General features: G+C 43.5%; 3 protein-coding genes across 11 annotated transcripts in view; 1 reads left to right on the top strand and 2 right to left on the bottom strand.

Moving 5' to 3' along the window:
• The window catches only part of CELSR1 (cadherin EGF LAG seven-pass G-type receptor 1), a 262,839-nt gene extending 256,169 nt beyond the window's left edge, over nucleotides 1–6,670 (top strand). For 2 of the 4 annotated variants that reach the window (XM_037901572.2, XM_043551101.1), the window contains exons 33-35: nucleotides 1,001–1,243; nucleotides 1,753–2,017; nucleotides 4,363–6,670. In XM_037901572.2, coding sequence (XP_037757500.1) covers nucleotides 1,001–1,243; nucleotides 1,753–2,017; nucleotides 4,363–4,387 — 533 coding nt within the window. In that variant the 3' untranslated portion in view covers nucleotides 4,388–6,670. The remainder of the gene's footprint in view (nucleotides 1–1,000; nucleotides 1,244–1,752; nucleotides 2,018–4,362) is intronic. The other 2 variants (XM_043551096.1, XM_043551104.1) reach the window with 2 other exon arrangements.
• Nucleotides 6,671–50,897: 44,227 nt separating this feature from the next.
• Nucleotides 50,898–73,149, bottom strand: TRMU (tRNA mitochondrial 2-thiouridylase). Of its 3 annotated transcripts, none has more exons than XM_037889094.2 (11): nucleotides 72,915–73,149; nucleotides 69,304–69,469; nucleotides 68,234–68,340; nucleotides 67,625–67,747; nucleotides 61,000–61,172; nucleotides 59,409–59,462; nucleotides 59,230–59,296; nucleotides 58,173–58,273; nucleotides 56,454–56,598; nucleotides 56,113–56,195; nucleotides 50,898–54,049 (listed from the first exon to the last, which is right to left on the bottom strand). In XM_037889094.2, the coding sequence occupies exons 2-11, from the start codon at nucleotides 69,444–69,446 to the stop codon at nucleotides 53,894–53,896; spliced, it is 1,152 nt and encodes a 383-aa protein (XP_037745022.1). In that variant the 5' UTR covers nucleotides 69,447–69,469; nucleotides 72,915–73,149; the 3' UTR covers nucleotides 50,898–53,893. The 3 variants fall into 3 exon arrangements, with proteins under 3 accessions (XP_037745022.1, XP_037745020.1, XP_037745021.1); XM_037889092.2 differs by lacking the exon at nucleotides 72,915–73,149 and adding an exon at nucleotides 72,724–72,903; XM_037889093.2 differs by lacking the exon at nucleotides 59,409–59,462 and having other exon boundaries at nucleotides 72,724–72,927.
• A 4,499-nt stretch (nucleotides 73,150–77,648) lies between these two features.
• On the bottom strand, nucleotides 77,649–99,923 carry GTSE1 (G2 and S-phase expressed 1). 4 transcript variants are annotated; one of them, XM_027826939.3, is made up of 12 exons: nucleotides 99,815–99,923; nucleotides 98,179–98,262; nucleotides 93,048–93,105; nucleotides 92,362–92,965; nucleotides 90,798–90,947; nucleotides 89,487–89,634; nucleotides 85,613–85,990; nucleotides 85,294–85,366; nucleotides 84,274–84,522; nucleotides 82,571–82,739; nucleotides 81,475–81,609; nucleotides 77,649–77,958 (listed from the first exon to the last, which is right to left on the bottom strand). In XM_027826939.3, exons 2-12 carry the CDS (start codon nucleotides 98,255–98,257, stop codon nucleotides 77,875–77,877), a joined length of 2,127 nt encoding a protein of 708 aa, XP_027682740.2. In that variant the 5' UTR covers nucleotides 98,258–98,262; nucleotides 99,815–99,923; the 3' UTR covers nucleotides 77,649–77,874. The 4 variants fall into 4 exon arrangements, with proteins under 4 accessions (XP_027682740.2, XP_043407047.1, XP_037745024.1 ...); XM_043551112.1 differs by lacking the exon at nucleotides 99,815–99,923 and adding an exon at nucleotides 99,591–99,618; XM_037889096.2 differs by lacking the exon at nucleotides 99,815–99,923 and adding an exon at nucleotides 99,431–99,584.
• Between the last annotated feature and the right edge of the window lie 9,536 nt (nucleotides 99,924–109,459).

Here is a 109,459-nt window from a genome sequence, read left to right on the forward strand (position 1 = left end):
TTTTTACATTCAGACAAACCCAGAATAAAATTCAACCAAAATTGCTACCATTTTCCCACAAATATAAACTGATGTGATTGAAACTCAACCCAGCCTTGCAGCAAGTTTTGGGTTAGAGAGTGTTTTCGACAAATCCATTCATTATTGTAGCAAGTAGGGTTATGGCTGAATTGACAATGATGGCTTTAAATTCAGCTCTTTATAATAATACCTTGACAATGGTAGGTGCTTCCATCATAGCGTTTGTTCAGCATTGTGCATTTTCAGTTTAGCGAGCTATCCCAACGTTTGCTTTTATTAGCCTCAGGCATACAGGGCAACTTCTGGGTTCCTAGGAAACATGCTGCTCTAAGGCTGCACGAGATATCTCCTTTTTCTTATCAAAGGTTAATCTTCTGGAAAGAACATTATAGAGCCATTCCAGTTTAAGGACCAGATTGTGCTCCACTGCTGGACAATGAGGGAGGGTGCAAGGGGATGTGCTCCCACCCCCTATGCACTGCTGGCCAGCAGTGCAGCCCAGTTGCTGTTCCTATGCTCCCTCAAGCATAGGGGTTGCTCCCTCCATTTAAGTCTAAGGGTGCAAGACATCTCAAAGGGCAGAGAGGAGAAGGCAGGGCCATGCTCCAACATACACGTGTATCGGCCAGTAGAGCTAGTCAGGCACATAAGGGATGAAGAGTATGCTGCTGCTGCTGCTCCCACTCTGTGACAGGTTGCTCCAGGAATAATTCTGCCTTGGGGAAACAGAATTCCTCTCTGAGCTCCACCTGGGGCAATGTACAAGCACACTGCCACCAACTAGGACAGTATTTAACTGGCAGGATAGAGCCCTCCAGCAGCAGGCTGGGCTAGCTAATCTTTAGAAATGGTCTGCTGCAAATGACTGTTCCACTGAAACTGTTGCAGAGAATAGGACTAGTTGAGCAGGACTGGAGGAAAGAACCTCACCTTTTGCTGAAGGGTGGTTTTCGAGCCAATGTGTTTTTTTGCATTGCAGTTGATTCTGTATCCAATCATGTGAAACCCTATTGGCCCACAGAGTGCGTAACAACAAGCGATGGGGAGGATCCAGGTGGGAAGCAGAAACTGAAAGTGGAGACAAAGGTTAATGTAGAGCTTCATAGGGAAAATCAAGTGAACCACAGCAATGAAGCACCTCGAGAAAATGAGAATGAAGGGCAACAGAAAGAGAATAAACCTATACAACAGCAGAATAACCAGCACCCGGAACAGAGGAAAGGTAAGTCAGCCAACCCAGTGCATTAGAAAGAAACAAATGAGAGATTAAGTGAAAAGTTTTGTAGATTCTGTGACGGTAACTCAGAGATCCCAGCTGAAGGCCTCTATTGCCACGTTAGAAAAGTGGGGAATTTGCCAAGTTCCCCCTTCATTCCCTTCAGCCTAATGACTTCTCTAGCAATCTGCAACAAATTTGGCCAGAGGCAGGCATGGGCAGGGTTGGCCATCAGCACCATTCATGTTCTGGCAGAATATGATTGCTCTGTAGGGGCATAATACCCTTCAAATTGGCTTCAGTCTGTGTAACCAGAGAGGTCTGTGGAGGGGCAATAACTGTAGGGACTGTTTTTGGATGGGTCTAACCTTTTTATTTTAACATGGAATAATGGTGGCAAACTTGAAATAATCTGCCTAATAAAAGGTAAATGTTGCTTTTGCATTTGTTCAGTTTGATTAAATAAAATTACCAACATAATTAAAACCTCTGATCCTCCTTTCTTTCTATTCCAGGCATCCTGAAAAATAAAGTCACCTACCCTCCCCCTCTGATGGATAAGAATATGAAGAATCGACTACGGGAAAAGTTATCGGATTATAATCAAACCACTATCTCATCCAGGACTGCTTCCTTAGGGACAAATGATGGGGTTCGTTCACCCTCTGACACTGGGGTGACAATAAAAAATCCACGGAGAGAACAGTCTCGAGATCAGCTCAATGGAATGGCCATGAACGTTCATGTGGGAACAGTGAATGCTGAGACCTCAGATTCTGAGTAAGTGCCAGTTTGAGACTGTCTTCCCACAATCACTGGCTTCTGACTTCCGCTCCTTTCTCTTCCCTGCCCCGGGTTCACTTCCACACGAGACTGCACCATCTCATTTTTTAGATTTCTAGGCTACTGGATTAAAGACTTGGGACAATGACTGTGATAACCTCTTAATTATACAGCGCCCCATGCCCAAAGGCTTCTTAACATCTCACTAAATAGACAAAACATGTCTTAAGAACATATTACAACTAAACACATACTCTAGACTAAAGCAACCCTCTCTTTGCCCTCAACCACAGACATGAAAAAACACCTCTCAAGCAGCCTCAAATTAAAAAGGCCAGGAGGGCTAGGGCAGTAGGGGGTGGCAGGAAGGGGTCAGGGGCTGGGGCTGTAGGCAGTCAGTGAGCTTGGAGGACTGGTGGCAGAGAGGAAGTGGTCAGAGGACTGGGGCATTAGTGGTGAAGGAAGAGGCGGTGTTGTGGAGCTGGAGCTGTGGGGGACTAGGGGGTTGGGAGGGCCAGTTGTAGTGGGGGGAAGGAAAGGGAGGGTTAAGGGAGGTGGGAGATCTGGTGAGGTAGTGGAAGGAAGGGAGGGGTTGGGGAGCTGGTGCTGTGGATGAAAAAGGAGTTGGTAGGGCTGGGGGGCAGTGAGAAGGAGAGAAAGGGGGATTCCATTAAGCAGGGTCTCTTGAGTGTGGGGAATGGGAAATGTGGAGGCACGGGAAGGGACGTGAGATGCTATGGAGCAGATGCTTTGGTCACCCAGGACAGGAACATCAGGGAGTCAGGAATGGCTAGGAGCAGTGAGAGAGAGGAGAAGGTGCATGCTGAGCAGATGCTCTAGGGAGCAGGGAGGGCAGTGTTGAAGACCGAGGCTATGGGGAGTCTAGTGCAGACAGGGTAGAAAGTCGGCGGCAGGAGCCCCGGGGAGTTGGGGGCACCAGTAGGCAGAGTAGGACAGGAACTCCAGGAAGATAGGGAGGGATGGTCCCTGTGGGAGAGAGGGTAGTGGGGGTGCTGGGAGTGTGGAGGGCTGCATGCAGTGGGAGGAAGGGGAGGGTAAATTTAGGGGGTAGGAGCTTTGGAGACCTAGGGAAGTCTGTGGCCAAAGAGTGGATGCTCTGGGGAGTCGAGAGTGAGGAGATCTTGGGTAGTGGGAGCATGGTGGGGGAGTTCTAAGTATCAGGATGCCAGAAAGGCTGAGAGCAGTGGGAGAAAGTTAAGGAGCAGTGTCAGGGTGCAGGAGCCCTGAGGAAGTGGATCTCAGGAGGGCTGGGAGCAGTGTGAGGGAAAGGAGCAGATAGTCTGGGTCAAAGGCATGAGGAGCTTGGCATGGCTATGGCGGGGGAACAGTGCTGGGGGAAGATGAGTAGAGTTGTTAGGGAAGTCCAGGGAGCTGGAGAGAAAAGTGACATACAATACTACAGTCCCTAAAAATATCATAGATGTGGTTAACAGAAGTAAATCTGTTGGGTTGAAATTGGTGCATATATTTGCCATTATGAACTAAAGCTAGATTTTAATCCCAAGTACAGCACAGATTTTCCTAAAACAGGTATTCATGGAATGATTGTTTCATTAGTAATCATGTCTAGTAACATGTCCAAAGTTCAGATGATGAAAATGACATACCTATACATTCCTTCTTTAGCCAAACTTTACTTTACATGTTCAGTTTTCCTTTAAGTACCACAATAATAATAAATATCCTAATTCTTTTCATAAGGAAATCGCTAACACAGCCTTAACCATGACATCGTGACCAGCTCCACCAGCTCCAGTACGCACACTCTAAACTGGTACACAGACTTCTCTAAGCTCCATTTGAAAAGTTACCCTCTGATCTTTGAAAGTTGGCTATGGGAATGTTCCCCAATTAGCCAACAAGCCTAAGTATTACTCACTAATAGGAGCTAGTTGCTGCTATCAGTAGAATTATTCACTCATAGGGAATATCTGGCCAGCCTACAATGCTAAAGAATATATATATATACTGTTACATCTTTGTACCGTTTATGTATAAACTATGGCATGAGTCTGTTTGAAATGCAAAGTTTCTAACACCATGTAGGATTTCAGTAGTTTATGAAATGCACGCCTCCTCCTAGACATTACCAATTACATGCATTGTACAGGCCTTCCTCTCATAATGCATTTCTATCTGCATCTCCTGTAAATAACTTTCTTCTGCCTTATTTTGTCCTTTGTAACAAGAGCGGCCTCTGCCTTGCAAGCACTTGGTGAAGCATGTTAATTTACTAAAATGGAATAGGTAGTTTCACTTGGAATTGTTTGCCTGTCTCTATTTAACCCTAAGCCTGCATGGTTACTTCTTCTCATGAACAGAGGCAGTAATGAAACTTCAATTTGAACCATCAGGAAATACTGATGACATTTCCACCTGGGGACTACTTGCTGTGATGTCACTTCCTTGGTACCTTGGATTTCACAGGAGATGCTGCATATCGAGGATGAGGATGGTACTGCTTCCTATGGCAGACTTCTGACTGCTCATACATGAAAAATAGTGCCCAAGACATGCATGATAAGGCTACATTGTGGTATATTCAATGGCTGTGTGAATATGTAACTGTGCCAAAATGCATGGAGATGTAACAGAGACTCATTACAATGGATGAATGATTATAAGAAGTGTTGACAGACTCAAAGCAATGCTGCAGGAACTGCTAATGTGTGCAGCCCATAATGACTTACACAAGGAGAACAAATTGTCTTTACTCCAGTGGACCTACAATAAGTCAAATTATTATTAAGAAAAGCACTCGAAGATGCCTCTTCCTGAGGTCTTGTTCTATTACAGTGTGAACCATTCAGCTTCATGAACTCTAGAGAGAAGAATATCACACCAAGTGCCCTTCCTTATCTATGCCAGCATCTTTACTAGCCTTTGATGGACACAGTGTCTTAAAAAATGTCCTTTATATATATAAATATATAAATATAAAAAAATTGTAGATAATTTTATATATTTTGTATGGTGACTCTAAAGAAGGAAAAGTTCCTTTGTATATTTTACATTTATACTGATATTCTTCATTTGATGCTAGGAAATCAATGGGAAGAGCTCTTGATTATTTTTTATATTAAAAATTGCACAGTTGTACTTGAATTTGGCATTTGATAATGTAACTCGTGTTTGCATCAAAGCCACCCTAAAATGCAGTGCAGTTTTTAAAATACTACAGTGAAATGGTTGAGTCTAAATTTATAAATATAATTTATAGGTTTCTGTTTCCAGATTATGGAATATTTTAAGGATGCAGTGTGTATTTTTGATAACCTCTACTAACAAACACCAACAAAAATGTTCATTTGTTTTGAAGGTGTTTTGGCCTCTTCTCCCATATTTTTTTATTTGGTGTTTACATTAAAAAGAACAGAAATCGAATTTCCCAGCTAAAAGACATCGTATCTTCAGCTAGTTAAAGATTTCAAAACAGTTCTTGGAGAGAAATCAATTCTGGTTTACAATATTTCCCTTTTAAAATAAAGCTTGTGTAATTTACATGCTAGTCACCTTTTGACTTAGCTTTTCATCACATTTTTCCTACTGAGCAACAAACAAGGGTCTTGTTCTGAGGACACACTTGTGCAGCTCCCCATTGCACAAATCATGTGTGAGGCTTTCTGCTTTGTTTTACTTTTTATTGTTTACTCTAAGTCAGCATTTTGCCAACTGGAGCAGCAACATGAGTCTTTAAGGATATCTGTGTTTCATTTCTTAACTGTTTGGGAAATTCCTGGCTATCTTGTTGTTTTGCAATACAAACACAAGTATTAAACAATTTCATGTTTCATGCGCACTAAACATATTTTCACAAGTGTAAGAAACATGTGTAGTGTCTGCCAACCTCATCTTTTCACAATGTTTACCAAAAAAAAAAAAAAAAGGTGAAAAATAGTCCACAATAAATATGTAGGGAAATGTTTCTGTTAACAGTTCCTTTTGGCTTGAATATATGACTCAAAATGAGTCCTTAAAATTCCACTTACGAAAATGATACATTTGTTATCTACCTTTTCTTAGTGTTATGTATTTCATACGATAGTAATTTTTCATAGTTACCATTTTGAAAAGTTATTAGCTGTTCCTTTGTATGAATGTGCATGTGAGAAAGAAGAAACAGAAACAATACATCAGGCTGGATAAAATGCAGGAAATTAACCAAAAAAAAAAGCATATACTGTAGTAATATTGGTTTTATTATATCCTTATGCATTTTTAAATCTACTTGAGGCCTTTGGAAAGGGGAAAGGATACTGTCTCTTTAAAAAAAATTATGCAACATACTGCGTGAAATTTTCTGATTGAAAAGTTTTTTATGTTGAAGTGTCTATCACACTTGACTCTGCTCAGATACCGTGTACAACCTGTGTTAACCATTTTGCATCTGTGTATGTATATTTTGCCCCAGTGAGATGTAGTTAGTTTTTATTTCAATCAGAACTGTTTCAGTAAATGTGTCAGTTGTATTAATGACAGAAAAATTACAACCTATTTTTATGACTTGTTAAAACTTTATGGCAGGTTAGACACTGGAGGTTTTTTAACAAAATATGTATTTATTAATGTGCAGAACACTGGAATTGCAGCACAGATGAAAGGAGAATAAATTAAGATTTTTAATTTGTATTCCTGCTCTTGCTATTTATTTTTCATGGAGCATTGAAGTAGAAATGGGTGAACTTTTGAGTAGCATTTCCTATCGTTTGTAAAGGAGTTGTTTGAAAATGCAGACAGAAGTAATGTTTGTACTGATAACAATCACTCTCCTGTGAAACAGAAAGTTTGAAAAACTCTAAGAATGTTTATCACCAAAGTAGCACTGTTTGCGAGATTTTAAATCTTTGGTTATGCTTCTGAGGAAGGTTGCTGAGCATAGAAATTAGAAAGAGGAAATACCTATTAAGTTAGCTTGTGCATAACCCTGTAGCATCCAGCCTCATTTTGAATATGCCAATAGGCATATCTGCGAGCTGGATACTACATGTTGTATTCTCCCAAGATGTCCTTTCCTGAAACCTGATGCCTTTCTAATGCTGAAATCTATGAATCCATTTCTTATTATGATTAAGTTAATAGGGCTCCGCACAAGCACGGGGCTCTGTCCATGCAGATGAGCTTGCTGAGTCAGGGCCACAGATTGCACCAATCTGATTTGATCATGTATGAGCATCTTACCATTTGGTTCAGTTACAACCTCTAGATTGATTCCCCCATGTAGTTATCTGCTGTGGTTCTTCCTTCTAGAACATTCCAAGCAGCAAACCAGTATAAGCTGGTTTTTTGCTTGAAAATTACAAACAGTTATTCTGGATGCCTTCACACGGTTCTGAGATATCAAATATAATATTAGATAATTCTTCACCATGCCTAATGTCCACAGCTCCCTTACAATGGGCACTTCAGGCTGCTCGCAGCAGCAGAAAGCCCTGCCTCTGAAGTTCCCACTAGATTTGCTTTGCCCCCATAGTGGCTCAGCCAGTCCTCCCTGCTGCTTTACTGAGGGAAATTCCATACTCTCATTTCAAATCTCTGGTTATTGGGCTCCATGAGATGTCAGGCTAATGCCCAGCTCCGTCCCAGGGCTTCTGGGGTGGTTTTCCCTTCGTAACTGTTTCCCCTCCTGAGGCATTGTGGCTGGTGCCCCTGCAGGCTTTGGGGAGAGAGGTAGGCTGAGAAAGCCAAAGGCAAAAGGAAAGGTCTGGTTCTTCTTCGAGTGCTGACCTGTGGGTGCTCCACTTTAGGTGTTGATGCGCCCTGTGCGTGTAGCCGGAGATTTAAAGTAGCAGTGCCCGGTTGGGCCGCACATGCGCAGACCCCGTCTCGCACTGCCTCAGGCGGTTAACTGATGCTGTGCAGCCAACCCACCCCCCACACTTCCTTCTCTACTGCCGTTGGCTCGAGTCAGAGCACCTGGCAGTTACTCTTAATTCCCTCTTCTGTTCCCTTTTTACCTGTAGTTAATAGTCCTCATTGAAATACTATCTCCCTTTTCTCTTGCCCTGTCTCAAAAAAAAAAAAGTATTTTCCTGATAGGACCCTAAGTTTCATTTACCCAGCGACTGCAGCAGATCTACAGCCATCTCTCTCTCCATACAACTGAGAGACTACGCTCCTTCTGGGGCAGGCCTGCCCCCTCAGGCTTTGAACGCTGCGCTACCTGCCGGCTGTCAACACCGCTCTCAGACGGCCACTCACAGTGCGTCTGATGTCTCGGGGAGGGACTCATATAACAAAAGTGCCTGCACTGCCACAACCTCAAAGCACACACAAGAAAGGCAAGAGATTTACAGCTGAAGCTTCTCCTCATGGAGAAATCTCTTTGCCCGGTGTCTGACCAGGAGGTATGAACTCCTCCTGGCCAGAAATCGCCTACGGCCGCGTCGAACAAAGGCCCCTCTTCAAGGGCAAAGCAGCCCAACCAAGCTGCCAAAAGGGTAGCAAAGAGACGGAGACCACATCCCTGGCCTCGGAGTCATCTAGGAAAAGGCGTTCTGATAGCAGCCAAGCTGGTAACACCGGCTATATCCCCGGCCGACACACCGGGGCCCTCCGGTACCAAAAAGAAGAGAGCTCCTAAACACTCGAGCTCTTCCACAAGCGCTAAGGGGAAAGTTAAACCCCAAGTCTTGGCACCTACAACAGCCAGTAAACCCTCGGTACCAAACATTTCAGCGCTCATGCTGCCACCTACTGTTGGCACTATGAATTTCAGCCAGACACCTGTGAATACAATGCAGCATACGGTACCGTGTTCCCCTATCACACTGGTACCGACCCTGGCCTCATCACAGCAACTCCTGCACCACAGAGACTTATCTGTCTCATCAGTACCTCAGTCCCCCCTCCTCGGTACCAATGTCGCCTTGATACACAGGGCTTTTTTCCAGCCCAGCTCTCCACAGTCGAACACACTGCTATAGTGCGGAGGACGTGATAGGCTTGCCTCAACATTCCTCTCCTGTAAGTAGTCCTGCCACACAGGCACCACCAGCCACTGGCTTCTCTGCAAACTTTGCAAACCAACCCTGGTTCAGCCAGCCTTGGATACCTCCTATGCCATTCCAACCAGAATGGCCATTCTGGCAACCGTGGGCACCAAACCCACAACAACAACAACAGGAAATACCCAACACTCTGCCCGCAACTGGTGCACACCAACCACCTGTGCTGCCCTCACATGCACCCCCTAGTGTCCCCGAACAGGGGGCCAAAGAACAGGAGGAATTTTCAGACCTAGATGACATAGCTGACACTCATTTTTCCTCCCCCCCCCCCCCCCCCGGTGGCTCAATTATGCCTCCACCTCCCACCACAACGGAGGATTTCAGGCAGTTTCAGGACCTCTGCAAGAGAGTGGCAGCTTCCCTTGACATCTCTCTGGAAGAGATCCAGGAATCGCGCCATCGTGAATGAGGCAATTATGGATCCTGTCAAATTACTCTGGCAAACCCCAGCAATGATTCCACCTACCTGTAAAAGATCTGATGAGAAATGTTACATACCAGCCAAAGACACTGAATTTCTCTTCTCACATCCAACGCCAAATTCACTGGTTATTGACGCAGTAAATGAAAGGGGCAAGCAAGCACACTATATGAATACCCCATATGATAAAGACTGGAAACAACTTGATCTGTTCAGTCACAAAGCATACTCAGCTGCAACGTTACAGTTGAGAATTGCCAATTTTGAGGCCCTACTGGAAAAATACGATCACAATAACTACGCCAGCCTTTCCGAATTTACAAACGTTATTCCTGAAGACAAAAGAGAGCAATATAAAGCCATCATTACAGAATGTGACCTCATCACTAGAACAGTGCTTCCAGCCGCCGTTGACTCTGCTGATTCCGCAGCGAGATCCATAGCCACAGGGGTTGTTCTGAGGAGCAGGGCCGGCTCCAGGCACCAGCTTTCCAAGCAGGTGCTTGGGGCAGCATTTACAATGGGGCGGCAGTCCGTGTCCCACGGCGGCAATTCGGCGGCAGCTCCGCTGCTCTTCCCACCACAGCGGCTTGCGGCGGCGGCAGCAATTTGGTGGCAACTGCTTCGGGTGGCAAAATTGGTAGAGCCTCCCCTGCTGAGGAGAGCTTCCTGGCTTCACCTGTCTGGCTTTCCAAAGCCAGTACAGTCCATTGTAGAGGACTTACCGTTCAAAGGTGCCGAGCTCTTCGCAGACAAGACCAATGAGTCATTACACACACTGAAAGACTCCAGGGCCACTTTACGATCCCTAGGTATCCACACACATAGGAACAAGAGACGACAAACCAATTACCAAACTCAGCAGCGATTCCAAATCCCTTCATACACTCAGCGCAACGGGTTCTACAACCAGCAGAGCTACAGACAGAAAACCCCCAGGAGAAGGCAATCTGTCTCCTCGACTACTGCTTCCCAACCATCAATCTCCAGACAGCAGATCTGAAGTCTTGGTCGAGGGCTCGAGAATCCCATTGTTCTCAATGCTGGCTCCATCTACCAATGGCAAAATCTTTGGAAATTGCCAAATCCCAATTGACCCTATCTGGCATTCCATCACCAAGGACAGATGGATATTGGAAATCACCAAAACTGGGTACTCCATCCCCCTTACTCCAAGCCCCCTACCCACGCCCCTTCCCCGTCCCTCTTCAGGGACCCCTCTCACGAACACCTACTTTGCAAAGAGGTGAACCATTCTATATCCCTGGGAGCTGTAGAACCTGTACCAGCGGAGTACAGAGGGAAAGGGTTCTATTCCCACTACTTTCTCATGCAGAAAAAAACAGGAGGTTGGAGACCTATTCTCGACTTAAGGCAACTCAACAAATTTGTACAGATACAAAGATTCAAAATGGTCACACTAAGCACTATAATCCCAGCGTTGGAGTGGGGCTGGTTCTCAGCCCTCAACCTCCAGGACATGTATTTTCACATATCCATCCACCCATTGCATTGGAAATTTCTGTGATTACAGTAGCACAGGACCATTTTCAGTACAAGGTCCTACCCTTCGGCCTTTCCACTGCGCCGAGGGTATTTTCCAAAGTACTTGCCATAGTAGCGGCCCACCTACACAGAGAGGGCATAATGATATTCCTGTAATTGGATGACTGCCTGCTGAAAGCACCAACACTGCAGACAGCCGTACAGTCCACCCAACATATGATCCATCTCTTTACCTCCTTAGGGCTTCAAATAAACTTTCAAAATTCCACCCTAACACCAGTCCAGCAAATTCATTGGGGCGGACCTCCACTCCCTCGAAGCAACTGCTTCCCTTCTGATAAAACGCTTTCAGACTTTAGCCACCTTAGTCTCAACAGCATGGAACAACCCGCAGGTTTTTGCCAGGATGTGCCTACAGCTTCTGGGCCACATGGCCACTGTTACCTGTGTCATCCATCACGCAAGGTTACACATGCGCTATCTTCAAGCCTGGCTACGTATATAGTACGTTCCTCACATGCACAGCATGCACAAACTCCTCACCATGCCCAACGTAGTCATGGATTCCCTGTTATGGTGGACCAACCCAGACAACGTCTTCACCGGAGTGCCCTTCATACAGAATCCACCTACCCTTACCATTACCACGGATGCGTCCTTCCTAGGCTGGGAGGCTTACCTACTGACGTATTCTGTATAGGCCCACTGGTCTACAGCAGAGTCCCAACTTCATATCAATCTGCTGGAACTTCGCGCGGTTCGTAATGCCTGCTCACACTTCCTGCCATGGATCCGAAACAAAACGATACAGATCCTCATAGACAATGTCACCAGTATGTTCTGCATAAACAGACAAGAGGGGGCATGATCACATTCCCTATGCATGGAAGCCATGTGCCTCTGGCAATCGTGCATCAAACACAACGTCCACATGATAGCATCATACTTACCTGGCCGATGCTCTGAGCAGATGCTCTGAGAGGAGGTTCTATCAAGACTATGAATGGGAGCTGAACACACAGGCCATCCGAGATATCTTCCAATTGTGGAGGCTCCCAACAATAGACCTCTTTGCAGCCTCACAAAACTCCAAATGCCCCCGATTCTGCTCCAGGGGAGGACTCGGCCGTCACTCTCTGGGTCATGCCTTCCTCATCAAGTGGAACGCCCCCATCCTCTATGCCTTCCTCCCCCATCCCCCTCATACACCAAGTACTTGACAAGATAAAACAGGACGGGGCCACAGTGATCCTAGTAGCCCTGACATGAACACGACAAATGTGGTATCCATACCTTCTCCGCATGGCAGTCTGTCCACTGTGCAAGCTCCCGCCTCTGCCTTGACTCCTGACGCAGGACACATCATCCATCCAGATCCCCACAAACTTCAACTCAACGCCTGGTTACTCCATAGCTCTCGGGATCTGAAATGACACGTTCCACAGAAATACAGAGCATAGTGTTAAAGAGCCATAGGAAAACTACCCAGCACACATATACATATAAGTGGAAACGTTCCGAATCATGACAGGTTTCAGAGTAACAGCCGTGTTAGTCTGTATTTGCAAAAAGAAAAGGAGTACTTGTGGCACCTTAGAGACTAACCAATTTATTTGAGCATAAGCTTTCGTGAGCTACAGCTCACTTCATCGGATGCATACTGTGGAAAATACAGAAGATGTTTTTATACACACAAACCATGAAAAAATGGGTAATTATCACTACAAAAGGTTTTCTCTCCCCCCACCCCACTCTCCTGCTGGTAATAGCTTATGTAAAGTGATCACTCTCCTTACAATGTGTATGATAATCAAGGTGGGCCATTTCCAGCACAAATCCAGGTTTTCTCCCCCCCCCCCCAAAAAAAAACCCCACTCTCCTGTTGGTAATAGCTTATCTAAAGTGATCACTCTCCTTACAAGGTGTATGATAATCAAGGTGGGCCATTTCCAGCACAAATCCAGGGTTTAACAAGAACATCTGAGGAAAGGGTGGGGGTAGGAAAAAACAAGGGGAAATAGGTTACCTTGCATAATGACTTAGCCACTTCCAGTCTCTATTCAAGCCTAAGTTAATTGTATCCAATTTGCAAATGAATTCCAATTCAACAGTCTCTCGCTGGAGTCTGGATTTGAACTTTTTCTGTTGTAATATCGCAACTTTCATGTCTGTAATCGCGTGACCAGAGAGATTGCAGTGTTCTCCGACTGGTTTATGAATGTTATAATTCTTGACATCTGATTTGTGTCCATTTATTCTTTTACGTAGAGACTGTCCAGTTTGACCAATGTACATGGCAGAGGGGCATTGCTGGCACATGATGGCATATATCACATTGGTAGATGTGCAGGTGAACGAGCCTCTGATAGTGTGGCTGATGTTATTAGGCCCTGTGATGGTGTCCCCTGAATAGATATGTGGGCACAGTTGGCAACGGGCTTTGTTGCAAGGATAGGTCCCTGGGTTAGTGGTTCTGTTGTGTGGTATGTGGTTGTTGGTGAGTATTTGCTTCAGGTTGGGGGCTGTCTGTAGGCAAGGACTGGCCTGTCGTCCAAGATTTGTGAGAGTGTTGGGTCATCCTTCAGGATAGGTTGTAGATCCTTGATAATGCGTTGGAAGGGTTTTAGTTGGGGGCTGAAGGTGATGGCTAGTGACGTTCTGTTATTTTCTTTGTTAGGCCTGTCCTGTAGTAGGTGACTTCTGGGAACTCTTCTGGCTCTATCAATCTGTTTCTTCACTTCTGCAGGTGGGTATTGTAGTTGTAAGAATGCTTGATAGAGATCTTGTAGGTGTTTGTCTCTGTCTGAGGGGTTGGAGCAAATGCAGTTGTATCGCAGAGCTTGGCTGTAGACAATGGATCGTGTGGTGTGGTCAGGGTGAAAGCTGGAGGCATGTAGGTAGGAATAGCGGTCAGTAGGTTTCCGGTATAGGGTGGTGTTTATGTGACCATCGTTTATTAGCACTGTAGTGTCCAGGAAGTGGATCTCTTGTGTGGACTGGACCAGGCTGAGGTTGATGGTGGGATGGAAATTGTTGTAATCATGGTGGAATTCCTCAAGGGCTTCTTTTCCATGGGTCCAGATGATGAAGATGTCATCAATATAGCGCAAGTAGAGTAGGAGCGTTAGGGACGAGAGCTGAGGAAACGTTGTTCTAAGTCAGACATAAAAATGTTGGCATACTGTGGGGCCATGCGGGTACCCATAGCAGTGCCGCTGATTTGAAGGTATACATTGTCCCCAAATGTAAAATAGTTATGGGTAAGGACAAAGTCACAAAGTTCAGCCACCAGGTTAGCCATGACATTATCGGGGATAGTGTTCTTGACGGCTTGTAGTCCATCTTTGTGTGGAATGTTGGTGTAGAGGGCTTCTACATCAATAGTGGCCAGGATGGTGTTATCAGGAAGATCACCGATGGATTGTAGTTTCCTCAGGAAGTCAGTGGTGTCTCGAAGGTAGCTGGGAGTGCTGGTAGCGTAGGGCCTGAGGAGGGAGTCTACATAGCCAGACAATCCTGCTGTCAGGGTGCCAATGTCTGAGATGATGGGGCGCCCAGGATTTCCAGGTTTATGGATCTTGGGTAGTAGATAGAATATCCCAGGTCGGGGTTCCAGGGGTGTGTCTGTGCGGATTTGATCTTGTGCTTTTTCAGGGAATTTCTTGAGCAAATGCTGTAGTTTCTTTTGGTAACTCTCAGTGGGATCAGAGGGTAATGGCTTGTAGAAAGTGGTGTTGGAGAGCTGCCGAGCAACCTCTTGTTCATATTCCGACCTATTCATGATGACAACAACACCTCTTTTGTCAGCCTTTTTGATTATGATGTCAGAGTTGTTTCTGAGGCTGTGGATGGCATTGTGTTCTGCACGGCTGAGGTTGTGGGGCAAGTGATGCTGCTTTTCCACAATTTCAGCCCGTGCACGTCGGCAGAAGCACTCTATGTAGAAGTCCAGTCTGCTGTCTCGACCTTCAGGAGGAGTCCACCTAGAATCCTTCTTTTTGTAGTGTTGGTAGGGAGGTCTCTGTGGATTAGTATGTTGTTCAGAGGTGTGTTGGAAATATTCCTTGAGTCGGAGACGTCGAAAATAGGATTCTAGGTCACCACAGAACTGTATCATGTTTGTGGGGGTGGAGGGGCAGAAGGAGAGGCCCAGAGATAGGACAGCTGCTTCTGCTGGGCTAAGAGTATAGTTGGATAGGTTAACACTATTTCCCCTTGTTTTTTCCTACCCGTCCCCCACAGCCCCCTTTCCTCAGACGTTCTTGTTAAACCCTGGATTTGTGCTGGAAATGGCCCACCTTGATTATCATACACCTTGTAAGGAGAGTGATCACTTTAGATAAGCTATTACCAACAGGAGAGTGGGTTTGTGTGGGGGGGGAGAAAACCTGAATTTGTGCTGGAAATGGCCCACCTTGATTATCATACACATTGTAAGGAGAGTGATCACTTTACATAAGCTATTACCAGCAGGAGAGTGGGGTGGGGGGAGAGAAAACCTTTTGTAGTGATAATCACCCATTTTTTCATGGTTTGTGTGTATAAAAACGTCTTCTGTATTTTCCACAGTATGCATCCGATGAAGTGAGCTGTAGCTCACAAAAGCTTATGCCCAAATAAATTGGTTAGTCTCTAAGGTGCCACAAGTACTCCTTTTCTTGTTCCAAATCATGGTGCCAACGTGAACAGACTGCACCTGTGTCGGCCTCTTTACCCCTTATTCTAGACTAGCTACTGGAACTCACACTAACTGGACTTTCTATACCCAAAATCCATGGCCACCTGTCAGCCATTACGGCTTTTCATCATAAAATCAACAGATTATCTATTTTTACACATCACATCACCAAACGCTCCTTAAAGGGCCTCTTGAACTCCTATTCAGACATGAAAAAACCTGCCCCACCACAGGACCTCAGTCTGGTCCTCCATGCCCTCACCGGACCCCCTTTTGAGCCCTTAGCTACAATCTCTTTATTACACCTTTCTATGAAGCTTGCGTTTCTAGTGGCCATTACATCAGCCAGACAGGTAGGAGAACTAGTGGCTCTCATGGTTGACCCACCCTATGCCATCTTTTTTAAAGATAAAGTATGTTTCAGATCACATCCTAAATTTTTACCTAAAGTGGTATCATCCTTTCACCTCATCCAAACTATATACTTACCCACATTCTTCCCAAAGCCACATACAGCCAGTAGGCACACTTTGGACATCTGCAGGGCTCTCACCTCTTTTATCGACAGAATGAAATCGTTTTGCTAGTCTCCAAAACTATTTCTTTCTATCATTGATTGATCCAAAGGACACGCTGTTTCTAAACAACGCCTGTCCAAATGGATATCGGACTGTCTCAAACTTTGCTATCTGCAGTACGAGCGACAACCACCCAGGGGGATCTGCACACATTCTGCTAGGAGTCTCTCAACATCAATAGCCTTTCTCAACAACAGCCCTATTGCAGAAATCTGCAGAACTGCAACCTGGACTTCACCGCGCACATTTACACAACACTATGCATTGCAACAACACGCATTTTCCCATTCCCTGTTTGCTCACCGGTGCTCTCATTCACTATGACTTCAACTCCGAAGCCCTCTCCTTCCTCCGGAGGGCACTGCTCTGAAGTCACCTGAAATGGAGCACCCACACGGACAGCACTCGAAGAAGAAGAGAAAGTTACTCACCTTGTGCAGTAACGGAGGCTCTTCAAGATGTAAAAAGAAGATGTGTCTCCCTGTGGGTGCTCCACTACCCTCCCTCCTCCCCTCTGCTTCAGTGTTCTAGCTTATATTGACTCTGCAGTAGAGAAGGAAGGGTGGGGGGTTGGCCGCACAGCATCAGTTAACTGCCTGAAGCAGCGTAAGATGGGGTCTGTGCACGTGCAACCCAACCAGGCACTGCTACCTTAAATCTCCGGCTACAAGCTCAGGGGTGCATCAACACCTAAAGTGGAGCACCCACAGGAACACACATCTCGAAGAACCTCCATTACTGCTCAAGGTGAGTAACTTCCTCGTCTCCGGCTTCACCACCCTCATCACAGCACAATCTGGCCAGGGTTTCCTCAGCTTCCACAACCCCACCCCAGGAAGGAAGGGAGGCTGGCAGGACTGGAGAGGCCACGGCCAATTGCAAGCAGCTCCCTTCCCCATCTCTGTAAGGGGAATGACAACTGAAGGGCTACTCGGCAGAGCACACCTAAGTTCCTCAGACCTGCACTGACAGCCCCGCCTCTCACTGACAAACTCAGCTGCCTCCTCCTCTCCTCTCAGGCTGCACAGCATGGACACTGGAGCAGGAGTTAGCAACGTATCTGTATGTGGACACAAGTGTCCGTGGTAAAAATTCTGAGGTCTGTGGTAATTTTTCAAAAAATTGAATGACTGAATAACATAACTCCTCGACCACCACCACCACCAATGTCCGTCACTAAGTACGGTAATTTTGTCAAGTGTCCATTGCGCAACATGGTGATGCTGACCCCTGCATTGGAGAGTGTGATAGGGGCTGCCATGCCCAGATCCCTCCCCTTGCTCCACTCCTGTAGCAGGCCTTCCAGGTGTTCCCTATCAATAGCCCAAGTTGAGACCTCTCAGGAAAATGCAGGCCCATCTGACCCATGGGGACCTATGCAATACAAAGAAGTAGGTGTAGGGAGCCAGAGCGGCCTCCCTCCGAACAAGAAGGGGAGGTGTGGAACAGGAAGCACAAAAGGCGAGGTCCTTAGCCCAGGCAGGGCAGCACCAGGGAGGGAGACAGACACAGGCTGCTCCCTGTAGACCCTGCTGCCGAACCAGGGGATGCCCTGGACCAGGGAAACCTGACCCAGAGCAGGGACTCGGGTTGCCAGAACTGCAGGCTGCAGAGTACCCCGAGGAATTGGAGGAGCCAGGCAGTGACCCTAGCTCGAGAGAGCCTGAGGGTGAGCTGGAGCTACCGGCAGCTGAATATCCCGATGAGCTGGAGGAGCCAGAGGGACCCACTCGAGAGACGGGGTAGGAAGTAGCTCAGGGGTGGAACTGAACAGTGCGGTGAGTTAGTGTTTGGTCAGCGTGTTGCAGATGGATCCCCGCTGACTCAGTGGAGGGATCCTCTACTCTTGCCACTGTCAGGGCCCTGGGCTGGAATGCAGTGGATCGGATGGGCCTGTGTTCCCCTACCCCTGCCACCCCATCTCGGGTGGCAAAACCCCGATAAAGAGCTCTAACTCTTGCCGGCGCTCCCCTGCCTGTGGGACACGCCACGGACTCTTGCCGGCACTCCCCTGCCTGAGGGGCGCATCACTGACTCTAATCAGTGCTCCCCCCGGCTTGAGGGGCGTGTCACGGACTCTGGCCGGTACTACTGTGTCGTGCCAATTACCACGGCACACCTCCCTCCACTAATTCCCCGTCGACAGGTGTGACCAAGGCCTTTCGGCGAGGCAGTAGCTCCCCACTGCTCCCCAGCGGCTCGGTGGACCAAGTGAGACCTTGCTACGGTAGGGCCATGAGACCCACCATCCTGGATAAGTTGGTCCCAGGCCATCCAGCTTCTTGGGGAGCCATTCCCAAGCCCCATCCCTCTCCTCAAGAGATCCTCAGAAGTGGGTCCCAGAGCAGGAGGAGAGCGAATAAGGTCGGCTTCTTTCAGGGCAGAGAGAGAGCTCAAATCACCCAAAATATCTTGGAGTGATCCTTGAGCGCAATTTCAGCCCCTCCCTTTGAACCAGGGCCAAAGAGCAAAGACATTGAAGGGGATGTGGGGAAGGAAGTTTTACCTTTGGAAAGGAAGGCCAGCTGTCCCAGTCAGAGTTAGCGGCATCTCTTCCAGTAAGAGCGCTGTGGAATGGAGGCTTCCTAAAGCTATAGCTGTTATCCCTCCTTAAACTCCCTGGGAAGATATCACACAAGAGTCATGGCAATTTTCAGCCATTTGTAAAAGACTAGGAAAGTACTGGGCAACTCTCCCCAGCTGCCTCTGTGGGACACCGTGGCCATCCATCCAGACAAACATCCCCAGCTGCTGCTGCAGGTCTCCATGCCCAGCACCCTCTCATTCTCCCGAAGTCAGCAGTGAGAGAAGGAGAACAACGTGGATGTGAAAGAATAAGCAGGTAATAAGGGGCCTCTTCGCCCACCATTTACTTCTTTCCAGCCCCACTCCCTCATGTTGAGATTGAAAAAGGGGATAAAGCTGCACCTGTGATTCACAGACACAGCACCATAAAATGCCCCCTCTGGACACCGTCTGGAAACCTTACTTTAACAAAAGGTGTGAATAGCCCTTTCCTCCCAAACTGAAAGAGCCCCACATTCCTGACTACATTTTGTGCTAATAGTCACAAAAGGCAAGGAGAGGCCAGAGAAAGAGACCACAGATCAACGTTAACACAGAACCAGCCACTGCCAGCACCCTATCCAGTTGGCATAGAGAAGTGAGTGGTAGCAGTAGGATGCCTGCATAGCAGCCCCACATCCAACCATGGGGGTGGGGGAGGGAGGAGCCGGTGTGACACACACACACACACACACACACACACACAGAATACTCAGCCTCTGTACAGAAAAAGGGGATTTCACCCTTTTTGCATAATTGATGAAGGGCTGCCAAGTAGTTAAAAATTTGGCAAATGAGTCTCTTCTCGAGTGAGAAAGCTTCTCCATAGCAAAGCACATCCTAGACTCTCAAATCCATCTGTTCAGTGACAGTTTCCATTCCCCCATTATGACCATTCAGGCCACTCACACCAAATGTTATAAAATGTCATAAAGCGCAATGAGATTTTGAATTATTCCCTTTGTTCAAAACCAACAATATATATAAAGGCAGATAACACAAATTGCTGACCCACTATTTCAGAACAATACACTGCAATTCAGTCCCCAAACCCACCATTCACACTCCACATGTGAGACCTTTTCTATGGAATTACAGCCCCTCACCACTAAACTGAAAGTAAATAGAGTTTCTATGGAGACTGTAAGTGCTAAACAGAATTTGGAAAGGAGTTATAAGGCATGATACACGAACAGGTTTCTGCTCACATGGCTGAGCACAGGCAGACAGAATTTATCTAGACCTTAAATCTTAACAGGTTTCAGAGTAGCAGCCGTGAATGCATCCTATGAAGTGAGCTGTAGCTCACGAAAGCTTATGCTCAAATAAATTGGTTAGTCTCAAAGGTGCCACAAGTACTCCTTTTCTTCTTAAATCTTAAGTTCATTTTCCCAAGCTTTATTGTGTGAACCTTCTTTGGAGTATGAGCATTGAGGAGCAGGGAATATACTCTGGATACAACCCCTGTGCCATCTGTAGGATTATGAAAACCTCTGTTTCAGAGAATAGCCTAATAGCATCATCTCTGCTTTGTGAAAGTTATTTCTAATCCTGTTTGTGGAAAGCATTTATACCAGTGATAGTTAGACCTCAGTGGTTCAGGAGCCAAATGGGTGATCAGCATTACCCAAAGGAACAACAGTAGTGCGAATTCATTGCTTCATTTACTATAGTACTATTCATATTTAAACAGTATGATGGAAAATATATATTCTCACAGAAAATAAGTTGATGTAAGTTGATAACTTCATTGTTTAATAACATAGTGGAAGCATCCTGATTGGTTAATAATTAAATCACACGGTGTTTTAATATCATGTGCTGCAAAGAGCCACAGGAGACACTTAAAGAGCCACTTACAGCTCGCAAGCCACAGTCTGAGTGTCACAGATTTATATGCTTGTTTTGAAAGTGCCTTAATTGTACTGAAACAAAGTTTAAGGCCTGTTTTGATTTGTTACCAAGACTGATGTAGCAAAAATTTGGAAGAGGATTTTAGAGTCAAGAAAAAAGCCTGGAGATTTGAAAAGGAATGAAACCCTGCAACTTAAATAGCATTGATTTGGGAGGGTAAAAAAATAACGGGCAGGTGTTGTATTTAACAAAGTCACTTCTGGTTTACTTGTTAAAAAGATAAAAGATAAGCCAGCTATTAGACCATGTGCAAGTGCTGTAAGGTCCATGGAAGTAGCGAATAAAGATACAGGCCCGTATCCTACAATCCTTGACAGGAAAAATACCCATGTAGGGCCCAGTCTTCTGCAATCCTTACTGATGAAGAGTAATACTGCCTTATCCAAGTAGTCCTATTTACATTGATAAGATCAGCAGAGTGGACCCCTGGTCAGCATAGTACTTGTGTAAGTACTGTTCAGTGTGAAGAAGGGTTGCAAAATCAGGCCCTTAAGCTCTAAGGGCCAATCCCCAGGTACTTAGGCCCACAAGAGTTACACACTTTCTGAAAAATCTTATTAGGCAGCTAACTATATCTTTAGGCCCCTAAATACTTTTAAAAATCTGGTCCTTACTCTGTTTTTTTCTTGATTTCCACTCCCACTGATTTCAGTGGGAATTGACTGATTAAGGCATGAGTGGGGAACCTTTTTCTGTCAGGGGTCATTGACCCACAGAAAAATTCAGTCAGGGGCCACACACAACCCATGTGGTGGGGAGGGGGACGCGGAGGCTCAGGGCTCCCCCTGCAGCGAGGTGAGCAGACGCTTATGGCTCCAGCCCTGCAGTGGGGTGTGGAGGTTCAGGACTTCCCTTAGGCTCGGTGGAGCCAGAAATGAGGGGTTTTGAGAGTGGGAGGGGGCTCCAATCTGGGGTAGGGGTGAGAGCTCTGGCTGGGGGTGCAGGCTCCGGGGTGGGACTGGGGATGAGAGGTTTGGGGTGCAGGAGGGGGCTCCGGGCTGGGGCCAAGGGGTTGGGGTGCAGGAGGGGGTGCGGGCTCGGGGAGGGAGTTAGGGTGTGGGAGTGGGTTCCGACCTAGGACAGGGGCCTGGGGGGGGGGGGCAGAGGAGGTGTGGGTGGCAGGCTCCAACCAGGCGGCTCTTACCTCAGGCGGTCGGTGGCATAGTGGGGCTAAGGCAGGCTCCCTGCCGGCACCCTGGCTTCGCGCTGCTCCCGGAAGTGGCCAGCATGTCTGGCCCATAGGCAGAGGGGCCAGGCGGCTCTGCATGGTGCGTGCTGCCCAGGCCTGCAGGCACCGCCACAGTTCCCAGCCAATTGGAGCTGCGGAGCCAGTGCTGAGGGTGGGGGCAGCATGCGGAGCTTCCCTGATTGATTGCCCCTCCACCTAGGGGCTGCAGGGACATGCTGGTGAGCTGGTGCTCGCGACTCCAGCCTAGCAGGAGGGCGCTGAGGCTCAGGGCTTGCAGCCCATGTTGTGGAGACTTGCTGCAGGCCGGATGAATGAAACAACGGGCTGGATCCAGCCCGCAGGCCGGAGGTTGCCCACCCTGGATTAAGGGCTGACTCAAACCAAAGTAAGGGCCTGAGGATTTGGTTACCAGTGAATGACTTTCAACACCAGTGACCTGCACTGTCCTTTCTTAAATAAAAAAGGCATATTCCCTTCACTGTTAATGATTAAATTGTATCTACCAACAACCTGCTTGTCCTGGGCTGCTTCTGAGCAAACTTCCCGTCAAGACAAACTGTACCATATTTTATAGCCATTTATATTTAAGGGGGAAAGATCTGTATTCAAAATACCTAAGTGTAGCAAACTGAACTTGGTTGGCATTAGTGAACCAATGAGTGAGAGGGGGTTTTATTATAATAAGTATTACTTTCCATTCCTTAAAAGTAAATAAAATTAAGATGTGAGGTGTTTTAGTACACTGGTGCAAGTATTTTGGTTCATGTATTTTATGCGGCACAGCACTGATGTGAGAATGTGCCAGCATTTTTTAATTGAATTACTTCTAAATACCTGGCCAGTTCTTCAATAAATTAATGTGAAACTCATGAAATAAACTGGCAGGGTGTGGGGTCAGTGAAAGAAACAATATTTATTATAATGACTCAGGATTGAAATGAAGGGGATGTTGCAAGTTTTAAAACCTAACGCTGCCAAAAATCAGCACTAAACAAACCAAAAGGATTGAGCCCAGAGGAAACCCTTATTCATTTTTTAAAAATTTATGGTATTGTTTGTTTTTAAGTGGAACAGTAACATCTTGGGGCTGAGTCTCATTTACAATGCCAGAATGCAAATGAGAATCGGGCCCTTCAAACTTTGGTCTAAGCAAATTCTCTACTTTCACGTGTTATTTACAGAAGCTAGACAGCAGACAAATCTCCCCACTGTGTTTGCTTGAGCTAACGGATTTAGCTGTTTAGATCAACTTTGGCCATGGATGAGCAAAAAAAAACCCCAAACCCAAACACTTCTTTCAACTAGAGTAATAGTAAAGATTTCAGGGGAGGAGGGGTTCTGAAACATTACAAATTCTGAGCATCAATTCATTTATTTTAATTGATACCAAAATAAAATCTGTGCAACAACATTTTGCAAAGGCAGCACAAGGAGCTGTTTAACCTCTTGCCTTTAAACTGGCAAGTGCATGTCAAACAATAAATGTAAAGACATGTTACATAAGAACGGCCATACTGGGTAAGACCAAAGGTCCATCTAGCCCAGTATCCTGTCTTCGGACAGTGGCCAATGCCAGGTGCCCCAGAGGGAATGAACAGAACAGGTAATCGTCAAGTGATCCATCTGCTGTCGCCCATTCCCAGCTTCTGGCAAATGCCTCCATCCCTGCCCATCCTGGCTAATAGCCATTGATGGACCTGCCCTACATTAATTTATCTAGTTCTTTTTTGAACTCTGTTATAGTCTTGGCCTTCACAACATCCTCTGGCAAAGACTTCCACGGGTTGACTGTGTGTTTTGTGAAGAAATACTTTTGTTTGTTTTAAACCTAGTGCCTATTAATTTCATTTGGTGACCCCTAGTTCTTGTGTTATGAGAAGGAGTAAATAACACTTCATTATTTACTTTCTCCACATCAGCCATAGTTAGACCTATAGACCATAGACCTCTATCATAGCCCCCCTTAGTCTCCTCTTTTCCAAGCTGAAAAGTCCCAATGTTATTAATCTCTCCTCATATGGAAACTTCCATACCCATAATCATTTTTGTTGCCGTTTTCTGAACCTTTTCCAATTCCAATATAGTCAGTTGCTGACTATTTTATCTATTGAACAGAAATCAGTTTGGGCAAATTCATGAGAGGTTCACGTTCTCACTGCAACAACATTAGTGATTCACTCTGCAATATGGAGCCAGATCTATGAGTTTAATTGTTTTAAAAAGTGTTTAATAAAAACTGTATATCAAATCCTGAAAGAGGCTGATCAGGCTGAAAAGTGTTCCATGGAAGTTTTTGATTCTTCATGCAAGTCAATGCATGCTTAGTACCGCTGAGGATTTGGCCTGTTACTATGGCATTTGGGCCATGCATACTGGGGACTACAATCCATCATTAGACTATATTCCCCCGTGTACAAAATCTAACACAATCCAAAGGATTGTACCCAGTTCAGTACTGGCTGGAAATGCTTGTTAGTCTGTTGATGATTAATTCAACTAATCACAAGAAAAGAGAATACTTTTAAGTTAAGCAGAACTCATTTCTAGATGCTGGCACTCTCTTTAACTGTACAGTTGTAAAATATTAGATGGGGTTCCTTTTGAGTGGTATAGTAACTAATACTGTTTTTCCTACAAATGTAACAGACTGAAGGATATGATCATCTGCAGCTAATATTTACCAAAACATGTTGCTTTTTGTGATTCCAGAGTGCCTCTTCATAGGTCTTTGTTTAATGATCTTGTTAGTATTTCGATGTTATTGTATTTTGGAAATAAAGACACTGAAATGTTTTTTACCATTATATTTGTGAGCTTGTTTATGCACTGGCAGAACTAGTGATAGCATGAAGAGCTGTGCGTTTACGAAACAACAATTTAAGCAGTGTAATAGTTTTGTATTTTGAATGTTAAAAGTTATTAATGATGTGAACACCTCCAGTATGATTCAGTCCTGCATAAATCAGGGAGAAAACATGGTTCCTGCCCCCAGGAGCTATGAGTAGTTGTCTGTCAAACCACTGACTAGCTCTTACATTGTTTATTTTACTGATGGCTGTTTATTTCTTGTGTATGGGACAGGATGTAATATAATATAACATCATCAACTGGTCAAGAAGAACACTTAGAAAAGTGCATCACTGAATATTGAGAATAGGAGTAGGCTGAGATTTCTTTATAGCTGGTGGGGGGAAAATATGGCTTTTTGTTCAAGCCAGGACAGCTTAGGTCACTAGTACTGAAATGCACTCATGCGGGTCATTCTTGAATAAAACAGAAGTGGCCAGTAGTCCTATTGTTCACAGTGGCAGCCACATAAAGGCAGCACAGAACATTTTAAAAAAAAGCCATGAATGCATTTTAGCAACCCAAGCATACCCAGGAGGACTGCCAACTGGATAAGAAACTGAATATCATCCTCTTCTTAGGAAAAATTAAAGTAAATGTTGGAATCATAGCTGAGTACACTAACAAAAACCTTCAGCTCATGAGCAGGAACAAAGACAATGCTATATTATATATAATGCTTTCTATATTAATAAACATTTAATATAAAATATGGTACAAAAGGGAAATGACACAAATATCTCACTCAAATGTCTTTAGACTTCAGTTTCACATGTCCATCCAAAGTCATGAATCTCATTTCCTCCAGTTAGTCAAACGAAATTCAGAATAGAAGAAAATTAAAATCAAATTGTCATGGTGAATAAAAATGTAAAACTGAGCAATATTTAATGCATGTAGCTGCCTCTCCAAGTTGTACTTACAGCAGCGTGTATGTGTGTTTTATCTTCCTCTGAAGTTTAGGGAGTGGCTACCTCTCTATCTGGGCCAAGGGTTCATTGTTCACAGCAACTGTGCAGTCCCTGAGAAAAATCTATTTTGAAAGAAAAAGTGTGAATATATTTCATGTTTGAAATCAAGATGGGCCCGTAGTTCCGGGCAAGTTTTGCCACTCTTAAGTTTGATAAGTACCGTCTTCACAGATTTCAGAGTAACAGCCGTGTTAGTCTGTATTCGCAAAAAGAAAAGGAGTACTTGTGGCACCTTAGCGACTAACCAATTTATTTGAGCATGAGCTTTTGTGAGCTACAGCTCACTTCATCCGATGAAGTGAGCTGTAGCTCACGAAAGCTCATGCTCAAATAAATTGGTTAGTCTGTAAGGTGCCACAAGTACTCCTTTTCTTTTTGCGTCTTCACAGAATAGCATATACTCCTTATCAATTGGAGTTTGTTGCTGCCGTGTAAATGAAGATGAACTTGCTACATTTTAGCACTGAGTTCTCACTGTCAGGCACTAAGGTAGGTGAATCCCCAGTAGAGAAACTTTTTAAAGTTTTACTAAGTTAGAAGAATACTAAACAAGTTGAATTTTCAAAAGTGCCTGATTGATTTAGGAGCACAAGGGCCACTGACTTTCAAAAGTTCCAATAAGCTTCTTTCACAGACTAGACTCCTTCGTAGTTTGGGCCCAATCCTTTCCCCTAGTACAGACCTTGTTAGTTCCAGCAGGCATCTTAGGTGAAAAGCAGGGGATTCCACATGACTGGGACCCCCTTTGTTCTGTTTCACCCCCTTTTATATCTTTGGCACAAGGCGAGAATCCTTTGTCTCTCTCTGGGTTCTCACCCCTCCTTCTAAATGGAAAAGCAGCAGGTTAAAGATGGATTCCGGTATCATGTGACATGTTCACATGTCCTGTGAGACTCCCTTCATTCTTCCAGGACTGGCCTACATATATACAGTGGAGGCTTGCAGGTAAACAGAGCCATCTATAGTCAATTGTCCTAGTCAATGGGAGCCATCAAGATTCCAAGCCACCATTAATGGCCCACACTTTGCATAATTACAATAGGACTTCAGAATTATACTTCATATTTCTAATTTTAGATACAAGAATAATACACACATACAAATAGGAGGAACACACTCAGTAGAGTATAAGTTTTGTAATGATACCTTAAAAGAGACCTTTTGCATAAAGCATATTCCAGTTACATTATATTCACACTCATAAGCATATTTCCATAAACATATGGAGTGCAACGTCACATTGGTAAAATCTTAAAACATAACTACTTATGGTTTATGATTCAAACAAGTGTAAGTATAACTTCTTTGTAAAATAAAAACTGCTGCTCACTGTTCCTGCATAACACAGAACCTGAATATGAGACATAACACATCCTTCTCCCAGAGCCATATGCACCAGACACCAATTTAACAGGAATCATCTATACATTTAATCTATAGATAGATATCTTGTTTTAAAATATATAGTTTCAGTTGTGCATAAAAAAGAGGTTTAGAATTTCAGGCATGATTTTTTTAAAAATAAAAATCATATTAAATGTTTCTGCTACTACAGAATAGGTTTAGGAAATTAACAGTCTTATTATATAATGCAAATTCACTAACAATGTTTTCTCTGCCATGGGACAGGCACAGCACAACGATGGAAAGCAACTTATTCTCGTTGTGCACACTTACATACATTTCTAGAACAGAGTAGTACATAAAAAGCATATTTATAATAGAGAGACTCATTAAATACTTAAAGAATGAGGAGTACTTGTGGCACCTTAGAGACCAACACATTTATTTGAGCATAAGCTTTTGTGGGCTAAAACCCACTTCATTGGATGCATGCAGTGGAAAATACCGTAGGAAGATATATATATATATATACACAGAGAACATGAAACAATGGGTGTTGCCATACCCATTATAATGAGAGTGATCAGTTAAGGTGAGCTATTATCAGCAGGAGAGAAAAAAATCTTTTGTAGTGATAATCAGGATGGCCCATTTCCAACAGTTGACAAGAAGGTGTGAGTAACAGTAGGGGGAAAAATAAGCATGGGGAAATAGTTTTACTTATGTAATGACCCATCCACTCCCAGTCTTTATTCAAGCCTAATTTAATGGTGTCCAGTTTGCAAATTAATTCCATCTCAGCAGTTTCTCGTTGGAGTCTGTTTTTGAAGGTTTTTTTGTTGTAGTATTGCGACTTTTAGGTCTGCAATCGAGTGACCAGAAAGACTGAAGTGTTCTCCAACTGGTTTTTGAATGTTATAATTCTTGATGTCTGATTTGTGTCCATTTATTCTTTTACATAGAGACTGTCCAGTTTGACCAATGTACATGGCAGAGGGGCATTGCTGGCACATGGTTGCATATATCACATTGGTAGATGTGCAGGTGAACGAGCCTCTGATAGTGTGGCTGAAGTGATTAGGTCCTATGATGGTGTCGCCTGAATAGATATGTGGACAGAGTTGGCAATGGGCTTTGTTGCAAGGATAGGTTCCAGGGTTAGTGGTTCTGTTGTGTGGTTGCTGGTGAGTATTTGCTTCAGGTTGGGGGCTGTCTGTAAGCAAGGACTGGCCTGTCTCCCAAGATCTGTGAGAGTGAGGGATTATCCTTCAGGATAGGTTGTAGATCCTTGATGATGTGCTGGAGAGGTTAATAAACACCACCTTCAAAACATTGAAGTGCTGAGCTTGAAACTGTCATGATTTCTCATTTCCAAACATGCCAACCTTTTTGACTACTATCATTTTTTATGCTTGTTTGATGTTTCTTACTAGCATAAATCACCATTTAGTTTAATGAAGCCCTATCAAAACTGTGTTGTTGTTAAAAACTCTCTCAGGTACTATCAGTCAAGTCCTGTGACATGGCTGTCGTAATTCACCCCTTGAAAGTTATGGCTCATCAGAGAAAATGTGTGTGCACGCACACATGTATGTGATTGCTCTCATTATTATGGGGGCTCCAATTTCCCCAAAATCTTCAATCAATCAAGAAAAATGCCTCAGTCTTGATTTTCTCTTCTAACACACCCCTTGGATCCTGCTCTCTGCTTTTGCCCTGCTGTAAGGTGTACACTGATGGGCCCTGCCTCATAATTTTTCCACTGCCAAGGCACTTGTCACCCTTCTAGAACACAGCAAACTAGAAGACAAATACAGTGACAATCTTTAAAACACCCTCAAAGTGCGTGTTGGGAGAGTGATGCTGTTGAGACAGGGCATCTCTCTGAATACTGAAGGTAACGTTAGAGGTATGCGCTTGTGTTTGCTCTGACCACATTACATAAAATGGGAGAGTGAAAAAAGAAAACAAATGGATAGAATTTTTGGCTTATATGTGTGTAACTAAAGATAAAATGTAACGGAAATGCCATCATGAACGTTTACAACATTACATGAGAAATCAGTAGTAGGCCAATTATTTTAATTATTTTTCTTGATGAAAAAAAATCTCTCCTTAGTTACTAAGGTAACTCCCTTAAAAAAAAAAAAGCTTTCCAATAAGGGGCTGATATACTCCCTTTTTATGTGAATAATGTTTTCACAGGAGCTTTCTCAAAAGACTAATTATGCAGTCTACAGTGTGGTACTGAACTCTTAATATTTGTGGGTCGGAAAGGCAGTTAAGTTACCTACCAATATTTAATTCTTGTTTTCACCATTATGTTAGGAGGTGGAAATCAGAAGCACACAATCATCTGGACACACACAGGTCAATATCACTTCCTCAGGCAAACATTAAATATGAAAAAGTCATAGTGTCACAATGTTTCTAAACAGTGAATTATCAAACTCCTGTGTTTGTCATTCTAAAAACACACTCATTTTCTTCATATCTGATCCAAAGCCTCCATGGGGTCTTTCCATACATTTAAATGGGTGTGAGATCAGGCCCAAATCCAGTTTCAAGCACTTTAGTTGTGAAGGAGACATTCTATATTGTGTGCTGATTTTGATGGCCTGAAATAACTTTTTGCGACATTGTGTGGGATGAACAATCTATTAACATTTCTCATTCTCAAGTTCTTTTAGCTGATGTTATACAGTTAATAAAACAGAGTATAATTGCAAAGAGACATTAGAGGAGAACCAATTCTAGAGGTGCAAAAAGCTTTGTATAAGCCAAACCTCTTCACACCAAAGTTAAATCTATTCAAGACTACCTGGTCCCATTTTTGAAGTATGGAATTATGTTTATCCAGCTTATCCTTATAGTCACAAAAAGTTATCTACTTTCTTATTACCATAAACAAGTTTAATGAGTCAAGATGGCTGCAAAAATAACTGCTTTATAAGTCTACAAACATGGAAAAACATCACCATCACAAACATTTTTCACAAACTTATGAGGAGAAGCTGAATAGATTTAAAAGAACAAAATTTGATCACTTATTGCCATCTGGTGCTGAAACCTGAAATTACATGCAATCATTTTGCAGCTCATTATGCTTACAGGACATTATTTCTGTGTAATACAGTGCTTCATGCCAGACTATTACATAACCTTTTTTTAATTAAAGCATAGACATACAGAAAAAAATACCAAGGCATATGAAAATATATTCAGGTATAATAGTAAAGCAAGTAGACTTCTTATACTTGAATTGGCTTTTAAGTACCTAATTAAAAATATGCCACAGCAAGTTTGGATTTCTATTTGTGAGCCCTCCACTCCACAGTTAAGCTCATTTGTCTGCTTTTGCCACAGTCATCTTTGGGTTGCCCATATGCAAGTATTGTCCGCTTATCCGGGTCTGCCTAGCCTCTCATCCAAATTCCTCTTTAAGATTCACTTCTTCCATAAGACCCATTAAAAATAAGTCAATATTTTTTATAAAAGTTAGTGCTGTCAATTAATCGCAGTTAGCTCACACAATTAACTGAAAAAATGTATCACAATTTAAAAAATTAATCACAATTAATCGCAGTTTTAATAGCGCTGTTTAACAATGGAATACCAGTTGAAATTTATTAAATATTTTTGGATGTTTTTCTACATTTTCAAATATATTGATTTAAGTTACAACATAGAATACAAAGTGTACAGTGCTCACTTTATATTAGTATTTTTATTATTAAATATTTGCACTGTAAAAATCATAAACAACAGAAATCATATTTTTCAATTCACCTCATAAAAGTACGGTAAACTCTTTATAGTGAAAGTGCAACTTACAAATGTAGAATTTTTTTGTTACATAACTGCACTCAAAAACAAAACAATGTAAAACTTTAGAGCCTACAAGTCCATTCAGGCTTACTTCTTAATCAGCCAATTGCTAAGACAAACAAGTTGTTGACATTTATGGGAAATAATGCTGCCTGCTTCTTATTTACAATGTCACCTGAAAGTGAGAACAGGTGTTCACATGGCACTTTTGTAGCCAGCATTGCAAGGTATTTATGTGCCATGCTAAACATTTGTATGCCCTGTCATGCTTTGGCCACCATTCCAGAGGATATGCTTCCACGCTGATGATGTTAGTTAGAAAAAAAAAAGGCGTTAATTAACTTTGTGGCTGAACTCCTTGGGAGAGAATTGTCTCCTACTCTGTTTTACCCACATTCTGCCATATATTTCATGTTATAGCAGTCTCAGATGATGACCCAGGACATGTTCATTTTAAGAACACTATCACTGCAGGTCTGACAAAACGCAAAGAAGATACCAATGGGAGATTTCTAAAGACAGCTACAGCACTCGACCCCAGGTTTAAGAATCAAGTTCCTTCCAAAATCTGAGAGGGATGAGGTGTGGTACATGCTTTCAGAAGTTTTAAAAGAGCAACACACTGATGCAAAAACTACGGATCCTAAACCACCAAAAAGAAAATCAAGGTGGCATCTGACTCAGATGATGAAAGTGAACATGCGTTGGTCTGCACTGCTTTGGATCGTTATCGAGCAGAAGCCGTCATCAGCATAGTTGCATGGCCTCTGGAATGGTGGTTGAAGCATGAAGGGACATATGAATCTTTAGCGGATCTGGCATATAAATATCTTGCGACACCGAATACAAGAGTGCCATGAGAACACCTGTTCTCACTTTCAGGTGACATTGTAAACAAGAAGCGGGCAGCATTATCTACTGTAAATCTAAGCAAAATTGTTTGTCTGAGTGATTGGATGAACAAGACGTAGGACTGAGTGGACTTGTAGGCTCTAAAGTTTTTTACGTTTTATTTTTGAATGCAGTTATTTTTTGTACTTAATTGCACATTTGTAAGTTCAACTTTCATGATAAAAAGACTTCATTACAGTACTTGTATGAGGTGAATTGAAAAATACTATTTCTTTTGTTTTTTACAGTGCAAATATTTGTAATAAAAAATAAAGTGAGCACTGTACACTTTGTATTCTGTGTTGTAATTGAAATCAATATATTTTAAAATGTAGAAAACATCCAAAAATATTTAAATAAATGGTATTCTATTCTTGTTTAACAGCACGATTAATTATGTGATTAATCACGATTAATTTTTTAAATTGCTTGACAGCCCTAATAAAAATTGTTTAAAGGACTTGAGTACTAAAGATGGGTACATTCTTATGCAGAGTAGCCATGCGATTTGTTGTTGTTGTTTACACATTCCCCATCTTCACTTTCTGTATACCCCATTATGAATTTTTAGGGGTACTTGCTCCACCCCTCAGAGATCAAACTTGTCCTCCCTTAAGAAGGGTACCACAGCCAGCAGCAAAGCATGGGAAATCACAAATGGTGCTGCTTACTTGGCCCTGAGCAGCCACTCATGTCCTACTTTTACAAAACACGTACCACTGACCTAGTTCATTTGGTAACCAAGGCCACCCAGAAGCTATCTGCAGCCCATCACTTAGTAACTTAGCATCTTCCATGTAAAATCCATAGCTGTAACCGGGGTGGATTTGATTTAAATCACTAGTCAGGAAGACTCGATTTAATTGTGGATTTCTACATAAAAGTGCATTCTTGTTGGTTGTTATAACCTTAATACATATTCTTCACAACTCAAAGATAGATGTAGGGTTCATTTTTAGAAGGTACACACTATACATTTTTAAAGTGATTTATTTTGAAAACTTTTCAGATTAGTTTTACAGCTATGTCAGAAAATGAATGATTGTTTGGTTATTTCATTTACCAAAGGCAATTGAAGCAGATATTTATGAAGTCATTGGGAGGTGAACTATCTCCAGTTCAACAGGTTAATCATTAATATTTGGAGGATTTTCTTGCCATGCTGTATTAGGAGGAGAACATCACCAGACAGACATTTAAATTGTTTTATTTAACTAAAACAACAAGGTTATGTATTCTGGATTTTTTTCTTCAACAGCAAACATATAATGTTTTAACAAAACAAGCATATGAATTTTTGAATTTAGTTAAACATTCAAGTTTTTTAAAATCAGGTTTGTTTTTGTTAAAATTGTTTTTAACTAAAATAGTTAAATTAAAAATTTAAAAAACAACAACAAAAATTTAATCGACTGTGTCAGCCAGGTCAACATGAGAAACTTAAAATATCGGCTTCTGCAGCTAACTCAGTCGTCTTTACCTTCATTTTCCTGTTTGTTCAGAATCTGGAAAAGAAAAACAAGCTTTCCTGCTTTTTCAGGTCCCAAATGATTTCTCAATTTGGAATGAATTAGTCCAAAGGAAGAAAATATTCTTACTACACTGGCAGAAGAAGCTACTGCTGCTAAAAGTGAGATTATCACTTCAACATTCTCTGAATTCAAGTGCTTAAGTGACTTCCACCAGTTCACTGCTGTGACTTTCTTTAAAACATCATCAGCAAACATCTATTTCTTGTATGGTTCACCCTTAGCTCTGGAGTTTATTATAGTTGGCGTTATGGAGGGATGATTGTGGGATGTCCATGTCACAGCCAACTCCTCTTCTTCAGCAGTTAAGGTTTGACCCTGGTACCGAGTATTGAGACTATTTGCAAGAAAATGAGCTGGAGATAGTGCTTGTTCCATTTGTTTTTTTTAAAAATGCTTCTAATTTAACTCTGTCATTGCATATTTCTCTTTTTAAGATCTCACTCAGTTCCTTCCAAATTTCAACAGCGTCAGCAATAAAACAGCTATTTCCCTGCATTTTGTTCAAGGCTACAGAAATAGGCTTCAGGGTACTCAGCATGTGTCCAACATTCTCTTAAGCCCAATGTTGAGAACTTTGGCTGTGACAGTGTCCTCTATTTTTTCACGATTTTGTTCACAAACCGTCATCAGATTAGGCCAGTTCTTGAGATAGTGCTCAAAACAGTCCACTCCTGAGTTCCATCACACGTCTTGTGGGAGAGTTAGGTTGGTTCCTCCCACTTTTTTCAGAGCAGCTGCTGCACAGTGATTGTTACGGAAGTATTTTGCAATTTCAATAACATTAGCCTTATTTCTGAAACACTGAAATCTTTGGCTAGGAAGTGCATCAAATGAGCACTGCAACCGTATGTTATTAGCTTGAGTCTCTCTTCTAAATAATTTCTTCTCATCTTGGATACATTTGCAGCGTTGTCTGTGACGAAGCTGTGTACTAGACATTTGATTTTTTTTCACAGTTTGTTATAGCTTTTACTGCTACTTCTTGTAAGTATTCTGCTGTGTGTGCATTTCCTGATGTATCAATTGTTTCTGAAGGAAGACATTCCCTTCTTCTGTTGTCACACAAGCACATACAACAGGATCATTGTGGACATTGCTCCACCCATCAAGACTCAGGTTAACAATTTTACTCTTTAGACCTTTTGCACACTTCTCAATTTCTCTTTCATACACTTTATCCAGCAATTTGCCTGCGACATCTGCTCAGTTGGGTGGACTGTATCCTGGTCTTAATGACTGAACCATGTTAATGAAGTGTGGGTTCTCAATCATACGGAAAGGAGAGTTTGTTGCATAAACAAACCGGGCAATTTTTTCAGAAATTACCTCTTTTTGTAATCTGCTGGTTCTTATCACAAATTTATCTGTGGTTGTTTCTGGATGATGGAGGTTTTTTTTATTTTTTGCTACAGGTGATATACTGTGGCTATGTGACATACATGATGTGACTGAAACACTATTATTGGCAGATAACTCTGAAACTATAAAAAATGATGGTGATCTTGAAGGTGGACAGTCTTCAGAATCCTGTATGTTGAGGATGGATTCTCCTAAACAAAATAAGTCAATGCAGTTATTTAACTATTATTACCATACTGCTCATTTAGTATTACTCATTGCATTCACTGACACTCAGTACTACTTTAAAGGTGAAACACTAAAAGGAAGATCTGCCTATTTCAGCTATTTATTTTTTATCACAACTGCATCTAAAATGATAGTACCACAGAGTAACAACTATATTTTTTGCTCAAACATGAGAATTCAAGAATAGTCCAGAAGGAAGACAGGCAGTCCTTAAGAAAGAAGTATGAAATAAAAAAGTTTACCAACCTGAAGATCCTGCATGTTCAGACATGTTCCTTTCATCATCTTCAATGCAGCTTCTTCCTGAGAAGGAACACTTCTCATGATGTTGTTTCATTTGGGCAACCAGGCCTTGCATTTCTTTGTTGCACTGTTTGCATTTTGCACGCATGCCTGTCTTACCCACAGGTAGAGGAACTTCATTAAAATATTCCCAAACTGGGTCTCTTTTATGGCCTGCTGCCATTATAGGTTTTCCCTTCTAGTGAGAGAATGGTATGGTAGATCTCAAATCAATGAAGCCTACACTCAGAAAGACCTCAAGACTTCTAGAATATGCTGCTCAAACAATTTCACTTTTGTTTCTACTGCCTGTCCCTCCCTTCTCACATTTATCTCCAGACTACTTCTCCTTGTCCAGACCTATTCCGCCCCCAACAATCTTCTATTCATTGAACTTTTGCACTGTTAGAGAGAGGTAAGAGATTGACTCTGTGTACATAAATTTGCAGAGGGACAATAGTATTGGGGTCTGTTATTTCTCACCTCTATATATTTATTTATTTAAAAACATTTTTGCTGTTAACAAGCATGTTATCTCTGGAGACACAAATCCACAGTTTGAGAACTGCAAAACTAAGCGTCTCTGATGGTATTGTCTAGTCTGAGCATTGTGTCCCATTGGGTAGATAGAAAGGTTAACCTAAATAATCTATACAGAAGCCTCTGGAACCCCATAAGATTGGGTCCCTAATCCATGAACTATTGGAACTCATTTACAAAACTTTTCTTAAACATTACATGAATATATTGTCTCATACCATAGAATTAGAATTTATAATCCCTATTCCATGATGAGATATCTTTGAGCTACAATGTATCTTAATTAAAACTATCTTTAGATAGGTTTTTTTCCTCAAAAATCCAATTTAAATTAAAAAAATCCATTAAATTTTTTTTTTTAAATCATTGATTTTTATCCACCCTGGCCATAGCACAGTCCCAAGTGCACCTCATGGAGCCTCTGAGCATAGGTGCTGGCTTCCTCTAGGCCCCGGGGGTGCTCAACCCCTTGCTCTGCCCCCCCCCCGGATCCACCCCTTCCCCAAACCCCCATCCCTACCTCTTTCCGCCCCTGATCCGCTCCAGGCCCTGCCCCAACCCCACCCCTTCCCTCCAAGCCCCCACTGGCACCCTACCTCTTCCTGCCCAGTTCCACCCCCTCCTCTGAGCGCGCCCTGTCCCCGCTCTGCCCTCTCCCCCTGCCCCCAGTGCGTCCTGCATGCCGCAAAGCAGCTAATTGCAGCAGGCAGAAGGCGCTGGGAGGAGTTGATCCACAGGGCTGCCAGTGGACGGGAGGCACCGGGGAGGAGCTGACTGCTGGTGGATGCTAAGCACTCACTAATTTTTTTCCGTGGGTGCTCCAGCTTTTGAGTCGGAACTTATGCCTTTGAGTGAGAAGTTTTCCTTCAGTGGCAGGGGGAAGGAATTTGAAAATAGTTCTGCCTTGGGAGCAGAAGCCCCTATAATTGGGCAGTAAAGCAGTCTTTGGTCCAGAAGGACTGACCTTAGATTGCACTGAACTGTTCTTGGAAGGTCTTGCTCTTCTGTGTGGCTGGCCAACTTCATGCTGTGAGCCACTAGGGAAGAGCACCCATACACCATGAAATGGGAGTGTCTCCTCTGGCTGGGCATGCTGGAAAGCAAGTTAACTATGCTGCAGCCAGAGGAGATAAGTAAAGGTGGGCAGGACACTGCTGGCAGAGCTGCACTGTGACCCAGACCCAGTTATGAGTTGTCTTTGCTCCAAAGCCTGCAAGCAGGGAAGGCTGTCCCCATGTGTTGCCCCTCACTAAATCACATCTTTCCTGGAGATTATTCCAGGTGCAGTGTGATGGGATCCCCGGGGTACCTGGAGTACCGCTGTGCCCTCTTAACTCTCCATCTGGGCTGTCTCTCACAATGCTTTGCTAGTGACAAGCAGCAAACCCCTCCGAGCACTATCATCACTCAGCACAACTGCATATGGAGCCCCACATCCAGCCAAATTGCATGAGTGCTCCCTGAGCCACTCACAAATCACACAGAGACGGCATCAGCCAAATTCCCCCCAGCTCCCCAGCCTTGCACCCCAGAACTGTACTGTCTTGCCCTGGTCAGAAGCCTGACCAGTGTAAGTTCATTACCTAGTATGCCCCTCCCTTGGTGTAGAGAGGACACACATAAGCCTTTGTAAACTTAGCTGAGATTTCCCAAGAACTACAAGCAAAACATGCTGTTTTAGGTAAAATATAAAAACAGATATAATCACTTAAAATCCATCTTTCTGTAGTTAATAAAAGTGGTAGGCGCAAAAGGTCAGCGATAGTTATCAAAGAAAATAAAAGGTAAGCACACAGGCTAAATCTTAAACCTTGTTAGACTAGGCAGTATTTGGATCAAGCAGTTTTTTTCACCCCACTAGCTGTTACAGTTCTTAATACACTGGCTTCCCCTTTAAACCTGGGACCAGTCTCCACAGTTCTTTGTCTTCCCAGCATTCTTCTTGCTTCCAGTGTAGGTGGGGGAGGAGAAAGGCCAAAGCATGATGCCATTGTCCCCTATTTTACATCCTCAGTCCATGTGCCTGGAAGACACTAGCTCAGGCATGTCTGATGGGCCTTGCTGAATCACAGGGTTGAGCAACCCCCCTGGTGTGGTCTTGTGCAACTGAGTCACAGAGTTGAGCAGTCCCCATTGTGTAGTGCTTGTGGAACTGTCATTGAATTGTAAAGCCCTTCTTTACTATTCCCCTGCTGGTCAATGGCTGGTGATGATCATTTAATGCTCGCCTAGGTGTTGATCACCTCCTTTGTCGGTACCACTGGAGAACTAGCACTGGGTGACTTCCAAACTCACAACATATTTCACCAACAACCATACAGCAAAACCTTGTAACTTAATAAACCTTAATGATATACATATTTTGACAGAACAACAATGTCAATGTCAACAACAGCAGATCATGACCTTTCATACAATAGCCTACATGGCATGTTTTGTATAAAATATATCATAATTATATGATGGGGTAAATATGGGCGTTCCAGGGTGCTGTTTTGAGGTACAGAGTGCCACATACAGCTTCAGGGGAAGGCCACATACAGGACAAGTGCCCAGCAGGTAATGTAGAACTCCAGCAGCCAACGCCAAGGCTGCCATGCCTAGCAAGTGATGTATCCACTCACAGTGCATTTGGGCTGCAGGCACCAGCAACTGGATGAAATGTAGGCTGTCTCTCCACAGCCCCTGCACAAGAGTGGGCCCAGCACTGACTAAACCCAGGAACTTCCCCATCCCCATAGCTGAATGGCATTTCTTCTGCTGTTCTTGCACCCCTAGTGGGTGGGGCCCAGCTCAGTACTTTCCTGCTGGGTGTGGCATTTGGAGGTCTACTAAGGGACTTGCTACCTCTCCCTGCCACCCGCTATCAGAGATTCACTCTGAATCAGACCATTCCTAATTTGTGCAGTCTATACAATTTGAGGTCACTACTCTCTCTCTGAATTGTTTATTTACATCAGTGCTACGCCCCTATATTTCCCCATAGTGAGTATATGTGCCTTTACAGATGCCTGCACAGAAGCGTACAGTATTATATTCAGATTTCAAAAGAGGGTTCAGGTTTGTACACTGGGGTTGACTATTACAAATATACTCAAGAGGGTTTCCCATTATGTGTCCTTTGAAGCAGAAAAGAGGTCTGAGGACTGAGGCTAGGTATGCCCGCTTTATTTCCTTTCGTGGAATTCAGTTGCAAAACTTGTCACTTGAAACCAAAATACAGTATAGAAAAATATACTTAAGTCTGGAAAGAAGTGTTAGAATCTTTTTTTTAAAGTCACCCCCACATTTATTGCATGAATGGAAAACTACAGAGCCAAGTAGGATCTTCCTAGAGGTTGTAATATTTTTAAAGGCATTAATAATGAACTGTCTGATCACAGTTTCTGATCACTGTCTGATTTGTGAACAAATTTTTTTGTTATGAAAAATTGCGTACATCTTAACTGTGGGTCATAGAGTTTAAGGCAAGAAGGGAATACCCACTCATCTAGTCTATCTATATATCACAGGGCACCAACACCAGCCAGCCACCACACACAAAACGCAACAACCAAAATTAGACCAAAGTATTACAACGCACAGGAGACTAGACTATTATATGCCACAGAGAATAGGTGCGACAAGGTGCACTGTGCCCGAGGGCTCCAAAATGGAAGGGAAATTTTCCCTCCCAATTCTTTGCGGGAGGCTGTTCCAGAACCTCACCCCTGTTGATGGTCAGAAACCTAATTTTCAGCCTGAATTTGCTCATGGGCAGTTTATATCCATTTGTTCTTGCGCTAACCAGGGCCAGATTAACTCTCCTGTGGACCCGGGGCTATTAGATTTTGTGGGGCCCCTGTATACAAGTCTTTTTCCTTATTTAAAACAAAATGATCATAATTATGGCCTCGAGGCGATTAATGCTATACTAAACTTGCCTTTTAATTAACATAAAACTGTTCTGTGGTTACATTTTAGTCTTAAAACATGTAGAATATAGTCAAGTTAATTCAAAATAGCCTACTTCTTACCTTATGACAGCTCTTATATTAGTTTCTTTCTGGGAGGGAGTGTGGATCCAGGAGAGGGCTCCAGGCTGGGGCAGAGTGTTGGGGTGCAGGCTCTGGGAGGGAGTTTGGTGCAGGAAGTGATTCTGACCTGGGGCAGGGAGTTGGAGTGCAGGAGGGAGTGCGAGCAGGCCTGGATTAAAACAGGGGTTTTAGGGCTGCAGCCCAGGGCCCTGGGCTAAGGGGGGCCCCGGGATAAGGGGGGCCCCGCAAAAATAAATCCAAAATTATATACAATTCAGTGGTCACCAACGCACCGATCGTGACTGACTGATTGATCCTGAAGCCTCTGCCAGTGGATTGTGATCTCTGGGCTGCTAAAAGTCCAGTGGCGCAGCAGGGCTCAGTCTGCCTGCCTGTCATGGACCCACACTGCTCCTGGAAGTGGCCAGCTGCTGATACATCTCTGCATCCCCTGGTGGGGGTAGGGGGGAGTCGGCTCCGCTCGCTGCCTCTGCTCCCAGCACTGTCCCTCAGCTCCCATTGGCCAGGAACCAGCCAATGGGAGCTGTGGGGGCAGTGCTTGCGGGCACAGGCAGTGCATGGAGACACGCTGTCCCCCTCCCCTCAGGGGTGCCCAGAGACGTGCCAGCAGCTGGCTGCTTCCGGAAGCGGCGTGAGACTATGGCAGGCAGACTGAGCCCTGCTGTGCCACCGGCTGGGAGCTGCCTGTGGTAAGCGCCTCCCATCCGGAGCCTGCACCTTGCACCCCCCCTTGCTTTCCCCAGCCCTGAAGCGCAGCAATACTAAAATGAGAGCTGCTCTGACAGTTGAGAAGTGAGTGGCGATAGCTCTGTGGAAGCGTGCAACGCCAGACTGCTGCCCGTCAGTGGGGAATCAATTTGGAGCGGGTAAATCTACTGTGGGGTCTGCTGTGATCCAAATTGCCAGGACAATCAATAGACTTCAGCTAAGTGACTCTGGGCAACGTGCAGGACATAGTGGATGGTTTTGCTGTGACGGGGTTCCCTAACTGTGGTGGGATGATAAACGGAACGCATAGCCCTATCTTGGCCACACCCTCTTGTCAAAGAGTACATGAATTGAAAAGGGGTACTTCTCAATGGTGTTGCAAGCACTGGTGGATCACAGGGGCATCAACCGACATCAACATGGGATCGTCGGGAAAGGTGCATGACGCACGCATCTTTAGGAACTCCAGTCTGTTCAGAAAGCTGCAAGCAGAAACTTCCTTTCCAGACTGCAAAATAAACGTTGATGTTGAAACACCAATCGTGATCCTAGGGGACTCAGCCTACCTCTTGCTACCATGGCTGATGAAGCCGTACACAGGCAACCGGGACAGCAGTAAGGACTGGTTCAACCACAGACAGAGCAAGTGCAGAATGGTGGTGTAATGCGCCTTTGGACTTTTAAAAGCCCACTGGCATAGTTTGCTTACTATGTTAGACCACAGTGAAAGCAATATCCCCACTGCTGTTGCTGTGTGCTCCATAATATCTGTGAAACAAAGGGAGAAAAGTTTCTGGCAGCGTGGGGGGTGGAGGCAGATTGCCTGGTAGCCAATTTTGAGAAGTCAGACACCAGGACAATAAGAGCACATGGAGGTGCGCTGCGTCTCCGTGAGGCTTTGAAAACTAGTTGACTCAATGACCCACAGCAATGTGATACGTACGTGTGTTGTTCCTTACCTAGCTGTCCCCTTCATTGCATGTACTCCCCTGTAAACTACACCCCCCCAACCATTGTGTGCTGAATGAATAAAGAGCCTTTTCTCCTCAATCCATTAATTTTTTTATTATGCTCACAAACACAGACAGAGCAAAGAAAAGTAAGATAACCTGGGGCAAAAGGGCTGATAACACTGGGGCAGCCGGATCACAGGGGAGGGGGCGGGGCGTGACGGGACAGGAGGGGAAAGAGACAGGGACAGCTTGCTTACAATTGCACTGCTATAAAATCAAAGGTGTGAGAATGGGTGTCTTCTGGTCCTTGTACCCTCCCCTGGAGTTGAGTGCAAGGGATACTGGACTCTCTCTCTCTCCCCACTCCCCCCATCCTAGAACATCTGGGAGAGGAGGATGGGGAACTTGGCGAAGATGGCAGTAGGTCCAGTATAAGCTGCAGGGGGACTCTAGCTTCCAGCTGCCTTTCTTGAACCTCAACCAGATACCCCAACATGTCTGTTTGCTCCCTCATAATCTGCACTATCTCATCCTGCATGTCATGCTCATGTTCCCTGCATGCTCTTCTGTCCTCCCGGTCATTGTGCAGGCTCTTCGACAGTGCAATCCTCCATTCGCTGAGCTCCGTCTTGTCACTCTCAAAGGCACTCATTAACTCATTGAACATGTCCTCCCAAGTCTTCTTTTTCTGCCTTCTAATCTGGGAAAGTCTCTGTCGCAGCATGGAGGATGTGCCTATGGACAAAGTTTTAGCTGCAAAGAATACAAGGCACAAGGGTAGCATTGACAGTGCATACACTGTTTCTGGTGCAAGGTTAAATCTTTTTATAAAAGAAACACCCCTCAATGCACTTCCCTGCAAGCATGACTTAAGCAGAACCACTGGCTACGGCAAGAGTTGGTTTGCTGCTACAGCCATGATGAGTAAGACCACGAGGCATGGGTGAGAGGGCTTGTGCTGCAGCTTTTGTTAAGGCATCTTTGGGATCAGTGGTTGCAACCTCAGGACAACCCCGTTTCCCACAGCAACCCGGATGGTGCTTGAGGACAGGCACCAGTGTAAAGCCCCACGAATAGTTTGTTTGTTACAAAAGAAGGTTGGGATGGAAGCGAGATGAACAAAAGTGTCGGCCCCCCCTTTTTAAAATTCTGGCTGCAATACGTGGGATCCCTTACAACCACAACCAGGGCACGCTCGGGAAGAGAAAGTTACTCATCTTGTGCAGTAATGGAGGTTCTTTGAGATGTGTGTCCCTGTGGGTGCTCCACTTTAGGTGTCGTTGCACCCCTGCACTCATAGCTGGAGATTTAAGGTAGCAGTGCCTGGTTGGGTCGCACATGCACAGTCCCTGTCTCGCGCTGCTTCAGGCAGTTAACCAGCGCTGTGTGACCCATCCACCCCCACTCCCTTCTCTACTGCAGAGACTGTGTTTGACAGAACTCCAAAGCAGAGGGGAGAAGGAGGGAGAGTAGTGGAGCCCCCTCAGCAACACACATCTCAAAGAACCTCCGTTACTGCACAAGGTGAGTAACTTTCTCTTCTTCTTCTTCTTCGAGTGGTGTCCCTGTGGGTGGTCCACTTTAGGTGATTTCAGGAAGGAGGGGGCTTTGGAGTTGAAGTCATAACAGATGAAAGTACTATGTGACCAAACAGGGCCTCGGAAGATGCACGTTGTTGTAACTCATAGTGTTGTGTAAAAGTCTGCAGTGAGATCCAGGTTGTGGTCCTACAGATTTCCACAATAGGGATGTTGTTGAGAAAACCTAGGGAGGTTGAGAGACTCCTAGTAGAATGAGTATAGATCCCTGTAGGGGGTTGTTGTTCATACTGCAGGTAACAGAGTTTGATACAGTCTGATATCCACTTGGATAGGTGTTGTTTGGAAATAGAGGGTCCTTTCGATCGTTCAGGATGGACAAATAATTTGGAGACATGAGAAAAGATTTTGTTCTATCGATATAAAAGGCAAGAGCCCTGTGGATGTCCAGGGAATGTAGTCTGGATTGTCTACTGTCTATATGTGGTTTTGGAAAAAATGTAGGTACATATATGGGTTGGTTAAGGTGAAAGGATGAAGCCACCTTAGGCAGAAACTTGGGGTGGGGTCTAAGATACACAAATCTTTTTTGAAGATAAAATATAGGGAGGGTCCGTCATGAGAGCAGCTAGTTTTCCCACCTGTCTGGCAGATGTGATGGCCAACAGAAATGCAACCTTCATAGAGAGGTGTAGTAACGAGCTTGTAGCCATGGGCTTGAAAGGGGGCCCAGTGAGGACATGGAGAACTAGGTGGAGGTCCCATGGTGGAGCGGGTTTTCTCACTTCCAGATAGGAGTTGGAGAGGCCCTTTAGGAAGTGTTTAGTGATGGGATGAGTGAAAACAGAGAATCTGTCAACTTTGTGATGACTGACAGGTGTATGTGGATGGAACTCATGGAGAATCCCATTTAAGTTCCAATAGATAGTCTAAAATAAGAGGCAAAGAAGGTGACAAAGGTGCAGTCCGTTTGCGGTGACACCATAATTCGAATAGTTTCCACTTATGTCCATGTGTGAGTCGGGTAGTTGCCATACGACTGTTTAATAATACGTTTTTGAACTCTGGTGAAACATGTCCTTTCAGATCCTGAGAGCCATGTAGTAACTAGTCTTTAAGATGAAGTTTTTGGGAACCTGGATGGATGATACGGCCTGCATAGGATCATAGAATATCAGCGTTGGAAGGGACCTCAAGAGGTCATCTAGTCCAACCCCCTGCTCAAAGCAGGGCCAATCCCCAACTAAGCCTGACCTTAAAAACCTCTAAGGAAGGAGATTCCACCACCTCCCTAGGTAACCCATTCCAGTGCTTCACCACCCTCCTAGTGAAAAAGTTTTTCCTAAAACATCCTGTGATAGAAGCCGAGGCAGAAGTGGGAGTGTGTGTGGTGGACAAAATGACATGTGGAGAAGGTAAGGGTACCACGTTTGTCGTGTCCATGTGGGAGCTATGAGGATCACTCTGGATCCATCTTGTTTTATCTTGTGAAGTACATGGGCTAAGAGGGAGGGTGGGGGGAATGCCTACAGAAGCGGGGCATTCCACTTGAGGAAGGCGCTGCCCAGAGAGTGTCGACAGGGTCCTGCTCTGGAGCAGAACTGGGGGCATTTGGAGTTGTGTGTGGTGGCGAACAGCTCTATCATTGCGAACCTCCACATCTGGAAAATATCTCAGATGACCCGTGTGTTCAGCTCCCATTCGTGGTCTTGGTAAAACTTCCTGTTCAGGGCATCTGCTGTGTTGTTCTGGCAGCCAGGTAGGTATGAAGCTATAAGATGGACATTCTGTTGGATGCACCATTGCCAAAGGTGCATAGTTTCTGCACACAGGGAGTGTGACCATGCTCCCCCTTGTCTGTCTATGTAGAACATAGTGACTACATTGTCCGTGAGGAGCTGTAGCATTTTGTTTTGGATTAGCGGCAGGAAATGGGAACAGCCATTTCAAACTGCTCATAGTTCCAGGAGGTTGATAGGAAGCTGGGACTCCGCCGGAGACCAGCAGGCTTGAATAGAATATGCCTATAGATGTGCCCCCCAACCTAGAAGGGATGCATTCATGGTGATGGTGAGCGCTGGTGGATTCTGTAAAAATGGCAGCCTTTGCAAACATTTTCTGGATTGGTCCACCATAGCAGGGAGTCCTTGACTGCACTGGGCATGGTGAGGAGTTTGTTTATGCTGTGCCGCGCGGGGTGAGGGGGGACAGGGGGAATAATTTGTGCGCAGCCAGGCCAGAAGGCGCATGTGTAGCCTTGCATGTTGGACGACGAAGGTTGTGGCCACCATGTGGCCTAGTAGTTGTAAGCAAGTTCTGGCAAGTTCCTGTGGGCTGTTCCGCACTGATAAGTTTAAGGTGCTTAGAGTCAGAAAGTGTTTTGTTGGGAGGGAGGCAGTTGCTTCGAGGGAATCGAGATCCGCTCCAATGAATTCCAGACGTTGGACAGGTGTTAGTGTGGACTTTTGTAAGTTTATTTGAAGTCCTAAGGAGGTAAATGGATGTATCCCACATTGGGTGGAATCTATGGCTGCCTGCAGTCGTGGTGCTTTTAGGAGGCAGTCGTCCAGGTATGGGAATATCATTATTCCCTCTCCGCATAGGTAGGCCGCTACTATGGTGAGTACTTTGAAAAATACCTGCGGTGCAGTAGAAAGGCCAAACGGTAGAACCTTGTACTGAAAGTGGTCCTGTGCTATTGTAAACCGCAGAAATTCTGATGTGAAGGATGGATAGATATATGAAAATATGCGGCCTGTAGGCCCTTCAAGATGTGCACTGACTTGTCTGTTTTGTCCACAAAGAGTTTGGTGCCCTCAAAGGGTAAGTCTTCTACAGTAGACTGTACTGGCTTTGGGAAACTGGAAAGATGGAACCAGGAGGCTGAGGTTTATAAATTCTGAGAGACTTGCATAATTATTGTGATCGTACTTGGCCAGTAGGGCCTCATAGTTGGCAATTTTCAATTGTAATGTCGCTGCTGAGTATGCTTTACAGCCGAATAGGTCAAGTCGTTTCCAGTCTTTATCATACAGGGAGTTCCTACAATACTGTTGCTTACCTTATTTGTTCACTGCGTCAATAACCAGTGAATTCGGCGTTGGGTGTGAGAAAAGGAATTCAGTGCCTTTGGCAGGCATGTAATATTTCTTATCAGACCTTTTACATATGGGTGGAATTGCTGCTGGGATTTGCCAAAGCAACTTCATGGGGTCCATAATTGCCTCATTCATGGGGAGGGTGATTTTGGATGAAGTGGACGTGTGTAGTATGTCCACCAGCTTATGGCAAGATTCCTGGACCTCTTCCAGAGAGATGTCTAGAGAAGTGGCCACTATCTTGTAAAGTTCCTGAAATTGCATGAAATCGTCCGCAGTGGTGGGAGGTGAAGGCATAATCGTGTCATCCGATGAGGATGACAATTGAACGTCAGGTGGTTCGTCTGGGTCTGAGAAGTGCTCCTGTCCTTCAGACCCATGTTCAGAGATGGCAGAAGGTGCCTTGGATGACAATATGGGTGGTTGAGGTGCCCCAGTTAGGGGCAGAGTGGTGGGTACTACTACTGCCTGTTGTTTCTGTTGTGGATATGGAGCCCATGGCTGCCAGAATGGCCATTGCAGTTGAAAGGGCATCATGGGCATCCAGGAGTTGGCTGTACCAGGCTTGATTTGTAAAGTTTACATGGAAACCCATGCTTGGTGGGGCCTATGTAGCAGGTGTAGCCATAGGAGAGAAAAACAGGGGAGAGTGCCCTATATTCTCCTCCCCACTAGAAAAGCATGTGAAAACTGTAGACAGTTGGGTTGGCTAAGTACCGTGTGTACCGTGGTACTGTTGGTGCTGAAGAGAGGAGACTGGGGTACCAATGATACAGATAAGTCTGTATGAGAGAGGAACTGCTGTGAAGTGCCCGGTCCCAGTGGAATGAGGGAACTCGGTACTGTGTGCTGGAGTGAGCTTATGGGAACAGGTGTGTGGCTGGAATGCATAGTGCCAGCAGTAGGTGGCAGCATTAGAGCAGGGATGCTCAGTACCGATGGTTGGTTTGTTGTTGTCAGTGCGGCAGCATGGGGTTTCACTTTCCCTTTGCCGCCTGCGCCAGAGCTTGACTGCTTAGGAACTCTGGGTTTCTTGTTACCGTTGGGCCTGGAGGGACCTGGTCTGTCGGCTGTTGGTATGGCCGGTGCAGTCAGTACCAGGAGTCTTCTGCTGCTATTGGAGCGCCTTTTCTTGGGCAACTCCGGAGACAGGGACGTGGAGCCCTGTTTCTTTGCCTTCTTGCTATGTTGTTCAGGCTCTTCGTCTCTCAAAGAGGAGCCTTTATCTGAGGCAGCAGTCAGCATTGGCAGGGAGGGGTTCATACCTCAGGCTCAGATGCCAGGCAAAGAGACTTCTCCACAAGGAGATGCTTTAGCTGTAAATCCCTGGCTTTTCCAGTGTGGGCTTTCAAGTTGTGGCAGTGCGAGCACTTTTGTGGCATGTGTCCCTCGCCAAGGCAGCGGATGCACTGAGAATGTCCGTCTGAGAGAGGGATTGAAAGGCGTCAGGTAGTGCAGCGTTTAAAGCCTGAGATACCAGGCATGCCCCTGAGGGAGCATCTCTCTCAGTGGAGAGACAGATGCTGCTGCGATTGGGGATAATGGAACAAGGTCCTATGAGGAGAAAAAAAAATTGTTGTTTTTTTTTTGAAGGAATGGGGTTAAAGTAGGAAGGAAAAAGGCTCTAATATTCTAAGAACGGAGAACGACTGCTAAAGGAAGAAGGGCTTATTTCTAGCTGTGCGGCGCTGCTGAGTACTTCGACTTGAACCAATGGCAGCAGAGAAGGAAGTGTGCGGGAGGGCAGGTTGCACAGCGCTAGTTAACTGCCTGAAGCGGCGTGAGACGGGGACTACGCATGTGCAATCCAACTGGGCACTGCTACCTTAAATCTTCAGCTACGAGTGCAGGAGTGCAACGACACATAAAGTGGACCACCTACAGGGACACCACTCAAAGAAGAAAGTGTGGTTGTGTGACCCTGAATTCACCAAAACAGAGGTGGATTACTTATCTAATTGCTTGCAGTTTAAGGGCTAGTATTTAAACCTTCCCCCACTTTCCCTAGGTGACCATATGTGATATCACTCTCCTGAGGGTAACAGAGGCGGAAAGGGAGCAGATGCTGCAAGCATCTGGGTACAGACCTGGTCCTTATGCTGCAATGCTGTGTGCCACAATGATGCCAGAAGAGTTAATACTGGAGTGGCGTGGGAAACTGTCCTACCGTGGTGGATGAAATAAGGCAGGCCTTCCCAGAAGCCTTCTGCAAAGGATTGCAAAGTACCTCCATGAAAGCTTCCTAGAGATTTCAAGGGAGGATTCGCAGGCCATTCCTGGGCATATAAAGTCTTTTTTGGACTCTGCGTAGCTGGAGTGGTTGCTGATAACTTCTATCCCAATTTTTTTATTCAGATTCAACATTAAAAATAATATATGACCCTTACAGTTTGAATGAAAACATGTACTCACCAGAGGTGCCTTCCCCAGCATCACGCTCCGCCGACAATTGGTCCTCTGAGGGGATGGGCTCCAGAGTTAAAAAAAAGTTCTTGGCTGTCAAGGATAATGGATCTTCTGCTTGCGTGCGATGCATTCTCCTCCTCCTCCTCTTCAACAATGTCCTCCTCATTGATGCCCGAGGTCACCCAAGGCTCCTGGGAGGTATCCATGGAGCGTTTTGGGTAGTGGTGGGGTCACCACCTAGAATCGCATGCAGCTCCTCATAGAAGTGGCATGTCTGTGGCTCAAATCCAGAGCAACTGTTCACCTCCCTTGTCATCTGGTATGCTTGCTGAAGCTCCTTTATTTTCACATTGCACTGGTGTGTGTCCCTGGTGTAGCCCTTCTCCCCCAAGCTCTGCGCGATTTTGGCATTGATGTTAGCATTTCTTCTGCTGCATCGGAGCTCTGCCTGCACAGACTCTTCTCCCCACACAGCAATAAGATCCACTGCAACCTATGTGTTCCATGCTGGAGAGCATTTGCGGCTTAAGCATCCATTGTCAGCTGTGGATGAGCTCTCCACACTGATCAAACAGGAAATGAAAATTCGTAAGTTCCCAGGGCTTTAACAGTGGGGCGGCTGTTCCCTGTGTACCTGCCTGACGTGCAGTGGAGTTGAAAGTGCTCTCCAGAGTGGTCACAGTGGAGCACTGTGGAAAACCCCCTGGAGGCCAATTCATTCGAATTACACAGCGCAGTGTCTACACTATCCCCATGTTGATGTGTGGACGTTGACTGAAGTGCTACGCCTCTCGCAGAGGTGGAATACAGAAGTCATCTTTACCAGCCCTTTAGGTCGGCGGAAGGGGCTCGGTAGTGTAGACACATACATTATTAAATTGACCTAACGCAGCATATGTCGACCTAACTTTGTAGTGTAGACCTCCTTTGTTCTCCTGTGAGGAAATAGGGTAGGAATTGACATTTATTGGAGAAAGGAGTAAAGACACAGTTGGCAAACAGTTCTCATACTCTTTAAAAATTCAATATCGGGGGAGGAGTGTTAAAAAGGAGCTTCCCTGGACAGAAACATTCTGGTGTGTAAAAATAGTACAACAGAAATTCAGTAATATTGTTCTATCTTACAAGGAGCCCAATTCTTCACAACTGGTCTTTGTTATTCCATTTACATCCCTTAAAGCAACATGAATGGCTGGGAATGAATTTTTTTAAATCACCAAATGAAAGGAAGACAAGGGTAATTACATTCAACAGAGGACAAAACATGACTGTGGCACATTAGATGGATATGCTTTCCTAAAGAATTGATGCAAGACATAATTTGACAACTTTATGGTATGAGTAACATCTAATTAAACCATGTTTGGCAGAATTGGTTCACGGTCATTGACACGATTACTTGTAAAAACTAAGGGTTGAGTCCACAAAGGTGCTTAGGTGCCTAAACCTCACACTTGGACATATAAATCCCAATTTTGGCTCCACTATGATCAACAAAACTCCTGCTGAATCCTGTAGGTGTCTAAACTCGTCCAGTGCCTAAGTTTTAGAGTAAGAAGTTCCCACCATGCCTACATTCCTGCCTATGAGCATGCACACTGCTGCCTCAGTCTAGGCATCCAGGTGCCTATATTCTGCCTAGGTCCCACAGCAATTCATGGGAGAGACAGATGTTTGGCTACCTAAGTCACATGCAGGGCCCAATCTCAGAGGCATGCTCAGAGGCTCCCTACTGGATCTGTCCCACTCAAAATCTGGCTGGAGGAAGAGGCGGTGCTGTCACCACCCATCTTATAACTTTTAGGCCAGTGTTTAGAGCGCTCATCAGGGATGTGGGAGACCCAGGTTCAATTCAGCCCTCTCTGCCTCAGGGCCAGGAACGATTTGAACAGGGGGTTAACACCTCTCAGGTGTAGGCTCTAATCACTGAGCTATGGGATATTCTAAGGTGGGCTCCCTCAAAATCTCCTGTTAAAGCTGCTGCACTCTCGATAAATAATGAGTGAGAGATTGGAGCGAGAGGACTGGATTTGGGGCCTCACCTCCCAGGTGGGTACCCTAATCACTGGACTACACAGTCATTCCCCTTATCTCTCTGGCCCAAAAACAGTTATTGGGCCAGATTGAGAGTGCTGTATTTTCTGCATCTAATTTATAGTACATGCTCACCAAATAAAAATGGAACCCTACGAAGTAGTTTCATTAGTTGAGAAAGCACCTCCCAAGAGATGAGCATGTTTCAAGACAATAAAGAATAGTTATTTTTAAATGGAAATGAATGTCCCCCTTCAGCCTGAATTCTTTCCACTTGTCCTCTTCAGGTTAAATACTTTCTACTAATCAAGTATAAAATATCAAACACCTGTGATCCAGAGCAAGTGGAGCTAATGCGTTTCCAGGTGAAGCAGTAGTAAATCACACCAGTAAAACAAAAAATTAATAAAAATAGATTTTATTGTGTATTTCACATTTACTGGATAAATCAAATTAGAAAAAAATGGACCATTAGCCTCTTTATAGTAGTTCCATATTTTGCAGAGTTACGATTTCAGGAATGAAGGGGTTAAGATGAAGAAAAACCATAAAAATCATTACCTGGATTCATTACTGGAATAACATTATCAAAATAATAGGAATCAACAGCTGTAAGGAGGAATAACACAGCCACAAAATCAAAAGAAAACCTTATAATACATTCTTATCTGGATAGCCAAAGAAAAACACTTTCCCCCATTGAACTTATCCTGATGTGCCTTACACACCGATCATAAGTGGCTGTACTTTCTGTTTTTTTTTTTTCCCCATACAGGACAACTGATATTTCTGACAAGTGGTACAGATTTCTTACAGGAAGGGTGGTTTGTTTCCTTCACACAAGTGTTCTCAGCAAATCCACAGACTGGCAAGTAGCAGTTACAAGGAGAGTTTTCTGTTAATTTATCTCCCCTCTTTGGAGTAAAAGACAGAACTTTATTTTCCTTTGTTACTCTGAGCAGAGAATAGCAGCTCTTAAACTGGCAATCAGGATATAGAAAGGGAGGTGTGTGTAGGAGGGGGGAGACAACATGGTTACATGTAATTAACTTTTACATTTGATGAAATCTATTTGTGGTACAGCTTTCTAGACTCTCTCCCCTTAACTGGATAAAGACAGAATTCTATACCCATCAGATTTCTACAGCCATTTGAAAAAAGTCTTACTTCCGTGCAGCTGTGTGTTAATGATAGTTAATTTATACAGTAATGTTAACTACAGGACTTGGCTTTTGTTAAGACTTGTAATAAAGGAGCTATATAGCCATCTGAGGAGGTCTTCAGGATGCAGTGGCTTGCTCCAATTCACAGTATCAAAAGTCTTGGGAGGTTTTTGTTTTAAATAATAAACACATTTCATAATATCCTCCTGTCATAAATATAGGGAGAAGGGTAGCAACCTTTATGTATGCAGTCGCATAAAATCCTTCCTTGGCAGCTGTACTGGATTACTTTAAACTGTAAGGGGTTAAGCTGTTCAAATAACCTAGCTGGCACCTGACCAGAAGGACCAATAAGGAAAGAAGATACTTTCAAATCTTGGGCAGGGAGGATTTGTTTGTTGTTGTGTGTGTTGTTCCCTCTCCGGATGGAGGGAGAAGCCAAGTAGGTACAATATCTCCTGAAAATATACCTGGAATAATCCATCTAAAAGCACAGAAATTGTAAGTAGGGCAAGGAAATGTGTTAGGTTATCTTTTGTTTTGGCTTGTGAATTTTCCTATACTACAGAGGTAGTTTTATTTCTGTTTTTGTAACTGTGAAGCTGAGCCCAAAGAGGAATCCTCTGTGTTTTAAATTTTTTTATTACCCTGTAAAGTTACCTTCCAGCCTGATTTTGCAGGTGTGATTCTTTTATTTTTCTCTTTATAAATAAAGTTCTTCTTTTAAGAACCTGATTGATTTCAGTGTCCTGAAAACAAAGGGTCTGGTCTGTGCTCACATTGCTGAGGCAATTGGTTGGTATATTATTCTCAAGCCTCCTCAGGAAAGGGGGTGAAGGGACTTGGGGGGATATTTTGTGGGGATAGGGTTTCCAAGTGACCCTTCCCTGAATTTTTGTGTAAATCACTTGGTGGTGGCAGCAATACCGTCCAAGGGCAAGGAAAGGAATTTGTACCTTGGGGAAGTTTTAACCAAAGCTGGTAGACTATAAGCTATGGGGATCTTTCATGCGGGTCCCCACAGCTGTAGCCCAGAGTTCAGAGTGGGGGGAGGGGAGGGAGGGACCCTGACACCTCCCATATAGTATCACACCACAATGATTTAGTATCTGGTCTATTTCCACGAATGCCAGCCCTCCCTCCCCAAAAGTTACCCGTATAACAAGCTTTAATATAACAAACAAGTAAATATGAATTTGGTTTTATTTATACCCTGACAATGCACTCTCAGTGCTCCAGGGACACAATCCACAGTCCCTGCCCTGATTAGTTTACAAAATTATTTAAACTACAGTAAAATGGCATACCATTACTCAGTTTTATAAGAGATTGTTAGATGTATCAACACATTTACTTTCAAATCACTAGATTTCAAAACCTGAATGATGGTAAAATCTTAAACCATAACTATTAGCAGCATAAGATTCATACAAGTGTAAAATACATGTTGTAAAATTTATTGCAAGTGAAAAATAAATACCTGTTGCTCACAGTTATATTCAACTTCACCAGTTTGCATGAAGAGATAACACATCCTTTTCCCAAAGTCCACATGCACACACATTTAACAAAAATCATGTATGCATTTTAACGAAAGACAGCTTTTAAAAAATACTTTCAGTTGTGCCTAAAAGAGAAGCTTAGTGTTTCGGGCATTTTTAAAATTAAAATAATTTTATATGCTGATGCTGTAACAGAGCAATTTTAGGAAATTAATTGTTTTATTACATATTGAAAATTCATTAATAATGAGTTCTCAACCACAAGGCTGATTCACAGCACAAGAAACGAAGAGGGAAAAGCAGCTTTTTCAAGCTGTAGAGACTTTCTAATATAAATACACTGTTTATGTACTACTCTGTTCTATAAATTTATGAAAGACTCTGACTTTAAATACTTGGTTTACAGTTAACTCAGTTCTGAAAACATGAAAGTGCTGATCTTGAAACTGCCAGGATGGGTCTCATCCAGTCATGCCCATCTTTTTGTATACTATGTTTCTGTTACTTATTTGAAGTATCTTACTGACCTATTTTCATGAAACCATATCAAAACTGTTTTTTGTTCAAAAACCCTCTCAGGTACCATCAATCAAATACAAGGACAGGACTGTCATAATACACCCTTTAAAAGTTATAGTTTGTCAGAGAATACGTGTGTGTGTGTGTGTTGTTGCTCTCATTATTTTAAGGCTCCAGTTTCCCCAAAGTCTTTCAATCAAGAAAAGTGCAGGAGTTACGTTGCTGGTTCTAACTTCTTGGTCTCCTCTGCTAACACACGCCTTGGATCCTGCTCTCTGCTTTTGCCCTGTTGCAAGGTGTACACTGATGGGCCCAGCCTCATGATTTTTCCACTGCCAAGGCACTCGTCACCCTTGTAGAACACAGCAAACTAGAAGACAAACACAGCGACAGTCTTTAGAGCACTGGCAAAGTGGCATGCTGAGAGATTGACAGATAAGAAGGGAGATCACCCTGAATACTCAAGGTAACATTAAATTTATTCCCTTGTATTTGCTTTGACCACATTACATAAAATGGGAGCGTAAAGAGAATGAATAGTTAGAACTGTTGACTCATGAGAATATAAATATAAAATGTTATGGAAATTCCATCATGAAATTTTACAATATTACATGAGAAATCAGTGGTAAGATAGTTATTTTAATTATTTTTCTTGTTGATGGAATCTCTCTTTAGTTATTATGTAACACTTTTTGTTTGAAAAGCTTTTCAATAAGGGGCTGATAGTCATGTAAGTAGAGTATCATTTTCACAGGAGCCTCTTCAAAAGGCTGAGTTATACATTCTATAGTGTCAGGTTTCAGAGTAACAGCCGTGTTAGTCTGTATTCGTAAAAAGAAAAGGAGTACTTGTGGCACCTTAGAGACTAACCAGTTTATTTGAGCATGAGCTTTCGTGAGCTACAGCTCACTTCATCGGATGCATAGCATATCGTGGAAACTGCAGAAGACCTTCTTCAGAAGGTCTTCTGCAGTTTCCACGATATGCTATGCATCCGATGAAGTGAGCTGTAGCTCACGAAAGCTCATGCTCAAATAAACTGGTTAGTCTCTAAGGTGCCACAAGTACTCCTTTTCTTTATTCTATAGTGTGGTACTGAATGTGAAAGGCTGTTATGTTACATACCACTATGTAATTATTCTTTTCACTTTTATGCTGGGACATGTGAATCTGTCAGAAGCAGATAACCTTCTGGACATTAAAAAACCAATAGTACTCCCCGAGTCAAATATTAAATATGAAAGTCAGTATCACAAAGTTTCTAATAAGCAAATTATTAACCAAACTCCTGGTTCAATTCATGTATGTATTTAGACCCATAACAGATTCAGTTTCTGCATACACGGTCTGATCCGAAGTCCACTAACATCCAAGGGAATATTTACATGTATTGCAATGGGCTTTAGAGAGGCCCAAAGTTTCTAAATCAAGTTTCTTTCATTTTGGTTTTTGGAGAAAACTTTCTGAATGTTAGTAAAATAACTGAGTGATGATTTAGATCAGAGGGGGGCAAACTACGGCCCACAGGACCCTTCCCTCTGGCCCCTGAGCTCCTGCGGGGTCAGGACAGGCTTGCAGAGGAGCCAGCCCAACTCCGCGGCAGTGTGGTGAGAGGGGCGGAGGCTAGCCCCTAGCCCCTCCCCTTCAGCTCCCCTCCCTCCCAGTCACAATTCTCCCAGCACCTGGGCAGTGTGGCTGCAGCACCGGCAGGGCGGCACGGTCAGGGAGAGTTCCGGGGCAGAGGCAAGGAGCAGGGGGGCTTGCAGGGGGGTGGTCAAGGGGCCTGGGCCCTGCTGCCAGGAACAGGGGCAGAGCAAACCAGGGCCCCCCTCCACCTCCAGCATGCTTGGCCCCTGTCCCCAGCAGCCAAGCCCAGATAGGGAGCGAGCCCTGCCCGACTGCCAGGGAGAGCAGCCAAATGAGCAGGGAAAACGTACAGGGAAAGGACTGAGCCCCCTTTTCCCCCACCCCACAGGTAACGTGGGGTGGGCAGAGCAGGGAGGGTTGGATGGGGGTGGGCCCAGGGGGGATTGGATAGGGGACGGGCGTCCCGGGGGGATGGTCAGGAGGCAGAGAGAAGGGGTGTTTGGATGGGATGCAGGAGTCCTGGGGGGCAGTCAGGGGTGCGGAGCAGGGGGGGGGTTGGATAGGGGTGGGAGTTCCGGGGGGGTTGGAATGGGGTGGGGGCCAGGCCACGCCTCACTGTTTGGGGAGGCATAGCCTCCCCCAGCCTCCCCTACCCGGCCCTCCATATAATTTCTGTACCTGATGTGTCCCTAGGGCCAAAAAGTTTCCCCACCACTGATTTAGATAGCCTGAAACAACAGTTCTTTAAAACTGGGTGGATGAACTTTCTGAAGTTCTTCTAACTGAAGTTATGCAGGATGCTAGTAAATAGAAATTAAAAGAATCAATTCTGGCAACACTTACTTGCCCTGGTGTAAGAGCTCTTATTGGCTTGACTAGTGTCACCCACACTGTCCCATCTTGGTTTAGAGTTAACGTGCAAGGCACTAAAAGAGAAAGTTGTTAAACAGCCAGCTAGCTCACTCTTATATTCACAAATCAATTAACTAGTTTTTCACTGACTGAAAAAAGTCTAATGAGTGAAGATGTCTCCAAAAATAATGCTTTTTAAGTCTTTAAAAAAATGGAAAAGCATCATTAGCACAAACATTTTTATCTACTTTTAAGAAATTATATTAGACCCTATTTCAATCTATCACCCAGATCAGAATTTGAATAGATTTAAATGTACAAAGTTTGATCACCTAGTGCCATTTGATGCTGAAACCTGAAAGTACACTCCATCATTTTGTCCCTAATTAGCTCAGCAGGAGGTTCCTCTGCAATCCAATGCACACGGTTTGTCCGCAGTAGGTCTCTATACAGTGCAGGGTGATCTGTAGATGGTGCCTTAAAGTACAACATTTTTGTTTAATACCAATGTTTATTCCAGATATTACATAACTGCCGTGAATGAAAACATAGATTTCAGGAAAACATCAAGGCATAACAAAATAAAAGCTAATCAACTAGTAAAGCAAGTAGATGTTAGATTCTAACCAGCTTCCTTAAATCTTTCATGAAAAAAATATGCCACAGCAAGTATGAATTATTATTCAGCATCGTGCTTCCTTCCCACCCACAGTTATGCCAGCTCATTTGTGCATTTCTCCCACAATCCTTGCCAGCCCTTTCTCCATGCTGACCCTTATGCAGTATTGTCCTCGTTATCTTTTCTTCATCCAAATCCCTTTCTAAGATTCACTTCTTCCTTGATATCCATTTAAAAAATAGATATTAAAAAAAAAAAAAAAGGAATTGAGAAATCAAGATGTGCACATGCTTATAATGAGGAAATGTGATTTGTTATTGTTCCCTTGTCCTTATTCACCCATTCCCCATTCTATTGATTTACCCTAACTTATCAAATCATATTTAACAGACTGTAAGCCTTCTAGGGGCATGGACCATGTCTTACCATTTGTTCTAAAAAAGTGACTAATATACTTTTGAACGCTGTAATGTAACAAGCTCCCAACTATCATTACCAATCATAAGACACCAAAGATGTTTGGACTTTAAATCTATGCTATCCTATTGATTAAATAGCATTGGGTGATGGAAGACAAATGCCAATTCATGTGACACACTACCTCTGGAAGGAATTTCTGAGAAGTAGGTAAAGCATAAAGAGTTAAAAATACATGCCACTGGAAGTGCTTCTCAAGCTACTATTTTGTCGTTCTGCCAGGGGCATAAGGGAGAACACCACAAAACTGAGTAGTCTGACATCCAAGCTGCAACCAAGAGGAGGTTCTTACATCAGAGTATCTAAGACATGAAATAATTCTCTTATGCTCATTTCTCTCTTCATCCCCTTTTTGGTTTACGGTGCTGTCTCAAGAAAGCACATCTGCTACAATGAAACACTCCAGAGCAAGAAAAATAACATCACTAGCCAATTAGATAACAAAACATTGCACAAAACATTAGTGATGTTAGGGTGCTTCAGAATGCTGGAGAATGCTACATGTTGACTTGTCAGTAAGGCAGAAATTATTTACAGAGCTGTATCTTGTCTGTTTTCACAGAGAGGTGAAACTGTATTAGTGTTCAATACTTCATTTTCTAGCAACTTGCTATGCCAATATAATAAATGAAATGTTTTAGATAAAGTATTATATATTGTGCCACAATGGCTATATGAAAAACGACCCGTGTTTTGGAGTAGTACATTGGAGCTTGATTGCCAATAGTTTGGAACATACTTCAAGCTAAAATCTCTAACAACTTTCTACTAATCAGATGCCAAATTTTTGGACAGGATGTATAAAACCTATTAATGCTGTATCAGTTGGCAGCTTTTGTTTCTCTTTTAAATGGAAAAGCCAAGACTTCTACATAGATTAGAATCACATTCTTTTCAGTGGGAATCATGCAATGCCTGCATTAATCACACACAGTATCAGTGTAAATAAACTTACCACAAAGATATCTCCTGAGGTTGTATCTTTCTCAACAACAAACCAAGCTTCACTGAGGCCGCTTAGCTTGGCCCTCTGGCCTATTGTATACAGGAAACAACCTAAAGAAATATGAAAATTTAACACGGCTAACACCCCTTAACTCTTTAGCTGCAGAAATCAAAATGTTTCAAATGCATAAATCCCTCTCCTCAAAAGTTTAAGTATACCACTGAGCAAAAGTTAGAGAGACCCCATAAACTTGAAAAAGTTTGTATCCTAAAAGTCTGTACCTGCTGTTGTGACAAATACCCCAAAGACTACTATAATTGAACTAGATTAGAGAAAAACATCAGTATTTCAGCTTGTTTAGTTTGTGAATTTGATAAATGTGTCTTGTCAGTTTCACAGTTTTAATGAGTCAGTTTCACTTCCTATTACATTCACTAACTTGACATCAGATTTTCATGCACTGGCTTGTGGGATCTTAGGTGTAGGCTCTTTTGCAGGCCTTGGAAGAGTGTTTATCAGTAACAGAGTCTGAAAGTGAAGAGGCAACAGGCAGATGTTCATAGAGAGGAAGGAGGGGAAAGAGGAGGTGAACTTGGGCATATCTGGTGCTGGTGTTCTCTAACTGCCCAAAAGAACCTGTATTAACTTATATTTAAAGGAATTTAAAATTTCTGGACATTTAAAGGGTGCTCTATCAGAAAATGGAATTGAAACTTAGTCATTTAAAAAAATAAATCAAGTTGACAATGTTCCCTTAGCATAAAATTAATGATGACCTACCTAGTGGCAACAAAGTAATCCGAAGTATCACTGGTGCTAGGCAATAATTATGGTTTTTCTTTTTATTGCAATATAAAACTAATATAAAAACTAGAGATAGACCAAAGCCATAGTTACAGGGTTAATGGATCTTCTATGATTCATTAGGCATACCAAATCAGAATGGGATTATAGATCTTTGGAATTTTACAGAACTAGTCTCCCCCCCCCCAAAAAAAATAGCATTGTTATATATTACACAAATGGTTTATTTAAAATCAATTAGCTAGGAAAGGCAGCTGCTTACCTTTGTGTGTTCCTATCACCTTGTTATCTTCAATGGAAACAAAGTTACCTGGACGAGGTTCTAAATACTACAAGAAAGAAAAATAGTTAAGTAAAAGATCTTTCCCCAGGCCACATTACAAATTACTAGGGAAATCAGAACAGAAGTTTATAAAATTCCCCAGATCTAATGTTACTTGCCTCAAGAATGAAGTTTTCAAAATTTCTTTCACCAATAAAACAGATTCCCATACTCTTTAAAAAAAAAAAAAAAAAGAAAAAAGAAAAAAAAAAAAGAATAAAATGAATGCACACTATAAAAAAGCAGAATGAAACATTTTAAAATCCTAACGTCAAAACATTCATCATCAGTACAGCAAAGATTTACCCTCCCTTGCACCTAGAAATATGCTAGGTGCCTCACAAAATGAATATAAAGATCGCTGCCTCAAAGAGCACACAAACTAAATTCAATACAAGTAAAAGTCATAAGCACAGGAAAGAGGAGAAAGACATGGGTGACAATAAGATCACATGGTTACTCAGTAAGACGTGAACACATCTTGATGACTGTGTTGCACGTATATTTTAAAAAAGTGACCTGTCCTTTACCTTATGATACAATACTAACACACAGACAAGTCACTGAAGCCTAGATACACAAAGGTTCTTAGGCACCTGAACCTCAGATTTAGGTACTTAAGTACCACATTTCGACTCCACTCTGATCCACAAAACTCCTGCTCAACTGCTGTCTAATCCTGTAGGCAGGAGAAGCCCTAGCTGTTTTGTTGGCCAGGGTGGAAAATTACTTCCACACTTATCACTGCAATGCTTAAGCACCTCTGCAGATTTGTTCTTCTTTCTTCCTGAAACTACATCACCTAAAAACCCTATAATACAATCTTCAGACAACTGCGTAGTAAAAAACTTCTTGCTATAAAGATGAGTACAAGTACTAAAAGCAAGAAGGAACATAATCAGGAACATAGCAGCTGCTTACATTCATACTCCAAAATATCACACCATAAAGCATTAGTTCCTTAGCTATGGAAACAGAACTTGTCTTGTGAAAAAAAGTGACCTAAGAAAAAACAATCTATACCAATGCATCCTGCAACCAACCATAGTAAATTAGAGATACAGAGAATCATGGTGAAATATAAATCATTGGCTATCTCTGTGACTTGTGCTGGTTGGAAACAGGCCACATCCATCACCTCAGCTCCTCAGAGCTACAATGGTAGAGGAGTTTTTTAAACAAAACAAAACCAAAAATTAAAATATCCAGCCTAAACACACTTAACAGTACTTTGGGACAGGTAGAGACAACTGCGTAAACAATGCAAAACTCAATTTACAGTCCAAATATATTTTATTATGTTACTCAGAAGTAATTTGACTTAATTTGATGCAATGTAATTAAAAAAACTATGACTATATTTAAAGTTTACCTAACAAGTATTAATGTTTATAACAACATATAAATCAGAAAAAGAATGGTTTAGAGCAGTGGACCCCAAAATTTCTTGTGGGAATAGCATATTGCTATTCCCAGAAGACTGTGGCGGGTACCAGACACCCCGCCACCGAGAAGTGGCAGCGGTAATAAGCGTTGCCGCCAAAATGCCGCCAGAAAACAGCAGCGCTTCTCGGCGGCATTTCGGCGGCGGAGTGTCCTGCGGGTGCACAAAAATGCCCCGGTGGGCGCCGTGGTGCCCGCAGGCACCGCACTGGGGACCTCTGGTTTAGAGATAAATATAAATCAAAAGTTTAATAAGTGTTACCATGCCTCTTTTCTCTTTAGCACATGATGAAATCCATGTTCTGCTGCTATCTTCTTTACAAAATCTTTTGTCAATCCTCCTAAAGGAAAAATGGTTCTCCTCAAAGCATCTTGTGAAATCTGACTGAGGAAGAAGGTCTGGTCTTTCAAGTGGTCAGCGCCTTTAAGGAGTTTTACAGCTGCAAGGTGTAGAATACACAAGATGTTTCAATGTTACATAGTTTAACTCCGACTATTTACATATAAGTTTAGTTAAAATTCAACCTAAAATAAGAACTTCTACTATAAACACATTTTAGCGAGTTTTCTCATTGCACTCAACAGAAAACATTTGGGGCATTTTTTACAACCTAGATATTGCTACATTTCCTAATACTGTATCTTTTGTTCAATTTTACAAGAAGAAATGGGGGTTAAAACTGATTACTCAAACTAACATGAACACCTGTTAATCCCATGTTTGACTTATGACACCCAACATTCCAAATATTTGGTTTTGCCTGTTTATTATGGTCTTAAACATTTTAAATAAAATGATAAAAATTTCCAAGATTTTTAGAATATTTTTATATTTTTCTTTAAAACTACACAGATTTTGATTCTGTATTTTGCTGAACCTCTGTTTCCTTTACATCACTGTGAATTTTCCTAGTAAGAAAAGCAATGCTATAAATTAATATTTTAAAATATTGCTGTTTGTAAATGTAGAAATAAGTAATATTAGCTAACAGTGTTGTATCTTGCTTTTCAAGAAAATGTTAGGCCAAATTTGCTCAAAGTCACACTGATGTAAATCCACATTAACGTCACTGGAGTTATTCCAGACCTACAGCAGTACCACAGAACAAAATTTGACTTGTTTATACAAATGATCTACAGATTCGGAGCACAAACAACTTGATCCTGTCTTGTATATGTAATAATTATGATCCAACTAGCCCATGATGTCGGCCTCCATCACATAGTTATACTGTAATTTTCAGTCATATTCTGTCCATTTGGATAAGAACTAGTCTCTATCATAGCTCTGGAGTTTCATGGCTAACACATCAATGCCTTCTGTTTCAAATGACTGAGAGATGATTTTGAGATACTGGTCAGTCACATCTAGTAATAGAGAGTCGCCACAATAGGTCTGGAAACACACCTAGAATACCACACTCATGGTGATAGATAGTTAAGAGGTGTCACAAAACAGAAGTTGGAAAGTGGGGTTTCTCCCTGCCCCGGAAAATGCTGACTCTCCAGACGCAAATAAAACCACCATCTATATGCTGATAACACAGATTTACCTTTCAGGTCTACTCTAGAAGTGCCGCCTTCTGGGCTATAAGTACCTATATAGGACACAAATATTTGATAATGGGCTCTTTAATCTAGCAGAGAAAGCTGTAGCATGATCCAATTGCCGTAACCGGAAGCTAGACAAATTCAGACTGGAAACAAGGGGTAAATTTTTAACAGTGAGTAATTAACCATTTAGGACAATGCCCCAAGGGTGTGATGGATTTTCCATCACTGGCAGTTTTTAAATCAAGACTGGATGTTTTTCTAAAAGATATAATCTAGGTCTAGGAATTATTCTGAGGAAGTTCTATGGCCTGTGTCATACAGATGGTCAGACTAGATGATCACAATTGTACCTTTTGGCCTTGGAATCCATGAATCCATCCACACAGCTAAAACTCTCATCCAGACTCTCCTTATGTCACGTTTCAATTACTGCAACATCCTTTTCTCTGGACTTGACAAATGCAACAATCCCATTCCCAGCCATTCAGAATGCTGCTGCAAACGTAATTTTTTTATCCTGTCACTTTGACCATATCACCCATCTCTCTGCATCCCTCCACTGGCTCACCCTTCTCTATGGCATTCAATATAAGCTACTTTCTTCACTTTCAAGACCTTTCATGTCTCTGCTTATCTCCACCCTACCTATTGTCTCTCATTTTACTCCAGTGGCAATTCTGTGCCGCTGCTCCTGCACAGAATTCGCAGATTTCTTTGCTTCCCTGCAAAAAAATGACTCTCTGATGGGAAGCAAAGGGAAGCTGCAAGAGTGGTTACGTGCCCTGCCCAGCAGCACGGGCGCATGGTTTCAAGCACCCGGAGCAGCCGACGGAGAGGTAAATACCTACTTGGGGGATGGAGGGATACCCCGGCCAGTGCTGGGTTAGACCCACTCCCTGTCCACCCAACCCCCATGCTTCTGGACCCCCCCCCCCCCACTGAGCTGTTCACCCCACACCTGGCCCTCCCCACGGTTGGGGATCGCCCCAGCTGGTGACTCCTACCCTGCACCAGGCTCAGCTGCTAGTCCCAGCTGGGCTGGGGGAGGAGTGCACAGAGCGGCCAGGGCCAGGTTAGAGCCACCCCCAGAAGCCTCCCCTGGCTCCACATGCCATCCCACTTCTGTTTCAATCGCTCCTCAGTACTGGGGAGAAGGGTCACTATATAGGAGATGCTCCCCCATCCACTCAGCCCCTGTGCCTTCGGACGCTCCCATACCCAGACATCCCCACTGAGCCCCACCCCTCCGTACCTGGCCCTCCCTGCCAAGCCCTATCCCCCCTGCATCTGGAGCACTGCCGAGCCCCTTCCCCCTGCATCCAGACTCGCTCCCCGCTCTGCTGAAACCCAACTACCCTCACATGGACCCCCCCTGCAGAGTCCAATTGCCTCGCACCCCCCACAGAGCTTCCCACACCCAGACTGCCCCACACAGAACCCTCTCACCCTACACCTGGAGCCTGCTGGGCTGAGCCTGCCTGCCCACACCTGGTGCTTCGCGTGCAGAGGGTCAGGGCTCTGGGGTGTTTCTGGGGAAGACCCAGCACTTATGCTGTGTCAGAGGCAGCCTCATCACTGAGTCTATGTCTCCCCCCTTCCCCGGGGGGAGAGGGGGCTGCAGGGTGATCTCCCACCTCTGTGCAGCCAGTGGCCTGTGCTTCCCACTGCCATGCTGGAACCTCCACATTTATTTATTGACAAATAAAATTTGCAGAATTTTAAAATATTGTGCGCAGAATTTTTATTTTTTTGGCACTGAATTTTTATTTTTTTGGTGCAGAACTCCCTCAGTATTACAACAAGAAGTTTGACTACTGAAGTTTAATAATCTTGAAATATCACCTTGATACGTATCTATGATTGTAACCAACTGTCACAGGCTGGCTGGCCCTTTAAGGGGAGTCAGGATCAGCCTCACCAATGATGTAGCAGCTATCCCCCTGCTGATCCTGACCTGATGGCTTGATTACCATTAGTGACCACAGCTGTGAAAGGATTAGGGAAGACTACACCGAGAAAGGAGAACACCTTCAAAAAAGGAGGCCCAGGAGAGAGGAGGTAGGGAGATACTTCTCTCTCGAGTAAGGGCTGTCAGGTGTGGAGGGCTGTCCTTAGGATTTATGGTGCCCTATACAGTATTATTAAACTGGTGCCCCTATGCCCAATGGCAGTCCGAGCTCGCATGTGTATTTTAGAAAAGGGTGATCTTTTGAAGGATTTATTTAAAAAACTATATGTCTGAAGATCCAAGCATTTAAGGCTAAAGATGAATATTCAGATTGTGCATCTAAAAACTATGCAAGGATTTTTTAGAGATGTGATTTTATAATCTTCAGTAACACACTGATGAAATATTTTTAAAGCAAATTTTAAACTAAGGACCTGTAGCTGAACATGTTCTGAGTAAATATTACAGTAATGCACAACTGTTTCTGTCAGTAAATTGAGAAACTGACAGTATATATCTCGGGATTGGCAAATGCCTGTTATTTGGCAAATGCTTCATTACCACTTGAATGACTCTTTAACAGTTTCAATGTTGTGTTCATAGGTCTAGCAAGCTGGAAGGCTTTGTCTCTTTTAAGTACTAGATTCCCTTTAGAGGAAGACTCACCAGGCTGCACCAGCCAGGTGTGGTGGGAGTCTGCAGAAAGGGTCAGAACAGGGATAGGAAGAGGAGGGAGGGTGGACACTAAGACCCAGTGGTACCCCAAATTTTCATGTGCCCTACGCTATGCTGGGTATGTCTAAGGACTTCCCTGGGTAAAGGCCTGGCAAAGACATGCTGAAAAAGGCTACAGGGATGGATTTAGTCCCTGTGATGGGCCTTTGAAAAGGAGCAACACCCAGGGAGGCAATTCTGGGGTCAGCATTCCAAGGGAGGAGCTAGGAGCTGAGATGAACTAGGAAGAAGCCTGAGAGGTCTGGAAACCACAGAAGATGCTGTAATAAAAATAGCCTGCTGGGAAACAGCAAAAGAGCCTTGGAGGCAGGAAGTAGCCCAGAAAAACAGCACCATGTCTAAAGGCACAGACCTAGCTGTTTAACAAAGGGTCCTTGGGCCAGAACTCAAAACAGAAGATGGGTCTGCCCCAAAGAAGGTGCACAGAAGCTCCAACTCAAGGACCATTAAGCCCAGGGTGGGGCTGAGAACTGAATCCAGATGGGTTGAGGCATAGCCCAAGAGGGGTTGTTTGGGATGTTTGGATTTCTGTTATCCTGAAAGGGATCCAGATCAGATGCAATTTAGCTGGAGGGCTAAGCTGTGGACAGAAACGGGTTATTATAGGGCCAAGTAGTAGGCAACAGGGAACACTGGAGGCTAAGACCCCTGCAACACCATGACCTAATGCCAAGGGGGCTGGCAATACTGTGTAAGAAAATGTTAAGCTTAAAGCCATTTATGTATCTTGTTTCTTTAATGTTTATAAATATAACTGTGATTAAGGAAAGTTCTTAAAAAGATAAGTGCTTTGAGAGACCTCAACTGAGGAAGTCATGTTGCTTTTAATATGATTGTGTAAGAGCCAAAGTGGGGAATTTTCTTAATGTTTTATATGAATATTGAGCACGCCTCAGTTTCCCCTATGTAGCAGCCTGGACCCCAGACAATGGCTGGGACACTTTATAACTTAGCAACCAGTGACCTGAAGGCCCTCCCCATCCGGTTTTGGCCAGTGGGAGAACAAAGGGCTGAAGAGACAGAGCCCAGGTGATCTGTTTGCCCAAGAAAGAAGACAAAGCATGGAGGAGGAGCTTTTAGGAAGGTGATATAGTGTGGATGGCTGGAAGGAGGAACACTTCTAGACTGGGGACAAAGAGGGGTCTGGACCCACTTGAACTCAGGAAGACCCAAATGAACTATGCTGTAACTTTCTGTTCTAAAGGCTATCCGAGAACTTTCTATGCTGTGTTCCAGACTTCCAATAAATCCATTTGTTTTACAACGCTGGCAGAGAGTCATTACAATCTTAAAAAGAAAAAAAAAGAAAAAAAGAAAAAGAAAAAGAGTACCACCTGTGGCACCTTAGAGACTAACAAATTTATTTGGGCATAAGCTTTCATGGGCTAAAACCCACTTCTTCAGATGCATGGAGTGGAAAATACAGTAGGAAGATTTTACACACACATAAACACACACACACAGAACATGAAAAGATGGGGGTTGCCATTTCAAACAGTTGACAAGAAGTCGTGAGTAACAATATGAGCCATCCTGATTATCACTACAAAAGTTCTCTCTCTCTCCTGCTGGTAATAGCCCACCTTAATTGATTTGTCTCGCTAGAGTTAGTATGGCAACCCCCATCTTTTCAGGTTCTCTCTTTGTGTGTCCGTGTGTGTATCTATCTATCTATCTATCTTCCTACTGTATTTTCCACTCCATGCATCTGATGAAGTGGGTTTTAGCCCATGAAAGCTTATGCCCAAATAAATTTGTTAGTCTCTAAGGTGCCACAAGTACTCCTTGTTCTTTTTGCTGATACAGACTAACACCGCTACCACTATGAAACCTATTACAATATAAAAGTTTTGTTGCTCCCTCTCTGCTAGTCTTCCCCCAAGGGTCCAGTTCAAGTGGACTCACTGAGGGGAGCTCACTGAGTCTGACCAGTGTGGCAAGGCACCTCCTTTGTCTCGCCAGACTTAGCACTACTCCCTCTGGCAATGGCAGCCCTGAAGTAAATCAGCCCTGCTCTGGCCAGCGTTTGCCTTCCCCCTTCTGTGCTCCTTTGGCCGTTTTCAGGGTTGGTCTAAGGGGTGATCCTTCACCAAACAGTCTCAAACACACAACCAAAGGGGATACCTTTCCCTGCCTCCTTGCTGGGGCAGGGTGTCGGTCCCTCCCTTAGCAGGCATTCAGGTTTGGCTGTTCCTCCTATGGGAGGAAGCACAGCTTTTCAGCCTGGAGAAGCTTATTTCCTTGCTGCCACTAGCCTGGCAGCAGCTTGTCATTCTCAATCCCTTTTTCTCTCGCCAGAGAAGGGGTTTTTAAAGGCCTCAGGCAGCCCTTAATTGGATTCAGATGTCCCTAATTGACCTGAGGTAATCCTCTCTCAGCCTGTAGGGAAAAGGACCTTTAACATTCTAGGGATAACAAATCGGTCTTCCAGGACCTTCTTGCAGCCATCTGGTATGACTTTGTCACACCAGCCATGGGGAAGGCTTAGAGGTGTGGTCCAGGAGACAATGGAGTCAAATGGCTTAACCTGAGAGAGAGAGAGAATCGATCCTCGCAGAGGGCTGACACTGAAAGTTGTTCCTCCCAGGGACCATATGGAGCCAAGACAGAGCACTGGGCCTGTGAATTTGTGACAAAGCCATATTAACCACTTACCATTTCTAACTTCAAATCGGTTTCTGAAAAGCCCTTGTGGTATTTTAATAGGTTGCTGTTGGAAAATTTCTTCATCTTCCAGTGAAGTCCTTGCATAATGTCCAGTTGCAACTGCATTCGCTCCTATGCCAGTTTTAAAAATACATCTACATCACACTTGAACTTCACAATATTCAGAGTACTAAAGGTTATAGAAATATTTGGAAACAAAAATGATTATAGGAACAAAAAATAAAGATAAATGACATCTGAGAAACTTTACATAGCTAGCCAGTGCTGTCCTAACCTTAATACAGCTCCAATATTTAATGGAAAATCATATTTCTTGAGGTACCACACTTCCATTTTTTTTGGCTTCAAGGAGCACCTTCAAATGCAAATTTTAAACTTCTCTTCACATAAGAGAGAGTTCCCTGAAATAAACTTACTTACATCTCTGAAAACACATGAAAAGAAATACTTTACAAATACTAGTATAAGGCTACATAGATGTTTAAATTGTGTTTGCACATGAGATCAGGCTTCTTGCCCAACATTTTAAAAAGAATTTGCTCCTCTTTGGCATTTTTCAGTATAGGGTATGCACAAACACACCTGAAGACAACTTACCAAGGTTATCCAGAGCATAATGGAGAAAATAATTGAATTTGATATGCTTGTTGCACATTATGTCAGGATTAGGAGTTCTTCCCAATTCATACTCATTTAAAAGGTAACTGTAAAACAAATGTACGACTATAAACATTTTTTAATGTCAGATAATTTGATTCAAGTGTAAAGAAGTACTTATTACTCTTGAGAGCTTAACACCTATCAATAATACTAAACATAAATTGTGCAGGAAGCAAACATATGAGCGATTCATTAATATTTTATTTTACCTATAAGACAACACTCATTTAAGATTTTCCATGACTGGACTAAGCTACAGTTTTTCATATTTAAACTCATACTAGCATTTATCAAATTAAGTTTCAACATCTTTGCACTTTAAAATAAGAAAAGTGCTTAGCATTTATATTTTTAACTAGGGACAAACGTGGCCTCATCACCACAGTATCTGATTATCTCTTGTATAACACTTTATTACATGTTCAAAATGCTTAAACAATTGCCAATTAACAACAGCGCCTAAATACTATGGTGATGGGCATGTATACTGAAATACCTTAGGGCCTGAGCCTGCAAGGTGTTTCTTGACCTCAATTCCTATTCAAATAAATAGAAACTGACAGCACAGGATTCTGCCCGCAAACAGTACATGCTAATTAAAGGGTAATTTGCACTTAAAAAAAAAATACAGGTGTTTATTTTTACTCTTTATAAACTGAAACAGCCTCTCAGATTTGTCCCTTACATTTTTACATTTGACAGACTATTTTAAAAACAAAAAGCAAAATGGTTTGTCCTTTGTTTATAACTACAGAGCGCCGCAGCTGGGAGCTGGCGGAGTGGAGCGGGCTGGGGCCCTGGGGGTGATTAGGGACAGGGGGTCTCTGGAGGGGGCGGTCAGGGGACAAGGAGCAGGGGGGCCAAAGCAAGTTCAATATAACACAGTTTCACATATAACGCGGTAAGATTTTTTGGCTCCCGCGGACCCCGTTATAGCGGGGTAGAGGTATACTAACACTTTATGAGAAATTATATTTTTAAAGAAAATGTCTCTAAAACAATCCTACCTGAAAACTTCATTCCAGAACTCCTTGACATAGGAAACTTGATGAAAAGGGATATCCAGTTTCTGACAAACTCTATAAGCATCTTCACAATCTTTGTCAGCAGAACAAACTCCTTGTTCATCCAGAGTATCCCAGTTCTTCATAAATACCCCTGTCACTTGGTAGCCTAAGGGAGGAGGAAAGGAATTATTCATATACTGAAAACATTCTTATGGATCAGACCCAAACTCTGGATCTTCCAAGTCCCAACTGGGCAACAGTATCCTGAGTGTTCTTATAGTTGTCAAGAAGTCATTCCATCAGTGCCTCACACTGCACTTCCTTGCTACAGATAACACAACACTCAGACAAGCCATTAAGGCAGACTGATGTGTGCTTGGTAAAAAATCAAGAGCCTCTTTCATTTCTTCCAAATACCATTATTTCACCCCAGCATTCTGAGCACCTGACGTTCCCGGAGAACATGCCAAGACTCCAAGATTGTTTTACATTGCATATATTAGTAATTCCTGTTTAGGTATAAACTAAAAAGAATTTTTAAAAGCCAGTCTCCTATTGATTTGATTTTCTGCCCACTGCTAGTTTTTCAGAGTATTCTACATCCAGATACTTTTCCCCCCACCCACTCATTGTCCAGCATGAATTTGAAGATTTAAAAACACCTGGTCAAATAGAATCATAGAATATCAGGGTTAAAAGGGACCTTAGGAGGTCATCTAGTCCAAACCCCCTGCTCAAAGCAGGACCAATCCCCAATTTTTGCCCCAGATCCCTAAATGGCCCCCTCAAGGATTGAACTCACAACCAACTCCTAAGGTGACACTAACAGGTTGAATACTGGATCATTACACGTTTTAGATTTTTTTTCAGAGAGGAAAAAATTATGTATTATAGTAACCCTTAGGATCCCAACTGGCAACAGAAAACACAAGACATAGATCTGTTCAGAAAACACAAAACAAGAAACATACCAGCAAAGTGAAGAAGAATAGTCAGCTGCACATCATGTTAGTTTTGCTAGGATGGAATAAGCTAACAGAGGGGCAGAGTGTGTGCGTGTAGGTAAGGGACAGGAGAAGGAGAATTGGGAGAAAGAAGTGTGCATGGACTCTGGAGGGTAGGTGAAGTGAGGCTGAAGTGAAGAGATGGTGAAGGAGGGGGCAGGAGAGAGCTGGAGCAAACAGCCAATCAGCAGAAAGGAAGAATGTCCAGAGTAAAAACTAAAAAGAAGTTGCACACAGATGGCATAAGTGTCTAAGGGTCCTATTGCAGATGCTTCTCTCTGCTCCTGCCAGCTGAGTTTCAGGGTGGCCCATCCCAGCAGTTTTTTCCCTCCTTCCCTAAACTCACACGGGCCCTGTTGTCCCTCTCTTGAATCATTCCAAGAATGCAGGAGGGCAGGCGTTACCCCAGCAAAACTCTGCATTTGGTACTTAATGTTTCTAAACCTATCAAAGAACATAAGGGATTGTTCTTCCTATACATCCCCCAGCAGGCGTATAATTCCTAATTTTTCAGTGTTTGAAAAATTCTATGCCAAATAGTAAATGCTGTAAGACTAGCACTTCCTATGTAAGGGCCCTTAATGCAGCTGCAATGGTAATGGAAAATATTCAACCTATTCTCTTTTCAACAGCTCTTCAGGTTTGAAAATAAGGAATTCCTTCTTACTCAGTAAGTAAGATAGTGAATTAAAAAAGTCTTCAACCTTGGTATCAAAAGAGTTTGATACAAACCTTGCCATAACAAATCATGAGATATCATCAAATTAATAGAGATTCAAGTTTCATTCTCTGAAAGCCCATATCTACACTGGGAAAATCATGAGAAAATGTGCTAACATTTTAAATAACCTGATGTTTAACAAGACTTAGTGCCTATTACAGAGAAGAACAATGTTAAATTGTTATGGTTAACTATCAGAGAGAGAAGGAGGGTGACTGTTGTATGAATTCAAGGGATAGAGGTTACAGGAAAATCAGCCTGGAATGAATTGGTACAGACAGGTATGTGCAGGAGGAGTATCTGTAATGACAACAATCAGGACAGTGTAATACTCTCACAGGCAGCAACTGATGACGGGGCACCTCCAGGCACTCCTAGCCCTTCCCCCACTCCCTGTCACAGCCACTCTAGCCTTCCTCCCTATATCACAGACCCCAGGCACCCTAGCCCTCTCCACATCAAGTGTCACAGGCCCCAGTCCCCCCCCACCATCATTCTCTCCCGTGTCACCAGCCCCAGGCACCCCATCCCCTCTCCCCCCGTGTCACCAGCCCCGGAAACCCATCCCTTCTCCCCTCCCCGCCCTGTCATGGGCCCCAGGACCCCCTGCCCTTCTCCCCTCCCCGCCCTGTCATGGGCCCCAGGACCCCCTGCCCTTCTTCTCCTCCCCCTTCCCCTCCACTCCCACCAGCCCCAGGATCTCCTGCCCTTCTTCTAATTCTCCCAGTATAGGGCCAGATTAACCTTCTGTGGGCCCCCATGGGGGCAAAGGAGCATGGCGTGTGGGGGGAGGTGTCAGTCCCCAGAGCAACGGGCCAGCCAGGGCCAATGGGGCATGGCATGACAGGGGCGGCCTTGCTTCGCCCAGCATGAGGGCACTATTTACAAACTGGCAGTTGCCAGACGCCCAGCCTTGTGCTGCCAGCATGCCCCTTCCCCTTGGGGGCAGGTCCGTGCCATACCACACATTCCCCCCCGCCCCCAATTCCCTATGACCAGAGCCCCTCCGGACCCACTGTGCTCAGCGTGCCCGCCCAAGACCCTGCCACAAATGCACAGTGCCCTGCCCACAGCTCCACCCCAACTGCCCAGCACCCCACCCAGAACCCCCCACTCCCTAGTGCCCCAACACACAGAGATCTTCCCTGCCCCCTCACAGCCCAGCACTCCCCCTCCCACGGGACCCACTTGTCTGGAGGGACCCAACCAAGCCCCCCTCCCCCCACCCAGCTGAGACTGGCCAGGCTTCTGCACCTGTCCCAGGCGGCTCAGCTCCAGGGACACAGCCGGGGCCCCAGAGGTGGTGGGAAGCAGAGACCGTCCAGAGCCAGAATTGCACGAGGGTCCAGCCAGGGGGCGGAGAGGGCCCTCGGCCGGCCGGCCTACCAGCGGGCAAGCGGAGGGGGGAGGGGGAGGGGGGAGGAGCCAACGGGCGGGGGGTCTCGGGGCACAGGACAAGCAGAGCAGGCCGGGGCCCCTTCTGAGCGTGGGCCCGGCTCCATGGCGCCACTGTAAACCCGGCACTGCCCCCGTGTCACCAGCTCCAGGCACCCCAGCCTTTCTTCTTCTCCTCCTCCCCGCCCTCCCGGGCCCCGGCCTCCCCGCCCTTCTCTCCGTGTCACCGGCCCCAGCACCCCCTGCCCCGGCGGCGCCTAACGCTCTGACCCCCCGCAGCACGGGCCCGCGGCGCCCCACCTCTCCGCCGGAGCAGCAGCGCCGCCACCGCGCTGTCCACCCCCCCCGAGAGCGCGCACACCACGCGCCGCGCCGCCGCCATCCTCCGGAGCCGGGCCCGCTCTCCCCTTCCGGCGTCCGGGGCTCCTAGGGCGCAGCAGGGGGGCGGGGCGGACGGGAACGTGCCCTGCACCGCGCAGGGAGAAGCTCACCCGGGCTCCGACTGGGGCGAGCCCGCCCCTCGCCCAGAGCCGGCCCCACCGGAGGGAGGGGCGCGGAGAAAGGAGGAGACTCAGCGCCGTGAGCTGCCTCGGAGATCTACCCCCCCCCCGGCCACCAGTCCCTGCGGGGGGAGGTCAGGGGATGCTCCCCCGTCGGGAACCAGTTAAAGAAGGGCGTGCAGCGTCCCGCCGTGTAGAAATGCGTTTGCCGTGTGAGTTCCCGCGGTAGGGCTTGCTTGGGGACTGCCTTCCTGCCGACAGAGCCAGCAGCTGGGGCCTAGCAGCCCTGCGCCCTCGCCGGCCGCTTGGTGCTGTGGGAGCAGGGCGGGGGAGCCCGTCCCCCCTGCCAGGCACGGTACTAGAAGGGAAGCCTGAAGAGAAAAGTAGCAAGAGTCAGGCTCAGCAGGTCCCGTGGTAGGACGTCCCCTCAGACACCCCCCTGAATGGCAGAGTGCAGTGCAGCCTCAAGCAGAGCTGTTATCTAGGAGCACACCGTGAAAGGCTTTCCTCTAGGGCAGGGGTTCTCACACTTTTCCCGCAAAGGCCCAGCTGTAATAAGCACAGGGGCCCACTATTAACTCTTCTTGAGGCAAATTATTTTAATTATTACATACACAAACTATAACACTGCAAACAAACAATCATTTTAATGTAAACAATTGTAATGATATAGAAGGCCCTTGCAATATACACTAATAGAAATGCTTCAAGATCTTCAAAGCCAAACCGTTTTAGTAAAATTACACTTTGGATAAACGTTGAGAGCAATATGTTGTGTTCAAACGGGAAAAACACAATGTATAAAACTGAACAATAAGCAACACAATGTTACTAAAATTGTTAAACACATTGCTAATTTTAAAACAAAATAGTTGTCCAACTTCGACCACTATATTGTTTTCAAATTTTTTAGTGTAAAATCTCAATATCTATGCTAAGTAAAGAACCAACCCTACTCTCTACTAGTTAGAAAAGAATAAAAATTATAAAAAATATAAAACAATAGTTATAACACACTGAAGTAATGGCTACTCATCCTGATCCAATCCCATAAAGACAGATTTCAGAGTAACAGCCGTTAGTCTGTATTCACAAAAAGAAAAGGAGGAGTTGTGGCACCTTAGAGACTAACCAATTTATTTGAGCATAAGCTTTTGTGAGCTACAGCTCACTTCATCGGATGCAGTCAGTGGAAAAATACAGTGGGGAGATTTATATACATAGAGAACATGAAACAATGGGTGTTACCATATACACGGTAAGGAGAGTGATCACTTAAGGTGAGCTATTACCAGCAGGAGAGCTGGAGGGGGAGGAGGGGGGAACTTTTGTAGTGGTAATCAAGGTGGGCCATTTCCAGCAGTTGACAAGAACGTCTGAGGAACACTGGCAGGTAAAAGGGGGGAATAAACATGGGGAAATAGTTTTACTTTGTGTAATGACACATCCACTCCCAGTCTTTATTCAAGCCTAAGTTAATTGTATCCAGTTTGCAAATTAATTCCAATTCAGCAGTCTCTTGTTGGAGTCTGTTTTTGAAGTTTTTTTGTTAAAGAATTGCAACTTTTAGGTCTGTAATTGAGTGACCAGAAAGATTGAAGTGTTCTCCAACTGGTTTTTGAATGTTATAATTCCTGACATCTGATTTGTGTCCATTTATTCTTTTACGTAGAGACTGTCCAGTTTGACCAATGTACATGGCAGAGGGGCATTGCTGGCACATGATGGCATATATCACATTGGTAGATGTGCAGGTGAACGAGCCTCTGATAGTGTGGCTGATGTGATTAGGCCCTATGATGGTGTCCCCTGAATAGATATGTGGACAAAGTTGGCAATGGGCTTTGTTGCAAGGATAGGTTCCTGGGTTAGTGGTTCTGTTGTGTGGTTGCTGGTGAGTATTTGCTTCAGGTTGGGGAGCTGTCTGTAAGCAAGGACTGGCCTGTCTCCCAAGATCTGTGAGAGTGATGGGTCGTCCTTCAGGACGGGTTATAGATCCTTGATGATGTGTTGGAGAGGTTTCAGTTGGGGGCTGAAAGTGATGGCTAGTGGCGTTCTGTTATTTTCTTTGTTGGGCCTGTCCTATAGTAGGTGACTTCTGGGTACTCTTCTGGCTAATAAGCGATGGTCACATAAACACCACCCTATACCGGAAACCTATTAACTGCTATTCCTACCAACATGCCTCCAGCTTTCACCAGATCACACCACACGATCCATTGTCTACGGCCAAGCTCTATGATACAACCGCATTTGCTCCAACCCCTCAGACAGAGACAAACAACTACAGTACCCACCTGCTGAAGTGAAGAAACAGATTGACAGAGCCAGAAGAGTACCCAGAAGTCAGTAACTACAGGACAGGCCCAACAAAGAAAATAACAGAACGCCACTAGCCATCACCTTCAGCCCCCAACTAACATCCATTGTTTCATGTTCTCTATGTATATAAATCTCCCCACTGTATTTTCCACTGACTGCATCTGATGAAGTGAGCTGTAGCTCACGAATGCTTATGCTCAGATAAATTTGTTAGTCTCTAACGTGCCACAAGTCCTCCTTTTCTTTTTGCGAATCCCATAAAGGAGAATCCGAAATTTAAGTATGTGTCGTCATATTTTCTTACCACTATTTTTTTTGGCTGGCTAATTTTGCATAGCTGTAGGTGGTCTGGGACTTTCATTATCTTCTCTACCAACGCACCCTTCTTGCTTTTGAAAAATAAATCGATCCATGTCAGGTTGAAATACTGCTTCCTGTTTTTTACAGTTGTAAATGGTGGACTGTGTATGTTGCTAGGTTACCTGGTAGTGAAACGCACAGCTGTACTCATGAGACTTAAAGTTGACATATTGCAGCTTATTTTTTTAACTAACGATTTCTAACTCTGTCCAATATATACATCTCAAAACATTACATTTATATAGCTTTTACTTAAGTTACACAAGTCACATGGAGTTAGAGATTTACTAAGAGCTTGACTGGAGAATGCAGTTGTGCTGGCAGACCACCCGGGACTGTGTCATAGCCCACCTTTGGGAACCCCTGCTCTAGGGAATGGATTGCCACAAGGTCTCACACTACATAGAAACTGGGAGTTATGCAGCCTCAAGCCACATGGAGCAAGTCAGACATGATTGTGTGAAACAATGGGTGTTACCATATACACGGTAAGGAGAGTAAGGGTAGGGGATTGTGTTGACATCTGACAAAGGAGTGGTCAAGGTGAGAGATGGATCTGCTTCATATAGCTGTTTGATAGTATAGGCAAAGATTGAGCTTTGTGAGACTCTATAGCCAGGGGCACAACCAGAATTTTCCAAAGGAGGGACCCAGGTTTCCTGCCCTCTTGGCTCCTGACATGAGGGAGTCGGAGAACCAGAACCAAAGTCTCACATGCCAGGCAGTGTTCAGGATTTAGTCAAAGCTGGTGGTAATGCCATTGGTTCCCTCTCTGGCTCGTCTGATCAGGATGTAGGCCTAAGCCAGGAATAGTCAATTTTTTTTTGTCAAGGTCCAAATTTCTTGGTCAAGGTCCAGACTCCAGAGAAAATAATAAAAAACCCAGCAACTATAACAATAGATGATGGCTAAGAATAATTAAATAAAAAAATTTCAGGATCCATTCAAAAGCATCTGGTAGTCCAGATTTGGCCTGTGATCCACATATACCATGTCTGAGAAGAGAAGGTAGCCTCAACTCATAACATCAATTGAAACATTTCAGTTATTTCAAAAGTGTCCTCCTACTTCTAGAATCTTTCACCTAGTCATATGAACCCAAGGGTTTACCCGGAGCCTTAAAGAACCTTTATCAGGAGTTTTAAATCTAAACAATTCAGCTCATAGCAGGCTTTGTCTTCAACTTTTGCTTTTATAGTTTAAACAGGCTGAGTTGGAGTTGTTACCATGGACATCAGAGTACAGGTCCGTTGATAGTTGAAGGGTTAAAAAGCTTCCAGTCCATTTCTGGGTCTTCCAAGCAAGACCTCTAGCAAAAAGTAGGGCAGACCAGACTTTACATTTGATGCGTAAGATAAAATGGGAAGAGCCAGGTATTTTACTCATTTTATGTCCTATTCTTGACTTTGTATCATTTCTTACATCTAGAATTACCTCTCATATACAGTGGAGCAGCTGGCCTTGTCAAATCCCATCCTTTACCTTGCTTTCTACAGCTGACCTCATTATTGTTTTATCTGTTCCTGCAATGTTCCCCTACCTCAAAGTTATCAGAAGTTAAAATTAACATAATGCACTTTTCACTCTGATCCCATTCTTTCCATTTTCTAAATCTTTTATAGAAAAAGCCTTCAGGGCAGGCAACTCAATTTATATGCACTTTGCAAAGTTCTGACACTACCACCTTTAACATTATCCTGATTATGTCAATGTACACAATTAGATCCAGATGCTTTTATTGAATGTAGCTAATTTTAGCTTCCTGAAATACTCTATGGCACAATTAGCATGTAACACATTTATAGTCCCAAAACCATTTTATTTCCAGACTTGCGATGCTTTCATATGTATACAGACCATTAAAATCCCTTAATTACAAAAACTACCACATTAGCTTTAATTTTCAGTTTAATTTTAGTACTTTAGATCATTTTATTTACTAGTAAACCTTTAGAAAAAGGTTACTGTTATATATAATTAGACGTAAAATAATTTTACTAAAGCAGACATACAGCACTTATTTTTTAAACTACATGGATCTGCAACAATGCTTAAAGACAGTTATGTTAATCAAGTGCTCCCAATTTGGATTTGCTGAACAGATTATTCTAGTTCCATTTTGTCAACACAAGTTACATTCAGTAGTACATTAAAGGGATTTTATTGCATGATATTCACTCCACACAGTCCTATTAAGATGGCTAATATATCAAATCAAGATTGCAGATGCTAGTCCCAAGATAAAATTTTGGTTCAGCTAATGTTTAGTTTAGAACTTCAGCAGAGGGGAATCCAGATTCTCTTTGTTCACTTCAGGACTCAGAGTGATAAGAGGAGAACTCAAATCTATTAGCTGAAAGATAGAAATGAAACGACATAAGATTTAGATAGCTGATTCTTTTCTTCAGGTGCCTGAAGACAAATACCTACACCACCCACTTAGATGTTCAATTTAGAGCCTCTCTACTCTACTGTAAAAGTTTAATTACAGCAGAAGCCACATGCACCAATCAGAGCCCTTTGTGCTAGGTGCTATACAAAAGGAGACCTAGTCTCTGCCCCAAAGATTCTGATCCAATGTATCAGAGAATGCTAGTCTATCAGAACTGAATTAGCTCCCAAAGGTTGAAAAAATCATACCTATTTTACTTGGTTTTGAGCTCTAGTTTTCTTGCTACACTAAGAATTTATGCAAAATACATGGGGACTGAGTCTCAGGGCTAAAATCCATTTGTGAATCAGTTTTTGTCACACAGCCTCGCAACACCTAGCTTTTACGTGCTTAGGAGAAAAAAAAAAGATTAAAAAAAATCACTGGGATTAAAAGACAGTCAGGTACTCAGATTTCCTGTACAGCAGAGAGAGAAGAGATTCACAAAAGCCAGGATGGTAGGTCACCCCGCACCTCCAACAGCTGTTGGGAAATGCCAGAGAGAGGCATGTGTTTTACCTGCCCCTCTTCCCTCCTCCTACCCCCCATGATAGTTTGTATCCCAATGTTAACTCTTTTACAAAACTATAATGGATTTTGTACAAAGTATGCCTTGTGAGGTATCATCTGAAAATCCATAATGTTCTGATCATTATTGTCCTGTTAAAATGTGTAGCAACATTGTATAGCATTACTGAGACATATTCCAAGTTTAGACCAATTCCTCAAAGACAAAAGGCAAACTGATGCCTCAGCCCGGTGTCAGCAAAATAAAATGGACTAACATCTAGTTAAGCGTCCATTCTTTGGCAGAAAAAAGGATGTGAGCGAGAAATTTACATCTTGTCAAACAAACAAACAAAACAACAAAAAAAAAAACAAAAACAAAAAACAAAACACACAGCTGGAAGTTCCCATCTCCACAGACTTTCAGTCTCCTGAACCCCAGCTGGAGAGGACTCTCAGAAGAGGAAGAAAAGATAAAAATGGGGAACACACACCTCCAAAGGATCTCTCTCCCTTCATCTCTACTCACAGCGTCAACAACACTTGAAGAAGGTCAAAGGAAGTATCATTAGACTGTGGAAGGATTGTGGCTGAAAGATTCAGCCAATAAGACTGCTAGAACATGTGGTGAGAGAAACCTTTTGCTTTGAATTCACTTAACTTGTTAAGTTAGGTGTTAGTCATGTTTTACCTTTTATTTCTTTGTAACAAATTCTTTTCATAGAATATCAGGGTTGGAAGGGACCTCAGAAGGTCATCTAGTCCAACCCCCTGCTCAGAGCAGGACCAATCCCCAATTTTTGCCCCAGATCCCTAAATGGTCCCCTCAAGGATTGAATGCACAACCCTGGGTTTAGCAGGCCAATAAGCTATCCCTCCCTCCCAAATGCCTCATTACTTGTAATCATTTAAAATCTATCTTTCCATAGTTTATAAACTTGTTTTATTGTTTTATCTAAACCAGTGTGTTTAGATTGAAGTGTTTGGGAAATTCCATTTGAGAGAACAAGATTTGTGTATATCATTTTCTATTACTGAAATGGCAGACTTTATATGAGTTTGCATTGTCCAGAAGGGGCTGGGCAGTACAAGATGCACATTTGGGGCGTGGGGGGGGGGGGGGGGGGGGTTAGTCTGGGACTGGAAGCTTTCTGGTGTTGCCTTGCAATGTAATTTCAGGGTGGCTGGCTGCAGCACTCAGAGCATAGCTGAGAGTGATTTACATGCTGGAGGCTGTGTGCGGGCAGACCAGGAGTGGTTGCTCTCACAGCAGAGCAGTGTAAAAGGCACTCCAGGTTGGAGAACTGAGGGAGACACAGCTGCCCATCAGTCCAGATTGTACCCTGGGGAATGTCAGACACCCCTCTTAAAGAGTGGCACTACTGTAGAAAATAAGAGTAATTGGGCCAGAGAGAGAGCACGCATGCATGAGAAGGGTCCTATAGCCGGGTGGTTAGAGCAGTCACTGAGGATGTGGGAGACCCAAGATCCAGTCCCCCTGCTTCAGTGACTAATTGTTTATCCAAAGTGACATAACTTCAACAGGAGAGACTGACATCAGAATATCTCATAGCCCAGAGGTTAGAGCATTCACCTGAGAAATGGGAGTCTCCTGTTTAAATGTACAGATTAAATGGATATAAAAACCCCTCATCCAGGCAGAAGGGGATACTTTAAACTGGTAGGTTCCCACATCTTAGATGAGTACCCTAACCACTGGTCCTACTCTTAACTCAGGCTTTGCAGATCACAGTATTCCTGTGATTTTTCTAGCTGCTCATGTCTCTTTGTGGATCTGAGCCTTACTTATTAGTAAAATAAAAGCACCAGCACTTTCACCAGATGTTTTTATCAAGTTGTTGTCCCCTAAAAAGCACTATTTGTTTCAGGGAATCACAGTAACAGATTTTGGTAATAGCTTACTCCCATTACCATTCCCTCCCAAACATCTTTTTAAGTCATGGAATGACTACTCAGTTAAGTCCTACACTCATCATGTGCATATGTGCCTTGAACACTAGGAATAGTGTCAGTGTGCACTACTACCACATCTGCTTTTCTATATTGGCTCCAGTGGAGGGAAAGCCAAGAGTCTCCGTAGCACTGCACATTAGTGACCAAGTTACTTTTAAAGCCAAGGTCAAGCCTCAGCTGCTTTGACTTTTGAAGAGTGGTGACCACGTCAGGAGTGATGAGCCATTTAACACAAACCTCTACATGCCAAACTGGTCTGAATTGGTGCAGTGCTGAAAACCAATGCTGCAGTTAGGGGTTTGACAGACATGGTCTCACAGCAGAGAAGAGTAGCAGGAACATATTCTAGCCTCCAGGTTATTGGTGTTCAGGGCTAGTAAGCAGTGGTGTGCCATTTACGTGTGCAGTGCATGCCTCAGAATTAATTTCTACAAGAATATGAAAGCTCTGAATAGGACTTCCTGACTGGCTGTGTCCATGGGATGAGTCTATCCAGTATCTTGTACAACCTCACAAAATGTACTAAAAAAAAAGTGTCATGACATGCCACTGCTACTAAGAGAAATTTAGTGAGCCTGCACAGAGCTATGTTTCTACAATAAATGATGCAGCTAGTTTTTTGACTTTCAAAAAGCTGCATAGCAAGAGTGGGCCATGCAAAGCTGAATAATTAAAATTCTTGACTCATGAACTGATGCTCATTCATAGCTCTGTTTTACAACAAAATGTTCACTTCCCTTTCGATCTCTAGGGTAAGAGACTACAAGAAGAATCCATAAATTGGATTCAGCTTAAATAAGAGTGTTGAATATAAGGTACTAGTGCCAAGCATAATTCGTATACAATACATTGTTACGGGGAGAAATAACTATTCTACATACAAATGCATACAAACAAACAATTGTTTTTTGCACAATTTTTATGCATTTATGGAAACAAATGATTGAGATACCTTACCTGTCCTACCACACTAGGTTTTAGTGGAATAACTTTATTCACTTCTGGAGTATTAGAAAGGTCAATGAGAGGTCTACTTTCACATTCCAAAGCAGCAATGGGAGTTTCATCTATTCCAATATCTACCAGCAAGACCTAGAAATGATAAATAGTTAATTTTCCTCTGTTTATTGTACTTCCTTCAGAATAATGTAGAAAAATCAGTTATTGACTCATAGGGAAAAGCCACAAAAAGCAACCATCATTCTTAGGTTTGTAGGTTATATGTAGACCATCCTAAAGGTAAGGCAGCATAGTTTGGTGGATGAGAGGAGGATTAGTGTGCAGAGCAGAGGGGGTAAAGTATTATGTAAGTGCTAAATGATATTTGAAAAATATTCTCAAGTTTCATATTTCAGTTTTTTTAATTCAGTTTTAATCTTGGACCTAAAATTGTGATCTGACAACATTTTGACAAAGAAACAGTTCTGTAAGATTACTAGCTTTAATCACACCTCTATCCAATTTGATTGGTGTATGTAAATACTGGATCACAAACAAATCCACAGCAAGCTTCCAGCATTAAGTAAACAGAATACCAGAGAAAATAACTACAGTTGAACTAACAATGAGTAATGTGTTAGTTTGGTTTATGCCTGATATCTGCAAGCAAGTTGCTATTCCAGCAAATAGGAGTTTAGACTTTTTTTTTCTTTTAACACTATGGTTTAAACAGTTTTCTACAGACATTCAATACTGTCCAAAAATAGATATATTACAAAACTACGATTAGAATTACCCCACATGGTATTGTGTTTCATGATTGGATTCATAAATACACAAGGACTTTCCAGTGTAGATAACTGGGAGTGCAAATCTAAAATCTGACCTGCAATTATTTGTGCAGGTGACTGAAATTCGATTTCCAGGAACATTTATCCCAATGAAGAAACGTTGTTCAGTGGTATGATAAGCAAACACTAGAGGGCACATGTATGCCTAATCTAGTTCACTTCAAAATCTGAGCAAGTTTTTAGTTAGAAGACAGCACACATTTTCATGCAGTTCACTCAACGGCAGCTTTTACAAGAGGGAAAAATGGATTCAGTTTACCTACCTCATTAGTTTGTGCTCCTTCAGCTGGCTGTTTTTGTATTTCATTCTGTGCTATTTCTGTAGTCTTTTCTGGTGAAAAGACAAGTGTAAGAGGTATCATAGGTGGAGGAGATAAGTCATCATCTTCAAATGATGACACTTGTGTCTTGGTGTCCTTTGCCTTTTTAGAACTGGGGGAAAGTAAGTTGGCAAGTATTTAAGAGGTATTCATTAAGCATTACTATTAAAGTATAAACAAGGTAAGGTTCATGTCATTTAGCTGCCCTACAAATGCTAAAGCGCCATTTGATAACTTTATTTTTCTCTATTTTGTGAGTACCCTCAGTCTGAAAATAACGTCTTATTTATTCATCATCTAAAAGCATGCTAGGCATCCCACAGAACATAAAGACACTGTCTCTGCCCTGAGGAATTACAAGTTAAATAGACAAGTCAAAGTTGCCTACAGTGTACAAGCAAAATGGACAATATGGATTATCCATATTTGGTGGATAATCTTAGGATACCACATTTGAAAATTTTAACTTAAGTTTCTGGAAGCTTATGCAGAGATTGCTGTACCAGAGAAGTGCCGGTACTGCATGTCACTGAATTGGTTCAGTCTGCTCCCTGGTGAAGGGAAAAAGTACAGAGACAAATTGGAGGATTCCAAAGTTGCAAGCTTAACAATCAGTGGGCTAGTGGAGTGGGGAAAGGAGAGGGTTTTGGGAAGAAAGAGCATTTTGGACTTGTAGTTTGAGGAAGTAACTGAACATTTGAGAGATATGAGACAGGCATGATAATGCTTGGCTTACCCTGGAACAAAAGGTTTTATCTGAGCACAACATGAAATATAAGGTTAGTTAAATTTTATTCTGGGGAATCAGCACCATATGAGACTGCCATAAATACTAGTTTAAGCTGTGCATATATTTAGAGCTTGTGAAAAGATTTTGGGTTGACAGCTATGGAAAAGACTGCATCCCCTCCACAGAACAGGTACAGAATTGTGCTGGTGCTGCCCAGATTCCCCTTGTACCTAGCCACTGTCTCAACTATGGCATGGAAAGACCACCTTATGGAGCAAGAATAGTTCAGTCTTAATTCAATCCTTGGCCTCTCTTAGGATGCCAGATTTTACAATGGTGACAGCATAAGATTGGTCAATACCTTAAAGTGTAACTTAAACAGAACTTAAAAGTAGATCATTTGACTTAACGGCCTGCTTGCTTTCCTCATCTAGAAAGTATTGCCACATCTAGGTCCTTCATTATCTTTCACGTAGTTGGAAGTGTCATTGTGTTGGAACACAAAGTTACTTCTGCAGTACATCAAGTAAGCTGGCTAAAAGCAGCAAATTCCTCAAATACAAGTTCTATGATGCACATAATTCAAGTTGATTCATAGGTAGTTTGAAGATGTGGTCAAGTGATGGAATAAGATGTGCTTATCTTCACTATTTTTACAAGAGAGTCTAACATTATCCCTTGGTTTACGGATTCAGGCAAATCAAACCATGGTAGAGAATTATGTTGGAAAGAACCAACAAGTATAGCTGTATTATTTTGCTAGTTACCTGGGCATGCTTCTACTCAACAGTAGATTAAATCACTTACATGCTAGTGTACAGTGTCTGAACATCTAGGACAAAATCTTTCCCCCACTGAAGACAATAGGAGTTTTAATAGATTTCAATAGAGTCATGTTACACCCACGGTATCTTACCAAGCTGCAAGAGTCTTTCTGGTGGACACACTGGAGACTTGACGAACAGACATAAAATGTGGAGAAGAGACAGATCTTGGCAAAGTTTTAGGAGTTATTGATGGAATTCCTGAGATACGACTGGCAGGTGTAGGCGCAGCAGAACGTTTTATACTGGCTGGAGTAATTAAAATGGACCTGGAACTAAGACAAGAGTTCTGAGAGGCCCCATCTTCTGAAGATCTGACAGGAGTGCAAACAGCAACACCACTAGAAGAAAACAAGCAGCATACATTTAACTGAAAGCTTCTAGAAATTTCTTACAACTTCATTCTGAATACTACTCAGACAACAGAAATAAACAACATAAGGCAGGCTTAAGAACACAAACAGATACGGAAGTGTTAGGATAACTAAACCTGAACATTAAAAGTGATTGCTGTATTATGCTGGAACTGGTCACATCCTCATAGTTAAAGTTCAGTTAACAGGATGTTTCAAATCATTTTGAAAATTTCAGATTAAATTTGAGACAGAAGAGGAAGCAGTGCACTCAATGTAACAGAATCTTGAAGTGCACTTCTACAATGAACAGGTATTACGTGAAAACAGCCCTCAATAGATTTGCTTCCTGAGTATATTCAGAGCTGACTAAAAAAAAAAAAAAAAAAAAAAAAAAAAACCACACACACACACTCATTAGCACTGCAGAAGTATCTCTGTTATGTGAGAGCTGATTCTGTTCCCTTGCACATCAGAATGGTCAATGAATTCCAGTTAGGTATTTATGTCACCCAATCCCAAGAGAGCCAAACTGACTTTCATATCTCAGGGTGAGTTCACATTTTTACTTGTGGAAGGGCAGAGTAATCTGGAAGTCACCAGGAGACTAGAGATACCTCACAATGTTAGTTTTCAAAGTAATTAGAACTGCACTTTTAAAATTCAGGTTACATAGTTGCTTGGTACAACATTCTCAAAGGTAGGTATAGTTAAGAAAACATGCAAGTGACCTGTTAAATTCTAATTACAAAAAGTTACCTTCCAAATGTGCCACAAGATAGTAATCTGATTGGCTCCACTATTTTTGGTGCTGTATTTTCTGATGATGAACCTAAGGGAAGAGAAAAATATTACTCTACGTTATTACTTATTTGTTATCTATATTAGTTTTGTTTTCAACTATAACATCTTACCTACAAGTCATATGATTCATTCCATCCCAACAGTTTTGGAACAATATACAAATAAAGACAAATTTCACTCTCAATTAGCAAATAGTGTGAGGAACGTTGAAAGAAATGTTAAAATTAAAAGCCAAGTTAACACAAAAAACAGCCTCCCAAAAATGTGTGCTTACCTCCACATCTCTTAGGGACCTTAATCTGATTTGTAGGTGTGAGTATAATTTTAGCATTGTCTTTTGGGCATGTGTTTCCTTTTGCTGCACTTCCATCTTTGTTCTGCTGAGATATCTTCTGCAGATTAGGGACTGAGCTCAGTCTCTGAATTCCACTGGCTAGAGTTTGGGATCCTGTCACAGAAGCTGAAGACTTGGCTAAATTCCCAGCAGTAGATATTTTGGGAGTACTAACTGATCTTGTTTGCTTGCAGGACACATCAGAATGGACAGCCTGCAGAGATGACATTCTGATAGGTCTAACCATAGCCAGTCTTTTTGTGCTAGATGAGAGTTTGGAGCTGCTCACAGAAATTTTTGAAGAGAGACTTGATTTAGCTGAAAGATAGAAAGCTCATATTTATACTTCTGAATTGCTCGTTGTTTTTTCCCTCAACTGGTTACAAGGTACATTTAACTAATTACAAGAGAGGAAGTTTACTCAAGTGCAGCTGAAGATATGAAAACATTATGCAATGATTTGTGATAGGTGTTCAAGCATCTGAACTTTGTAGTTGTTACAATTTAAAGGTTTAAAATTTTTTCCACTTTTTAGCCACTAGAAGACTGAAAACTGTAGGAAAACTCTACAAGTGGTTTTATGTCTTTGATGCTTCAGAAAAGCCTCCTTGACACGATTCAGAATATCAGCTTCCAGTTCAAATGAGACAAGAGTAAGGTATTTTGAGAAGCACTTAAATATGCCTTCTTTATAGGTATATGTAAGCATAACTTGTATTTTCAATGTAGTTGGCCCAGCTACCTGAAATACATATTTTAAAGCGACAGTCAATGAAGTCTCCTTACCTATGCTAGTTAAGAGTATTTAAAAGTTAACTTTTTTTTAAAATGACAAGTTTCAATATTCTATTTATTCACTTAAAGTCATAGTTTTTCGATTAGACTAATTGGATTTGCTAGACAGTTTCTAGTCATTCGCATTAAATACACCGGACCCTTGCTAGAACGCGGTATTTGGGATCCATGCATGGTACCGCATTAACATGGGGACCGCGTTAAAATGAATTGCAATTAAAGTAATTAAATTTGGGATCCATGGCTACGACTGTGTTATATGCAAATTTGTGCTATATAGACGCGCGTGCTAGCAAGGGTCCGGTGTATTTCCAAGACATGTGCTACTAAACTTTTTCCCATTGAATTAAAGTTTTATTAAACTTATTAAGCTTACATTATGTAAGACAAGTTTTTACAAAAGTTAAATTTTCAGCTAAGTGCTCCTTACACTGGGTAAGTATAAGTAGTGTGGATGTGTTTTAGCCTATGGGCAAAAAAGCAAGCTACAACTTAGAATAGTATTTTCTTGACCCCTAAAAGGAAGTGTATTATTGAATAGGTTGCCTAGACATAGCGTAAGGGTCACATGGATTCCACAGTCAACAGAATAAACAATCTCTAAAAACAAAATATTAAACTTCTGAATCATTGAAGCATGGAAACTGTGTCCTCCAATGCAGAGTCTTGCATTATACTTCCCAATAGCGACTTCCTTATTATCTATATGTTATGTTGTTGACTGGGCTAGAGTTTAGTTTTGTTCTCCCTTTCAACGCTCTGCACAGTTCTTCTCCCTGCCTACAGTTCATCTGTGGTCACTTAACATTCTCTTTGGACCCGATTATTCCCCCAACACACTTCACTTTCCTCAAAGACTTCGGTGCTTACTCATGCAGGCCACTACACTTGGAGTGTTTCCCCAATCATGCATGCCAAAATACTTTCATCTCCTCCAGGTGCCTTTCTCTTCACTTCCTGAAACAGGGAACCTCTTAGTTCACAAGAAATTAGGAGCATGTTTTCCTCTCCCACTCTTACGCTATGAGCAATTGAGAGCAAGGACTCATTTTGTTTGGAATAAATACATAGTTTAGCCACATACATTATCCATATACTTCTGCAAGTCCGCTTTTGGATACATTTTAAAGATATCAGTTGCTCATTAAACACTGACTCAATCTCTTTATAGAGGTCAAATTTTATGCTAGATATAGATCTGATTATATCCTGCAACTTTACTCATTAATTCAGTTTTATTAAAAAAATGTGTCCCTCCTCCTCGCCCCCTCAGAATTAAAAAAAAATCATCACATGGGCTACAAATAAGATGGGTCACAATTCTAAAATAATTGCCCGCTAAAGGTACAGGGCATTTTATTACCATCTTGGATTACTAGAGAAGATAACAGTATATGCAAGTTACTGGTATTAAATAGTCATTTTTCCTTATACCATGGGTTCCCTAACTGTGGTATGCATACCCCTGGGGTATGTGAGACATCTTGGGGTGGAGGGTACATGGGAGAAATTGTGGGTGGATTTTATTTACTGCATTTTCATAATAGGCTACTTAGACAAAGCTTTAAAACTCTGTGGGAATTTGTTATATAAAATCCAGTAGTTAATTTACTTCAAGATGTACCAAGGAGAACACAGATACAGAGAGACCTCCAATCACCATACAGTGCGGGTTCAGTTGGCCAGCAACTGTGCAGTCTAACTGAGCTCAGAACTTAGTCAGGGTTTTATTTTTGGTTATACACGTCACACTATATCTGTGCATAACAGTGAAATATGGACAGATGGCTAAAGACAGGTAGTGTTAAGAACACACAAAGTATCAGTAATGAGAAGGGTAGCGGTACACAGGCAGTTGGGAGATCTGGAATGGGGTATGCAATAAGAAAAGTTTGGGAACCTCTGCTCCAGATGTAAGTTGGGTAGCAGTGTGATTTCTAGGGTTCTGTCATTAAGTTTTAACAGGAAATACAGCCAGCCGACAGGTATTAAAAACAGAGTGCACAGCTACAGGGACTGAGAACAGAGACATGGTGCGTGTTTGTTTAGTGTAAAAAGCTAATACATAACTTTAAAACAGGAAGCCCAGAAAGGCTTCCAAGTCTTGACACTCTTCAGGTAGAACAATGACTACTTCTAACTTCATAATAGGCAAATGTTCAAATATGAAATAATGTTACAGGTGTGTGCTTCAGTCTTGTTTTACAATGGATCAAGAAACTGTAAGCTATTATATTCCACTATTGTTTCTAATAAGTCCTGATAAGGCTTTGACAATTGCATTACTCCCTGCTTTTGTGTTAACCACAACCTTTGAGATATTACTGTTTAAGTTTGCCATGAGTAAATTACTACTATATGGGGCTTTGGAGGACTAAACCAGGGCTTGAGTAACATACTTTTTGACTTCCTCCCTCTTCTCTACTTCATAATGTTGTTTGTTCTCTAAATCACGTTACATTGTGGCATTTAGAGGTTCCTGTGGCTAGACATAATTCTAACCAGAAAAGAACCATTATGGACTATGTAAAAAATAAAAATTAAGTCATCACCGAGAAGCATACCATGTAAGTGTGTCAGTTCCTAGTTTGTAGATATTGGCCTCATTGATTCTAAAGTCTGGTTTAATTCAAGTGCTAGAAGTCAAGAACTTGAACTAACTACCAAGCTGTCAGCCTACATGAAGTTTTATTCACCTGTTCTCAACACCAAAGAGACGAGGAGCTGAGATCATATCTTTTATTGGATCAACTTCTATTGGTGAAAGGTATGCAGAACTCTATGTAGCTTCAAAGCTTGTACCTTCTTGGTCCAATGAAAGATATTAGCTCACCTACCTTGCCTTTCATATCCTGCGAACAACACCCCAAACTCCACCCCAAACACAGCCTAGCGTTCTGAAGCAGCAAGAAATACAGACAGCACCAAACACATTTTGGAATCTGCAGGTCAAAAAAAACCCATTACTTATTTTAAGTTTAAACTGATTTGCATACTGCATCTCTATGCTAGTTATTACCATTTCCCCCTATGGGAGAGACGGACAAACTTGAATTCAAACTGGAGTTCATGCTGGAAATGGAGGACGACGATGAAGATGAGGTGTTCTTTCTTAGAGGACCATTAGCAACACTAGGAGGTTTTAACTGTGTCTTCCTTAACCCAAACTGTGAATAAAAAAAAGTCTAATTTATTTAACTGTCCAAAAGACATTAAGCAAGCACAACAACATTTTCATTTGTTAGATTTCTACATCATTATGCATCACCATTCTCTGGGTTCATTTGTCCCAGGGAAAAGTTCTAAATCCTGTTTTAAATGCTTAAGTTAAGTAAAAAGCAGACTGCTGGGAAGCAAAAAATAAAGTAAAAATGTAATTATACATTTGTATGGTACCTAAGTTCTTATGTAGAACTGGAATAGGATAGGTCTCAGAAATTGATTGTTAGCCCAATGGTGTTCCCTCCCCGCCCCCAGCTCAAGTATATCCTTATAATGGATTTGAAGTATATAGAAATGAAGATTAATGGGACAATACACTGGAGTGCTATTTTTGAAATGCTAGGCATCTTTCCCCACCTCACACGCAATATCCCATGTTATTACAATTCTTTTCTTTGGGAAAGTGATTGTGTGAGTTTGACTGTTATAATTAAGACTGTTTCATTAGCATCAGATCTGGAGAGAGTGGCCAGTATTTCATTTAAGTGTATCCACTGCCAAGAGATCAGGCACCTCTGGGAGGGTGGAGGGGAGAGGAAACAGCATAGGCAATATTAAGTGGATTGCAATGTTGTACAAAAGTTTTAACAAAATTGAGACAAACTATATTCTACAGGTTAGTCACATTCTTTTAGACATGAGTACTTAAATTGTAGTGCTATGGTTCCTAGAATTTGGCTTCTGAGGTAGCAAGAGTCACTGCTATTCTGCTTCCATGCTAGAAAAATGACAGTCTTTCCAAGTAGCACAATACGTGACCATGAAGAGTAAAGACTTTAATCCACAAACCTCCTATGAGGCCTATTATCTGCATTTCCCTGCCCCTTAATATTACATACTATGTTTCATGTTAACACAATATCTAACTATATGCTGATGCACAAAGAACAATTGTCTGTTAAAAATATGGGGAAAACACTTGATGTATAACTTAGCCACCCAAGAATTGCAATTGTAGAATAGAAACTTTACCTTGAATTTATTATAAGAGAAGACTATGGCATTAAGTCAGAAAACTAGGTTTGTCTCTTACATATGTAAAAATGGAGAAGTCACCAGTATTCTAAAAACATATTCACTCTGCAGTTGTATTAACACTCGTAATTACCTTGCTTTGAGAAGGAAGAACTCGCTTGTCTTGTAATGATGAACTGCCACTGAATGATGAGTCACATACATCTGAAGCAACACTGGATTTGTCAGAGAGTAGATCTTCAGATGACCCCATGCTGTTCACGTGTTTTTTCCCTGGTTTTGGCTGCAAGATTAAAATTTTAAATTTATTTGAAAGCTATTACAATTTCAACAGCTCTGATGATCGTGCAGGAGCTGATTTATTCAGTAATCCATATTTTTTATACCAGCCAACAGAAAAGGATATTGCATCTACCAAGTATGAGAATTGCTAGACATTAAAAATTCCAAGTTCTCAATTTATTTAGACTCTATTAGACTTTAAAGTTGTTAAATACAGCATAGACTATGTTCCCATTTATTGAAATTGGCTTTAAATCAACATAAGGAGATCACCTCTGCAGCAAGTTAGTCTCTATAGGATTCTTTGAGCCCATGTTCATCCCTAGACACTGCAGTGGGTGTTCCCTTTTCTTAAAATAGGTATGTCCCACATTTGTAGGCATAATGTAATGTACACACAAACGCTTCTTTCCAATAGCCCAAAGGAGATTCTTCCCTGGTTGACACCAACTGCTAGTCATGAAAGTTTTAGACTGCACAGCTCACGAGTCTATTCCAGTTAGCATCTGAGAGGGCCACATGACCAGCAACACTATCAAAGCTATGGGATGGGAGACAAAGGGGAAAAGAGCAGACTACAGAAGCGCCCTTGCCCCCTTGCCTATGGCAGAATTTCCTCACCCTCCTTCTCAGGAGTAAGGAGCCAACATCCTCCTCCTCAGTAGTGCTAACGGAGAGAAGGAGCATCTTGCTAGTTGCATAGCCTTAGCTACGAAGGGGAAGGAACAGAAGGACAGGAGAGAAAAACCAACCTGGACAGGGCTTATGTACACGAGAGATGATTAACACAGCTACCACTTCCCCTAACATATCTGGGCAGTTCTTCAGTGTACTGCCGCATAGCTGGGTCCTCTTAGCCATAGCAATCTTACATAGTTGGCTAATCATGCTCTAGATAGGATGGTGTACCAAGACTATAAAGCGTTATTACTGCTGTATCTCCAGAGCTGTGCCTACTACTGTCAATTTTGAAGAGAGCTTAATATAAGTAAAGAGCCTGTTGGCATCTAAATCACCAAAAGACAGCAATAATTTTACCAGAGGGATGACAAAATAAGTATTAAATATTTACATAGAAGTCAGGGACATCAAGTATTAATAAGTGTAAAAACTTAAATTCAGTCAATTAAAAAACAAAACAAGTTCTTTCTGCAGTTCTAGACACTACTTTAATAACTACTACTGCACTAGCATTAGTATAACAAGTTAAAATATGCTTTCAGTTTACCTTGTGCATTTGCCAGCTCTTTGTGTAAAGTCAGTTTCCTATTTGAGGTTCTCTCAAACAATGGAGAGATGCATTAAAAAAAGAAAGTTGTTAAACAAAAGCTTGCACGAGATTTAAACGGTCCCTTATCTCAAGACAACCATGTTTTTTTATTGAGTATTAAGCTATCCAGAAGAAAATTCGTTACCTTTTCTACTGTCAGTTGACGGCTTTTTCCAAGAGCAGATGAAGCCTTTGTGTGCAATTTGCTTATTGCCTTTTTATTTTTTTCATCACTTTGCTGTTCTTGGACTAGAGGTGAAACAGATATTTTAGGAAATTTATGAATTTTAATAGGACTAGATGTGTTTGGAGGAGTTTTGTCAACTGCTGTCACAGGTAAATCTGAACGCTTCTGAAAGGAAGGTGGCAGTTGAGAAATTGGGCTGTCCCACACACAGTATGTCTCCCTTTTAATAGCCCTGGGGCTTTTCTCTATGTTTCCTTTTTGAAAGATTTTTAGTTTTGACTTGGATGCTTGCACAAATTTTTCTATAACCTTGGGTTTTGGCCCTTCTGATTGGGTGACTTTGTTCTGTTCATTTTTGTTGCCGCTTTCTAGCTGCAGTGCTAACAAGTGAGCTTCTTTAAAAATTTCCACAAATTTCTCTCCAGTAAGAGGACTCCACATCAGCTTATCATCAGGGGTCTGAGAGATCTTTTCTTCAGCACCTTTAATTGCTTCAATACTGACAGCAACACATTTTTCTTTGTGCCCAAGAGGTCCAACAAAAACTTCATCTTCATTTCCACTGTAAGACGGACAAGACAGTCAAGATATTGTAACATCCTTTGAACTTTACATATGTACTTGCCCTTAAACACTTAGCTTACCTTGCAGGAGACAGAGAAAGGTCGAAATCAAATTTTTCATCAGTTAGAAGGGGAAAGTCTGAAAGTATAATGATCTCATTAATTGTGACTATCGCTGTAGTTACAAGGATTTACACAATTTGCATTGCAGTATATTTCTCACAACACTGCCAGTTGGCATTAGCCTTAACAAATTTAACCTTTAGAGTTACTTCTAATTTTGTTTTAAGTAGTTACTTGATCTTCATTAAGTTCACACCCCATTTGTAGTCATTCCCAAGACATTGCCAAGATGTCTTTAAAATTAACTACGACAATAGTTCAAGTTATTAGGTCAGATAATTAAAAATAACCACACATCTTTCTGAACATGTTTAATTATTTCAAGTAACACTTAACATTATTAAAACTGAAAGATTAGAAAAATATCCTAGTTTTAGTGTGCATTTGACAGCACTTTGTACATAGCCAATGCTCTTGTTTCAGTAGAAAGTTTCTGTTTGTGGGACACAGCAAGGGGGAGAGAAACATTTAAAATCAGGAAAAGGTTGTAAAAGCAAAAATGTTATTGAGAGCCCTTGGGGAAAGTGACCAAGACTACTTTTAACACTGAAATGGAACAGATGTCAAGATGACTGTCAGAAAATATTCAGATTAAGGGTGGTTTCTTTATCACCCATTACTTTTGCATTGCACTCAACTGAAACAATTAAAATAAACTACTAAATTTTACCCTAGAAGAAATTTGCCGTTGAAGAGAGGATGTTATTGAGTTTAGAGGCAGCAGAAAGATGCAGGAAAGTGAGAAAGCTATTTTAAGCAGAGCAGTTTTGATGAAGTGGGAAAGCACCAGACTGGAAGGGGTCAGAGATGGAAGAGAAATAAAAGGGTGATATGTAAACCAGTTGTCAGATGTTTAAAAGGCAAAGGAGATGAGGGGAAACGAGATACAGTAGTAACTAGGAAAGCTAGGACAGAGTCCACCCTCCCAGCAAGAGAAGTATAAGAGGACTTGTTTGAATAAGGCACAGAACAAGTGAGAAGACAGTAGTTAGGTGAAAATAAGGGAATGAAAAGGCCTGCCTGGAACTGAAAGGCAGCAGAAGGGAGATCTAACTGGGATACAGAAGAAAAGGAGAGGATAAGGAGGGGACAGAGTAGATCCCAGGCAAAGAGAAAGTTCTTAGTGGAGGGTGTCAGTTTTGAGATCTGAAATTAGGGATGTGGGTGTCAAACATTCAGAAGAGATGTCAAGAGTTGAGGCACTTAGAATATGGTGGCACTTAGACATAGTAACGCTGAGTGTCATAACTTTTAGGCACCTAGAAAAATCACTGCTCAGGCTTCCTGTACAATGAATGGAGGGAGACAGTTGATTATTTCTCCAGAGGAGCTTTAACAGGAGACACTGAGGGAGCTCCTCAACAGAATATTCTATAACAGGGGTCGGCAACCTTTCAGAATTGATGTGCCGAATCTTCATTTATTCACTTTAATTTAAGGTTTCGCATGCCAGGAATACATTTTAACGTTTTTTAGAAGGTCTCTCTCTATAAGTCTATATATTATATAACTAAACTATTGTCGTATGTAAAGTAAACAAGGTTTTCAAAATGTTTAAGAAGCTTCATTTAAAATTAAATTAAAATGCTGATCTTACGCCGCCGGCCCGCTCAGCCCGCTGTCAGCCTGGGGTTCCATTCACCTAAGCCGGCAGCAGGCTGAGCGGGGCCTGTGGCCGGGACCCGCTGCCGGTCTGGGGTTCTATCCGCTGGCTCCTGCCAGCCAGGGTCCCGGCTGCCGGCCCCTCTCAGCCCGCTGCCGGTCTGGGATCCCAGCCCTGCCCACATAGAGTGAGTACCTACCTTCTCCCTGGTTCTAGCCATTCTCTTCCTCTCTCTGCTCTGAGCTGAGGGTGGGAGTGCACTGAGCACAGGGCTGGGGGTGAAGGAGCAGGCTGGGGGTTAGGGTGCAGGGTCTGGCCAGGAGCTAGAATGAGGGAGGGGGCTCAGGGTTGGGGCAGGAGGTTTGGGTGTGGAGTGCTTACCTGGGCAGCTCCCATTTGGTGCGAGGGGTGCAGGTGGGAATGTGGGGGGGAGATGCAAGAGCTCCCTTTTGGTGCTCAGGGTAGGGGTGGGAATGTGGGGGGTGCAAGAGTCAGGGAAGGGGGCTGCAGGTGCGTGAGGAGGGTGCAGGAGTCAGGGCAGAGGGCTGGGGGCATGTGAGGGGGTGCAGGAGTCAGGGCATGGGGGGCTGGGTATGTGTGGGGGGTGCTGGAGTCAGGGCTGGGGTCATGGGGGGGGTGCAGGGGTCAGGGCAGGGGGCTGAGGGTGTGGGCTAGGGTCGTGGGGGTGCTCCCAGCCCCCTGCCCAGAGCGGCTCACGGCAGGGGGCTGGAGGGGATATGCCGATTCCACCCCCCTTCCCCACCTCTTCTCTGCCTCCTCCCCTCTCCCCCTCCCCAGGGTCATCAGCTGATCGGCAGCAGGGAGGGAGAGGAGGAGGGGCAGGAACCCAGCACCCTGGGGGAAGAGGCAGGGGAGAGGGGAGCTTGCCTGCCCTGCAGCCAGCAGGACCAAGCTTCTTCACCCTGCCCCCGCTGGGGGGAGGGGGAGGTGGAGAAGAGCGGGCCACAGCGGGCAGGATTTTTAATGGCAGGCTACTGCCTGCCAGGTCCCAGCCTGGGTTCGGCAGCGGGCTAAGCGGACCAGCGATTGGGGCCTGGCAGGCAGCAGCATGCCATTAAAAATCGGCTGGCGTGCTGTCTTTGGAACGCGTGCCATAGGTTGCCGACCCCTGTTCTATAACCTAGGGTTAGGACACTCACCTGAGAGGAGGCAGATCCTTTTCAAATCCCGTATCCTCCCTCAGGTGGAGGGAATGACTTGAACTATGGGTCTCCCACCTCCTAACCACTGGGCTAAGAGTTACAAGGGAGATCTTCCTCCACTCCATTTTGTGTGAACTCATCCATGGGGGCATAATCTAGTAGGCAAGCTCTGAGCCTGTTTACTGGATTCGGCCCCGCAGGTGAGTTAGGCAAAAGAACACCTATCTTCCTCCAGATTAGTACATTGAATTGGGGCTTAAGCATCTGGTTGCCTGGAGTGAGGTTGCAGTGCACTTGCTGAGAGGCAGAAAAACAGACTCTTAGGGAACTTTTACTGGGGGGAGGGGGGGGGGAAGCACCTAAAGGGTTTGGTGGCAGCTGAGAAGGGGTTCTGTGAATCCCACTGGGGCCCAATTCTGGGATTTAGGTGCCAAAAGTGGTAGCTAGGCAGCTAAGTGCTTTTGTGAATCTAGCACTTAGACCAGGGGTGGGCAAATTTTTTGGCCCTAGGGCCACATCAGGTACAGAAATTGTATGGAGGGCTGGGTAGGGAAGGCTGGGGGAGGCTATGCCTCCCCAAACTGTGAGGCGTGGCCTGGCCCCCCACCCCAGCCCCCTGGAACTCCAACCCCCATCCAACCCACCCTGCTCCCCACCCCTGACTGCCCCCCAGGACTCCTGCATCCTATCCAAACACCCCTGCTCTCTTCCCCCTGACCATCCCCCTGGGACGCCCATCCCCTATCCAATCTCCCCTGTTCCCCACCCCCGACCGCCCCCCTGGGACCCTCCACCTCCTATCCAACCCTCCCTGCCCGACGTTACCTGTGGGGTGGGGGAAAGGGAGGCTCAGTCCTTTTCCTGTGCATTTCCCCTGCTCATTTGGCTGCTCTCCCTGGCAGTCGGGCAGGGCTCACTCCCTGTCTGAGCTTGGCTGCTGGGGACAGGGGCCAAGCATGCTGGAGGTGGAGGGGGGCCCTGGTTTGCTCTGCCCTTGCTCCCGGCAGCAGGGCCCAGGCCCCTTGACCGCCCCCCTGAAACCCTCCTGCTCCTCGACCCCCACCCCCAGAATTCCCCCTGACCGCACTGCCCTGGAGCACCAGGTCTGGCGGTGCTATAGCCATGCCACCCGGTCGGAGCTGCACCCACGCTGCCCAGGTGCTGGGGGAACTGTGACTGCGAGCGAGGCAGGGAGGAAGGGGAGCAGGAAGGGAGGGGCCAGGGGCTAGCCTCCGCCCCGCTCACCATGCTGGCAGGGAGTTGGGCTGGCACCTCTGCAAGCCTGTCTTGACTTCGTGGGCCAGAGGGAAGGGTCCTGCGGGCTGGATAGGGCCCGCAGGCCGTAGTTTGCCCCCCTCTGACTTAGATGCTAAAGTGGTAAGCGCCTAAGATAGAGGCATGGTAATCTGAATTGGAGTAGTAGTAACTTCTGGCCAGGGATGGTGTGTGGCAAGAGAGAACACACACTGAATTGAGGGAGATAGCTAATTATTTATCCACAGCAGAAGAGCTTTAACAGGAGAGACTGAGGGAGCTGCATAACAGTGTTACTTTCCCCAGTCATCCAAGGGAACATGTCCAGGAACAGAGGAAGCAAGGACACAGCTGAAGGGGTTAGAAGGACCCATGGGAATGATAAGTATGTCAAGCATCAGGTATTTACATCAGTTAACAAGGAAGCTAAACTGATGAATGACAAACTCTGGGATATGGGAAAGAAGAAATTGCTAGAGCAGACTTCAGAGTAGAAATACGAGGGAGATTAGAAAGACCCTAAATGCCGCCACCACCACATGTTGCAGAGGCTACCCGTGGTTCAAAGAACTCTTACAGAGCTCTGCAGAAAACCACTAAGATCAAAGTAGTGGGAAACAGCAGGCCATCCATGAAAAGACTGCTTACACAGCAGGTTATGGAACAGATGTGACAGAATCACTGATTTAAATAATCAGAAAATGTGGGGTACATGTGCACTGCAGTTGGAGGAAGAATTTCCAGCTCAGGAAGACATACATGCTCTATCTTTGATCAAGCTAGCATGCTAAAAACATCAGCGTTGCCATAGCTACATAGCCCAAGCACAATCCCGTCCGAGACCTTAAGTATGTATTTGGGCAGCTAGCCTGGGCTGCTGCCTGCACTACTGTGCCTACGCTGCTATTTATAGCCTACTATCTCAGTCAAAACCAGTGTGTGTATGTCTATCTGAGCTAGAAATTGCACTCCCAGCTGCAGTGTAGCTGTATCTTAGAAACTAGCTCAGGCTTGTATATCCCTTGCTAAAAGTTATAAGAAGATAATTAAACAATAGCTTTCCACCTACCACTGTTCTTGCAAACATCCAATTTTTCTTCAGCCATATTATTTGACCAGCCTACTGACATTTCCTTTCCTTCTTCCATAGTGTCTGCAAAATAAGACAGTTCAAAAAGATTCACAATTTAATTTTGCAGGCATGTTTTGAAGCGCAGGGATCAAGTTGTTGACAAGGATTGCACTTAGGGAATCACAGATAGCGCAGTTCAGTGAAGTGCAAACTCTGAAATCCATAACTTCAAAGAGCTGGATCAATTAACTTCAGCAATAGCCCTGCAAACGACTGCAAGGTTCATAAATTCTACAGTTCTCATCTCCCTTCTAATCAAATGAGATGGTGCTGAAGAACTCAAATATAGTGGTGGGGGCTCTGTAAAACAAAGCTCCAAGCCCAGCACACAGTTGAGAGTTCATGGAGTTCTGCAATTACCCCTAAGCACTTTGCAGGTTTAAACTATTCAAGTAATGAAGTTAAGGTGACCATTCGTCACATTTTGACCAGGACAGTCCCTTTTTTAAGCCCAACTTGATGAGTTGGCAAGAATAAACAGGACATGCAGGGGGACAAGTGGTTTGGACCAGACCGGTGCAGCTGTGGGGGTGGGGGCTTGGGCAAGTGGCTTGGGCCAGCCCTACATAGTGTCCCTTTTCCCTTTGGGAAATACCTAAGTAGCTTCTGTGGGCTACCTAGGTAGATATTTGTACTAAGTACCATGGTACCTAAACATTAAGTCTTTTTTTTTTTTTTAAATCTGTCTTAGTGAAAACTAAATCAAGTGAGCCTCTCCACAGTAAAGATTAAACGTGGTCCATTTTACAGAGGGTAGGTGCATTCATGGAAAGAAAAGCAGGAAATGTACCTCTTAGGTAAGCAAAGTGAGAATTGTCCCCCCCAGTTTAGCAGAATTTAAACACGGGCTAGGGTTCGGTTACAAGCTCTTTTCGGAAGGCGTGAGGAAGCTGTAGAAATTATGTGGCTAAGGCAAACGGCGCCGTAAACTCCATCCTCTCTGCTAGCACGCAGTTTGGTCTGCTTATTATGTCCCCATCCACTCGCCTGGTTTTGCCAATCCCTTCGCCCCACCTGGGGCGGGCCGCCCCGCCTTCACGCCGCTCCGGGGGCCCCACACTCCCCGCTCCTTGACCCCACCCAGCCCCCAACTTCGCCCCTTCTCCCCCCAGCCACCGCCCGCCTGCCTCACTCCCCAGCCCGCCCAGGGCCTCCCGACAGTCCGCACAGGCCACCGGGCCACCCTCACCCCCGAGGCCGTCCCGCCGACGCTGCGCAGCACCGGGTCCAGGCCTCCGGCCGCACTGTGCACCCCGGGGCCGGTGGCGCCCCCTCCCTTAAGAGGGAAGCGACGCGCAGCAGCACATTTGAATTACTCGCGGCCCGGGGCACGTAGAGCTGGCACAGACCGAGCTTCCTCATTGGTAGGTTTAAACGAGGTTACAGCCTCGTGACCCACGGCTGACGGTGGTCGGGCGGCGCGAGAACCCAATGCATCGTGGGACTCGTAGTTCGGGAGGGAGGACTCCGCTGAGGAGCAGCGTCCCTGGGCCCTGGTTTGCTCCAGGCTCCCCCAGGGGTCCCTCGGTCCCACTCCCAGCAAGCACCAGAGTGAGGCTGTCGCCGCCCTTACCCTCCACTCGCGGCCTAGGCCCGCCCCAACTCGGCGTACGGCGCGCCTGCCTGCGCTAAATCGAGGCTGTCTCATGCCCCAACGTTTTTTCCCCCAGACCAGAGCGAGGCTCCGGCAGGTACCGTAGCCTGAGGGCCTCGCTGGCCCCACCCCCCTGGGTCAGCCCGCCCGCCCCAGCGTGGGGTCACACGCTCTGCCGGGTGTCTGGCACCCGATATGGAGACGTCCTTTGCCTGCAGGTCTCATGCAATGGGGCATCCTCGTACTGCGTGGTGGCCCATCCAGGGCCAAGGGTCGTGTGCACCAGAGTCTGCATCACCCCCTCCAGCGCTGGAATATGTGGCGGTGCGAGCCCGTGAGAAGAAGGGTGGCCAGTGGTCAAGGTGCAGCCAGAGTGTGACTGGGGTCCTAGTGGGGAGCCAGCTACGGTCACTCAATTAGGGTGAACTGCAAAGAATGGGGCAGACCATCCCCATAAAGCTGCTGGATATTCTAATACTTAGATTTAGCAAGCCAGCGTAAAACAGCCTCTTTATTACCTTATTGGTTACTCAGCAGTCCAAACAACACAGTTCCCTTAAAGTGATCCAGGTACCCACATCAAATATGATGAAAATTTCTGGAAATCTTATTTCATCATATAAAAGAAAAGGATCGGCCACATTACCTCCCAGGCTAATGAATGTTTAAGATCTTACCCAAATACACGCTACAGCCAATTCTTATTAACTAAACTAAAATTTATTAAAAAAATGAGAGAGAGTATGGTTAAAAGATCAATATATATACAGACATAAGTTCAATCCATTGAGGTGCAGATTTATAGCAGAAATGGTGATCTTTGTAGTTGCGAAGAGTTCTTTCAGAAATAGTTCATAGCTTATAGTCCAATGTCCAAATCTCATATTCAGGGCAGACCAGCATAACTGGGACCTCAGTCTTGTGCCTCAAAATTCCCGTGATGAAGCCTAAGCAGATATGAAATGACAGAATCAGGACCCAGGGATCTTTTATACAATTTTATGTCCTCTTTGACAAGTTGGGATTTCCTCGGGGAACAAAAGGTAATTAGGATGACTTTGAAGGAGGTCCATCACTGGTACTTAGCTATACGAATTAACATAAAGCCATTTGCTTTTTCCTCCACCATTCACAGTACATTTCAAAGAGAGATGAATACTGAGATATCCCGTTTTTACAATGCATTTAAATGATATCAGAATACACCAGAGACAGGGACTCTTGATTACATTGTTGATCCTGTAAATACACAAAAACACAAACATCTCCCCACATGTCTTTTGAGGGTTATTTATTTTCTGGTGTGGAAAGTCTTAGAAATATGTCTATGCATTAGCTGTGAAGCCTCAACATTATTAGGCTTTTTAACACAAAGTTTGTTCTTGTTGAACCAAACAGCATAAGCATAAGGGTTTCTATTATGTACCACTCTTAACATGTTGAAGGGCTTTTCCAAAGACCATGCACATTGTACATTTTTACAGTTCTTGGCATCAGGAACAAGTTAGTTACAATCATTAGCAATAACATTATCAGTTCTATCACGTATACATTTTACAATTATTTTTGTCATGCTAAACCTTTGCTTTAGATAAATCATTCTTTAGGTCAGCTTGTTCAATATCCCTTTTGAATCTTTGTAGCTTTTTCTTGTCCTCAGGGTTTTCCTTAACATAGGTTTTCAGTTTAACCACTTCCTTGGGGTTTTGGTATTTTAAAGTTAACCTGTGGCTTTTATTTGCGAGGCTTAATCCTTCCCTTCCTCCCTGTCCAGTAGGGTCAAAATCTGAACTCTTTTGTGTAACAGAATCCATTGGTTGGCTGGGTGCGTCCTGTTTGTAATGGCTATGGGCAAGTCTTCCCCCCGCCCCTCCAGTCAGTCAGGTAATTTGCATCAACACAGACACTAACTTGTTTACTAGTTTTCAGATCCTCAAGCTTTACCAATTCCAAGGCTGGACTCTGTCTTAAAGAGACACCATCCATTTTCACTAGCATGTTACTCATGTTCTTTTGTCCATCCCTTACCAACCTCTGCTTCCACACGGAACCAGATGTCAAGTCTACTAAGAGATTACAGGTCATATCCAAAATATCTAGAGATGAGAGTTTACCTGCCATCCCCTATATTGTCGAGAGATTAACTGCACAACTGCTCTCCTGCTCTGCAGATTCAGCTGTCCAGTCGTCCCTCTGAAACTGAGATACAGACTGTTTACTCAAAGAATCAACATGGAGATGGTCCTGTCCCAACACCATTGTCTCCCCAACAAGCTGGTTAAGTGTATAGGGCTGTTTAAACTCCCTAATAATTTTTATTCCATCTGAAATCTCCTCAAAGCTATCTACAATGGATTTTTTCAAAGCAAATTCAGTGGATTCATTTTCATTTGAAAGACTTTGGTCACTAGGCACCAACACACTTTCCCCAGAAGAGAGACTGTTTATTATCAACAATGGCCCATTAAGAGTCAATGGAAACAATTCTTTTTCACAGACTTCAAAGACTTCACTAAGAAATTCCTTTTCTTTTGTAATATCATGTACTGCAACAGATTCTTTCTGAGCTTTATTTATGTCCAGAACCGACTTTGGCACAACAGACAAATCACTAAACTCTTTCTTGAGTTTCACATACATTCGGAATCACCTCTGGCCCATCAGGAGGATTTTCACAAAACCACCTTTCAGGTAAACTGTTAGACTTCATAATCACAAGATTAGAGGTATTCTCTTTCCTGTTACAAGTTTCCACACTGTCAGTGGGTAACATAGTGAAATCACCTTCATGCTTTTCTTGTGCCTTGGCTATGATATCACCCTGATCATACCAGGTTGTCATATCTTTACCCAGCAAAACAAAACAAAAACAAAAAAACACACACACTAGCAACAGGCAAAATAGAAGCACCAGAATTGCTTGGTCTCTGGGAGCTATTTATGACATCAACTGGATGCAACTTAGTCACAATGTCATTCTCCCTAACAGACAAAAACTTAGAAACATTCCCTTCCTGGGCTTTAGTTAAATCCAGATCCAGCTCTGGGACAACTGATAAATTGTCAACTAGCATAAACTGAGAAGCACTTTCTGTCTGCTCCACAAAGGACTGGAGGTACATTCTCCTTTATTAGGCACACTGCTATTTGCAACACACAAACAAGTTGAGATTTCCTCACTCTCTTCCCAGCACACATGGCTGTTCACAGATAACTGCTTGGAGATTGGGTAGTTCCCTTCATGGGTAAGTCATTATCCCTAACAGACACAGGAACATTTCCTTTACTGTCACAATTCTCCACACTGGTAACAGATAAGGTATAAGGATACTCATGTTCCACTAACCTTGCCAACAATCCATCATTTATCAAGACTGCACCCTTTCCTTCCTCAGTTAGGGCTTTAACCTGATCACCAACTTTAATCTGCTTTAGAGAAACATTTCCCTGAGCCTTCTCTAATGCCAGATTCACTTTTGAGATACCAGACAGACACTTAGGAATTTTTTCCACATATGCCATCTTCCTGAGACAAACATTTGGAGAAACCCTCCATAGGCAAATCCTTGTCTCTAATAGACACAGGTTCAGGATTATTTCTTTCCTGTGACTGGTTTATGTCATCATCTTGACTGAACAAAGCTTTAATATCATCCCCAATCAAAAGATCCTTAGGCAATAACTTCATTACACCAGCTATAACTTCATGTTTAACACCATTCCATTCAAGATAGATTCTGGCTAAAGGCACACTTACGGTAAACTCATAGAGGATTACAATATTCACACTCTGATTTGGTAAATAATCTTCCTCTTTGACAAAATCTGTTTTAACAAGAGTGATGTTAGAATCTGTCATTTGCCCTAAATCGCTTTTACCATTGACTTTTACATTCTCTGTACGAGTTATAGGGTTACCCTCTGTCAAGGCTGAATCCCCACTCTGTCACTTTGAGTACAGAAAATGGGGGCCCGCAAGGATTTTAAAAATTAATACTTGCCACTCCAGGCTTGTATTAAACTCCCAAGGTTACATCTTTTCTCTGATCTTGGCTTTGTAAACACTGCCATCACCCAAATGCAAAAAAAACAAACAAACAACCCTTGGACCCCGGAAGGAACACTTGGGAATTCCTCCCTGTGGGGTACTGTCAAGTCCTTTCACACTCACACACACACACACCCCTGACCCCTCGGGAAGAGCTGAGAAAGAAAACAAAGGAAATTAGCTGTGCTACCAGCTAATCAAACAACATGCACAAACTTCTTAGGACACCAAAAAACCAATCCTGTTTAAAAAGGTAAATTTTATTAAGAACAGAAAGGAAAAAAATACATCTGGGACTTAGGCTTTTGCTAGATTTTAAAAGAGCAATTCCAAAAATGAAGCACCCAAACTAGCTTTCTTGGGGGTTCAGCTTAAAGGTTACAAGCAAACAAAAGGATCAGGGGTTAGCATAGAGGAGATCCACAAGCCAAAATAAGAAATAAACCTGATTGTGTCTAACTAAACATTCCCTATCCAAATAATTTCTTCTAGGTATGGAAGATACTTTTTCAAACCTTACACAGCATTCCTGCTTATAGCATTGCTGCTCTGTCCCTGCAGCCCAGAGAACAGACAGACAAAGGGAAAATTTCCCAATTTTTAAAAGTTCTAGTCTTCCCATTGGCTCTCTTGGTCAGGTGCCCATTCCTTGTTAACCCTTTACAGGTAAAGCAAGCAGAGAACAGACACCAAGAAGGATTTTACAACTAACTGGCTGGCTGGGTGTCCATCAAAGGGAACTACTCCCCCCCCCTTCATTATCACACCTTCACCTGAGCTCACAGTAAAAGTATTTACATATGTAACCGTTCTGCCAGGTAAAGCCAACAGAAACAAGGGCCGGGTTCAGTATCTAGGGGTTCTTTTTCAACAATACAACACAAAACCGGCTTGAGCCCACACCTAGTGACCTGGGACAATTACATACCACTCCCGGGCGCCTCTGAGAGGCAATACGTTCCCTCTCGCAAGCACAGAGTCTGAGTACAGCAAAAACTTTTAATAAAAGGAGAGAATTAACTCAGCATTAATTTGGGAAAACCTGCAACTAGGGTTCATAAACACAAACCATGAGGAAAAGACTCACCCCCAAATAAGATGGGCAGTGTCTTTTTCCCCTCAGTTTAAGCGCAGCAACCCAAAAGTCCCTTTACCGTGCCCATCCCTTCTCTGTACCCCACTCACAGTTGCTGTCCTTGGCCAGTGCAGCCCCAGAGATCAGAGGTTCAGCTGCAGAGTTCACCGCCCACCCTGTGTGGAAGGCAAGGGTGGGTAAGGAGGCACCTTACACGCAGTCTGCTTGGGCACTCACTGTTTGCCCCAACAACCAGTTGCCACATCTCTGCAGGCTCTGCTCTGGCCCTCTCCACCAGCTTATCTGCTGGCTGCTTGCCACACCTCTCCAGCAGCCGCACCTCTACACCAGCCACCCTGCTGGCCCATCCTCTCCACTAGGTGCCCAACTGGCCACTTGCCAAGATGTCTTCAGGGGCCCCCTGCCACTTAACACAGCTCTCAGTAGGGGAGCCTTACTGCTGGTGCACACTGGGCAGTCTCTTGCAATAGAGACAGTGTCCCAAAGTCAGTATAATATTTAGACCTAGATAGCAGTGATTTTAGCTTTCTAGCATGTAACAGGGCTCTCAATAAAGTCTAAATTAGCTCTTTTATTATACCATGGAACTAGAAAGACTCAACTAGGATCCTTACACAGCACCCACCCCCTCTCAACTGATTGGGCATTGGAACCCATGACCCCTGCCTAGCGAGTGCCATTCAGTTGAAGGTGAGTCCCTCCATTGGGGTATGCCAGGTACAGTTCTGCTGCCCTTGGTTTACACAACAAGGATAACAACTCTTTATTACTCCTGCCCCAATAAGAAGGAGACTGGGGATCCAACACCAGCAACAAGTGATCGTTTGGGCAAGCAATCCCATCATGCTGAGCACCTAGGCAAGATGGGTGTGTCCATGCAAACGAGATCAGCTTCGGAAGTCTTTTTCCACAGCTCACCACAAGATGTCAGGGGAGAGCTCATTCAGACTGCTTACACATAAAAGGTGGTAGTGTTGGGGTAAATTTGGTTACGCACAGAGAACTGCTTAGAGTTGAAATTGCAGAACTATTAACTACGGTTTGTAACCTGTCCTTTAAATCAGCTACTGTACTCAATAACTGGAAGATAGCTAATGTAACACCAATATTTAAGAAGGGATTGTGGCAATTACAGACCAATAAGTCTAATGTCAGTACAGGGCAAATTAGTTGAAACAATAGTAAAGAATAAAATTGTCAGACCCATAGAAGAACATAAATTGTTGTGCAAAAGTCAGCATGGTTTCTGTAAAGGGAGATCATGTCTTACTAATCTATTAGAGTTCTTTGAGGGGGTCAACAAACATGTGGACAAGGGGGAACCAGTGGACATAGTGTACTTAGATTTCCAGAAAGCCTTTGACAAGGTCCCTCACCAAAGGCTCTTACGTAAATTAAGTTGTCATGGGATAAGAGGGAAGATCCTTTCATGAATTGAGAACTGGTTAAAAGACAGGGAACAAAGGGTAGGAATAAATGGTAAATTTTCAGAATGGAGAGGGGTAACTAGTGGTGTTCCCCAAGGGTCAGTCCTAGGACCGATCCTATTCAACCTATTCATAAATGATCTGGAGAAAGGGGTAAACAGTGAGATGGCAAAGTTGGCAGATGATACAAAACTGCTCAGGATAGTTAAGACCAAAGCAGACTGTGAAGAACTTCAAAAAGATCTCCCAACCTAAGTGATTGGGCAACAAAATGGCAAATGAAATTTAATGTGGGTAAATGTAAAGTAATGCACATTGGAAAAAATAACCCCAATTATACATACAATATGCTGGGGGCTAATTTAGCTACAACTACTCGAGAAAGATCTTGGAGTCATCGTGGATAGTTCTCTGAAGACGTCCATGCAGGGTGCAGCAGCAGTCAAAAAGCAAACGGGGTGTTAGGAATCATTAAAAAAGGGATAGAGAATAAGATGGAGAATTCTTAATGCCCTGATATAAATCCATGGTACGCCCACATCTTGAATACTGCGTACAGATGTAGTCCCTTCATCTCAAAAAAGATATACTGGCATTAGAAAAGGTTCAGAAAAGGGCAACTAAAATGATTAGGGGTTTGGAACGGGTTCCATTATGAGGAGAGATTAAAGAGGCTAGGACTTTTCAGCTTGGAAAAGAGGAGACTAAGGAGGGGTATGATAGAGGAATATAAAATCATGAGTGGTGTGGAGAAAGTGAATAAGGAAAAGTTATTTACTTGTTCCCATAATATACGAACTAGGGGCCACCAAATGAAATTAATGGGCAGCAGGTTTAAAACAAATAAAAGAAAGTTCTTCTTCACTCAGCGCACAGTCAACCTGTGGAATTCCTTGCCTGAGGAAGACTATTACAGGGTTTAAAAGAGAACTGCATAAATTCATGGAGGTTAAGTCCATTAATGGCTATTAGCAAGGATGGGTAAGGAATGGTGTCCCTAGCCTCTGTTTGTCAGAGGGTGTAGATGGATGGCAGGAGAGAGATCACGTGATCATTACCTGTTAGGTTCACTCCCTCTGGGGCACTTGGCATTGGTCACTGTCGATAGACAGGATACTGGGCTGGATGGACCTTTGGTCTGACCCAGTATGGCCATTCTTATGTTCTTATGTTAGAGTCAAACAACATACCAACATTGTTGCAAACTGAATAGATTCTACCCCATCTTTCTTGTTGAGAGGAACTGTTTTTTCAGGATGATAGAGTTCCTGTTCCTTTATTCTCTTGAGTTGGAGCTGTCCACTTTTGCCTTAGCTTCTAGTTCCTGCAATCGAATATATGCCATTTTTTGTTCCTGTTCAAAACACGGGCATTCTCTTTCAGCAGCTTCTCCTTCCATATCAGCTATTTTTTGCTTTTGTTCAAGTTCTAGCTGCTGGTTTCTCACTGCAAGTATTTTCGCTGGGTCTGCTTCCTTATCACTGGCAATTAACAGATTTTTCAGTTCCTGCTATGGGGCCTTTTGCTTCAGATACAACCCTCTCTGTAAGCCCAATTCTTCCAGGCTTTTTCTATCAGGGTCTTGATCATGGGTCACTCACTGTAATTGATTTTTAACCCTTAAACTCTCCAATATCAAAATTAAATTTTGACACGTATGTGATTCTGATCCAAAAACCCAATTAACCTGTGGTAATGTGTATCCAAGCATGACTACGCCACTGAAACCAGGGTCCTAGTGGGGAGCCAGCTATGGTCACTTAATTAGGGTGAACTGCAGAGAATGGGGCAGACAATTCCCATAAAGCTGGTGGATATTCCAATACTTAGATTTACGAAGCCAGCATAAAACAGTTCTTTATTACCTTACTGGTTACTCAGAAGTCCAAACAACACAGTTCCCTTAAAGTGATCCAGCCTGAGGCCTCCATCCAGGTACCCACGTCAAATATGATGAAAATTTCTGTAAATCTTATTTCATCATATCATAGAAGGTTTATCATAGAATATCAGGGTTGGAAGGGACCTCAGGTCATCTAGTCCAACCCCCTGCTCAAAGCAGGACCAATCCCCAACTAAATCATCCCAGCCAGGGAGGAAATGACTCACCCCCAGGTCACAGCCAGGAGGAGAACCCTGGTATTCTGAATCCTAGCCCAGAGCCTTAATCACTGGACCAAGGTTTGACTCAGCGTCACTGCATTGAAGTCAATGGGGTCAGAACCTGGGCTGGTGTAAATCACCATTGTTTCACTGACGTCAACAGAGCTGTGCTGATTTACGTGAGCTGAGGATATGGCCACACATCCGAAAAGACTTTCTATCAGTCAGCGAAGTAGAGGGAATATACTTCTGCAAAGCCACCTTAAATTGACTTTTGTTTTAGGTTTGTGTGGGTGGACAGCCAGTTAACAGGGAACTGTTTTTTCTACTTCTACCAATGGAATGAGGTACCTACATTTTAATGCTATTTTATCACCTGATTCCTAGGTCTCCCTCTCTGGAGACCTCTACTTACTAATTATGATGTTTATCTGTCCAACTTCAGGAAATTCCAGCAAAGTCTCAGACCAATGAAACCTTTATTAGGAAAGCAGCAAATCCACATGTAATTAAGGCCTGATCCTCCAACCCTCTTGTCCATGACTGTAACTGGAATCAATAGAAGTTCTGTGTTTAGAACAGCTGCAGAACTGCTATTTGTTTAAAATAAATAAATAAATAAATCAGAGGAACAGGTGTTTGAGTTTAGCGAGAGTACTTGTGCGAAGAGAACTGATGGTCAAATATTTGCTGAATGGAAATTTGAAATTGTGTCCTTGATTGAAACATTTGCAGTCTGGGCTGTTCCGGTTAGTTACATAGAATCATAGAATATCAGGGTTGGAAGGGATCTCAGGAGGTCATCTAGTCCAACCCCCTGCTCAAAGCAGGACCAATCCCCAACTAAATCATCCCAGCCAGGGCTTTGTCAAGCCTGACCTTAAAAACACCACCTCCCTAGGCAACGCATTCCAGTGCTTCACCACCCTCCTGGTGAAAAAGTTTTTCCT

This window comes from Chelonia mydas, chromosome 1 (genome assembly GCF_015237465.2).
Source record: "Chelonia mydas isolate rCheMyd1 chromosome 1, rCheMyd1.pri.v2, whole genome shotgun sequence".
Lineage (NCBI taxonomy): Eukaryota > Metazoa > Chordata > Testudines > Cheloniidae > Chelonia > Chelonia mydas.

What these genes read in the sequence shown, in the direction of transcription:
- TRMU (XM_037889092.2), bottom strand. Translation starts at nt 72,805, where the DNA reads ATGGCGGCGGCGCGGCGCGTGGTGTGCGCGCTCTCGGGGGGGGTGGAC. An exon ending in TTCTGGAATGAAGTTTTCAG is followed by an intron (nt 68,341 to 69,303) that starts GTAGGATTGTTT and finishes TTTGTTTTACAG; the next exon opens with TTACCTTTTAAATGAGTATG. An exon ending in TTGAAAACTTCATTCTTGAG is followed by an intron (nt 59,297 to 59,408) that starts GCAAGTAACATT and finishes TCTTTCTTGTAG; the next exon opens with TATTTAGAACCTCGTCCAGG.
- GTSE1 (XM_043551112.1), bottom strand. An exon ending in CTTTCTCTGTCTCCTGCAAG is followed by an intron (nt 92,966 to 93,047) that starts GTAAGCTAAGTG and finishes TCCGTCTTACAG; the next exon opens with TGGAAATGAAGATGAAGTTT. An exon ending in AGAAAGACTCTTGCAGCTTG is followed by an intron (nt 82,740 to 84,273) that starts GTAAGATACCGT and finishes ACTTTCCCCCAG; the next exon opens with TTCTAAAAAGGCAAAGGACA.